The sequence below is a fragment of the Vigna angularis genome, chromosome 2 (assembly GCF_016808095.1).
Source record: "Vigna angularis cultivar LongXiaoDou No.4 chromosome 2, ASM1680809v1, whole genome shotgun sequence".
Classification (NCBI taxonomy): Eukaryota; Viridiplantae; Streptophyta; class Magnoliopsida; order Fabales; family Fabaceae; genus Vigna; species Vigna angularis.
Genome location: NC_068971.1, coordinates 47585481 through 47727755, shown reverse-complemented (window position 1 = coordinate 47727755; position 142275 = coordinate 47585481). Strand labels below are relative to the sequence as shown.

The 142275-nt window shown below is 32.5% G+C and overlaps 17 protein-coding genes across 28 annotated transcripts in view; 9 read left to right on the top strand and 8 right to left on the bottom strand.

Moving 5' to 3' along the window:
• Positions 1-5265, top strand: part of LOC108329492 (transcription repressor KAN1) — a 6206-nt gene extending 941 nt beyond the window's left edge. The window contains exons 1-6 of the mRNA XM_017563719.2: positions 1-634; positions 903-979; positions 1498-1543; positions 1946-2099; positions 4491-4590; positions 4777-5265. The exon at positions 1-634 is cut by the window's left edge and continues 941 nt beyond it. Of these exons, the coding sequence (XP_017419208.1) occupies positions 1-634; positions 903-979; positions 1498-1543; positions 1946-2099; positions 4491-4590; positions 4777-4896 (1131 nt within the window). The 3' untranslated portion in view covers positions 4897-5265. The remainder of the gene's footprint in view (positions 635-902; positions 980-1497; positions 1544-1945; positions 2100-4490; positions 4591-4776) is intronic.
• Positions 5266-10764: 5499 nt separating this feature from the next.
• LOC108327799 (uncharacterized) lies at positions 10765-13458 on the bottom strand. The gene is made up of 3 exons (XM_017561507.2): positions 13068-13458; positions 12048-12285; positions 10765-11241 (listed from the first exon to the last, which is right to left on the bottom strand). Exons 1-3 carry the CDS (start codon positions 13374-13376, stop codon positions 11090-11092), a joined length of 699 nt encoding a protein of 232 aa, XP_017416996.1. The 5' UTR covers positions 13377-13458; the 3' UTR covers positions 10765-11089.
• A 2688-nt stretch (positions 13459-16146) lies between these two features.
• On the bottom strand, positions 16147-17833 carry LOC108328412 (uncharacterized oxidoreductase At4g09670). Its single transcript, XM_017562280.2, has 2 exons — positions 17223-17833; positions 16147-17060 (listed from the first exon to the last, which is right to left on the bottom strand). Exons 1-2 carry the CDS (start codon positions 17697-17699, stop codon positions 16440-16442), a joined length of 1098 nt encoding a protein of 365 aa, XP_017417769.1. The 5' UTR covers positions 17700-17833; the 3' UTR covers positions 16147-16439.
• Positions 17834-31245: 13412 nt separating this feature from the next.
• On the top strand, positions 31246-35145 carry LOC108327607 (uncharacterized). The gene is made up of 8 exons (XM_017561294.1): positions 31246-32478; positions 32613-32684; positions 32736-32816; positions 33521-33631; positions 33844-33923; positions 34023-34089; positions 34867-34961; positions 35142-35145. Exons 1-8 carry the CDS (start codon positions 31246-31248, stop codon positions 35143-35145), a joined length of 1743 nt encoding a protein of 580 aa, XP_017416783.1.
• Positions 35146-36140: 995 nt separating this feature from the next.
• On the bottom strand, positions 36141-40028 carry LOC108328229 (protein GAMETE EXPRESSED 1). Its single transcript, XM_017562062.2, has 7 exons — positions 39730-40028; positions 38259-38776; positions 37581-38168; positions 37378-37504; positions 37115-37301; positions 36892-37039; positions 36141-36818 (listed from the first exon to the last, which is right to left on the bottom strand). The coding sequence occupies exons 2-7, from the start codon at positions 38732-38734 to the stop codon at positions 36557-36559; spliced, it is 1788 nt and encodes a 595-aa protein (XP_017417551.1). The 5' UTR covers positions 38735-38776; positions 39730-40028; the 3' UTR covers positions 36141-36556.
• Positions 40029-44287: 4259 nt separating this feature from the next.
• On the top strand, positions 44288-47265 carry LOC108327101 (zinc finger protein 4). 5 transcript variants are annotated; one of them, XM_052873664.1, is made up of 4 exons: positions 44288-44468; positions 45513-45659; positions 45770-45915; positions 46129-47265. In XM_052873664.1, the coding sequence occupies exon 4, from the start codon at positions 46218-46220 to the stop codon at positions 47001-47003; it is 786 nt and encodes a 261-aa protein (XP_052729624.1). In that variant the 5' UTR covers positions 44288-44468; positions 45513-45659; positions 45770-45915; positions 46129-46217; the 3' UTR covers positions 47004-47265. The 5 variants fall into 5 exon arrangements, with proteins under 5 accessions (XP_052729624.1, XP_052729625.1, XP_017416312.1 ...); XM_052873665.1 differs by lacking the exon at positions 45770-45915; XM_017560823.2 differs by lacking the exons at positions 45513-45659; positions 45770-45915 and having other exon boundaries at positions 44289-44468.
• Positions 47266-51934: 4669 nt separating this feature from the next.
• On the top strand, positions 51935-53781 carry LOC108327887 (U-box domain-containing protein 21). Its single transcript, XM_017561613.2, has one exon. It carries the CDS (start codon positions 52169-52171, stop codon positions 53636-53638), a length of 1470 nt encoding a protein of 489 aa, XP_017417102.1. The 5' UTR covers positions 51935-52168; the 3' UTR covers positions 53639-53781.
• Positions 53782-54548: 767 nt separating this feature from the next.
• On the bottom strand, positions 54549-55582 carry LOC108328738 (agamous-like MADS-box protein AGL80). The gene has a single exon (XM_017562631.2). The coding sequence runs from the start codon at positions 55420-55422 to the stop codon at positions 54712-54714; it is 711 nt and encodes a 236-aa protein (XP_017418120.1). The 5' UTR covers positions 55423-55582; the 3' UTR covers positions 54549-54711.
• A 1802-nt stretch (positions 55583-57384) lies between these two features.
• On the top strand, positions 57385-65381 carry LOC108329563 (nicastrin). Its single transcript, XM_017563822.2, has 16 exons — positions 57385-57684; positions 57778-57891; positions 58042-58156; positions 58340-58422; positions 58520-58596; positions 59033-59110; positions 59934-60005; positions 60095-60168; positions 60998-61130; positions 61250-61321; positions 62240-62359; positions 62519-62590; positions 62759-62899; positions 63674-63758; positions 63871-64312; positions 64872-65381. Exons 1-16 carry the CDS (start codon positions 57618-57620, stop codon positions 65134-65136), a joined length of 2010 nt encoding a protein of 669 aa, XP_017419311.1. The 5' UTR covers positions 57385-57617; the 3' UTR covers positions 65137-65381.
• A 1568-nt stretch (positions 65382-66949) lies between these two features.
• Positions 66950-69705, top strand: LOC108328140 (signal peptidase complex subunit 3B). Of its 2 annotated transcripts, XM_017561952.2 has the most exons (7): positions 67144-67167; positions 67338-67505; positions 67582-67629; positions 68363-68425; positions 68954-69007; positions 69229-69315; positions 69404-69705. In XM_017561952.2, exons 2-7 carry the CDS (start codon positions 67380-67382, stop codon positions 69527-69529), a joined length of 504 nt encoding a protein of 167 aa, XP_017417441.1. In that variant the 5' UTR covers positions 67144-67167; positions 67338-67379; the 3' UTR covers positions 69530-69705. The 2 variants fall into 2 exon arrangements, 1 of the variants encoding a protein (XP_017417441.1); XR_008247248.1 differs by lacking the exon at positions 69404-69705 and having other exon boundaries at positions 66950-67167; positions 67366-67505; positions 68363-69007; positions 69229-69319.
• Positions 69706-72236: 2531 nt separating this feature from the next.
• Positions 72237-78525, top strand: LOC108329117 (NADH dehydrogenase [ubiquinone] iron-sulfur protein 1, mitochondrial). Its single transcript, XM_052873663.1, has 5 exons — positions 72237-72818; positions 73660-73906; positions 74516-74810; positions 76396-76770; positions 77346-78525. Exons 1-5 carry the CDS (start codon positions 72395-72397, stop codon positions 78243-78245), a joined length of 2241 nt encoding a protein of 746 aa, XP_052729623.1. The 5' UTR covers positions 72237-72394; the 3' UTR covers positions 78246-78525.
• A 439-nt stretch (positions 78526-78964) lies between these two features.
• On the bottom strand, positions 78965-80915 carry LOC108328111 (uncharacterized). Of its 4 annotated transcripts, none has more exons than XM_017561908.2 (2): positions 80781-80915; positions 78965-79628 (listed from the first exon to the last, which is right to left on the bottom strand). In XM_017561908.2, the coding sequence occupies exon 2, from the start codon at positions 79535-79537 to the stop codon at positions 79124-79126; it is 414 nt and encodes a 137-aa protein (XP_017417397.1). In that variant the 5' UTR covers positions 79538-79628; positions 80781-80915; the 3' UTR covers positions 78965-79123. The 4 variants fall into 4 exon arrangements, with proteins under 4 accessions (XP_017417397.1, XP_017417402.1, XP_017417399.1 ...); XM_017561913.2 differs by having other exon boundaries at positions 78965-79598; XM_017561910.2 differs by lacking the exon at positions 80781-80915 and adding an exon at positions 80167-80750.
• An 8363-nt stretch (positions 80916-89278) lies between these two features.
• LOC108326882 (aspartic proteinase PCS1) lies at positions 89279-91212 on the top strand. The gene has a single exon (XM_017560475.2). The coding sequence runs from the start codon at positions 89434-89436 to the stop codon at positions 90808-90810; it is 1377 nt and encodes a 458-aa protein (XP_017415964.1). The 5' UTR covers positions 89279-89433; the 3' UTR covers positions 90811-91212.
• A 10803-nt stretch (positions 91213-102015) lies between these two features.
• Positions 102016-105782, top strand: LOC108327864 (uncharacterized). The gene is made up of 6 exons (XM_017561587.2): positions 102016-102333; positions 102530-102637; positions 102735-102833; positions 103464-103589; positions 104005-104162; positions 105334-105782. The coding sequence occupies exons 1-5, from the start codon at positions 102171-102173 to the stop codon at positions 104148-104150; spliced, it is 642 nt and encodes a 213-aa protein (XP_017417076.1). The 5' UTR covers positions 102016-102170; the 3' UTR covers positions 104151-104162; positions 105334-105782.
• A 3856-nt stretch (positions 105783-109638) lies between these two features.
• LOC108327023 (uncharacterized) lies at positions 109639-110901 on the bottom strand. The gene has a single exon (XM_017560686.2). The coding sequence runs from the start codon at positions 110385-110387 to the stop codon at positions 109908-109910; it is 480 nt and encodes a 159-aa protein (XP_017416175.1). The 5' UTR covers positions 110388-110901; the 3' UTR covers positions 109639-109907.
• A 156-nt stretch (positions 110902-111057) lies between these two features.
• LOC108327022 (uncharacterized) lies at positions 111058-123223 on the bottom strand. 3 transcript variants are annotated; one of them, XM_017560683.2, is made up of 18 exons: positions 123036-123223; positions 122289-122387; positions 121249-121436; positions 121060-121164; positions 118795-118895; positions 117901-117979; positions 117226-117237; positions 117010-117075; positions 115973-116041; positions 115810-115866; positions 114675-114752; positions 113851-113948; positions 113694-113739; positions 113441-113568; positions 112704-112812; positions 112554-112616; positions 112377-112439; positions 111058-111383 (listed from the first exon to the last, which is right to left on the bottom strand). In XM_017560683.2, the coding sequence occupies exons 1-18, from the start codon at positions 123136-123138 to the stop codon at positions 111282-111284; spliced, it is 1566 nt and encodes a 521-aa protein (XP_017416172.1). In that variant the 5' UTR covers positions 123139-123223; the 3' UTR covers positions 111058-111281. The 3 variants fall into 3 exon arrangements, with proteins under 3 accessions (XP_017416172.1, XP_017416174.1, XP_017416173.1); XM_017560685.2 differs by having other exon boundaries at positions 122293-122387; positions 123036-123175; XM_017560684.2 differs by lacking the exon at positions 117226-117237.
• Positions 123224-126687: 3464 nt separating this feature from the next.
• LOC108329138 (glutamine synthetase nodule isozyme) lies at positions 126688-130657 on the bottom strand. Of its 2 annotated transcripts, XM_017563197.2 has the most exons (12): positions 130363-130657; positions 129573-129612; positions 129376-129479; positions 129203-129251; positions 128858-128964; positions 128682-128769; positions 128240-128368; positions 128031-128105; positions 127896-127949; positions 127687-127724; positions 127388-127547; positions 126688-127103 (listed from the first exon to the last, which is right to left on the bottom strand). In XM_017563197.2, exons 1-12 carry the CDS (start codon positions 130434-130436, stop codon positions 126951-126953), a joined length of 1071 nt encoding a protein of 356 aa, XP_017418686.1. In that variant the 5' UTR covers positions 130437-130657; the 3' UTR covers positions 126688-126950. The 2 variants fall into 2 exon arrangements, with proteins under 2 accessions (XP_017418686.1, XP_017418687.1); XM_017563198.2 differs by lacking the exon at positions 127388-127547 and having other exon boundaries at positions 126983-127043.
• Positions 130658-142275: the final 11618 nt, after the last annotated feature.

The following is a 142275-nucleotide window of genomic DNA, read 5'->3' as shown; positions in this document are numbered from 1 at the left end:
GTTTCAAAAGCAGCAACAGCGACGAGCACCACAAGTTCCTCCAATCACTTGAGTCACATAAATTATGGGGTTTCTTTGCTTGATGTGTCATCAGAAGGATTGAGGCCAATCAAGGGGATTCCGGTGTATCACAACCGTTCATTCCCTTTCTTGCCCATGGAACATTCAGGAGACAAGGATCATCACGCCAAAATGTGTTTATATCATCACATGCCTACATATCCCTCTTTGTCCTCTTCTTGTTCTCCTCTGTGTTCTTCTTCTTCTTCTTTTACTTCTTCTCCTGCACCCTACTTTGCCGCAGCGGCAGGTGCTCCGGATCCCATGTCCTATTTGAGCTCAGGTGGGTCCACCGTTGCGGCGGCCGCGGCTTATAGGGCTGCCACGGCCACAAGGTTTAATGGAATTTCTGGAGAGGCCTTCAAAACTCATCATCCATTGCACCACCATCACTCATCGTCACACTACGGGGTTGGACTCGGAGGGTCTCATGAGGCCTCTTCGGGGTTGATGAGATCAAGGTTTTTGCCCAAGTTGCCAACAAAGAGAAGCATGAGAGCACCGAGAATGCGGTGGACAAGTACACTACACGCTCGATTCGTCCATGCTGTGGAGCTTCTTGGTGGCCATGAAAGTAAAGATAAATTACTTATCTTTTTCCCCAACTTTTTTCCACTGTTTGTTCTTTCAAATTTCCGTCCCTTCTTTTTAAAATATATATTTATTTTTTAAACTTTTGACTTTCGCTTCACTTGTCATATTATATCTTCTTTTCTTGTTGTAATCAAAGAATGTGCAATATTAGACAGTTAGGTAGGTTTCTTTTTTATTTCTCTTGTTGTTCTTGTTCTTCTTTTCCTCTTTTAGGCTTTTGGCTAATGTATTTAGATGATGAATTTTAGGAGCTACACCAAAGTCAGTTCTAGAGCTCATGGATGTGAAGGATCTCACATTAGCTCATGTCAAAAGCCATTTGCAGGTATGTTTGGTTTCTCTCTCTATATTGTTTGTGGGGCGGGTTTTTGGTCTCTCCAAGAGGCACATTCGCCGATGAACAAAGCAGTGAATGTGGGAGTGGATGAATTTAAAGACTGTGGAGTGAGCTTAGTTGGAGGCTTTATCGTCTGAAACAACCAGACACACACAGCTTCTGCTTATGGAGAGAGAAAAAAGAACAGACAAAAGTCATCATTTACCAATAATACATCTCTCATTACCACCTTATCAAACATCAACCTCGTGATTAATGAGAAAACTCAGACAATTCAGAGCTATAACACGGAAGAGAGAGAGACAATGGAAGGGGATCTAAATGCGAATCACTAGCTATTTTATTTAATTTTCTTAAATTTATATTTCACGAAAAATTATACAGTTTTTATAATATATACATGTATATACGCGTGTGTGAGCGTACTTGTTTTGTTCACTTTAAAGTGTGGAAATGAAAATGCCTTTGTAAATAAAATGCCTTGTTTTTGTGTTAATTCTTTCCAGATGTATCGAACTGTAAAGACCACTGACAAGCCTGCTGCTTCTTCAGGTAATTCATATTGTTCAACTTTCACCCACTTTTTTTTTTCCTTATACAAATAGTTTTTCGTTTTTATGTAAAACTAAATAAACGAAAATGCCACTTACCTCGTTCTTTTCAGACATTTTCTACAACTACTTCGGTTTTTTCACCGCAAGTATTATATATTCCCCTTGTTTTCTACCGTACTTTCTTAGCCTTATACTGTTTCTAAGGCTTTCAGCTGTCCCTAAAAAAAGGGCTTTCAAACCAACATATATTTAAGATATCCAAGAAGACTTGCACATTACTCCAAAACAAATTATATAAAAATTATAACTTATGAAGACGCGTGCATGCATGCACACACATATATTAATTAATATTTATACATAGAAAGATCTTGAATTTGTGTCATTGTTTATGTTGCAGGCCTTTCAGATGGATCAGGAGAAGATGACATGTCTCCAATGGGAAGCAGCGGTGGTATGCGTCAATTTTCAGACCAAAGAAGCCTTTCAGATCGACCGGTGCAACAAGACATGGATTACTCTTCGGCCAATACTCTATGGAGTAACTCTTCAAGGTAAACATTATCCTTATCAATTCTTCTTTCTATGAACTATAAAAATTGTTTCATATGTTTTTTGTGCTTGCATGGACGTACGTTTTTAATTTGTTTTGGAACACTGCGTTTCTTGATTTGTTAGCTTTTGCTTTTGCATGGTATCTCTTAGAAATCAACGAAAACCCACGTCCAACTTCACTCTTTTTTATGAAGAATAAAAAGGGTTCTTGTGGCAGCTTTTGCTTTACTTGTGTGTGATTTTCCTCTTTCTTTTGTTTCCTTTATATATCTTTGTACCTTAGTTAATTTTTTCGCCTTAGATATATAGCCAATGTCAAAAGAAAGCAACAAGACATAATCCAACGTTAATCAGCATAAAAGGAAAGCAACCCTCAGTTTCTCAATCACTTTTCTTTTTGCTCCCTCTCTTTTCTCCCTTTAGAAGTGTGTGTCTCCTATTACTTCCTACTATGCACTAACTACTCTCGATGCATATTTCATCTTAATTTGAATACTAAATTTGAGGTTGTTAACATTCTCAACATACTGCAGATTGCATACAACTCAAATGCTTAAATCCTTCAAGGTTTTTTCTACTTAACAAGTAATGTATTTTGAAATATATTTTATAGAGTGCGGAAATTTGATTATTTGACAAAGTTTTCCCTTTTGCTTTTTATCATGAAGATGTTGTGACAGAAAATGCTGGATATATAGATTTTCATGTAATTAATTACTAACTGCAAGAATTTCATTCGAATAACTAAGTGATTAACAAGCCTACACATAAAAATACATGTACATAAGTTTATATTCCCCCAAAAAGAGCAAAAGATAGATTTATAATCCAAGTGGTTGAATTGCCTCTCCTGCAAGTAAAGATAGCCAGTAACCTTTTTTATTTTTTTGAGAGTTTGTTCTTTCATACAAAAAGAAGAAGAATTATGCTATCACAAGATAAAAAGTTTTATACTTTCACTTAATTACAAACTACCATACATGTTAACTTTATTATTTTTTACAATAAACTATTTTTAAAAGTCATATCAAATACTTGACTGCAGAAGCTATCTCATTAAAATTAACCCTTCACATTATCTTCAACTATTTAAGTTATTTATGCATCTAACCAATGCCTTCATCATAACCATGATATTGTAAAAGTTGAGAGGCTCACTCTCTCTCTTATCCAGTTTCTGGATTTACTAAACTTTAGCCTAACACGACCTTCTGTTAGTCGTACGATTGGATTAGTGAACTTAAACTTTCGATCAAAAAAGTTCATCCAAATAAACGTTACGTTTGATGGAAAAAGAAAAGCCTCATAATCGTTATCTTATAATAATAGAGTTCTATTGTACGTATAACTGGCAGTTACCATGTGCTTGCCTGACCACATCAAAATACCGTAGTGAGTCCTTTTTCTTACTTTTTTTTTTTATATAATGTGTCAACATTGATAGTACTTCTAGAAATAACTATATGATTTTTTTTATCATTGTTTATCACCACTGTAATATATATACTACAAGAAAAATGATAAATAGGAACTAAAATTGATGACCAGATATAATAGTCATTATCATGATTGAATTAGTGAAGAAATTTATTTTAGTTTATTCCCTCTTAATGCAATAAAAATAAATGTTTTATACCATGCCAAGTAGTTCAACACCCACAATTTATAAGTTGGATTAAAATTTTCACTGCTTACATTAGCTAATCTATTTTGTTTTTTGGGGTAAAAAATATGAGACTCTTTTCGAATTCATGTGTGTACTGTAATTCTATTTGAGATATGTCTGATTCTATATCTCTAAGTTAAGTCCAGGTCTTGATTCTTAGCTACCTGAGATAAAGTAACAACATCAAATATATAAAAGATGTTTCGTGACTGTGATTAGACAACATATATCTTTTTCAATCTCTTGTGCAGTTGTGTAGACTGCTAGATTCATGTAATTGATTAAAGTGTTTTAGGGTGTGATGATTAATATAAAAAAATTAGCCAAAAATAGAAACTCAGTAGAATACAACGGATAGTTTATACATATCTGATTCTTCTTTAACAGGTTTTAAATTTCAGTATTGTATATGGAAATGAAAAACCCAACTGGGATTAGTCTTACTTTGTTGATATTGAATATATATAGTTAAGGTTGTCTCATTTGGAGAATAAGTATTGTCCAAGTTTTCACTTTTCATTTCCCATTGCACCACAATGACTTGAATGGTGGGAGCATTTAGAATTCTGTTGAGACATACATATATAGAAGTCTTACAATTCAAGAAAACAGTTGAAATAATTTGTGATGATATACATGGTATATGATCTATGGGAGCAATGACACTAACGGAATTTCTTCTTACTTGTCTGTGTCCTTCTGATATATGAATGAATCTGATCAGCAATAGAGAACCATGGCAACAAAACAGTTCTAACGACATTAATGGTTTCCGACCACCGATCTTCCAGTCACAACAGATATCAGGAGGACATCAAATTCAGGTACTAACATAGGCTATTAACTACTTCGTACTCATTATTATTAAACTCGAGATTATTGGGAAACTTCAGTTTTTGTTTTAACTGATAACATAACGTTATGTAGGTAACTTATCTCACTGAATTAGTTAATATTAATTAATACTTTATAATAATTGTTGTTGTTGGAATGATTGTTTCGTTTGCCAGGATTGTGATTCAACCCAACTGAAGAACAGCTTGTCAGGATCAGCAAATTTAGAATGCAAGAACCCAAGCTTGGAGTTCACGTTAGGGAGACCAGATTGGAATGGCAAAGGACAAGCCTAATTTTCATTGGTTTAATTCTCTTATTGTAGCTAGCTAGTGTGCTTCTTTAGTTTAATCACAACCCTCGTTAACAGTGATAACATCATCATCTTTCCTGAAATGTAGAGAGGTGGTACTATAATATATATTCAAGCAGAAGAAGAAAAAGCCCTATATAGAATTCTACTAAGTTCATTTTGGAAGTTTCCTGGTTCATGAACAATTTTGTTTAACCTTTCTTGTATTTATACTTTATTTATTGGTGAGGAGGAGACACACCAACAAACTTATGTAGCTGCAAATGCAGAACAACAGTCAAGAAAACATAGAGAGGAAGGGGAAGAAATACAAAATCTCATCGTATTCTCCTGTTCTTTTTCTCTTGCTCTATTTCCTTTTTCTTCTTCTTTCTCATCAGCATATATAAGTCAAACCCTACTAAAATATTCAGTAAAAGTTATGACATTTCACATGAGAAGAAAATTATGAGCAAGATTGAAACTTTGTAAGAGGTATTCCTACAAATTAGAGGTTTACGTTCAAACCAAAGTGACCAGAAAACCATTGCCAAATGGTAAAACGAAATAATGTATAGTGATTGCTGTAATAATTTTAAGCTAAGAAATTATTGAGTTTCGAGAAATAAAACAATTATCCATAAATAAGCATATGAAGACAACATTAATCTATAGTAGTTCGAGCTCATTGTCAAGTTATACGGAGTGTGGTGATGATCAAGAAATGTATATACATCGTAAAGTGTGAAAAATAATAAAAAAAAGGAAAAAATGTGGAAAGGATTATGCTGTGGAAGGAAAAATTACATGCCATTTTGTGGTGTGAACTTTGAGACTTTCGTGGAAGTAGATGTCAAAATAAAAGAAAATAAGGACGCAACGATAATGGAAGAAGCAAGAAATGAAAGAATTGTGAGGTTATTAGAACCTAGAATTAGTATATCTACCATTTTCTAGAAAGAAATTTAGACAGTGAGAATGCTGACGGAAAGCAAGAATACTCAAATTCGATGCAATTAGAGATTTAATGCATTCACTCGGCCATCTAATTGGAAGCCATAGTTGAGGATTTGAGATGTTATATATATTATTGTTGTCTATTAAGATTATATAATCTATTCATTAATTTGCAGAAATATAAAGTTGTTTCATGTTGGTTTCTAGAAAGAAAGAAACATTTAATTGATTTTACGATATTTTAAATTACTTTTAATTATACCATAAACACTTTAGTTATGCTGAGATTTACGTTTCCTTTTAAATTTTTATTCTTGAAAAGCTAAAATAATAATTTCAAACAAAAAAAGTGATATTTTAAAATTGTTTTTTCTTCAAAAAGCTAAAATATTGAGTCACATTCCTTTCTTTATTCTTTTTACAGGGTATATATTACCTAAGTAAGTAAAAAAAAAAGGTTGTTCATCCACTTGAATGTGTGTTGTACTATCTTGTTTAAAATTTTTATTTATTCAAGATGTCAAATATATATATATATATATATATATATATATATATATATATATATATATATATATATATATATATATATATATATATATATATATATATATATATATATAAACAAAGCATTAAAAGACTTCTTAAGAATTATGTATTCAAATTATATGATTTCTTGACCATATAAAACATTACAAATAAAGATTGAATCAGAAGTAATGATAGAAAAGAAATTTACATATTTAGAGATGCAAAACTAATACGACAAAATTTGATAATTTACTATTAATATACTAACTATAAAAAAAGTTAGGTAAATGTTTTTTAATCAGCAAAGTATATTATAAAAAAATTAGGTACAGTGACTATAAGGAAGCAAGATAAAGATTATGACTGTGTTCCTAATGATTTTTTTTCCAAACTTTCTTAAAGACTCTAATGAGTATGCCTTATTGCGACAATTGCCTCTCTTCAAAGCTCTTTTTTTTTTAATTTATAATTATATTTTTCAATTCTGAAAAGAAGAGTTGAATTTTTCACACTTTCATTTAATGAATTATTTTCACCGAGCTCCCAAAAAATAATTTCTTTACCTTTAGGTTGGCACCTGCTGACTGTGTAGGTTTGTGGTCAAATTTCCTTCAAACAAAATTCATTGCTTTTTATTCAATTTTCACTTATCAAATTAAATTTGTTTAATTAATGAATTCGCAAAAATGTTAGTTTGGTTATTATCAACTTCAAAACTACTTTATATCAACAAATCAACCAATCTAAACTTACTATTATAATATCTAACTTGTTTTTTTCTACTTTACAAACCAATAAGCTGAATTCTAACCAGGTTTTACGGTCCTAAAAGACAGTAATTAAATTGTCATCAAAATAGAATAATTTTACAAGTTAGATAACTAACAAATATCCTAGGTTTCTAAATTTTGGAGATTATTATCAATTTTTAGTTTTTTTTTTCGTGTCACAATGAACTATTTTTATGTAGAAGTTAGCCAATACATCTTTCATTATGGTTATATTAATTAACTTAATATAATTAATACTAAAATGCTTGAGCGGGTGGGTAGATACTTGAGTAATAACATTTTGTTCTTACGAACTGTTGAACTTAACTTAAGAGTTAAGTCGTACATATACAAAACTAAAAAACACGACAAATTGGACATATTCAAAGCCAATCCAATTTTATTTATAAATAAAATTATGATCTACATATTCAAAGACAATTCAACAAATAAATGGAAATCTTCTAAATTTTATCTTTCAATTATTCACAAGAATCTATAATCACAATTACTCACATACTAAATCTTATGTCGACCGACGGTTGTTAGTTTCCTAAGCAATATCAACTTCAACTTAAAAGAAAAACTAGAAATACTCAGTCCAAAAACCCTGTAATATACCAAACCAAACAAACAACATTAAAGAGTTAGGCCTACTAAAAAACAACATCCTTTGACATAGCTAAAAATTCCAACATTTATCTTTTTAAGATTATCCATTCTAAACCTTAAAAAAAAAACTATTCTTAAAATATAACTCTTAAAATAATAAGTGTGAAAACTTGGGTTTATTTTGAACAATTTTTTTTAATTTAATATTGACGATTGGTAAATCAATGTATTGATCTCAACAAGTGCAATATCGAATCACACAATATAAAGTTACTAAAGAAAGTAGTGCGAAGATAATTGTGTACGTAGAATGAATGTTACAATAATTTTTATCCGAAGTGCAGTTTATGGGCAGTGGGGAATTTCATTACGATTTCTACAACTAAACTAATGCAATACGTAAACTAATATAGAAAATTAGGAGGTGGTGATCATAATAAGTAAAATAGAGCATTTCATAAAACACAAAACGTTGGGTATACGTCTTCACCATCCTTATTCAGGCAATCGAGAAATGAACTTTGAGATCAAATTTACTATGTTGGTTGAAATTCAATTCCTTTAGTTCACTATATTCTCCCATTAAGAATCCCATTTTCCTAATTATCAAGTAAATGCTAATTAAGATCAAGATCTTTAACCACTGAGATTTAGAAAAAAAAAACATTGTGATTTCATCACTGGTAAACCTTGTTCTTAGACTATAACATTATATATGTTGCTTAACTTCATTTTCAACCCTTAGTTTCATATATTACAATTGGAAGTAATTATAATACGGGTCTAACTTTATCCATGAATATATGTATCTTAATTGAGCATGTAGTTAACTACTACAAAAAGCTTTTACGTCGGGTTTTCTTTTTCTCTTGAATAAGAAAATTAGAATGAAAATGTGACTTCCATATCGAGTATTTAATTTAATTTATAATTTTTATTCAATCTAAATTATATTTATTACACATTTTATATTAATTCTCGGTATAATTAATGTTTTGACACAATAAATCATCTATAATCTCTACAGGATACACTTCTTTAGTGTCATCTTTTGTTTTCTCAATTTTATCTTATTAATTACTGTTTTAAATTTAAATGATTATTCATAATAAAAAATCATTTTTTATTTTTATGATTTTAGTAACTACATCCATGAATTTAAATATTTACTCCTTATAAATAATTATTTATTCTTTTATCATTTTAGTAACTATTTTTTCAAATTTAAATAATTACTCATAATATTATTTATATAATATATATAACTATGTATAAAAAAATACATCTCTTTAATGTTTTCTTTTTGTTTTTCCAATTTTACCCTATTAATTTTTTAAATTTAAATAATTATTCATAATAACAAAACTATTTTTTAGTTTTATTATTTTAGTAACTACCTTTTTAAATTCAAATAATTACTCATTATAAAGAATTATTTACTCTTTTATCGTAGTAACAACTTTTTCAAATTAAAATAATTATTTATAAAATATTATTTACACAATATTACTTATAATATTTTTTATTTTAATAACCAAAATTTATTTTATTTATCTATAGTTATATTTATAATTATATATCTTTAAATATATACACATTTTATTTTTCCAATTTTACTTTTTTAATTACTTTTAAATTTAAATGATTTATAGATATTTTTAAAATACATACACAGTTACACGAGTTTACGCTATTGTTTAATTAATTGAACTTTAACATTTTTAACTTTAAACGTTATTAATTACAATTTGTTTTTTCAATTTTAAACCATCATACATCACATCAATAGAGATGATTTGCCTTGATTTTAATAATTCATTTCCTTAATTTCTTTTTCATTTTCTTAAGTGTTTTGTTTCTTTAATTTTAAGTATTTTTTTATTAATAAGAATAGTATCTGGTTATAAATAATTTTGTTTTTCTATATATATATATATATACATACATACATATATATATATATATATATATATATATATATATATATATATATATATATATATATATATATATACTTAAGATTATAATGGTGCATTAAAATTAAATATTAATCTAAAATATGATTAACAATTATTTTACCATTAAAACTAAAAGCAAATTAAATCTATATTTTGATTACCTAAAAGCATAAAGAAAAACTATAAGCAACACAGATAAAACGAGAACATAAACTAAGAGATGCTACATTACAAGTTTTATACAAATGATACACGATCTTCATACTTAGAGCCGAAGAACTCCAGGAATTTAAACAATACTTTCAGCAACAATTTTTTTTATCATGAAATACATTTTAGTACAAATGCAAACTCTATCTTTTAGCTGAATCATAAACAAGCGTGAGTGTAATGACGAGGTATTTTGAAATTTTGTTCACAAGAGATAATTATGCACCATTGCGTCGAGTTTACAGGTTTGAAATTTTAAACTCTTCATGCAAACCCACCATGATTTGATTTACTCAACTGCTGAATTTGACCCAAACAACTAAGAACTCAATCCAAACTAACAAGTTTGGGTCAGCCTACCAGTTTCACTCAAACATATATATATATATATATATATATATATATATATATATATATATATATATATATATATATATATATATATATATAGGCTTTTACTATTCTCACCCAAATATTTTCACAATTTTCATCCTGTGTTGATTGTCTTTTAAATTGTAGTCAAATTAATTTTAACAGAACTTATTTTAAAAGCTTAAATTTCATTAAAGTGTATCCCCAAACTAATTTCAGATTCTCAAAAACGTATTTTAAATACAAACTGTATAACGGGGTGAGAAATTGATTTCAATAAATTACCAAAGGGACACTAACATAAGCCTTAAAGAGAGAGACCTTGTTTTCTAATATTCGGAGTATTTCTCACCTTTTAAGTTTGCCGTCCAAACCCCTATTTCGTGGTGGAATAAAATCCGTCTTTTATCACAGGTGAAAAGATGGATAAAAGAGGAATGCCAATCCGGAATTCTGCATTCTAGCTTTAAAACAGAATGTAAATATATACAAGTATATGCATGTACATCGTTGTTCCGACAAATGCAGCAAACATACCTTGTTCCAAAGTTACATCATTTACACGGAAATGTAATTTCATATCGGTTATAAGTTGCAACACAGAATAACGGCTAATTTATCCAAACATCTCTCAGAATTCATTGATATGGAACAAAGGATAAGGATTGAAACCAAACTAGGTAGCATATAAGAACAAGGCTTCATACCAGCCAACAGAAGCTAGTGTCATTCCAAAACGGACATGTAGCTTAAGATTTGTACACGAGTTTCCATTTGTTATCATCCCCTACTGATTTGAATTTGTGTGTATTATGTAGCGGGCATGCCGTGCAGTAGTATAAGATGAAATTGCAGAGCCAGTCACGCCCAACGAGTGTTTAGCAAATCCAAAGCTCTTTCTAGTTACCACCCACACGGAATAGATGAATCCAGTCCAGCCTGATTCAAATTGATTTCCATGTTCAGTAGAGTTAACCCACAGAAAAAATAAGGATGATAAATAAAAAGTAACGTTGTGAAAATCCATCAAAGAAACAACATAATCTTAATTTTAGATTGAAGGGGATAAAATCAGTTCCAGTTAAGTTAGTGATGCCATAGAACCGTCCTGGTAGCTTTGATCTTCGCATAAATATTCTATATTTTTATTGAAATTCTATTGCAGTAATCCAGCACATCAGGAAATATTGGTCTATGTAAGTGTTTAATTGGTAAGCTCCTGAATGAAGGAAAATTGGTAAGCTCCTGAATGAAGGAAAACTGTGATGGTACACACACACACACACATATATAATTAATTTACCCGTGCTCATTAGCAATTCAGTAGGTGATATTTTCACTAAGATATGCAAAATGGAAATACCAGTGCAATATTTGCAATTATATTCAAAATTTTAAACATTCATTTGATCAATGCATATACATTCAGTGACTAGGAAAGGAAGCCAGTACAATGTTGCCAGTATACAGAGGAGCTTTTCTACAGTGGGAAGGAAAATAACCAATAGAACAGTTAATCTGGCAAAATTTCTGCCTAATTGCAACAAAAGGATGCAGTTTATATCTTCTCAAATTTTATTCAGAGGCACATCTTGTGAAGAGATATGTGTCTATAACTGTACTCAATTGACTTTCACAGAATTGATTTGAGTTTTTATAGTAACGTAACTTCACACAAAACCAAACCTAAAACATGAAGCATGGAAAATGAAAGAGAAAAGAATGGTGACCAAGCAACTTGTTACCTGAGATTATCAAAATAGCCACAAATGCCCAAAATGTAGTAACTGAAATCGCAAATATGGCAATTGATAATGCTCCGATGTAGATAGCCGTAACAAAAGCAAAGAAAAGAGCCAGGAATCCTCCTGCAGCTACCAAAGATATCAGCAGCGATATGACTATGGCATTTATGGTCGCAGTGAGAAGGAAAAGTATAAATACTAGCAGTCCTGTTAAAGCAACAAAAGCAATTGCCCCAACCTGCACTAATAAGGAAAAACAAAAATCATAAACATTCTAAAGAAAAGTGAAATGTATCTTATCATAAATCTTTCCTTGAAATGAATCTTATAAAGTTTTTATTTTACTTCAACTTAATTTTTTAAAAACGTATGTAACATGCAATTAAACGACATCAAATCTGATAAATGACAACCATGGTTCTCCTAGTGATTATTCCCATGTTCAATATGACGAAAAGAAACAACCCCGGCATGCTTTGAAATCTAATGATGAAAATATGCATGTTAACAATTTTATGGAACACCTCTTTAAGCCTCTTTTTTCATTAGCTTACTTTTACATCTACAATACAATGCTATGCCTTCTCGAAACTACTACTTGATACAGAATAATGCATCTTTATTGGGTTTCTTAACGAGATATTTGACAAAGGTTGCAAATTTGATCTCATATTTTCCGAAATCGATTGTGCAAAATTGAGTTCAAATAACTGCAGGTATAATTTGTATTGGATCAAGATTCTTGCACTGAATTTTTCTAGTAATTTGCTTTTCAAATAAAAATCTCAAAATATAAATAACTTTCGCTTCAAAATCAATTTGAACTAAAATCAATGTCGAAAACCCTTAACCACACGCACAGAAAAACCTAGCAATTCCTGATTAGAAATCAGTGTAATAGTGTTAACAGACCTCTATACACATCCTAATTAAATTCTGAACGTTTTTTTTTTAAATACGCTTCAAATTGAGAATGAACAAATCGAAGAAATACAACTCGTTTGAATAATTTATTCGTACGGTGATTACGAAGAGCGCGCGGAGGGGAGTGCCGCCGCGAGACCAGAGAAGAACGTCGCGGGCGAAGTTTCTGGAAGCTTCCGGAAGGAGCGGAGCGTTGTCGGCGACGGAGACCTTGATCCTACTAATTACAGATCCATCGTCACCGGGTTCCGGGAAGAGAATGGCGGAGGCGATGCGGTTGAGGACTACCGGCAAGGAATCGTCCACTGTTCTCTTCTTCTGCTTCACCTTAAGTCCTTCTTCATCTTCTTCTTCTTTAACGTAGAAGCCGTTACCATTACCATTGCCTTCGGAATTTTCTGCCATTTTCAGTTGCAGAGGAGAAAGAGCATGTGATTCGAATCTGCTTTTTGTTATCTTTGAAGAATGGGAAGAAGAGTTGCATCAAGGTTGGTCCCACGTGTGACTGCATATTTAGTGTGAAGACGGACACGTCATTGAGGGAGATGCACGTCGGCAGCATATTTTGAGCTTTATCTTCCACGTGGACGGTGTGATACACCTCAAATCTAAGTCTGAGTCCCTTAAGAACGAAGAAGAAAAGAAGAACTTGTCTTATCTTATGACATGAACCAACTTTAATAAATAAATGAATTTATATACAAGTTAATTATAATTAAGGTTTAATTATTATAATATTTTAATGTTATGTACGTTTAAATGAAGTTTAATTTATGTAGATTTTTTTTTCTTTTTATGTTATGAGTATTTTTGTGAAATTCATCTAAATTTTTTTTATTTATAAAAATAAGAGGACCAAACATAATTATTTAGAAAAATTATGGATGTGAATATAAATAGGCTTAATTCAGCCTTTGGTCCCGGGTTTTCTGTTCAAAATCGTCTTAATTATAAAAAAAGTTCAGTAATGTTCCATGTTTCATAATAAACGGTTCAAAATGGTCTTTTTGGCATACGACATTAAAAACATAACAGTGTAGTTGTTCATCTGGCTAAAAGTGAATGAAGTGTCCAGTTTTGTAATACGTGACACACTGAGGTCAATTAGATGTCAATTTAAAAAAAATTAATAACTTGGAAAAAGTTTAACATAGGGTTAAATGAAATTGTGGTTGTACCGTTTTGCTACTACTCGTGAGAGTGTTGTTGTGTGCCATGACTTAGTGTAGGATTTGATGACAGATTAAAAAAAGGTACTTCCAAATTCACTCTCACTTACCTCCAAAATCCGCTCAAATAAACAACAAAAAGTTTACCTTCAAATTCATTCAATCTCTCCCTCAAATCCAATCAAGTGAACAAAGTGTAAATGATGTATGTCGTGTTCAGAAAATCTCGATACACACAACAAAGTGTAAATGATGTGTGTCGTGTTAAGAAAATCTCACGATACACACACTCTGATATTTTCCTAAAATTGAGTCTGTCATTCATAGATAATTGAAGGGCTTTAAATAATAAAATCTGAAAATAAAATAGCAATTATCTTAAAAATAAAATTTGCTTAATCTATCATAAAATAATATTCTACCTAGATAAACCGGAAATCATAACACGTATTCCTATTTTATCTCTATCAAAATCAAATTAAATATTACTAGACCCAAAAACTAATAAAATAATATTTAAAGAAAATTATTAATAAAACCCTAAAATTTAAGTTTATCCCAACATGCCGATCATCTACCTTTTATTTACCTTCATCATCACCATAAACCTCAATTCTTTTAACACATACATTATCACATCTCACCTGTACAAATAGAAAAACAACAATCCATTACCCCTTTCTTCATCTTGAACCCACAATCAACACATCATTCCAGCACCATCATTTTTCAAGTTCAACGCATACACAATAACACTCTCGAAACCCACAGAGTCATCATCCAAAATCTCCATTCTCTTTACCTTTATCCTCTGCCCATTCACGCATAAAAAATACCAAAAACAAAGGGGAGTCAAAACAATTAAAAACAGAGCACAAGGTAAGGAGAAATCCCAAATTGCAAGATAATGAACACCAAAACCTAAAATGCAAAATCATGCCAAGAAAAGGAAATCCAATCACAAACAAAGAAAAGAACCCAAAAACGTAAAAATCAACCCTGATTCAAAATCCTAATCTGAAATCCTTAAATTTGCAAGATTTGAAACACTAGAAAATGAAACCCCCAAAACGCTGCAATCTGAAATCCACTTCTTACAAAACACTCTCGAACCAGAACGAAAAGGGAGGAGAAACCCTATGTTGCATCTTCAAGTTGGAGATTTTCACAACACTGACCTAACCTATGTTGCGTTTTCAAGAAATCACCAAGCCACTTTCAATTGAAGACAACTTTCACCAAATTCTTCAACCCAGAAATCGCGAATGGATTCTAAGATAAGGGTAATTTCATTTAACCCTCAATTAAACCTTGCTCACGTTATTCAACTTTTTTTTTATTTACACCTTCAAATATATGAACCCTGCCATATTATTATTGAACTTTTTTTAAAAGATAAAATGACTTTGAACACAAAACCCACCAAAACGATGAATTAAGCCACATATACTATTATATTTATTTTGTTTTGCACTTGAACAATTAATATAATATATTAAGAATGATAAAATAGATTTGTTTATTCCATTTTATTTATTTGTTATTGATCCGTCAAATACAAGATTGGATGGACTGATCCATTCTAAAATTCCTAACCTATCCTGTCAAAAGGGAAATTAATAAACTGATAAACTGATCCATTAACTTTTTTTAATATTGTTTTTTACTTCTTTTAATTTTTATTTTTGAAAATTTTATAAATACATACATGTAGATATACATATATATATATATATATATATATATATATATATATAGAGAGAGAGAGAGAGAGACATACAGTCCAGTCCCACCTTTTCTTTATAATTGAAATTCTAGTTAGTTTATGAGATTTTTTTAAGTTCTTGTCTATTATACTAATCAAATTTGTAAACTATTTTAAATTCAAAACCTACACAAACAATTTTGTAAATCTCTTTTTTCCCAACAGTAAACTGCTAGAAGGGTGATAATTTTTGTCTTAAAGTTCCACACATTTCCGCAACAGCATCCCCTAATTTTACTAGTGACTGAACTGAAAAACTACAATTAACGGAAGTTGATAAATGGTTCCGATGGCAAATTTTATCATTCATACTACTTACATAAACATTAACGATTCTTAGAGAGGTCAAAAAGGTCTGTATCGCTTGTTACAATCACTCCTCGAAACTGATTAGGAATTGCAGTTCCAAAAGCTTCCTTCTTTACCAGACCATGGTGATCTATTCCAATTTTGAAACAATCAGTTGGCTTAAGGGCTTTTCTAATGGAAATGAGGGTGTTTTAAGAAAGTGTTGGATTATTTGCAACCATCCTGCTACAAGGAAACAGATTTACAGCCAAGCTCTAGTGACTTGTTTACTGCATGAACTACCAGTTGAGTCTTTCTACTGATTTCAGGCCATTTGGCAGATGGTTGAGACCCACAATCTTTAATACCTGCAACAAGCCTAGAAAACTCTTGCACCATTAGAGCTTCTTGTGGGAGCTCATTGACCACATGAACCTCCTCTGGTTTCACATTCCACCCAATGTGAAGGTCAACAAATTTGGCTCCAAATGTGACATCAAACGAGGCACTGGTCTCTTGGTAGGGGATTGTAAAGTCCCTGAGATGCACAGAGCCATCGGAACCACATATGACAAGGTCCATGGAGACGTGAGAAAGAAAGGAGCAGTGAATGGTTGCTAGTGTTTGGATTGGTTGGTCCCACAGCAAAGAAACTGTGATGGACAAGATGACTCCCGCACTGTTTCTTTTGACATCAGGAAGAACAGTGACAGTGATTGGTAATTGGTAGCCCTTTGCCCACAAGGAAGCACCAATGCAGTACCAGGCCAAGTCACCAAGTACACCAAGATCATCCAACTCCGGCTTTACCCTAATATTACTCTCTAGAAATTCAGGTGTTGCTGCCATTGTTGCTGTACTGTGGATCTTCAAAACATTTGCAGATTATAAACGTGTCAGATTTTTTATCAATAGAGTTTAATTTCCATGAATTCAGAAAGAGTAATGTAATAATCTCTCATTGTTAATATTTTGAACTAACAGAATTATAATAATAACTAAATAAATCATATGAATTCGATTACTCACAAAATGAATTGGTCCAATGCTTTTAGCAGAGCTTGGAACAAAGCACAACTGTTGAATGTGGGCAGTTCTGGGGTGATGCAACCACATGCTCCCTTCCATGAACTGCACGCCGTTAGATTCTACCGCTGCCAGGATCTGGTCAAGCTCCGCCACGTCAAGAGCCGCGGGCTTCTCCACCAGCACGTGTTTCTTTCTACCGGCAGCCATAACCACCCACCGCACGTGCAGACTCGTGGGGAGAGGCACGTACACGGCATCCACGCCTGGATCCTCCAACAGCCGATCGTAGCTTCCGTAAATCTTCACGCTTGCCGGAAACCCGTTCTCGGCGGCGAACTTCTCCGCCTTCTCCTTGGAACGGCTCGCCAGGGCGCAGAGAGTGGCGTTGGGGGCGAGGTCAATGGCTCGAGCCACTTTCCGAGCGATTTCGGCGCAGCCTAAGATGCCGAAACGCACCGTTTTGGTGGTATCAACCATGGTATATGCACGGGTGTTTCAATGCAGGTGTAAGTTCGTTATGGAAATTTTGGCGCAGGGATTTGGGTACTTAGTTTATCTCTTGATGATATTGTGTAATCATGGATAGGATATATCAGTGAGGGAGATGCCACAGATCATGTTTGGCGGATTGTGTGGTGGAGCATCAACTCATTTACAAATTATTTTAAAATTTTAAACAATAAAATTTTCATTTCAATAATAATTAATTCGAATAGTGTGTGTAAATTAATGTAGATGGAGGAAAAAAAAACGAAAAAAATGGAAGATAGAGTTATTTATATTACAGAAAAATATTAGAAAAAAAAACATTTGTAAGTAATTTTGACTCAATAAGATATAATAGAAAATATGATAAATTAATAATTTAAACTATTATTAAAAATTAAACATAATTAAATATCAATAAATATTTAAATATGTTTGATCTATTATATCTAAATAAATTTGTTTGGTTTCTTGTTAAAAAAATAGATTATATTCTATTTAAGAACTCCTTAAATATACTAGTGGATAGTTTTCTTTTATTATTTTTTAAAATAAGATTATTTTGAAAGAATATTTTAAAATATAAATTCAAATAAAATGATATGGAGAAACCATTACCAATTATGGGAAAAAAACTTAATGCAATTGACAAGTGTTTTGGTTTAAAAAAAATCTTTAGGTTATGTTTAACTTTGTGTTCTTTGAGTGAATGCGCTATGTGCATAGATTTGGAGCGATGAATTTATGAGTGTGGATCGTGTTCTCATGTGTTGATTTGTGAGAGTCTAAAAGAACAAATTGTGAAAATTTGCAAAGATAAAATGTGTTTTTATTATTCTGTCCCTATGTGTCTTGTGTGTGTGAGTGAAAGAATATATAGAGTGTTGCGTTTGTATAATAATATATATTTATATATAAACTTTTTCTATAAAGATAAAATAGTAGTATTGTATTTTAATTTATTAAAACTTTTTTTATCTATTATATGATTTGGATCATTCACAAACTTCGTCATCAAATTCACTTACTTTTATGTCCAAATTTTTTATAAAAAATAATACAAATTTTACTTTTAAATTCACTCAAATTTATCTTCTAAAAAAATCACCCTTAGAACATTAAAAAACGACTTCATAATCGATTATTAATTATGTAATTTGAAAAATACATTGAATTGTGCACTGAGTTTTGAAACTTCATGAATGTGAGAAGGGCGACTACGGTAAACCAAATACAAGTTATACATTTTCTCCTTTGATTGTCTGTTAAATTCCTCAAAAAAGTAATAAACTCCTGATAATAATTACCTGGTTTATTTTTAAATTAATATAGCAAAATCAATCAATTGCAGAACAACAAATCCATCCTCTTTTTTCTTCTGCAACACTAAATTAGTACAAAGCAAACAAAAACACAAATAATTACAAAGCACATAAATTTGATTTTAATTATAATCCCTTCTTTTAAGTTCAAATGTTAAAATACTTGAACATTTTAAATAAAATATAATAAAATTTAAGTTCCAATTAATCAAGTCATTCAGGAGGTCTTTACCAAAATCGCGTAATTTCTTTCTGGAATTATAAAAATAATGTAACTTAAAAAAATCGAGATTAAGAAAATGGTGTCAAATTAGTACAACTTTGTAACGATTGAAAATTTTATATTAACTACAAATAAGACTGATTGAGATACATAAATAGATATAAATATTACTTCATTATAAGACTAAGTTAGGTTTAAAATTTACTTCTTAACATATTATTATAGTCATGTCATGAGTTTGAGTTATTATAGTGAAATTGATTATTTGTTGGGTTTATTTATATCAAGTCTCATGTTTGAGATCTATGAATTGACATGAGTGGTTAGGTTAAAAGTTCCACATCAATTAAAGATAAAGTTGTTGGAGAAATTGGAAGAGAAAATGAAGAATAGAGAGTCTGTTATTATTAAACTGAAAAGTAATGTTGCTTATATACAGTGTGCATAGAATATAACCGTAAAGCAACAGACAAAATGATGAAAGTGCAAGCTATTAAAGTTGTTTGACTTGACTTTCTCAATACTCCCCTTCAAGACAAACTCACAGCACTGGTCCTAACTCCAATTTCCTTTCTTAGCCACTCAAACCTGTTAATCTTCACTGCCTTCGTAAAAATATCAGCTAGCTGGGCTTCAGTGTTGCAGTAGGTCAAGGCTATTCTTCCTTTGTTTACCATATCTCTGAGAAAGTGATATCTCACCTCAATGTGCTTGCTTCTACCATGGCTCACAGGGTTTTTTGAGAGATTGATTGCAGAAACGTTGTCTATCTTCAACAGCAGAGGTGTTGTTACTGGAATCATCAACTCCTTCAATATTTCTTCCAACCAAACCCCCTGACAAGCTGCATAGCTACCCGCTATGTACTCTGCTTCACAGCTGGACAGAGCCACCACGGGTTGTTTCTTCGAACACCACGAAATGGGAGAACCATTCAGCATAAACAAATAGCCTGATGTGCTCTTCCTTTCAACACAGTCTCCACCATGATCTGAATCAGTAAACCCAATGAGTTTTAGACTTCCTCCATCAGTGTTGTGCTTCCCGAATGGAAATAATATGCCAAAATCTGCAGTGCCCTTGACATATCTCAACAGTCTTTTCGCTGCAAGCATATGCGTCTTCTTTGGCCTTCTCATGAATCTGCTTATCAACCCTACGCTGTATGAGAGATCTGGTCTACTATTACACAAAAAACGTAGTGAACCTACAATCTGCTTAAACAATGTCTCTTCTGAATCAGCTTCGTTCTCATCATCAACCAGTTTCAGGTTCACCTCCATTGGACTTCGTGTTGGGTTGCACACAGACATGTTGAATCGTTCCAGCAAATCCTTGACATACTTCCTCTGATGCAAGATCATACCCGCCTCAGTATAAGTGAACTCCATGCCCAAAAAGTAGCTCAGTTTTCCAAGATCTGTCATCTCAAATTCTAGCTGCATAACCTTCTTCAACTCATTTATGTGTGTAAGGTTTGATCCAGTGATGAGCAGATCATCTACATACAGGCAGATGATAATCAATTCTTCTCCTTTACCTCTTCTTATGTACACACCATGCTCAACAATACATCTAGTGAAGTCGAGCTTCACCAGAAACGAGTCTATGCGCTTGTTCCAAGCCCTAGGGGCTTGCCTCAATCCATATAACGCTTTCCTCAGCCTGTATACACGATGTTCCTTTCCTTTGCTAATGAATCCTGGTGGTTGCTGGATATACACCTCTTCCTCCAATGGACCATGCAGGAAGGCAGACTTCACATCTAGTTGAAACAGTGACCAACACATTGCACATGCCACTGCTATCACTAGTCGAATGGTTTCCATTCGTGCCACCGGAGCAAATACCTCAGTGAAATCCAGTCCCTGCCTCTGGAGAAAACCCTTAGCCACAAGTATGGCCTTATATTTTGAAACCGATCCATCAGGTTTCAGTTTTCGTTTGAACACCCATTTTACTCCAATACTCTTCTTCCCAACAGGGAGATCAACAAGCTGCCAGGTTTGATTCTTCTCTATGGATTCGATTTCTTCCATCATAGCGTTCCGCCACACAGCTTCCTTCAACGCCTCAGATTCGTTTATGGGTTCTGCCCCAGCCAGCAAAGCCATGTGCATCAAATCCCCTTCATCGCCTATCTGTGCGTCTGAGTAGATCTCACAATCGTCAAACCTCTGCGGTTGCACTCGCTGCCTTCTTGGTCTATCAGATTCATCACATTGAACATGATGCCTGTCCTCCGACATTGTTGTTGATTCCACTGCGATAGGGTTGTCCTCACCTTCCGCCATTCTGGCTTTCACCAAGCTGATACGCTTGTGATTCCAGTCCCAGCATCTGTCTTCCATGATCACCACATCTCTACTTAGAGTGACTCTCTCTTCAATTGGATCAAAGAGTTTATACGCGCCAGTGGGATGATATCCGATGAGCACCATAACTCTGATCTTATCCTCCAACTTAGATCTCTTCTGATCTGGGACATGCATATACGCAAGTGATCCGAACACCTTCAAATACCCAACTGTCGGTTTCTCACCGCTCCACACTTCAAGTGGCACTTTACCCTCTAGTTTCTTCGTGGGACACCTGTTGAGAAGGTGAACAGCTGTAGAGACTGCCTCTCCCCATAGCTTCCGTGGCAGTGATTTCTCCTTCAACATGCTTCTTGCCATGTTAAAGATTGTTCGATTCCTCCTCTCAGCAAGCCCATTATGCTGAGGAGTGTATGGGGCAGTGACCTCATGTGTAATTCCATTCAACTGACAGTGACTTTCAAAAGTCGTAGACGTGTATTCTCCTCCACCATCTGTTCTCAGTATCTTCAATAGCTGTCCGCTTTCCCTTTCAGCATGTGTCTTGAAGCGTATGAATGTTTCAAGTGCATCACTCTTCGCCTTGAGTAAGTAAACCCAAATCATTCTGCTAAATTCGTCGACAAACGTGATGAAATACCTGTTCCCAGCAACTGTAGGCACTTCAATTGGACCACAAATGTCAGAATATACAACTCCCAAGCAGGCCTTTGCTCTCATCTTCAATTCCGCTTTGAAGGGCTTTCGTGTCTGTTTCCCAGCAATGCATGTTTCACACTCTCTTCTTGGTAATGCAATCTTGGGCAAACCATGAACCATTTCTTTCACGTTGAGTTGTTGTAGGCTCTTAAAGTTCAGATGGCCAAATCTTAAGTGCCACAACCAGCTTTCCTCATCGACTTTCATAGAAACCATGCACTCAGAACTTTCAACTGCTTCTAGGCTGACTTGAAAGGTTCTGTTCTAGGAGATCTTGCATCTCAAGATCAGATTCTTATCATTATCAAAGAGTTCGACTTTGTCATTCTCCATCACTACCTTGAACCCCTTTTGGATCAATTGTCCAACACTTAGGAGATTGCACCTCATGTCTGGAACAAACAGCACACCTGTGATCACAGCATGCGATCCATTCTTCCTCCTAATCACAACATCTCCTATGCCTTCAACTCTCAAGGTACTATCATCAGCGAACTTGACTTTACTTTTCTTCGAGTCATCAAAGTTGATCAGCCAGTCCAGATGACATGTCATATGGTTCGAGCACCCAGAATCAAGATACCACATGTCGTTTTGAGAGTTGGAGCCTTCACCTGACGTTGTCACCATCAGAGTTAGAGGTTCTGAATCTGAATCCTCTTGAGCGACATTTGCTTCCTTAGACTGATATTGCTTTTGTTTCCCTTCATCTGCATGGCACTCTGATGCAAAATGCCCGTACTTGTTACAGTTGAAACATTTTATGTTTCTTTTATCCCTTTTTGAATGATGGCTTTTCTCTTCCTTTCCACCTTTCTCCATTGACGTAGACCCATTCTCAGTCTTGTCTTTATCAAACTTCCAATTCCCCTTTGATCGTTTCCCTTTCCACTTCTTGGTTTTCTTCTTTTCATCATGCTTGGAGTGGTGCACTTTCAGCGCCTGTTCATCGTTCTTGGCTGGGTTTCTGTCAGCCATTCTCATTTCATGGGCTTCCAGCGAGCTTTGAAGCTCTTCAACCTTCATCTTTGAGAGATCCTTCGACTCTTCTATCACAACCACAATATAGTCGAACTTCCGTGGCAGCGATCTCATGATCTTCTCCATAATCATCAGATCATTGATAACTTCCCCACACCCTTTCATATGGTTCGTGAGAGTGAGTACCTTATTGAAGTATTCGCCAACCCTGCCGCTGTCCTCCATCTGCAGTAACTCATACTGTCTTCTAAGGGTTTGAAGCTTCACTTTCTTGATCTTCTCCCCTCCTGTGTGACAACGTACAAGTGTACTCCAGGCTTCTCTGGCAGTACTGGCATTCTGAATCTTCTCAAAGTGGGCATCATCAACGCACTGGTGAATGATGAAGAGAGCCTTGTTATCCTTCTTTTTGAACGCAGCTTTCTGTCCTTCAGTTGCACCCTCGCTGGGCTCACGGTCATCACCTTCAATAACGTCGCTCACGTCTTGAAACTTGAACAACACCCTCATCTGTGTACTCCATCTCGTCCAGTTCTTATCCGTGAGGATTGGAAGGTTTGCAGTGGAAAGATCACTCCCCGCCATTCTTTTTGCTTCAAGATCCAACAAACCCTACACACGCTGTGTTCTTGGTTTTCTTGAGACGCAACCCTAGGCTCCCACGTAACCTCGCTCTGGATACCAATTCTGTTGGAGAAATTGGAAGAGAAAATGAAGAATAGAGAGTCTGTTATTATTAAACTGAAAAGTAATGTTGCTTATATACAGTGTGCATAGAATATAACCGTAAAGCAACAGACAAAATGATGAAAGTGCAAGCTATTAAAGTTGTTTGACTTGACTTTCTCAATAAAAGTCAACTTACATTATATAAATAAAGTCAACTTATAATATATATGTGAGTATAATTTTTATATTATAAGCCTATTATGTAAGTTAAAAGTCTACTTTTTAATAATAATGAATAAGTTGTGTTAAATCATCATTTCAATATATAAGTCAGGGTTCTCAAAACGGGTTGGAACCGTGAGCCAATTTGGCCCATCACGAGTTCGAGCCAAGTTTGGTTGAAAAAAAATTGAAATTTTGATACGATTATATTTTGAGCCCAGCCCACTAAGAACCCAACTTACCTGAGTTGAACCCGTAGTGAGTCGAGTTGGCTCACCAACCCACCTAATTTTTCTAATAAGTACTTTTTGTTAAGTTAATTATTTTACAAAACTATTGAAACAGAGACTCGGTGAAATTATTTTTATATGAAATAATTAAGCAGCATAAAAAATACATAAATTTATACATTAAAAATTTTATTGAAAAGATTTTGTGACATCTTTACCTGAATGAAATCTTATGTTTGATTAATCATAAATCTAATTTAACCCTTCAACCTATGTTGGGACAGACTAAGTTTGAATTTTTTTAACTTACTAATAAGTGAGTCAAGTTTAGTTGACTTACTAAGTAATCAACCCCTAATAGGTTAAGTCAGATTAAATTGGACATACCATATAACTCGTTTTAACAATACTAATGTAAGTTATGATATTATATTAATTTGTTCATTCTCCATGTTTTAAATTTCAACATTTTAGTAAAGAAAAAGCAAATTTATTATATGATAAACATTTTTCCTCTAATGATTAAGAAATTATGTCAATTTTTTTTTTATAATTTAATATTATTTTTTCAGTACTATGAAAATAGCATAAAGTAAAATTGTATCAATGTTTTTTTTATCTAAGACATTCCGAAAAATGAAATTGAATTGTAGTGGACAATGATCCATGAAATTGAAGTTGTAATCTAAAAATAAGAGATGAATATTTAATTTAGGTGCTGAATGCTCCATAAGAACCCGTTAAAAAACGATTTGTATTTAGTAGGTTCGCAATATGTACACTAATTAAAGACTAATAATGACAAACATATGATAACTTTTTTTTTGTGATTAATTTATTAAACATAATATCAATTTATCTTCTTAACTTGAAGAAGCTAGATAGATGATATAATATTTTTTAGAGTTAAATATGTTTTTAATTTTTCAAGAACGATTTTATTTTTTTTTCCTGTTTGAAACTTTTGGTAAACTTTGATTCTCCTCCTTCAACAAACTATGTGTCACTTCATTTTTTTTTTCTCGGAATCTTTCCCACCTTTTCTCCCTTTCTCTCCTTCATTGCATCTTCGTCCTCCTCCACTGCCACCTCCTTCCCTCCCTCCCAAACCAAACCCCATAACCTCACTTTCCAACATAGAAGAAGAACAACTAACAAAAACATGTACTACTTGCGAGAACCCCAAGCAACCCTAAAAACCGGACAGAGGCCAAAACCGAAACCACAAATGACGATGTCGAAAAGGGTATTGACCCTGCTGGCTTTCTCGCCAAACGTGGCATTTCTCACAAAGCGTTTGCCCTATTCCTCCGTGAAAGGCATGAAATTTGGAAAATTTAAAATGAAAAGTTGGGCCGCAAAAGTGAAATGAGAAACTTACAAAATACAACATTGTGACTCTGATTAATAAGAACAAAAGTTAAATCTAAAAGGATCATTCAGTCGCAACAGTGATTATGTTTCTTCAAATATCAACAACTTCACTGAACCAGGCAGAAAAAGCGCGAGAATAAGGTAAACCTATCGGTTGGATTTTTGAGAGCATAATAGAGTGGCAACTTAATCGAAAGCTCACGACAAAGCAGACAAGCATTCTCCCACAAACACTTCTCTGAATCTAGTTCCTCTATTACCGATGGAACAACCTCAAGGCTAATCGCATTCCCACTCTCAGACACAAAAAACCGCAGATCGCTAGAATCTGAACCGCAAATAGCTCCAATCAGCGGACGGTCCTTTCCTTCCCGATAGAGAAGTTTCCGTAATGAATGAGCGGCGTCCACGGCCACGCGAGCGTTGGAATCCTCGCCGGAGGCTACGACTCCGATGAGTTCGAAGCCTTTTGGGAGGAGTGTTCGCAGGTCCTCCGATTCCTTGTGGAAATCGAGCGAGGAGGAGGAGGGAAGAGAATGGATACATCGGAGAAAGGAAGCGACGGTGAGCGGCGGTGGACGGGGACTAAGGAAGAAGACGGAGGGAGAGGGAAAGAGAAAAGCTGAGAAAGATTTGAGGACGAAAAATTATACTTTGTTTAAGGAGAGGATGATCTAACAGTACCATAGTTTGAAAAAATTATACGAAAGAGTCACAAAAAAAAAATAAGGAAAACGTTTCTTCAATAACAGATTTTTGACAACAATTTCACAACAACACGTGTCTCACTGTCATTGGTTGTTTTTATTAAATTTTGTTTAAAGATTCATTTTGTTTTGGAGGGCATTTTTGGAATAATTTTTAGAAACTTTTTGGCACTTTTCAGAAACCCTGCAAAAGTCTTTTTCCTCCTTTTCGAAACTCTCTCTCCCCCTTTTCGAAATTTTCTCTCCCCCTTCACCGAAAGATCCTTCAAAACTCTATCTCCGTCATTGAAGTTCCTTCCTTTGAAACTCTCTCCGTCATTGAAGTGGTGTCTCTGTCCACCGTTGTTCGTCCGTCGCTTGGGTCCACCAGTGTCTTTGGAGGAAGTCGTCTCTCTCTCTCTACGCCATTGAAGTGCTTTCTGTGCACCATTTCTCCAAAGCTCTCGTTTTTCCGTTGGCACCGTTGTTCCTTCGTCGCTTAGGTGCATTGTTCCTTCCTCTTTGGTTAGCGAGTGGTTTTGTTGGCATCATTTCTCCAAAGGTATTGTTTTTTCGTATAAACAACCTATAAACAATGGTGCAGAACGTCACTTCTCAACCTATAAACAACCTTCGTGGGTCTTCCATCCACATAGGACTCACCAAACTCGAAATTGCTTGTTATGGACACCTTAAACCATGGCCAACAGGGGGATCAATCCATAAAAACTTGAAAACACAATCGTCAGGACTGTTGGGGAGTGCTTCGGCCATGTTTGGGTAGCACTCCTCAAGTTTTGGTACAAAAGGGGATTTTTCCACTGGTAATCGATTACCAGCTTCCTGTAATCGATTACAACAACATCAGTCCTATGTCAATGATTACGAACAAACAATGATCATGCACCTCACCTCAGTTGGAGAAAACCACCTAAATGGACATTTTTTTTGAAGAAATCAATGACTTAACCTCATTATTGGTGCAGGGAGCACACCCAATAACGTTTAACTCACTCACCCATCTCAAAAAATGAAAAATTCAACAAAAATAGAAAATGGGGAGTAGTGTTCATCTAGCTAGGGAGTACAGTTGAAGTTTCTCTACACAATACCCATTTTCTTTTGGTAATCGATTACAGGGGTCTTGTAATCGATTAGCAGAGGAAAAAGGGTAATTTGTACAGAAACTTCAACTCTACTCCCTAGCTAGATGAACATTGCTCCCCAACTCTGTTTTTCTGACCTTTGCTACTTGTTTTGTTCTTAAATTTCTCCACCGAACTCCAAATGACTTGATTCTTGTTTTGTTGGAATCTAGACTCAAAGATCTTTCCAACAAAACAAGAATCAACTCATTTGGAGTTCGGTGGAAAAAGTTTTGAGGAAAACAACCAGCAAAAGTCAGAGGTGATAGAAATATATAAAACGTTAACTTTAAGGAATTAACTGCACCTACTCAGGTGTCCAAAAATTATAAATTAGTAGTCATTGGAAAGATATTTGAGTCTAATTTCTAATAAAAAAAGAATCACATCATTTGGAGGTCTATGGAAAAAGTTATGATTAAAATAGTCAGCAAAGGTCAAAGTTGACAGCATGGGTTATGCACATCACCTCAATTGGAGAAAACCACCTAAATGGACATTTTTATTTTGAAGAAATCAATGACCTAACCTCATTATTGGTGCAGAGAGCTCACCGAATAACATTGAACTCACTCACCCATCTCAAAAAAGGAAAAATTCAACAAAAATAGAGAATGGGGAGCAGTGTTCATCTAGCTGGGGAGTACAGTTGAAGTTTCTGTACAAATTACCCTTTTTCCTCTGGTAATCCATTACAGGGGTATTGTAATCGATTACCAGAGGAAAAAGGGTAATGTGTACAAAAACTTCAACTGTACTCCTCATCTAGATGAACACTACTCCCCAACTCTGTTTTTCTGAACTTTGCTAATTGTTTTGTTCTTAACTTTCTCCACCGAACTCCAAATGACTTGATTCTTGTTTTGTTGGAATCTAGACTCAAAGAGCTTTCCAACAAAACAAGAATCAACGCATTTGGAGTTCGGTGGAGAAAGTTATGAGCAAAACAACCAGCAAAGGTCAGCGGTGGTAGAAATATATAAAACGTTAATTTTAAAGAATTAACTGCACCTACTCAGGTGTCCAAAAATTATAAATTAGTAGTCATTGGAAAGATATTTGAGTCTACTTTCTAATAAAAAAAGAATCACATCATTTGGAGGTCTGTGGAAAAAGTTATGATTAAAATAGTCAGCAAAGGTCAAAGTTGACAGCATGGGTTATGCACCTCACCTCAATTGGAGAAAACCACCTATAGGTGTTTGAACCAAGGTAGTTCAAGTTCATGACAAGTTTTGCACAACTCGTAGAGGAAGAAGTTATTAACTTCTGCAATCAATTTGATCGACAACCATCTTCTTAGATCACATTTCATTGTATACTGTTATGTATCTTTTCATTTCAAAACTTGTTGTTTCGTGAAATGTCATTACGTTTTTTTATTAATGTATGTGCTTTTTAATATTGTTATAATTTTTCATTACTCAATACCCTTCATTATTTCGTTTATATTTGTTTAATATTGAAGTATTCCAACTTGAAGTGTTCCATTAATGATCCATCCATAAAACCTTCAAAAGACAGTCATAACGAATCCAAAATATTCCTGGGGAGTGCTTAAGCCACGTCTGGGTAGCACTCTTCAACTTTCGGTACAAAAGGAGATTTTTCTACTGGTAAGCGATTACCAGCTCCCTGTAATCGATTACAACAACATCAGTTCTTTCTCAATGGTGCAGGAACTCACCTCTCAACCCAGAAACACCTTAACTTGGTCTTTCAATGATGACGAACAAACAACTGCAAAAATGGAGGAGGGAGAACACTGCTATGAAGAGAGAAGTTGAAATGAAATGCAAATCCCTAAAATGGAGAGAGAAGACAGTAATAAAGAGAGAAGATAGAGTTCGAAAACGAAGAGGGCAGTTTCGGAATCCAAACTTCAACCCATTCCAAATCAGATTTTAAATTAAAAAAAAACATTCAAATTCGACCAATTAAAACTTGACACGTGACGTTGTCAAATTGGCGTTGTTAGAATATCGCGATCCAAAAAATAATTGAGGAACTAAAACCATATTACTAAAACCATATTTAACTCATTTTTTTATTAGTGATAAAATTTTCAAGCAACTTACTAAGAAACTAATACTAGAGATTCTGTGTAAAGATTCGATTAAAAAACATATCTCTTGAGTAGTTAATAGGATAAAATGTTATTAGATAATATCTTTAAGGGTTAATGAAAATATATGTTTACTTCTATTTTATGATAATAATTTTTTTAATTATTATTAAAATAAAAGAAAAATTATTAAATTCATAAAATTATATTTTCATAAAATAATTGTAATCATAAAAAGTAGTTACAAAATTTAAAAAGTAAAATGATTAAAAATATAATTTATAAAATTTAAAAATAAAATAACTAATAAAATAGGCTTAATACTTATTTTGATATCTATTTTGTTCAAAGTGATATTGTAAGACATCATTGTTAACCTGTAACAGAAATTACAACATCGAAAAAGAAACCAAAACCAAAAAATGGTGAGCATTCAAAATATTGAATCACATCTCGAACCTACAATCCCAAATCGCAATACCAATTCGAACCACAAAAAGTCTCCCTTTCCAAATTACAATGAAACCTAACTTATTCACCACCCACAACACCATTTCTCATATTCTCCAAACGAGAAAATTTCAAATCGCGAGTTCAACCCTTTGGTAGCATAACCACTACAAAATCACGTCTCCTCCGTGCATTTACAATGTAAAATCACCATGAACCACTACGAAATAGTAACAACCTGTAAATAAAAAATCCAAACCCAAAAACTCTAATTTTCAATGAAAAACTAGAAAATCCTAATTATTTTACTGTCATGGGAAATAAAAAAATATTAATTGTTTCACTACGAAAAATAAAAAAACCCTAATTACTTCGTTGCTGTAAGCAATCACATAAGACAAAATAACAATCATATCATTTAAGACTCATATAGATACCGATAACTATTTAGACGTATTCACGAAAAAGACTAAATTATAGAAAAATTACCAAAAAAACGACTTTAAACGGTAAAAAAAACGTCGATAACTACTTTAAGAAAATTACAAAAATAAAAAAGCAAAAAGCAAACAGTGAAAATAGATATATTAAGCTAATAGTGAATGTGTACAGAAAAAAAGTTACCTGACCGTTAACAACAATCGATCTCTTAGTTTAAATATTGACATGATTTTATACACATCTTTTTCTATTATTTTTGTATACACCGAATCTCTTCTCTTTCATTAAACTATCTATTTAAAACTTCATTAATAACCTTGAAAAAAATCAATCTCCGAATTATCTTTATCAGAAAGATCCTTGTCAGTTAATAAAACTTACAAGAAATTGTGGCGAAATTCCAATAAACTTAATATTGGTAAACAAAAACAGAAACACTCTCTGCATGCATAACATATAAGCTAATATTGACCTAGCTTATATTATACCCAATAATCACTACTTCATTTGTCAACCAACAAACTCCCCTAAAACCACGTTATCTTTTAGTTCCACAGGAGCAACTTTCTGAAGAAGGCGCAACAGAATCGCAATCTTACACTCTCTTCTTAAGCAATTCCAATGCAGATCAGGAATTCCATTTGTGACTGCGATCTCTCTTTCATGTTCAGCCGTCACACTCTTTTCACTTAGTTGTAGCAGAAACATTAGAATGGAGGCCTCAGAGTTCCCATTGGAATTGCAAACCAAAGCGTTCCAAATTCTGACCTCCAAAGACAACACACCCATTGAAACCCTCTTCTCCCACATTTACGCTTCCCAACACCAAAACGAACACAGCCTCCGTTCCCATGCACTCGCCTTCCTCCAATGCTGCAAACACCACCACCCAGATCTTCTCCTCATCAAACTCTTCTTCCTCTTTCGCACCGACGCACTCCCCGAAACACGCGCCAACGTCGCACGCGCCTTGCATTTCCTTAAAGCAGCCGAGTTCTGGCCCAAACTCAAGCCCATCGCCCAGGGCCACCTCAAGGTCCACTTTCTCGCTTACCTCGCCAAAGAATCTTCTCTCTACGTCCTCCGCCTCGTCTCACTCCTCCTCGCCGAAATCCTTTCCGTTACTTACAAAACGCACCAAAACTGGCCCGAGGCTCTTGATCTCCTCACCTCCTTTATCGCCTCCGATAACGACAACTGCCGCGAGTTCGCGTCGCTCGTCTTCAAAAACCTTCCCAACGACTCTCGTTTTCCCGTCTCCAGCGCTCTCGAGGAGAAAAACGACACCGTCCGCGTGTTGCACGCATCGTTTTTTAAGTTTCTCGCCTCCTCTAACCGCGACGTCCAGGTCGCATCGTTCGGCGCCGTCGTCAGCCTCGTCCGGTTGTTCTCCGAACCGCCGGTGTTCCACGACCTCCTCCGCGCGATTATGGTTGGCGTATTCACGCTCCTGCATAGCTTCGAAGGTTCCTATTTCCGAAGCGCGTTTGCGGAGTTAATAAATCTGGTTTCTCAAGAGCCGTTGCTTTTGAAGCCTTACATGAATGACATGGTTCTCGACGTGCTTCAGATCGCGGAGAGCGAAAGTCTGAGCGAGGAGACGCACTGTTTAGCTTTTCAGTTAGTGGTGGTCATGACGGAGGTGAAAGAGTACGAACATGTGTTCGTCAACCTTCCTCATGAGACCGTGCGGAGGCTGTTCTTTGTGCCGATTAAGATGCTACGGTATGTGGCCGAGGATGGCTGTGATGGCAAGCGTGAAATGGAAATCGAGAAGGCTGGAATGAAGGGTTTGAAGAAGCTTAGTGCCGCACTCGGAGCGAGTAAAGTAGTGCCTCTTGCGTGTGAAGTGTTCCTTCTTCAATTGGATAACGAGGAATGGAGGGTGCGCCGTGCGGGAATCACAATGCTGAGTGTGATCGCAGAAGACTTCTCCGATGAAATGGTGACCTGATCATTACATTTTTTTGTAAAATTAATTTGTCTCCTTAGAGATTTTTAGCATTTTGTAACAAAAAATTTGGAATATTAAATTAGATTGTTATCATAGTGATGATTGGTTTTTCGTGTGTTGTGCAGGTAATGACGGTAAGTTTTATTGGTGAAGTAGTGAGGAAAGTTTTGGAGTCGATGGAAGACTCCCATGCTCAGGTTCGGATGGCAACTTTCAAATTCATGTTGACCTCTTCAAACTTTGTTCAGGGGGTGCAACTCCTTTACCATCATAGGTTTGTGCATGTGTTTTGCAATGCACTGGACAATGAACAAGACCTTCATGTAAAGGTATGGTACATGTGTTTGACTTGTATATATCAGGCTGAAGCTGTTGTTGCAGCTTACATAATCCACATTGGTTGTTGCTCCTTATACCTGAAACATAAATACTTGGAAAACCTTTTAAAGTTCATATCTATTAACTGTTTATTTGAATTAGTTGAGTTTTGGCTTCACTTCGTCCATATTCCACATCTTCTTGGTCTGTTTATATAGATTTTGGTGATATCTCAGACTTTACAAAGATGATGGTTCTATTCTTTGGAGGTGGAGGTTTCGTGATGCTTCGGTGGCGGTTGGAGGAAGTGTTACTAAATGCAAACCCTACCTCCCAAGTAATATTCTCTAGTGTGTTTTTGGGTCTGCCAGTCATAACTAAACAAACACTTCCTTTCCTTTTAAAACAACAAAGAGAACTATACTAAAAGAAAAGGGATGATTATGATGAATACTTTCTAGAAGAGAAAAACAAAAGAAGACTTTTAGTCTTCAATTGATTTTTCTTTTCAATAATACTTAGGGTGAGAACACTGGCAATGATTGGATGCATTGCCTAAATATCTTGCTCATTTGCCTTCAAACTCCTCAATTATTTACATTTCCGGTGTCCTCAACACATATTTAACGTTGTTGTTATCATCAGCATGTATCTTTTACTCTTTAACTCATTTTCAAACTCGTCTTGATAAGCTAACAATCTCATTTTTTTCTAGGAGCAAGCTGGATTAGCAATGCAATTTTTTCTGAAGAACACTTTGCCAGAAAGCATAACGCTAAATGAGAATGCCGATACTGTAATGGGAAAATTTTTGCCATTGCTTCAGGTAAGTATTATTATCTTGCATTATGCTGAATTCAATGTCCGTGTGAGGGTTATCACATATATAATTTACCATTACTAATTTGGTTGGATCTTGCCAGACCTACGTTATAAGATTTTCATTCTGAGCTTTCCATCAAGGCTCTTAATATTTTAATAGCCATGACCCCTTCAGAGTCCTCTAATTTTTTTGTTTTCGGCTTTTCGCTTGCGCAGGATAAGAGCTCTAAGCTAAAAAGCATTGCTTTGTCAACATTAAATGTAGTTCTACAACGATGTGAAGAAGTTGCTCACAAGTAGTCCTTTTAATTTTCCTTTTTCCTTCCTGTATACTCCAAACACTTTATGAATCTCAAAACGATATGATACAACCTATTGCTTGTTTTACTGGGTAGGTACCGCGCAATTTATCTTCCGATGTTACTGGAAGCATGCACTGACGAAAATTCTACTATCAGAGAGGTTTTTTCCTGCCTTGGTTTCTTTTCTCATGATATTTTCTACATTCAATTATTTATCCCCGTTCACTTTTCAGGAGGCAACACTGGGAATTAAAATTTGTGTAGAGCTTGGAACACCTCAGTTGAAGCCTTTATCATAGTATTTTCTTTGTTCCATAATTTGCAATTTGCAATATTATTAATAATTAATAATTTCACAGCTAATATATGTTTCGTCCATTTTAGGAATATTGTCAAAACTCATTCTTTTGATGAACGATTCAAATCAACCACTGAACGGAAAAGCGCAGGATTACAGTTTCTGCTCTAGGAAGAATTTGTGAATTCCATCGTAAATGCATCGATGTCAAAACTCATTCTTTGGTTCTCATAATTAGAGGTCGGTATTCTTTGCCTTCTGTTCACAATTTTGTCAGAAAAAAGTTCAGTATGTGTCTACAAAAAAGTAAACTTTGCAAATTTATTTACAAATTATTTCTGCAATCCAAACTTGATATTTTATCATCCTTAACTTATTCCAGTTTTGAGATTTGACGGAACAATTCTCGTACAAAAACTTCCACTCTAATTTATTTGTCAGCGTATAAATCCCAATTTTCTACGTAGCATGAGACTGCATTTCCCAGTTATATTATTCATTGCTTGTACCTTTTAACACACAAAATCATGTGGAAATCGAAGACTGTTTTATAATTTATTAATTTCTTACACTGGTCTGGCATATATGTTTTTGAAGATCTAAGTTTTACTATTCTTTTGACCTCTTGTATACTTGCAGATGGTTCCTGCCCGGTTAAGTTTCTTGGCACACAAAAATGATTTGTTTGAAGCCAATATGCATGAACAGCTTTATTTCGTTTTCGTGTTTGCAAGGTGAGGAAGTACAAAATAATATTTTGAATTATTAGATTCAAATACAAGCATGTTTGATTAACAAAATGCTTTAATTCTAGATTAGATAAAAGTCTTTAGGAGCTTGTAATCAAAAACCTTGTCAGGATTATCGCTGTCTTTTTAATATTCATTCTTTCTCTTTTTGTCTTTCAATTACAGGTAATCGATTTTGGAAGGAAGAGTTCAAAAAAATATACGGTGTCAAAGTCACGAGTGGTTATGCTAAAAATAATTAGTTTTGAGTCAACTTTTCTAATCCAATTTTACTCAATAATCCATTGAAGAATTAATGAGTTTACTCATTATAAGGATGTTTTATTTATTTATTTATTTATTTTATATATTTATTGTAATATAATCAAAGTGTATTGATTATAATATTTTTTTTTTACAATATTACAATAAAATATTCATTTATTTTCATCCAACAAAGAAAACAAATATATTACACATTTAGACTATTTAAACATTATTAAATCACATTATAAAGATTAAATTATGGATTTACATATTTAAAAATAATAAATAATATTATTATAAAAACTTATAAAAAAATATAAAAAGCTAATGAAAGGTTTTTGTTATGAATTATTGGTCAACCATTTCCAATCTAATTCAACCTCGTTTAACTCATAAATAAACTTAGTCGGATTTTCAGTTCATAAACTTCGATGTTTGGTTTCAAAACTTAAAAATGAAAAAACATAGTCTTCATAATTCAATTATATTAATTTTTTAGGGAACAATATGTTTTTGGTAAATATTATATAAAATTGAAAGTGGTACCTGATCGAAACTTTGTCACTGTTTAGTGATACTTTAAAAAACGACGTTCTACCTGTGTCTATACTTATTTTTATAGGGTTTAGAAAAATACTTTTAAAAAAAATACATATTTTTATATTTACTTTTGAAATACGTTTTTATTCTATATATTAGGGTTGTGAAAAAAAAATTATCTCCTTAGTTTTAATTTTCTTTTTAAAAAAAGTAAATAACTGATAAAAAAAGAAAAAGAAAATGCATTAATCTCACTCATAACTTTATAATTTCTCCTTGTCTTTTCTTAAAAATCCTGGAAAAGTCAAGCCATATCTTTCAACAAGAAAATTAAGTAACAATTATATCATCCAAAGAAGAGGGAAAAAAATTAGGGAACTTTCAAATTAGATAATATTGAGCTCATTATATAAAATGACCCAATAACTTGAAGAATGCAGAACATTGATGGACTTGAAGACAATCAAAAGACATAATCTTGGATGCAGGCATGCAACATACCAAGATAGTTACATACTGATATTGTCTTTCCACTGGGACAACTATCTTGCACAGAGACAGCAATAAGTTCACTTCAAACACATTACCACAAACCAATTAAGCACAGTAGTCATGCATTTTCTAAAGGAAGAACTTTCCCATAAACTTCTCGAAATTGTTCAAGCCCCCCCTAACCCAACTTTCCTTCCTCTGGTATCAACTCTTAACCTCTATCAAATTTACAAGAATCTTTGCAAAAAATATTAAATACATCAAAAACCTTTACAAACACTAATACACAAAGTTCTAATTTTCTAAATTAGCATGGAATGGTAAAGATTGCGAGAGCGTAGGTTATAATTTTTCATAGGTGTGATTGAATTCTCTGCAACTTCTGAAGGTATGAAATCAGGATCATCAAGGCAATTCACATCATCTGGTAAATCAGCATCTACCCATTCAGACCAGTCCTCGTAATCAGTATCCACCTCCCATGACAACTCCTTTTGTTTTTGCATAGTGTTAACCTTGTTAATTAGAGTTAACAGCATTTGATGGTTCAAAGTTTCATAGTCCCTGCATGATTAACAAACAATTTTGAGATATAATTTATTATTCAAAATAGCATATTTAATGTTTGTAAACTTACTTGTATGTGCAAATGGCATGTAGCACTTGAACCGAAGCGCCTACCATGAATAATAATCTGGCCACATTTATTATCCAGGTTTGGAGCTCAGTGTTGTCACATGTTAAACGAATAACGAGTAATTCCACAAAGAAAGTTGCAAAAAGCTCTGAAAACAACCAATAATATTCAGTAAAAAATATATAATGAGGTTTATAAACTAATAACACTAGTCGGTACATACCAATATATAGGAACGGTCTCATATTGTATGTTTGCTTCGTACTGGTCAACATGAAAATGACAAATATTGATATGGAATAAACGAAGAAAGCTTTGATCATTCTAGATTCAAGTAACAAGGCATTTTGTAAAGCAAAAATCCGGTCTAAAACAACAAACATGGAAGCTTGCTTTAATTCAAAAGATTCCTGTAAAGTAGAAATAGAAGTTTTGGTTAAAAATCCATTAAGTACAAAAACCAGTAGTTTACAATAAATTACAAACCTGAGAAGACAATATTGACTTTGAATTTTCCATCAAATGATCATGGAATCCTTGAATCTGTTCTTGACGCCGAACAAGCTCTTCATGTTGTCTATGCCCATATTCAGAAAAATATTGTAGGGTTTTCCTGCAATACACCAAGGAGCTCAACATTTTCCATATATAATCTCTGTATTCAAATTTATGAGAGTTAACTTGTGTACCTGCTTTCTTCTAGTGCCTTGGATTGAAACTCAATCAATGAGTTTAGGGACTCAAGTGCTGTGGATTGACCATCTAAAAGTTGTTGTTGCTTATCTAAGGAAAGCCCAGCCATATTCCCAATATCTTCAGCTTTGCTTTGCAGGGTGTTCATCCTCAATGACATGGCATCTCCAACTTTAATTACCTCATTCTCTATCTCAGCGGCTTCATTCCTTAACTTTTCAATTTCTTTTCCCAAATAATTATAGGATTCTTTGAGCATTGTTACCCCATCCTCTAAACTTCTCTTCATATCCTCTTGACCTTCTTGTAACTGTGATTGTGACAGTGCAATTTTTGTAGTCTGCTCGAAAACATTCTGTGAATGAATTAATACAGAATCTATATGACCTTCCAGATTTCTAGCAGTTTGAGCTACTTGTTGAGTGTGGCTACCAATTAAATCAAGAGACTCGTGAACCCGTTTAGAGCCTTGTAATAGATGTTCTGTTTTCTCTTCAATGTTATCTAACTTGTCCTCAACATACTGGGCTGAACTTTTTAATTCAGTCACAAGTCTCTCAGTTTCATGTTTGAATGCATATGCCCTATGATGAAAGTGTACAAAACATTAGTCAAGTTGAGACAAACACAGAAAAATATTAAAATATAAATTGGGAAAAGGAATTGCACTTAACTGCAACTGATAACAAATGGTGTTGGTTTCAAGGTAGAATTCAAGGTAAACCTTATGGGCAAAGTCATCTAAGGTTCTCAAGCATGAAGCAATAGAAGCTTTGGGATCACAGTGGGGAAAAGGAGATCTTCCAGAATCCCTCTGAAAGCAATCACTTAGGTGCCAAGCTAATCTAGATCTCTTCTCATCAACAGCCAAGATCTCAGAACATCCTGCAAAAAGATGTTGATATGCATTTTGCCAACAAGAGTTTGAGCTAATCATTTTCTTCTGAGCATTATCTATTAACTTCAGTCCCTTTTGGTCGTTGAAGGCCTCAATAGAGAACTCGGCACTAGAACCTTTAAAATTGCCTCCATTGGAATAAGTCCTGTCACTAGAAGGAGTCTCCTTTGATGATGAAAACCATCCCCACGACTCACTTCTTAGCAAGAATGAGAACAAAATAATAACTAGAAGAGGACTCCCACCACCCATAGGAGAATTTAACTTGAGAATTTATGTCCAAGTTTCGCAACCCTGCATCAAACAACATAAGATAATCAACTTTTTCTACCAAAAACAATTACCTCATGTTGCACTACAAAACTAAGACGCGATTATTTCCTTCTTTTTAATGGGGAAAACATATACACACTCTCTATGTTAGGTAGTATGCAGTACATGGATTTCACAATTAAATTGAGAGACGCAGAAAGAGAGAGAATAAAGATCTATAAGGAAAGTATACCTTGACAGATCCTCTATTTTCAACAAGTGGAATGTCGCAATAATTTAAGTTTAATTTGGACTATGGTTGAAAGGGATATGTAAGGAAAGAGAAACTTGGGATCCAAGAAATATAAAGTCTCGGCACAAAGAAAAACAGAACCAGAAAACTTTCCTTTTTTCAAACAACAAACAAATCACAAAAAACAATGAATATGTCATCATTTTGGATTTCAGATAATTCATTGTATTACAACATCACATCATGAAAGAGATGGCCAGCATTAATCACTCATCATTATCTACGAAAACATAAGACCGAATTTAGTATTTTTAAGCAACAATAACAAAAAAATAACGTTAAAGCATCCAACATCAAATGCGCGTAACATTATTGTCCTTAAATAAAATAAAGTGACTACAAATGAGAATTGCGCAAAATAATATCAACAATTTTCTAAACATGGGTGAAGCAGAACAAGAAAGTGTTAAAAAGAAAATTCTGTGGTATCATTTGGTCCTATATATGTTAAAATCGGCCTTTTGATGACTAAATAACAAGTAAATTAATAACATTGCTTAAATGTTGCACCATGGAAGAGACAAAATGAAACAAAATCTTCACTTCCTGTGTGTATGAATGCAGGTATAAGGATGCATGCACTTCACAGAACTATATGTTAATATAATAAGTTGTAAGCAACAAAAAATAAAATTAAATAAAAAAGCATATGTTATGTTATTATGAAACGCAGGGGGCAAACCTGAAGCGCGGATACCGTACGTAAGGTGTTTGTAAGATTGTGAAAAAGAAGTTGTAAAGCTTATATAGAAGAGAGCATTGGATACAACTCTTCCCCGCTGGAAAGACATAACGCTGCGATAACCGTTACAATGCTTTTAAGACGGAATATAAGGCGTTCGATAAAAGAGGCAGTAACTGTTTGGCGGCGGTGATGGAGCTCCGGCGTGCTACAGTGATAATGTTTTCCGCTTTTTGCTTAGTTTTCTAAAAATAATGTCTGTACTTGGTGTCGGTGGTAGATTTCACTCTCCTATGGATTGTTTTTGTGGGCTTCACAAATACTTTATATTCAGTTTTTCGTTTAATTAAGAATTTGAATTGAAAAGTTTTGTTCTTTCACTCAATATTTTGGATGGAGTGTTTTTGCTAAAGAAAAGTTTAAATTTGACGTCAATTCAGTTTTCATTTCTAAATTATATTTTATTTTCTTATATTTGAAAATTCATTGAGATTTTTAAGTAAAAATAATACAATTAATTACTTATGAAACATATAGCTGGGATATTCCGTTTGAGATGAACATCAATATGGATAAACAATATCTTAAATAAAGCTAGGACTCTTTGTTGGACTATTGACAACCAAGAGTTTTCCCTTACGTATATGTATCTGAATTATTAAATTAAAACGCAAATACATTTTTCTTATCTATACTGTAGAATCAGGATTCCATTATATATGGACATTTTTGAAAAAAAGAAGAGTTAAAAAATCAAAACTTGGGATCTAAACGTTGAAAACTGGGTGTGAATACCAAGCCTTAATTTTAGCCCTATAAGGTCCAAAACTCTTACAATCTAATTACATCGCAGTTTCTTCCTGCACCTCCATAGAGGAAAACTTTCCATTTTGCCCCTTTTGACTTTGCAATCCATAGATTAAAATAATTTCCAAACATGAATCCGTAATCAGAGGTGAAAAATGACTTTCGAAATATATAATCTGAAAGTGATATGCTTTTTCCAAAATTAATTTGTCAAATTATACGATTTGAAAGTTAAAAAAGCAATTTTCAAATTATGTAATCTGGAAAGGAAAAAATGATAATTTTTTTTATATGGGTGCAAGAAGAAACTTATAAAGGCGCAGGAAGAAACTGTTAATTACCAACTTCAAAAATTTGTAATGAGTTGGTATAATTGAAGAGTTGAAGAAGAAACAAACAGAGCTACTTGAGATCATGCATGCTCATGCGATTTGACTAAAGATAAAAGAAAAAATTAAAAATAGAAACATATATAATAACTTGACTTTGGATTGGAAGAATGTCGTGAGTTTTGATGCTGATGTTTAATTTGGTGACAGTGTCATGCTGCATCCAAAATCATCGATCATATGTATTTTTATAAATTAATGTTGTTAGCAGAAACCAATAACAGTGTCTGCAAGCCTGTTTATCTTTCAATCTCCGAAAGGAATCATGGGTATATATATATAAAAAAAACATGGGTAGTGGCTATGAATTATGAGTAAGTCTAGTCTCTGGTGGACAATTACTAATCAGCACTAACTAAATGTTTACAGTAAAGAAATTTAAAGGAAGCAAGCATGGGAGAATATAATAATAGTAGGAACTGCAATTATGAAAAGAGGGAGTTAATATAAAATAGTGTGCACTGCAGAATAATGGTGAGAGAAATATTTAAAGATGGTATGGGTTTAGGGTTTCTGATAGGTAGGAACTGGGGACGAAGTTGGCTGTGGTGGGTGTAAGCGGCGGAAACATGAACATGTCTGCATTTGGTATGACTAAAAGGTGAACTCTCACTTTCTCACGTGCCATCTCTGTGACTCCATAAATCACAACAGGTCAAGAATACATGTTATCTTTATGTACTTTCTTCAGGGATGTTTCTGTAATTACCATTTATTTTCTTTTTGTGTTTTAGGTATTTTCATTTTTATAATCAATTATTCACAAATGCACTTTCCACTTCCATTTTTACTTTATTTATTTAAATTATTCTAAATTTTTAAAAATATTCCTGAAAGCAATAATGTAATCGAACAATCTTTTTAAATATACTTAGGAATAGTATCTCTAGCTATAATAATATTTTTAAATATGACTCTAGAAATGTAATGCGATTCATAGAAAGAAGCATTATGCAAGTGTTGGATTTATATTTATTTTAAGAAAATTGTTATTTATTTGTTGTTTTAAAATTTAATCCAGGGTCGAAAAGAACAAAACTAGTAACATGTTGGGTTTGAGCACATGCATTATGAGTTTATTCTTGAAGAAAAATAATATCAACTTTTGACAATGTCTTATAATTCTCTTGGATTATCGAGAAAAGAAGGTATTCTTAATTACACTTTAACGTGAGATCTAATTTCGATTGGACTAAGATCAGACGCACGTGGGTACAATGTTATGCCTAGTTTCATGTCGGAGTTTTTAGAAATATTTTTCTGGATTAGCGTGATATGATTAAAAAACCACTAATCGTTTTTAACATGTGTTTAGCCTTAATTCATTATTTAGTAGGCATTCTCCAAGTAGGAGTTATTTGAGTGCAAAAATCAATAGAAATTTTGATTTAAAAATCATTAATTAATTTTATGTTACTGGCAATAAAAGTACAGGTCAACTTTTGTGGTCTCAACATGAAAGCATGGTGTGTGTGTGTATATATATAATTGAAAAAACAAAAAAGAACACAAAAATTATATCTTACCATAATAGATAAAAAAAAAACACACTCGCGTTTTCACTATCTTAAAATTTTGGATTTAATTTTTGTGTGTAATGAATCATTGGTATTAAACTTTTCCAACATTTTCCCTTACAGTAATCCAACAAATGATGTGGTGATAAATCAAGGGTCATCGTATCATGATTTATAATTTTTTGTGTGGATAAATTTCTTATTTTAAATCAATTTAATTAAATTTTTGAAGGGTATAAATTAATTAAAACGGTCTTAGGATCTAATTATTGACTTAGTCATATTTAAAAAATCTATAATAGTAATAATAATAAATTATTTTTGTTGTTATTTTTTTAATTATATTGTCTTCATTAATTAATTGGAACTATCAAAGTATAGTTTAATGAATTGACTAAAAATTCATACTGTAATATAGGGAAATAAAGCCACATTTTATATTAGTGATACAAAAAAGAACAGGAAAAGGAAATAATGATAGAGGCAGAACATAGTCTAAACTGGATGTGATGGATGGAATATATGAAACTATGAAAGAAAGCAGCCGCGACCCCATGCATTGTGGACTTATCCGAACCACTTTTGGAGTGGGCAAGAGAGAGAAACAAAACACACAGACAAGAGAATCTTTCGTGGGAACAATCACTACACACGCTTACCTTCTTCTCACTTCTTTCCCATACTATGTTCAATCAACCTGCTTCTTGCTTTCACCCTTTTTACATACGTCACCTTTTCTTTCTTTTGCCTTTTAAACCATATCATTCTACCCAAAACAAACAAGGTTTATACATATTGCCTCAAATCTTCAAAAATTTTCTACAAAACACATGCTTGAATTAGACATATTTATTACAATTTTATAAATAATAATTTTCTTTACCACCTATTTAATTTGTTTTGGTTGTGAGGTCGAGTCACTAATATCTACACAATCTTTCTTGGAATGTGGTCCGGTATCTATTCCTTTGTCAAAGATTCTCCGAAGTCAGTAATAAATGTGTAGTAAATGCAAATATCTACTTCTTATCTTTGACCCCTATTTATAGTTTTCGACATAGGTTTAAGATTAGTGAAATTTTAATCACATCCCAATATCCTTAATTACCTATCACCTTAATCTTTGTAGAGAAACCTGATTATTGACTGGGACATGACGTTCTGTTTATAGCCGTCCGACCTTACTCAATGATTCTACTGCGTTCAGTCTATCTTTGGCGCATTTTTGTCCAGAACCGTCTGGGCTAACTTGGTGATAGAGTGTTTATATAATCGTGCATACCACATGATACACTATAAATAAATAAATATATAATTTTATTAAAAATTTAAATTTAAATCTAATTTATTTTTACAAAATTAACTTGTGAAGTTTGCATTCCTTTGTAATGAATCTTATTATTAATTAAGGTAGGATTTTCAATTCATAATAATTTAATAAACAACAAAATTTCGGATACTGATAACATAACAAGTCTTATAACCAATTTAGATTTAAACTCATTGATATTATATTAAAAAGTGAACTGTAACGTTATTTCAATCTTATGAATGAAATTCACATGAAAAAAGAACTCCATACGAGATTTCCAACCTTATTGGGACTTAATTCAACATTATTGTATTATTGTAGATTGAAATAAATGGATAGATACCAATACCTTTTGTTCTGATTTACCGTTCCCTTAACCCACCAGTCCCATCTTACCTTTGTTTTCCCATAATTAAACTCCCAGCATCTCACTGTCTCTGTTTACCCTTTTATTTTTTTAAATTTATTCCTTTTCATTTACATTGTTTTTTAATGTTAGACCAATCAAACCTCTTAGCTCTCACTCTACCTCCCATTATTAGTGTTTAAGGAACATGAAAACCACATGAACTTGTTTTGTCTTCTCATAATCAACCACACCTAGAGAAGCAACAAGGGAGATACACCATAAATGTCTTCACTTTCAAAGCAGTTTTTATTGGTGATCCCGGAAGCAAGCTACTTTCACTTCATCTTCAAACTTACTTGAGAGAGGTTATGTGATACTCTTCCACTGTCATCCCCTGTACTCAACTGCTACTTCTCTTCTTGCTTTGCTTTGCTGCTTCTCTTTAGTCTCTCTCTTCGTTTCTGAACAACTTTGAATCACTGCAAAGATCACATGTTTTCTGGATCCTACCTTCCAACGTTTCATCAACCCTTTGTGCTCTAGTTTTGCCTTCTTTACCCCATCACCAAATTCTCAAGTGACTTTCCTCTCTATACTTTTGCAACTATTTCTTGTTTTTCCTCCAAGAATTGAAATTGAAGAAAATGAAACAAGTATCTGCTTGCAACTTTGACTTGGGATATGCACAAGTTGTTATTCCTCAATATTTTATATCCTGGTTTCTCTTTATCCCGTGTGCTAACAATAACAAGTTAGCTACTCACTCACCCTATCTTTTACTGTCTAAATGTTACTCCTCAGTGATTTGGTTCTTGAAAATCTGTACATGAAACATCTTTAATAAAAACTCCAGATTGATATCAGATCATAACACAGTAGGTTGATACTAATTAAGTAATAGGAATTTGATTTCATAGATCCATGACAGTGCTCGGTCCTAGGTGAATATAAACTCACTATTTATCGGTCAACTTATATAGTTCATGACATGTCTCGTATCGTAGCTACCTCATTCCAGATTTTCACATACTTACAAAATAGTGGGCCAGATAACAAGCATATGCCGGTAAGATTCAATCAGGAACAGTTCCTTGCATGAAGAGTTCAGTGGAATTTCCAAAAATGAATTGGTTTATAGGTATCTAGTTCAACTTTAAATTTCAAATCATACATTTAGGATTCTTGTTTTATTGACTTTTTCTTTCTTAGAAGAGCCACAAGCAGCATAATAGGCTAGCTATAATCCTACTCAACAAACGTAAGATAAGATCCAGAAGCCATGCTTAGGAAGAGTGTAATTGTTTCCTATTCTACTAGCCAATATTTGGTCTCTGGCTCAAGTACTTAGAAATAATTTTTGTTTTAAAAAACAATTAAAGAAAATATCTGACCATTGCATTTGATTCCAGATCTACCATTAAAATCACAAATTCAATTACAATGGGGGGAAAACTGAGGGAGACTACAAAAAGAAAAAAGGGAAAAAGAATCTGGTTTCGTAGATTTTTATCATTATGCGGTTGTATCATTGATGAGTCCCATTAGTTAGAAAGCAGGTGAGGTACCAGTGGCTTTTATTGTACATTTCTGGGTTTAACCAATATACCAAAAATTTCGAATCATGTGTTGATGTCTGATGTGAGTGGCTGCTTCTTTTACCATTTAGGTAGGCCAACATAACGCAAAACGAAGTGCCAGTACAAATGCTTTTTTAGCAGAAAGTAGACTTATCAAGGCACTTGAATCACAAAACATGCCATCATTTCCATGTCAATGAAAATGTGTATATGTGCCAGGCTGCCACCACTAAGTGTACGTTTTCCACAAAGGAAAAATAAAGCATAGGATGTTTGTTTCTATCCCTATACTGGATGACTAATGATCGTCCGGAGGATCAAAAAACCAACATACACGAAGCCTCTTCTTTGGGGAGGATGAGCAGTTTTATATGCTTGTTGTCAAACTGACTAAACAATTCAGAATTTTTTTTGATGATGCTTACTAACTGTTGGATTTTCATTGCAGGAGCAATCAATTCTTAAATGGGTCTTATTGTGACGGTGGATTGTTTCACTTGTTTGGTGAATTAGTTTGGAACTTAGCATAGCTAAATCATGAAACAAGACTTTGATCTTGAAGTGGTGGCCTCAGCAGAATATGAATCTGAAGTTAGCAGCCAGGTTGCTTCCAACATATCTATTCAAGAAACCTGTGCAGGTCCTTGCAGTGACAACCTCGTCAACTCTCCCCATGTCACAAAACCAATAGAATTTCATCTCCATTCAGATGCTATCTCACTTGACTTAACTCTCAACTTCAACAACAATGACTTGGTGGTTACAGATTCAACAGGACTCTCATTCTCAAGCACTACTAGCGAGAGCAACAACGATCCTCCCTCTCAGAGTACTCCCTCTCAAACCATGCCACGGGTCTTCTCTTGCAATTACTGTAACCGCAAGTTTTTGAGCTCTCAGGCTCTTGGAGGCCACCAAAATGCCCACAAGAGAGAAAGAACATTAGCAAAGAGAGCCTTGCGCATGGGTTTTTTCTCTGAGAGGTATGTCAGTCTTGCATCTCTCCCTCTTCATGGTTCTTTCAGGTCCTTAGGGATAAAGGCACATTCTTCACTTCACCAAGGCTTTTCACCAACAATGAGACCTCCCGAGATGAAAAGCAGTGCAAGATTTGAGCAAGGATATGTTGGTTTTCCAATATTCTTGGAGGAGGATGAGGCAGAACTCTTGTGGCAAGGTAGTTACCATCAGGTTCCCTCTAATGGAGGCCATACTCATCAGAATTTCACACTGAGTGGAACCTCTAATTTGAGTTTTAATGGGGTGAATCATCCACCGGTTGACATAGAGAACTCAGCACCTGAGTTGACATTGAAACTTTGAAGGGATTATTTGACAAATTTCTGGCTTCTGGTGTTTATTTATCATATTTCTGTACAGTAGGACATGCATGAAGGCAATGGTGCCAGATTGATCACTTTCATTAGTACACTTGCTGATCTCATGTGATTTTGTTCTCAGGTTTTCCTCTTACAACTCTTTGGTTTGGTGTTTTTCTCTGTATCTGTTACTGTACAATTACTTTGAGAGGACAAGTTTCCAGATTCTGTTTGCCAAATAAATCATGTTTATTTTCTACTGTAAATTACTGAACTTCCATTCTGTTTTTCTCTGTCATTTTGCATGTTGAATATTGAACTATTTTGCTTCTTTAATCATAAGAAAAACAATTGAAACTTACAAATTTATACCTTCTAATTAAATATTCCTAGAGATGTGCAACACATCCCCGAGAACTGAAATAAAGTCAACTTTAAATCAAACTTTTACATTCACCTGTTTACGTTATTTTAGTTACATCTCCAAATAACATGAGATCTTCAGCACATTGACAAATAAAAATTCCACTATTTTTACCAGCTATTTATGTATATATATATATATATATAACAGTTTTTACGAAACCAAAAATGGTTCACATAATACTTTCAATCTCATTTGGTTGGGATAGCAAAAGAGTTGGATCGTAGTCCTAAGACTTACGTGAATCATGCCAAACATGGTCACGAATGCCTAACAGCACTTCTCAAAAGAGTTGGTCATAAGTTATACAATCATCTTATTTTATTAGCAAATATTTCAGGTCCTTAGTTTCTTTTCACCTATGTATAGTTGCCTGAACAATGCTTATATATCAGTCAAACAGATGCTGCTATCATCATTTAGAGAATTTAATCTTTACTTTCGTTGATATAGTATGTACATGTTTGAGTAACATTCAACATGTTCATTTGTTGACTCTAATTAAATAAACCAGAAAGTAGTTTTATTACTCGAATAACTTTCTTTTGCAGTTTTGCTGTCATCTTAATTTCTACTATGTGTGATATTATTCTGTTCTGATTCTTATTTGTTGCCATCACACTTACATTATTTTGCTATTGTCATAATTTTACGTCTGGTACAATTATTCTTGATTACTATTTTTGTGATAGAAGGAATAATCATATTTGTAAGATTAATAGGAATGTGATAGTCACCAAAGTCTTTTACATTCAGATTTTATCATTTTAGTTTGATGTCATTTGAATTTCTCTATTCACTTATATAATTCTCCTTTATTTTTGTGTGTTGAATTATGTTTGACATTTCTCCAAGACTAAAAATAAAAATAATTTTTTTAAGAAATTATAATATATACATAGAAAGCTTGCATACCTGAAATGACTTTTCTTAGTTTGACTTAGAACAATCAAGTTTTTGAATAGGATCCGTTTTCCTTATTCCAACTAGCAGTCTACAATGCAACAATTCCAAACTTCAAAACAGTGCTAATACTTATAGTACTTCTGAGAAATGTGAAGTAACAGAACATTTCAGGTTCTGCAATTTACAGATTTAAAAATGTTGTATAATTCTATATGAATATAGATTTATTGAAAGAATTTGGACTAGCAAATCTGGAGAGCCACTCGAAGAAATCCACCCCGCGGTGCCTCAATATGCTAAGGCAATGTTAGATGTAAAATAAAAATTACTTTTTAAGGATTCATCTACCAGTGAGCAAATTTATCAGAGCCCAATGTCCTCGTGAAGAAAGTTAAAAGCTAAAAGTAGATTTTTAAAGCGCAAAAAAAAATGGACTTTTTATTATAAGAAACTTTAGTTTTAGTTTAGAGAACTGTTGAACCTTGTAGAGAAAGTTAGTGATAAATAAGAGAAGAGAGAAAGTTTCACCAAGCAATATATTCCTATAAATATGAGTGTTTGATAAAACAAGTGAAAGAAAACTTGAAAAAATAAATTATTAAAAGTATGAGAATGAGTTCATTTACATAGGTAAAATATGTTGATATAAAAGAAAAATACAAAAGGAAAAAAATTATAATAGAATATTTTTGACTAATAAAAAAAGTTAAAATAAAATAAACATTTTTGAGCTTGTTTAATGTGTTGCATATGGAATGAAATTTTTTTATAAAGTTGCACAAGAATTAGCAAATAAGAAAACCAAACTTAAGAATGAGGTTGAGCCATACAGGAAAAAATTGAGTTGTACAACATTGGTTAGTATTCTTTAAAAAAAATCTCTAACGTAAGTTATTTTCTTTGAGAATAGCCTAATCTCTCTCTTAAATTTGACTTCTTTGTTAAAAAATCATTCCTCAACTTTATCAAAAAAAATTCATTTGAAACTTAATACCTCAAATAGACACAAGTTTAAAAATATACATTTCATATGTAGTTTTTTTAATTTAATGATATAAATGAACCAAGTCAGGAACAAACACTAGTGGAACTTGATTAATGGGTCTCCTCCAAAATTTTCTACATAACAATATATTTTTATTATTTTAAAATATGAGTATAAAAAAATTAATTTTTTTAGAAATAAAATTCAAACAATTATTTAAAAATATGAAGATAACATTTACCATGATTCTTTTTTACTTATTTACGAACTTGCTATTAATTAATAATTTTATTACTAAGTTTTCAATGTCATATTAATTCAAGAAAATATTAGTTTAAAATTTTAATTTCACTATTTTATTATGGATGCTCCTAATCATATAAATTTGAAGAATTGACATTTAAATTATGACAATCTTTGACAAGGATATAAAGTACATTTTAATTGAAGAGAAATAATTTTTTTTATCTATAATAATTTATCAAAACAAGATTGCAACATAAAATGAGAGATAAATTTCCTGAATAAATATGATTATTTACATTAAAAAATAAATATTAAAAATTTCAGTTTTGATTTAATTAGTGATGACTTCAATAATTTGAAAAAAAAACAACAATCTATTAGAAATTGTGAAATAGTTTAAAAAAATTATAAAATCATTTAACCTAAACAATCTATAAATAAATGAGTTTCTTATATAATTTATTTGTACAGAAACACTGTAATGTTGTGAATAACTAAAACTTTAAATTCTCTTGTTACGGTCATGTAGGTATTCTTAAATCTTTTGTAAAACTATAAATTTGAGTTTTAAAATTATGAATATGAGTTTTACCACCACACTACACTCATACTTGTTATAAATTCAAGAATTGCAATAATATCTTATCATTATATTTTACTTAGTTTTTTTCTAGTAGACGAATATTTTACTTACTTCTGCGTTGTTCGTTCATTATTACTATTGTCGAAAATTCAGTTACATTATCAGTGTGCTTTCTTTTTACTATGCTCCTGATATAAGATGTTTTCTTTAACGAAAAAAAAAATTGTTATAAGAATAATTTGGAGTTCCTGATAAGTTTTATAGCAGTTGGGAATTGTTATCACTAAGAAAGAGATATATAAGAACAAGTGTGGTATTTTCTCCAATATGAAGAAATAGAGGTAAGGAGAAGCAAAACTCAGTTGCGTGAAATAGTGAAGAGAAGTTAATGGCGAAATGCGTGAAAGGTATTTTTTATCTTATATTATGTAAGTGTTTGATAAATCATAAGTGAGAGAAAATTTGAGAAAAAATCTTTTATTAAAAACATGACAATGAGTTTATTTGTGTAAGTGAAATATGTTAAATATAAAAGAAAAATACAAATAACAAAAAATTATAATAAAAAATTAAAAAAAGACATAAAAAATATCTCTAACGACATACAAATTTAGAATATATATATATATATATATATATATATATATATATATATATATATATATATATATATATATGGATGCAAACCTTCTCTTACACCGATTTTGTAGAATTGAGTTAAATTCAAAATTTATTTCTTAACATAATGTCAGAGGTAAATTAAACCTTATGAGAGTTAGGTTAAAATTCATTTCTTAACATGATATTATTCTCTATCAGACAATTTATTAATGTCTAGTCTTATCCATGAGATGTATACCCGAATATGAAAAAAATGTATTGAAAGTCTCATATCACTATAGATAACGTTAATTTATAATATATATATATATATATATATAAACCTCATCTTACAATCTGATTTTGTAAGATTAAGATAAACTTAAAATCTATTAATTAACAATAAATATTAAATATTTATATTTTCATAGAATTTGTCTAAACTTGCAAGAATTTTTTTTTTCTTAAATTACATTTTATTTGTTACTCTGAGTGTTTCTATCTCTATGTCAATATTTTTTATTATTTGAATGTTAGAATGGAACATTTATATTGTAGGTTGTATCAATTCTTGGCAAAATTTAATTGATCAAGTCAAAATAAAATCGTCATATTGGACATGTTATAATTGTTAAATAAAAAAAAAGTTATTGTGATTATTAATTATAATATTTAACTTAGTAATAATTGTTCGATCCAATCATTCATATCAAAATAATGTCACAAGATTTTATTATTTTATTTTAAGTTTATGTTCTCAACATAGGATTTTATATGTTTTTAAAGGTTTTTGACGTCCTTGTATCATTCCTATTGATATAATAACATGCAAGTTTTTGTTTTTATCTTTATGAGTTTTTTCTATTTTTTGAAATTAATTAACGACTTTCATCTTATGCTTATTTTGAAATTCAATTTAAAATACAAATTTTACCCTTATAATAAAATAATATTTCTCGAATAATATATATTTTTTGGAGATAAAATATCTATACAAATAACTTAATTACGTTGATTTAAGATGTCTAGTTACTATTTTAAAAATAAAACTCGCTGCGCATACACGGCTAATATAACGCGATTACAAAGAGGGTCACGCGTACACGCTACAACGTTAGCACAACGCGCAGAGCTACACCAAAAAAATTCTCTCTTTAGAATGTAATCTACTTCAGCTGCTACGGTATCATACAACTACTACTTTGTTAAGTGATTTAAGAGCGTTTGGTAGCATCACTATTCTACAAATCATACTTCTCCGTCGATCTTACCCGCACACGCCATCAAACTTTCAATGGTCAACGTTGAAAAGCTATCACACACCATCTATATAGAATACATTATTATTTCAGTTGAATTAATTTGAAACTTTCCTGGTTGAACCATTCATCTCACCTAGCTACCTTTGACCCGTGTACCACCTTCATGACCCTTCCTTATCTCACACCCTCCTCCAAATATATATATATAGCAACCACACGAACTTCCTTTCCTCATAGGATATTCTCATTCAAACCAAACCAAAGAAATAAAGAAACAAAGATCATCATCAAAATGGTGTTGTCTTGGACTAGAAGAAATGTTTTCCGTCGTGCCAAGAAGGAGAAGGGACAGATTCAAGGTGGTGGCCGTGGTGGTGAGTTGGAGGTGGAGGTTGTGATCCCCAACCACTTTCGGTGTCCGGTGAGTTTGGAGCTGATGACGGACCCGGTGACTTTATCAACCGGCATCACCTACGACAGGGTGAGCATTGAGAAGTGGATCGAGGGAGGGAACAAGACCTGCCCCGTCACCAACCAGGTGCTCACGAACTTTGACAACATCCCCAACCATGCCATTCGTAGGATGATTCAGGATTGGTGCGTTGAAAACAGCTCTTATGGGATTGAGAGGATCCCCACTCCTCGGATTCCTCTCTCCAGCTACGAGGTTTCTCAGACATGTACCAGGATCTTGTCGGCTTGTCGGCGCGGGGATGATAAAAAGTGCCAGGAGTTGGTTGGGAAGATTAAGGATTGGGGGAGAGATGAGAGGAACAGGAAGTGCATAATTGGGAGTCGTGCTAGAACTGATGCTGGCAATGGTGCCGATGCAGTTCTTGGACATGCCTTCGATTGTTTCTCAAGCGGTGACTCTTTTGACACGCATGTGGTTGTTTTGGAGGAGATTTTGGAGGTGCTGACATGGATGATCCCACTTGGGGAAGAGGGTGTGTCTAAATTGAGTTCAAAAGCTTCATTGAATTGCCTGGTTTGGTTTCTCGAGGGGAAAGACCTTGCATCTAGGCAAAGTGCTGCTTTGTTGCTCAGGCAAGTGCATGTTCAAGAATTGGCCAGAGTTGGAAAAGTGGCTGAAGCTTTGGTTAAAATGATTAGGGAGCCCACTGGGAGTGCTTCCACCAAGGCTTGTTTGGCAACAATTTTTAACTTGGTGTCATCAGCTGAGAACAGAGGGGAAATTACTGAAAGATTTGTGGAGTTGGATTTGGTTTCACTTTTGCTAGAGGCTATTGTTGATGGAGATAAAGGGGTGTGCGAGAAGGCACTTGGGATTTTGGATTGCGTTTGTGATATCCAGAAGGGGAAGGAGGTTGTTAAGAACAATGCTCTTACTCTGCCTCTTGTCGTTAAGAAGCTTTTGAGGGTGTCACCATTGGCTTCAAGTTTTGTTGTCTCTATTCTTAAGAAGAATTTTGACAAGAAGGAGGATGGAGCTCTGATTGAGGCAGTTCAACTAGGGACTTTTCAAAAGCTCTTGGTTTTACTACAGGTTGGTTGTGATGATAGCACAAAGGAGAATGCTACAGAGTTGTTAAAACTGTTGAACAGTTATAGGAACAAAGCGACGTGCACTGACTCATCATCGGATTTCAAGTATCTTAAGAAGTCATTCTGATTAACGAAGAATGGGAATTAGATTCGGTCGTTTTTTTTAATTTTTACCATAGGTCATGTTATTGAAACATACAATTCTTTGTTGTAAAAAGATACACACACGGACAAACATTCTATTGATTCTTTCATTCTTTCTTTGGAAAATTGATTCCATGTAGTTAGTTACAATACAACAATCATTGTTCTGGCAACTACAGAGAAACATCTTTGTGTCTTGTGTTTCATATGATGTATTGAATTTTTTGCCGATTGATTCTGAAGCAAGTTCCATCAAACCAACAAGCACTTGAAAAAAATAATAATCAAATGTACAAAAAGATGCAGTGATGAGAAAAATAACAACATTCAATGACACTGCAGAAGCCAATTCAATCATCTTTATGCTAAAACATGTTACTTGGGGTAAAACTGAAAAGCTCTTCACTCTTCAAATTTGTCATACTTCTTAGAATATTTTGAGGCCAAAAGTAACTTGACTTGGGACATGATTTTTACTACAATGGAGCTGGTGGTGATGATCAAGAGTGGAAGCAATGATGGTGTGGTGACAATCCTAGTCATGATGCCTCAGATCTTTTTTCAAAATAAAGGTGACATCCCACTGTGAAATTAAAATATTCTTATAAAGTTGGCATCTCAAGGTACACTAATTATATGCAGTAATTAATGGCATGATATCTCAAACAATCAACACTTGTTTATAACTACATCTTTAAAAAACATAAAGTACCTTTTTTCTTTCTGTATTTCAATTTTAGATTCTGCTAAACAAGTAACACCTGTTCATAGTATTATGGAAGGTAATGGCATTTTTTCAAAAACATGATAAGAAACTATAAATTGATTTATGGGGTAAAGTAATTTACAACTTTTTCGGAAGGTAAACATGCTTCCTTTTCTAAATAGTAATTTTAGTGAATACCAAATCTTCAAATAAACAGCCACACCAGAAGGGTATTTATTCTATTTAAAAACCCTTTTTTCCCATGATTCCTTGGTCACTTATTCTCATACTCAGACACAAAAAGTGAATGGCAACGATAGCTAAACATCAAACCAAGCACGTGACATCTTTCAATGGAAAAATGGGTTTGGCCAGAAGCCATTTTGGTGATTAACATCTCCAAAAGGCATAGTCTCATTCCCACCACCACCATTATTCATCAAGTTCATGAACCAGTTCTGCTTCTGCATGAGATCCATGTTGATATCAAATCCCTGGCCACTGTGACTCCCTTGTCCCTTGTCTTCAATCTTGGCAGCAACATCAGTAATCGCTGGTGCTGCAACTTGGGTTTGACTCTGAGCATTCTTAGTCAACACCTCAATCCTCCTGTTGATGTCCTTCAGATTCTGGTCAATCAACCATGCCAGATCATTCAAATCAACCATGCTTATATTGTGCATAATTTTACCAGCACTGAGGTACTGAAACATGAGCTGAGTCATCTCTTTTTCCCTATTGTCCTTCCTTTGTTTCTTCAATTGGTCTTTGGCCTTCAGGATTCTCTGCCTCAGAAAACTCTCTTGGTTTACCATCTTCTTGCTTTGCTCCAATTCAGGCATTCTCCTGAACTTGGCAAGCACCCTTTGAACCCCCATTGGAGATGGCCAAACTTCAGGTTGAGGATCATAAGGACTATAAACTATAGCACATGCATCAATTCCACAGAGGGTGCTAAGTTCACTGACCTTCTTCATCAGACCCTTCTTCCTCTTCTTGAATGTTGCCTTCCTAGCTGAGTCATTCACTATGAATGCCAACTTCACCTTCTTTCTAGTCATGCTGCTGATGAAAAGATAACTAGAACGATATGAAATTTGGAAACGTTCTTGTTGTGGTTATCTTGTTCAAGCATTCTCTTCTTTATATAGATCACTTTGTAGTAGTGATAACCAATTTTATTTTGCATTGAGCCACTGTTTTTTTCGCAGCATTGACATGAACCATTCAATACCAAATATATGTTTACTAAATAGGAGATGTTAGGTTTAAGTGTCTTTCCATCAATGGAGGATACAGAATATATTTCTTAGTAAGATAATATAACTGAATAATAAGCAATGCAAGTGTGCAATGCAATGGCTAGAATCGAAATGCATTCAGAAAACATATTCTCAGTTAATACTGTAGTAATGTAATTAATAATTGAAAAAAACAAATGATCTTAAATTCAATGTGATATTCCTTTTACAAGGCAATATAATTTAGATACCACAGTTGTAGTTTATATCTCTGATATCTCTACTATAGAAAAAACCTTTATCCCATTAACTCTCATTAATAACTATTATTCTATCCCTTTGACAAAGGGTCAGATCTTCATAAATTATGAGATGTATATGAGAATAATGGAATTATACATAAGGGAAAAGAATTTAATAAGGATCCATCTGTGAATAAAACATCATAAAAAGGTCTTACATTGTTATTATTATAAACTTACAAAGTACGTGAAGAGGGTGAAGAGGTTGATACATATCCTAAAAATACGTTTACCAAATTTAACTAAATGTTGATGCGTAATTAAATAAAGTAACTTATGTGTAAGTAAATATGATCTATTTTTAGCTATAATTTCATATAGTTTTATATATAAAAATATTTATTTAATCTAACAAAAATATTCCCCAGATATATGATTCACACAAAAAAATGATTATAGTTTAATATTAGTATTAATTAGACAAAACGACATTACTAACATATATAATATTAATTTCAGTGTGACAACCTTATAAAAAGAATGGGTGTGACAGAACAGGTCAACAATAAAACGCAATGAAATTGTAATAATTTAAATTATAGTTTTTTATTTTGATTTTAATGATAACTTTAAGAAATTAAAAAAAAAAGTTGGTGGATCAATCATCTTATTTGCTTGTGACCTATTGAGCTAGTAAACCAGAAGGGATGGGTTTGATGACCGGGTAAACTGAAAATGTCAACATATCCTATCAAATTATTATCATTATTAGATTATATTAACATGCTGATTTATTTTAAGACTCATAATTAATTTTATTATTTGTAAAAAAATATAGTAAAAGTACATAAATGAGTTCACAATCCAATCTAGTCCATGATGGACCAAGATATTTTGGACTAGCCAAACTTCAAATCAGATTATATTAGCTAAAATAAACTAATTTTAACTTTTATAATTTAGTGCAACCATTCAAAAGAAGAACAAATAAGAGATCTTCAAGCATAATCAAAATTAATTAAAAAATTTAGAAGTTATCCAATGTAAAAGAAAATAACAAAAAATAAAAATAAAAATAAACTCGCGTAACTATCTGCATTTTATAAACTAATATCGGTTTGACAGCATGTGGTGCATAATGGTTGAATTTGAGATATCATAAAGGATTTTAAAAAAATGTACAAAAATTTGAAAATGTTCATGTATTGAAATATGAATGATAATGTTATAAAAGAAATATTACAAGCCTCTAAGGAATATAATAAGATTTATATTATTAGTAAGGGTAACTAAATTTGCAATGAGCTTGTAATAAACATTGTGTAATGTATATTATTTTGTATATTTATTTACTATTGATTATTATAAAATCAATATTATATGTTTTTAAAACAAGGCGATTTGTAATAAGAGGACAGCTCAAAAATAAATATTCCTTTTTTCACAAAATATATAAAATATGTTCTTCAAATTAAATTATTGTATAAATTACAAACTATAATAATGGGTGTGACCAGTTAGAATAAAAATCACGAAATAAATTTATAATTTTGGATTGGATTTTGATGAAGCGGCGTACCCTGCCACCTAACACAAAGCAGTTGTAGTTTGGAAGCATAAACTTGCTTAATTGCTGTTGTTCTCTCTGAATTTTGAGAATCCAACTAATTTCGAATCAGAGGAAGGACGAAGACTGCATAGAAGAAAATCCACACTCTCTGCACCCGTTAATGCATCAGCTCATGCACAATTCTCACTAGGGTTTATTCATCCATGGCGCTAATAGTTCTCTCTCTCTTCCTCCTCCTCTTCACCTTCCATCTTCCCTTCCGCTCCTCTGGTACCTTGCTGACCTCACTCTTCAATTCGTGGTTTCGTGGTCAAGCATCGTTTCAACTGTCATTTCTCTCTGATCGCGTTTTTGTTTCCGCAGGACAATCGAGCTCCATGGAATCAGTTCCCGATCTTCAGCACACTATGTATGCTTCCATAGAAGGATATCCTTGCGTGCGCCTGTTGAATCTATCTGGAAACATCGGTTGTTCTAGTCAGTTCGCTCTCGCGTTCTCTGTAGTTAGTTTTTCTTTATTATTATTATTAGCTGTGATTTAGGGATTAAGTAAGACTAAAATATAAAGGATGACTATGTTTTCTGAGCCGATGAATTTTCCTTGCTTTATTGTTTTCGAATTGTTAGATCCTGGACGAGATAAGGTTGTGGCTCCTATTGTACGGTTCGGAAATGTTGACAAAATAGCTGAGCCGTCTGCTGTACTGGTGTCAGTGGAGGACTTTCCAACTCTCTTTACTAGGTATCATAATTCAACCTTTCTGTTTTAGGAGGTGCTAAACTTTCTTGCATTTTAGTTTAACTGATAGTTGTGGAATCTTTGTAACTTCGGGAATAAATGCTATCCTTGCTTAGTTATTTTTAAGTGATGCTGGTTGTTATTTCTGTACATTCAGAGTTTTTGAATACCTATTTTCCCTTTCAGAATATCAGATGACTCTAGATTTGCTAGTAAAGTCAGTGGTGTACTTGTGGAACCAAGTACTGATTTGCAGAATAAGATAAACGGTAGAAATCATTGATTTGCTTTTCGTTTGTTTTCAAATTAAGGCTGGAGTGATCCTCCTGTGTAGAGCTGTCAGTGATAATTTTTTGTCATGTTTAGGATTTTCTCCGGATCAAAAGTTTCCACAAGGTCAATTTGCGCCTTACCATAATACCGGCTATGAATGGAATCCAATTGTAAGATATGAACTGCCCTTTTTCATCAGGTTTATTGGCATATTTATAGCTCATGACATCATCAATTAGTTGTCCTTTTTTTATCCTTGCTTGTTACCAATAATCATTTTCCGACTTTGATTTGATCATTTTGTAAAGGTTGTAATCAAATTATGTTTTTATGAAGTTCTTAATTTTGAACGATGAACATTGTTATAACCAAGTATCATAGAGCTATTATTTAGTAAGTAAATAAATAGACCAAACATGTCTTGGATTATATTCTGAAGCGTGTAGTGATATTAGATGAATTCAAAAGATCTTGTTGGTGGGAATTTTACCAACTATTTGTGGGATATTGGCTAATCCTAATGCTATTAGAGTTTTGAGACAACACATTCAATTTTTCAGAATGATTAATTTCTTAATGCTTTTATTTTTGGCTCAACTTGTGCAGGGTTCTGGTGTTATGTGGAAATCCTACAATTTTCCTGTGTTTTTACTCACAGAAAGTGGGTCAAAGACTCTTCAAGAGGTATTGCTTGCTACTCTCGTGTTCTTATACTTGCAAAAGTATTGGCGATGATTCAATGTACTTTGAGAGTGTAGTGAGTCAGTTAATTGATCCATATCCAGGTTGTCAAACTCTAGAGTCTGCACAAGCTTGTTTAGATTCCATAGACTCAACTTATGAAACCGTAAAAGATTACAGCTTATTAAATACTCTTGATGACATATATGCATAACTGTAATACTTTTAACACAACAATAATTCAACATTTCAAATCTATAATATATAGCAAAGTGGTAAACGACCTACAGTATGATAATATGTCATGTGTAAATTAATGAAAAAAAAATCCTAAAGTGGACACATTTAAAAAAGGAGTCAAATTCAAAGCCTTTGAAAATAAAATAATCATTGTGGGGGCAAGAATTATATTTGATTTCAAACTTGGTGACTTGCTTTTTTATTTGAGAGTTCATGCAAGTTTATCCAAAAAAAGGATTGATGACTTAACTTGTTTTCTGTACCTAGGATCATAAACTTGTAAGAGTGTTAATTTGAGAGTTTGATCACGTTAATCCATACAGTGAACTGCACCTAGGAAATAACTTGGTTTCTTTATTTTTATGTTACTTGATATATATATATATATATATATATATATATATATATATATATATATATATATATATATATATATATATTTAGTGAGAGAGTAACCTACACAAATCTTCAAAAAAAAATTGTGATATTGTTAATTCCATTGGCATTCATTTTCTTGTGACCTAATGAATTTTATTATTCTGTATATAAAAATAAAGCAGATTGATTCTCTTTACTGTTTCTACAGTTTGTAACAAAGAATGAGGACAAAAAGAAGGCTTATACTTCTAATGTGGCTGAGTTTGATCTGGTGATGCAGGTATTATTCAGATTCTTGTAAAAAATTGTTTTATCTGCCTTATGAAGTAAAATGTTTCATTATTTACCTTTTTTGTTATCTTCAATTAGACAGTGAAATCTGGGACACTTGATTCAGAGTCTTGTTTAAAAGAAGAAACTTGTCTTCCTTTAGGTGGATACAGGTGAAGTTTCTTGACTCTACTTTATAAATGATACTAAACTAGATACGTGGTCGTCATGCTTGTCAAGACACTAAATTTTCATATTTTTCCCTGAAAGTCTCTCTTGTAGTCTCAAAAACAATCCTTTTATCTGTATAGAATATTGCCATTTATAGAATATGACCAGCTCTGAGTTTATATTGATGTAAGGAGGGTTTGTTTATGTACTGCACTGGATAAAGAATGAGTGAATTGCCTATGTGAATATGGTGTTCATTATTAGATTGGACGGATTCATACTATCTTCAAAAAGAAAAAAGATTTAGCATCACATGGTTCCCTACAGTGGAAATGTGCTGTCCTAGATCTATTTTGTAGAATATTTTAACATCCTTACCTTCTCATTTTTTTTTATAATAGGGTTTAATATGATTTTAGTCCTTAAACTTTGAAGCAAAATTCGAATTCATTCATGTCCCAAACTTTGGTATAGTTTGGTCCCCAAACTTTTAAAAATAAACAGATATAGTCTTCCTAATTCAACTAAATTAAATTCTTTTGACATGTCAAACAACGTTTTGGGCTAGTGTTAGAACTGTTTATGCTGTTCAACTCAAATGTCAGTCTGAAATACCGTTTAACTAAAAAAAATTTAACGTCATTAGGTTAAAAGGACTATATCTATTTATTTTTAAAGTTTGGAGACCAAATTATATTAAAATTTGAAACAGGAACGAATTCCCATTTCACATTCAAGTTTAGAGACTACAAACATATTTTATCCTTTATAAAATTATATTTTATTATTTCATTTGATTTTAATTTTGTGTATGTTTCATATGGAAGGCAGTGTCTGGTCATCTCTTCCTCCGATCAACACTTCCTCCTCACAGCAGTCTAAGCCCATTTTAATGACAGTGGCATCCATGGATTCTGCTTCATTTTTTCGGGACAAAACCCTTGGGGCAGACTCCCCTATTTCTGTGAGTGAAAGTGCATCTACTAAATTCTTTCCATTTTTTCTGGCCACGTTTTTGTGTTTCTTTATGATATTTGCTTGTCCTTAAATCAAATTATAGCCTAATGTATTGGCTGCGAACAGGGTTTAATTGCATTACTAGCGGCTGTTGATGCACTCTCTCATTTGGATGGTCTTGGTGACCTTAGTAAACAGGTGTGTTTGAGATATTCCAGGGATTATAACTCTTTTTTTCTTATTTCAGTTTTTCGGTCGTGTAAATCTAGCCTCAATTTCTTCCTTATCATTTAGATGTCAGTTTATCTAACTTTCCTTATGTCTCTTTGGATTTTCTTTTACCTTAACCTAGTGTTCGTATGGAAAATTTTATAGAATAGTTAATTTTGTAGATAATTCAATATACTCTGTTGACAAAATGTATATGGTATTTTAAAAGAAACTGAAATTTTAGAAGTTTATGAGGATTTTGATCACTTAAACTTGTAAACTTTTGAAATTCGACCTAAAAGATAAGAATTTGAAATTTTTTATTTTCTCTCTTCTCTCACTTTTATATTATTCTCTTACATTAAATATTTAAAATTCACTTATGTTTGATATTAAAATTTTGATTTATATTTGTAGAAGTTGAATTATCCTTTCCAAACTTAAAATTTGAAATTTAAGAAACATTTAAAAATTGTAGGAATTTAAACCAAAGCAATTCAATTTCAAGCATTTCAAAATCTCTGAAATTTAAAAATCCCTCATCAAACACACCACAAGATCAATGTGTGGAAATTATCCTAGGTCATTATCTTACTGGTTATCTCCTTGGGGTATGTGAGATAATTATCCACTATCCTTCCCATTGTCATGAGATTGGATTTAATATTTTTTAGAAGTGCACAAGTTCACCAGTGACAGGAAACTTGCGGTGGCTATCATCTCAGGTGTGGATATATATAAGAATAATTGTAAGAGGTTTTATCATGCATACATTCATTATGCTCCCTATTTTCAACTTCCAGGGTTGCTTTTTAAAATCGGTTAATGCTCTAAAACCAAGTACTGTACTGACATATGTCCACTTGTCTAAACTTTATTGCTGATGATTTCTTGAACTCAATGCAGCTTGTTTTTGCAGTTTTCACTGGAGAGGCATGGGGTTATCTTGGAAGTAGGAGATTTTTGGTAGAACTTGACCTGCACTCAGATGCTGTTCATGGCCTTAATCATGGATTAATTGAAAAGGTACTTCTATTCTTCCTTGTAAATATGACTGCTGGGAGTATTGGTGGAATTTACCGAGCCACATTTAAATCTGTAGGCTAGACTGTTTATATATACTGCTACTTGATTATTTTTTTTTTCTGCTAATAACCTCAGTCTTTCCTGGCTGATATTTCACAGGTCATTGAAATTGGTTCTGTTGGAAAGGGTCTCAGTGGAGGTGTTAACAACTTTTTTGCTCATACAGAAGGGGTGAGTGATCTTGATTGATCTTTCAACTATGTGCACATTCGTGGCTATTATAGAAAATTTTGCAATATTAGTTGGATATTTTGCATTGTTACATAGTTTCTGTGTATACACTGCCAGGATTACAGAAATACGCCAAATCTGCTTGTGACTAACACTTCGTCAATGCAGGATTCTTCTGCCACAAATCAGACAATGGGTGCCTTGAAACGTGCACAGGAGTCACTGTTATATGAAAACATAAAGATAGCATCTGCAAGTTCTTCAAATCCTGGGATACCTCCATCATCTTTAATGTCCTTTTTGGAAAAGGTACGGGATAGATAGTACACTTTTTTTCCTGCCCCCTCCCCTATAAATGATATTATGAAAAGTACAGCAATATCTGCAGAATATTAATCCTTTGTAACTGGTGGTGGTTTCATAAAAATGAATGTTTTAAAAGTTCAGACTTTGTAAAGTACGTTGGCAAATTCCTAATAAGCTAAGGACATGGTCAGTTGAGTGAAGTTATTAAAAAAATGTAGTGATTCAGAAGTTCTAAGGAGCCTTCTCGTGATTCTTATTTATGCTTTCTTACATTAGAGATCATTAAGTTTCATCAAGTCACCCTTTTTCTATACATAACATTCATATACCAAGATACCTGCACATTTTCTTGAAATTAATTTGATATAAAGCTCACGAACTGTCCTTATATGGGTATACAGATACTCAGTACAACAATGTATATAATATTAGACATGTGAACACATCTTTAGTAGTATGGATAAGTGTTGACCTCATGCTCAAACAGTGGGTTGGTACAGTGGACAAATTGTAACAGCATGCTCTAATAAAAAAGGTTATAAAAACTTGCTACTTCAATAAGTTACGTGGTAGATGTAGTTGACCCATTGTGCCATATTCGTATAAAAATAATTCATTTTTTTATTTTTTATGAATAAGTCTCACATTTAATATTGGCATAATTTTGACCGCTTTCGTGTTGAATAACTTCATTTTTGTATATTGGCATATAATTCAAAAAATCTCTATTGGTCATTGATCGTTTTCTTTGTTTATTTTCCCTCCTCTTTTGATCAGAATCCTGCAATCTCTGGTGTCGTTCTTGAAGATTTTGACTCTGTCTTTGTCAACAAGTTCTACCATAGTCACCTAGATGATTTATGTGAGCTAGTCAATGCTCTTGACATTATTTTCTTCTACTTGCTTAACTTGTCCTACATTTTGATGGTTGCCACTTATGTCACATGCATTCTTATTTTTGTATGATTATGCAGCAAATGTGAATTCATCAGCTGTTGTTGCTGCTGCTTCTCTTGTTGCCCGTACACTTTACATACTCGCTAGTAAAAATGAAGATGTTCATGATTCAACTTTGTCTGCTATAAATGTTAATGTCTCACTTGTTGAACAACTTATGGGTTGCTTGTTGGACTGTAATCCTGGTCTTTCTTGTGAACTGGTGAAGAAATATATTTCTCCCATGTCAACCTGTCCAAGCCATTATGTTGGCGTTATCTTGGATGAACCTTCATCTACACCATATACAGGATACATCAATGATGTTCCCAGGTTCATTTGGAATTTTCTGGCTGATAGGACTTCTATCCCTAGGGAGACTAACAGCTCAGGTTGTCAACACGGTTGCAATGATAGAGATGAAGTGTGCATCAAAGCAGAGACCGATGGAAAGGGAGTTTGTGTTCTCTCTACAACAAGGTATCTCCCCTCTCAGGCTATGTTTAGCTCAACATTTTATGACTTAGCTACTTCAAAAGTTAAAGCTTATAATAAGTTTTAAGAAATAAAGTATAAGTTATTTGGATGTTTTAGCTTAGAAACTCCTCTAAAACTAGAACTTTTGTTTTTGTTCCTTATTGATTATTTCTGGATGATATAAATTGAGAGCCTAAGCCACTAATGTGTGTAACTCATTTTACGAAGCTACCTTGCTTTTGACACCTTCAACATAGGTACTGTAACATGTTCACACACATTCACAGGCATAATAACCATGCTAGGTATTAGTATAGATTTGTCTAGTCATTTTGCACACTCCAAATGGGTGGTGTCATTCACTTGTTTCATCATGTTCTAGTTCTACTATGTTTAAACTTTACATCACAATTGGCACCATGTAAGTATGCTTATATGGTGTACTTTATTGGGTAGAGTGCAGTTAATTTATGAGTGGTTTCACTGTCCATGTAATGTGCCCTCTTATTGGCTTGACACATGAATAAATGGGTAAATGGATGTGATGTTTAATAATTTACAGGTATGTTCCAGCATACTCAACACGGCTAAAATTTGAATCAGGAGTGTGGAATGTTTTGCCTCCTAATTCCTCTGAAAAAATGGGTGTTGTGGATCCTGTCTGGACTGAGAGCAACTGGAATTCAATAGGTATGCGAGTCTACACAGTCCAAAATACTGCTTATGACCGGCTTGTTCTGTTTGGGGGCATCACTTTGACAATCATCTCATACCTTGCAATAGCAACTGCTAGAACCTTGTTTTCCAAAGCAATGAAGAGGGACTGACATTTTACCTCCGGGGTCTGACTAGTACATTTTGTGAAACTAGGGTAAAGGTATTATATAGGGAATTGGGGGGACGGGTCCTTTGATGGACAAATGATCCGTTTTTGAAGAATTTTCAAGGATGTGCATTATTTGTGGCCGCATTCTTGTGCTCATGAATTCTATTTCAGAAATTTCTCTATAACACGATTATTTTTGTCAACTGTAGGTAAGTAAGGAAATATAATGAAAATAGTCAAAATTAACTGGTGCTGTAAATGCCTAGTCAGTGACTATACAATTTTTATTTGGTTAATAATTTTCACTTTCATTATCATTGATATATGGTTCTAAATTATTTGTGGGCATTTAAAGTTATTGAAGAGTTTAAAGTGTTTAATTGAGGGATAGTGACAAAACAATTTGTTGTTGATAATCAAAATTGGGGTTTCTTTTATTCTTTTCTTTTTAATTGAATTAAGATTTATTTTCTTAACGTGTTGAATAAGATCAACTTGATAGCTTTGCATCTATACCTCCATTGCTCTAGAAACGGAGTAGCATCTACCAAAATTATTTATTTGAATTAATGAGTAGGCAAGTTGGTGTTTAGACAGAAGCTGTGCTTGAGGTACACGGCAAGCATACCATGGATTATCCTATTGCCAATTGATGTTAAATGGGATACAATATTTTGATTATTTGATGAAGAATAGGTCTGATTTTTTCAGACCGTAAGTTTTGCACGTATGAAACATCTGGAATAAGTGTTTTCCCTATTGTCATGAAAATGTTTTCATGTGATTATAGAATTTGAATCTAGGGATTTGTTTTATCAAAGTTGAAGATGAAGCATTGATTTGTATTGGACCTGGTTGTCCAAATATACTGCTTAGCTATGTTTAATTTTTAGAAGAAAAAAATATCACAAATAATCAGTTATTAAAAGATGGGAACTTCTAAGATTTCATACTATCATGCAATTTGTTAACTTTTTTCTTCCAGCAATTAAAATCAAATCTACCAATTTGTTAAAGCTTCCACTAAGGTTTCCCACGATTCTTTTGGCCCTTTTCTTCATAAATACCATAGCATAATCACCGGGATTTGAAAGATGGTCCAGATGAGTCTTGATATTGGGTTGTTATTACCAAAATCTGCACGCGAGCAACTTGAGCATCTGCTGAACGATATTTTATTGATCGGCATCTAAGAAACAGTGCCTCAAGGTTAATGGATTAATCAAAGTAATGTTATAGGCTACCTTGGTGTGAATCACAGAAGGACCTATGTTTTCCAAACTAATAGCAATATTTTGAGGCAAACAGATTAAATCCTCACGGCAAATGGGGACTGATTTCAAAAGAAAATGTATATTTTGTAGTTGTATTTATTACTCTTTGGATAATGGAAAACCAGTTGTTATCACTAGGCTCCTTAAAACAGCAAAGTTGATTGGAGAAAAATCAGAGTCAATAATAAAAATTCAGTGACAATTGGATTCTCATTCTCCAATGAAAGAAAGAAAATGATGGGACGGGGAAAGAATTTTGCCTATCAAAGTGAGAAATTTAGCTAGGCTCGCGTAAATTAAACACGGAATTTTTTTTAGATGAATAAATACTAACAGAAGTGGAGGAGCTATGAAAGTACAGTATTCACCTCAAAGTTCAACTTACAAATCAGATAAATTATAAACTTATTATTACTAAACATTACTGAATAGCTTGAAGAATACACAACATCACATCCATTCCGTGACTCCATGATCCTAAGCAATAAGCTTGAAGACACAATTAAAAGAAATAATCATGGGTGCAGGCATCCGGCATACCAAAAAGGTCACATACTGAAAATGTGTTTCCACTGATATCTTGCACTGAGACAGCTACAGGTTTACCTCAAATTAAGTAACTCGAAACTCTCCCCCTTCTAGCTTCCAAATTTTGCATACACATAAATATCAATGTCATCTATTTATTTGTGAGCACTCTAAAGGAAGAACTTTCCCATAAACTTCGCGAAATTGTTCAAGCCATAACCAGTCCCCTGGTAGAGTTTAAAGTTTCATTCTATTTTTTATGACAAATATAATTCAACTTTAACTATTTTTATTCTAATTAATACATCATTAAAGAAATCATTTTTCAATTAATTGAAATTCCATTTTAAATTAAACTTGCTTATTCTTGATATTAAATTTCAATTAAACATACTCTCAGCATCAACTCTTCTCTCTCTGAGAGTCAGGCTGCAAAGTGAAAATGCATTCACTGGGATATCGAGCGAACGCGTTGCTGACCTTTGCCGTCACCATTCTGGCTCTTATGTGCGGCATGGCCTCTCTCTCCGACAACTTCAATTCTCCCTCTCCCTCTGCCCAAGTCCAGGTCTCTTCTTTCTTTCCATTTACATTTCTGCTTTATGGATCCATGCCCATGCCCTTTACTCACTCACTCTATGTAGGTCTTGAACATCAACTGGTTTCAGAAGCAGCCCAACGCCAATGACGAGGTAACTTATTCATCTTCCTTTACAATCAATCTCTACCGTTTTTAGAATCTAGGTTTCGCCCGTTCTAATGCCAGGGTTTCTCCTCATTTATGTTCTTTACTTTGCCTGCATTACTTCTCAATCTCACTCTTCAACATCTTCAATTACTTATTTTCTCTCCTGCCTGCACAATCTTAATGTTTTAGTTCTCATACCCTAAATTGTGCCAAATAGTCTTTGCGTCGAATTTTATAGACTAAAACGGATTAATAAAGTGTATACTTGTGAACTAAACGAGTAAACTCCAAGTGCAACGACTAAGACAAACAAATCTGGCACCAAATGTTTGATTAGGCATTTACCTGATGAGTTTGATGCTGCTCATAATTTGAATTGCACATTTATGATATCATGATCTGGATATCGTATGTCGTAATGAGCATATTGTAGTGTGTTTGGATGAGCGGTTACAAAGTTGATTTTGATATTTGATTTCGGTTAAAATTGACATTGAAGTTTTGTTATTTATGTTTGGATGTTTTATTGTAAAAACAAGTTTGTAGTAAGACTCAGTTTAATTTTTTTTATCAGTGCAAAAGCTACCTAAAGTTGCTTCAATAAGGAATTAATTATGGATTCAGAATTGTTGTAGAATTCAAAGTGAAACAGTTTGCATCTAATCCCTTTAGCTGTTATTAAGAGGTCATCTTTATTCGTTATTTAATCTCATGTGGAAGCCTTTGTATTTTTACAGATCAGCATGACATTGAACATATCAGCAGATTTGCAGTCCCTTTTTACATGGAACACAAAACAGGTTATTCCCTTTAATTTTGATTTTTCATTTAAAGTGCTTTGTCTTTACTCCATTTGCCTCTCAAAAGTAAGAAGGCTGTTCTTGGTTGGAGGAGCGAGAATGAAAATTTATAATGTTTTCATGCCTTGTCATATTATCAACTTTGCCCATGTTTTGGTTGAATTTATTCTGGAAAGGTTACCCCTCTCAGTGAGAGTTTTTAGAGAAAGTGAAACATTATTTCTTCAACTTGATCCTTACGAAATGAGTGTTTGTTTTCTTTTCTATGCTTCCCAGCATAGTGCGTATCTTAATGTTTAAATTGACTTGCCTATTATTATATCATGTTTAATTTCATGATATATATCTATTCTTGCCCATTCTTTTTTCTGTGTACAAAAATTGTATTTCTGTGGAAACCTTGGTTCTGCTTTATTTTTCTTACCCATGAGATTCTTATATCTGACTAGTTATTATTGCAAATATTTTGGAAGCTATAATTTCAGGTCTGTCCATGGACATAGTTTTTTTCATTTTGTATGGTTGCAGGTTTTTGTTTTTCTTGCTGCCGAGTATGAAACTCCTAAGCATTCCGTGAATCAGGTATGAGCACATTTGTTTGTTTGTATCTGCATTTGAAATATAATTATTTCTATTATAAGTTTTCCAGCTCCTTTTTATAACGGAAAAAAATAGAAAGAGACCATAAGAATGGTGCTAGATTTTATTTATACTATTCATGTCACTCGATAGCTTGCGTGCTATTTATCTCCTTCTATGTTGTGTCATAAATGTTGCTTAGGTTCTTGAATTCCATTTTACAGATATCTCTATGGGATGGTATTATACCCTCTAAAGAGCACGCCAAGTTTTGGATTCATACATCAAATAAGTACCGCTTCATTGACCAGGTACACAAATCTAAGCATGTTTTATGACTAATATATGATTTGCTTCATATTTCTTTAAGCCTTAATATTTTTATTTTTTCATGTTCAGGGAAGCAATTTGCGCGGCAAAGAATATAACCTGACTATTCATTGGCATGTTATGCCTAAGACTGGCAAAATGTTTGCAGATAAAATAGTCATGCCAGGTTTCAGATTGCCAGAGGAATATAGATGATGTCTTGTAATGTTAATTCTCTAGCTGTAACTCTAACCTTTTCTATGTCGGTTAGTTCAAAGAAACTAGAATCATGGAGATTGTGTTTTGGAAAGTGAAATCAATAGCGTTTGAATGATACCTAAACATTAGAAGTTTGATTTTAGTCTTCAATGATACCTAAACATTAGAAGTTTGATTTTAGTCTTCAAATGTCTCTTAAGAAAAAGGATATATATGTGGTGTTCGCTTGGAGCTTTTGAAATTGTCAATCAATTAGAAGCAATAACTCTCTGCCTTGAGGAAGAAGAAGAAAATAATAGCTTTATTGAGGTAGTTTTTTCATAGCAGTTGAAAATTTATATTAAGCTTTACAACTTTTGAAAACGAAAGCATACAGACATAAACATCATGTCACTTGATAATCATTGTTATAAAATTACTTGCATCCAAAACTAATATTAACATTGCACTAATTCAATTGGTAACCTATATTTTAGGTGTAATATTGAGATAAAATCTGAATTGTTGAAATTTTGTTAAATGATTTTAATTTGGCCGGTTGATCCATGAAATGTAGTTGTCATGGATAATAAATTTAAGGTTTAAATACTCGTTTACTTTTCTAATTTCTTTCAAAAATTCAATAAGATTTTTAATTTTTGTTTTTTTCAATTTGTTCTTTCAATTTTTTAAAAATTATTTAATTTGGTCCAAATTAGTGATGACATAAAAATCATTAATGGGAGAGTCACTAGGGTTGAATATGTGGTAGGGTTTTGTTAACATGTATGTGAAGAGTTCTTGAGATGTTTAAGTTTCTTGTGAAAATATTTTTGTTATTGGGGTATGAGTGCGAAGGTGCAGCGAGATTTGGATTTGTTATTATCATGACAGCAAGTGTGATGACGTTCAAGTTCTTCATATGTTAAGGTATTTATGTCTTGGGAGTAGGAGTTCGTCATTTGAGGATTACGAGTTTGTGATACAAGACAACAAGTGTGATGGCATTGGGAGTTGGTTTCTTTTGAGGGTTTTATCATTTATTGTTGGATCTGGGGTTTTGTGTTTCTTTGTCTATTGGTTGTGGTCTCCCATTTATGCAGTAGTGTTGGACTCTTTTGAGGGTGAGTTGTAATATATGTTTTTTTGGTGGACATGGTTATTTGACATTGTAATTGTATTTTATTTATTTATATATAGGTTGACACGATTAGATGATATTATTGAAGTGGTGGTTGTCATGGTAGGATATTTGTTAATAATGGGATATTGACAATAGTGGGAAATAAACACATTGTCTTACTAACCAAATAGATGGGGGTATTTTGTGATATTAAAGATACTTAAGGAAATGGGATATATTGTAATCAATGAGATGTGTAATACTGTAAACAATGCTTTTGTGTTGGATAAAAGTTTGCAGCTTTTTGGTGATGACTACTATGGTGTGTGCATATGGTAGATATTGATGGGCGTGTGTGAAAACCATGACTTGTGCATTATGTATTTTTTGAAGTTGCACCATTTCTTTTATAATGTATGATGCAATTTTTTTAAGGACATATATCTCGTTATTGTTATGGGATCTCTTTTGTTGTTAAATATTCAAAACAACATGAACTTGTGTTGTAGGTTATAGGTAGAGGGTTTAGAGTTTAAAATAATTTTTTATATAAACTAAGATAATTAGTATATTTAAATTTATAATTAAACATGACTGTATAATCAAAAAGGGATTATATTGTTTGTTCAAAAATAAATACTTTGCCTTTATATAAAAAATACTTCACCTCCATAGGTAGTGAAATTACCATTTTTGTTCTTATCTTCTCCATTTCTTTTCTTTTTTTTCTTCCTATACCAGTCATGCATCCCCTTTGCAAGTTCTTCTTCAATATAGTTACATTCCATGCTTGCAAATGTAATTTTTCACTCTGTCAGAGTTAATAAAACCTTTCTCCAATTAAGTTGTCTTAGCAACTTGCTTTATTTGAAAACTATATTTAAACTGTACAACTTTAAATAATTTTTTATTCTATTTGGTATAAAATATAATTTAGAATATAAATTTGTTTTACTTTTACTAAGAAATATGCAACTTGAAACGCAATCGACAATATAGATTTGTATTTTATATAGTACATTTTATAATACAAATTTAAATTTTCTATTAAGTTCAGAATATATTTTTTATTATGTATCCTAGATTGTATTATATAAAATATAATCTAAAATAAAAAGTTATTCTAAATTACATATTCCATAATATAAATTTGTAGTTGGAATTGTGTGACTTATACTGCATTTTTTTATGTTGTATTTTATATTTACCATAAATAATACAAATTTATATTTTAGATTATACATTTTAAAAAAAATATTAATATTTAATGTTCTAAATGGTATAATCTATAAAGTTTCTAAATTAAGCAATTCAGAAATGAAACATGAAATCTAAAATATAAGATAAATTTGAAATTTTTATATTTATAGAGATGCAGTTTGAAATCATAGGATGCAAGAAGAATTGCCCTTTTTTGTTTTATGCTCATATTGAGTGGGCTGTCAATGGGCCTTCTCGAAAAAGTCTAGAAACTCCATTTTTTTTCAACATTGAAATGGAAAGTCAGCAATTCATTTTCAACCATTTATTAGTTTCGGGTCGGGTAAAACCCAAATCGAGTATCGGATCATTCTACCCACCCAAATCTGAAAAACCAGTTCCTTCTTCACCATCAAACTCACTCACATCGCAGCTTCAAAAACCGAAGATTCCTTCAACGATCTGCGACCCTCGCGTGTTGCATCCCCATCTCCCACTCCAAACAAAGCCATTATCTATCGAAAGAAAGAGAAAGCGAATCAGAAAGTAAAAAAGAGAAAATGGGGTTTGGTTTGCTAGCTTCGAAGGCCGTCAGGCCCACCTCGAGGCTCCTCCTCTCTTCCCAAAACCCTACCATTTTCCTCCGAACCATCGTCTCCAAGCCTCAGCTTTGCAATCCCGAGGCCTCCGCCGCGCAGCCGGCGCAGCCACCACCCGTCGATCTTCCGCCGCGGACTCCGCTCGCCGGCGCGCGCGTCCACTTCTCAAACCCCGACGATGCCATCGAGGTCTTCGTGGACGGTTACCCCGTGAAAATCCCCAAGGGAATGACCGTTCTCCAGGCCTGCGAGGTCGCCGGCGTCGATATCCCGCGGTTCTGCTACCACAGCAGACTCTCCATCGCCGGAAATTGTCGCATGTGCCTCGTCGAGGTCGAGAAATCGCCCAAACCTGTCGCTTCTTGCGCCATGCCCGCTCTTCCTGGTTAGCTCATACCATTTGTGTTAGAGTGATGATTTGCGTGTCTGTTTTGTGATTATCCTCTATGATGATGATTTAGATCGTTAGATTTTGATATTTTTGGTGATTCGAGTGATTATGTGTATCGTGACTTATTTTAGTTTGATTATTTGAGTCTGATTTCCGCTGGATAGAATTTTAGATTGGCATTCTCGAACTTAGTTGTTGAGTTTCAGGTTTCTTGATGTTGTTCAGTTTTCTAAGTCGTTGGAATAGTTGTCAACTTTGATCGGTTGATGTCGTATGAACATTACAATTTGTGGATGATGGTGATGCTCGAGATATTCGATTGAGTTATATTGAATACATCATTTAGTCGCCAGCTGACATATATGCGTTCTGTAATAGAGTTTAATTTATATCCATCGACCTTTTAAAATTTTGTAGATAACTCAGCCAGAAATTTGATTAGATGACTTTAAGATAGTTGGGCGAACTCAACAAACTTGTTCTACATGACAATTTATTGCTCATTTTGCAGCTTTCATGTGAAGTAGTTTGTGCACAATTTCATTACTTTAGTTTTTCTCTCTTGTTCTTTATTTGCACCGTAGTGTATTGTTATTTTTTAAATTTTAAATTTTAAATGTCAGACATTTGGAGGAGAAATCATAATTTGCCAGTCGGTTTTGCTTGTGGTGTCTTCGTTTTCTTGATCAGATATTACTTAATTTATATTCATATACAGTCAAACGCACAAAAACAGATAAGCATCCTTGGATTTTGTTTAATGAAGTTTTTAACCAGTTGCTGCTATGGTTCTTATTGAACATGTAGTCTAATAAGATAAGATGTTCATCTTCAGGGATGAAAATTAAGACTGACACACCTGTGGCAAAGAAGGCTCGAGAGGGGGTGATGGAGTTTTTATTGATGAATCATCCATTAGATTGCCCAATTTGTGATCAAGGTGGGGAATGTGATCTTCAGGATCAGTCTATGGCATTCGGTTCTGATCGCGGCCGGTTTACTGAAGTGAAGAGATCTGTGGTAGATAAAAATCTTGGACCTCTGGTGAAGACTGTGATGACTCGGTGCATTCAATGTACAAGGTCAATATTGGACTATACTTCATAATATTTACCCCTGCAAATCTGATTGTTGTGAATGCAGATTTTAGTATTCTGTTTTCCCCTGCAAATCTTGCTACTATTAATGCAGATTTTAATATTCTATTTTTCCCTGCACATCTGGTTATTGGGAATGCGATTTTAATAAAAAAAAAAACTATATGTTGGAAGTCGTGTTTATGACTTTTTTTTAATAGTTTATTTAAAATACTGTGAAATACTTTGATCTGTAGAATTTTCATTTGAATAGTATTCTTGTAAAATTTAAGGACCCTCTATGTTGCATAATTCTGTTCAAAATGAAATAGTGTTTATTATAGTTAATGAAAGTTCACGGGCCAATTTAACTTGCATATGCTGAAAGTGTGTGATTGTTTTGTTACTTTTTGATGTGAGCTGAGGGCCATCTTTGGTTTTTGTTTCTGCTTTTGACATTTGGCATGTGTTTTTAATGTTTGAAACCCAACCTTTGACATTTTAGAAACTCGTCTTGCTATCAGTTAAATTGCCTTGGTAAAACAATGTTGTCTGGATGCTTGAAAGTCTGAGTGCTTGAAAGGGATCTGGTGGAATGTTTCTTTATTGCAACAGGTGTGTTAGATTTGCCACTGAGGTCGCTGGGGTTCAGGATCTTGGCATGTTAGGTCGTGGAAGTGGAGAAGAGATTGGGACATATGTTGAAAAACTTTTGACAAGTGAGCTTTCTGGAAATGTCATAGATATCTGTCCTGTTGGAGCTCTAACTTCAAAACCGTTTGCATTTAAAGCCCGAAATTGGGAGTTGAAGGGCACAGAGACCATCGATGTTACTGATGCTGTTGGCTCCAATATTCGAATTGATAGTAGAGGACCTGAAGTGATGCGCATTGTTCCTCGTTTAAATGAGGTTCGGTTTTCTCATGGAAATATTTTGCTGAACTGTTTGTGGTTGCTGCTTCTTTGTGGTTTTTTAAATTATTTAATTTCTCTAAGAAAAACCATTTTCCCGTGTTTGCTAGTGCTTGAAAAATACTTTTCCTTGTTTTGAGTTTGTTTAGTAAAAGAATTGTTGCTTGTAAGCTGATGTTAATACAGTATGTGTAGGGACTGAATTATATAATTTTTAAGCATTAAAACTAAGTGGTAAAGTTTGTACAACTATAAGGAATAAATGAGTAATTAAACCTAGAAATAAGTACAATGTTGTAATATTGAAAATTAAAGAAGAAAAAGAAAACCTTAAAGGTTCGCTAGGTCTACTAGGGATCAAAAATTGTTGAGAAAAGAACAAAAGAAACTTCTTCCTCTTTCCAAACGATTGGAAACGAAAGAAATAGTGAATTTATTCAAAATAATTGTGTACTTACAAAATATCGTCTCAATTCATCCTATTTCATACTAAAGATGATGTTCTAAAAAATTAACATGATCTTGTGAGATCAAATAAACCAATAAGTGGTTTTCTGATTATTTGTCAATGGATAACCATACTTTCTACTAGGAAGCTAGTTTACACCTAACTTACTTTTACAAAACTAGTCTGTAAGGTGAGATTTGTTTTCACTTATATATTGTAAATTGATCTTATATCTTGTGGATGTGAGATCTCTAACATATCCCTATACGTTGAGGCATGGACATCTTATGCGAAAACTAGATATTTGTGAGTGATCGATAACGAGTGAAAAAATAGGTTCAACAAACCTTGTTAGGATAAACTTCAATATCATATTGTGAAGCAAGTTTAAGCCTGACTCATTCTCACAAAATTGACTTGTAAGATGATAAGGTTTGTTCCTACTTATATACCGTAAACTAACCTTATCTCCCGTGGATGTGGGATCTCCAATACTTTCAAAATAAAATAATGAGGTTTTAACCTGTGATATTACACTACCATTCATAGGTTTGCTTTACTGAGATATTTGACTGGTCTTATTATTTTGGTAGAGGGTTGTTGGAGATGTAAGGTTTTGAGTGCGATTGTGCCTTTGACTTTGAATAAATTGTTGTACGATGTTAATGTATTTTTACTGCAATTAGATCCTCTCTTTTAATTTTTTATGGTAGGGCCATGCAGAGAGAGAATGCTTTACAGAGTTCTGCATGCACTGTATTGGCCACACTAACTGTTATTCAAATAATTTTGTGCCTTTCTCCATATTAGTATTTCATGAGAAGCTCACGTGAGAGAATCCAAATGTGTTAAAATTTTAGAGAATCCTTATTGTACTTACATGACCGACCTGTGAGGATCCCCTGTAACTGCTGATCTTTTGGAACCAATGATTTTCATTTATCATTTTTTGTGTTGAATTTATAGTTCTTACAGTGTTTTATATTTTTGTGCTTTGGGAAAACTTTGTCTATTACCAATGGAAAAATCACCGTCTTCTTTTTTCTTTAACATAAAACCCTTCTCAGGGAGAGAAGAGGTTGTTTCTGGTCTTTGTTTTGCTATTTTTGAAGCTTGAACTGCTTGCCCACTGCAGGATATAAATGAAGAATGGATTTCAGACAAAACCCGCTTTTGCTATGATGGTTTAAAGAGGCAGAGGTTAAATGACCCCATGATTCGTGGTCCTGATGGACGCTTTAAGGCTGTTAACTGGCGTGATGCCCTTTCTGTGATAGCAGATATTGCCCACCAAGTTAAACCAGAAGAAATTATTGGAGTAGCTGGGAAACTTTCTGATGCCGAGTCCATGATTGCCCTAAAAGATTTCTTAAATAGGATGGGGTCAAATGATGTGTGGGGTGAAGGCATTGGTGTAAATACTAATGCTGATTTCAGATCGGGTTATATTATGAATACCAGCATTGCTGGTCTTGAAAAAGCGGATGTGTTCCTATTGGTTGGTTCCCAGGTATTTGTCACTACCTAATTTATTTTCATTGTATCTCTGTATTTTAAAGTTTCCTGTATATAGATTGTAGATTTTCTTTTGGTACTTCATCTCATAATGATTTAACAATCCACTGATGTAATTTTAATTATTCTACAGTTTTTTTTCCTATTTTTTTAACTTGTCAACAAAATAGGAATCCCATGTTTTGGCTTTTTTCACATAATAAAGTATTCTATTCTTTTGTCGCTTTTCTTGGATACCTTCAATCCTCTTTATAGGCTGACAACAGCTATGAGAGGTTGGTCTGAAGTCTTACAACGACATTCTGCTTTGGAAAATGAGTTTTTCTTATCATTGATTTTTTTTTTGAAAATATGTTTCTGCACTGGATTTGATTTTGATAAATTGTTTTGGTTGGGCCTTTTATGCCATGGAGGAGCTTTAGTTTTCAACCCTGTAAAATTTTAGAAGTTTGTGTTTTGACTTAGCTCATCTACTGGTTATATATAGAGCTGGGATCTTCTATGCATGCATAACCTTTTGTCGCTTCTGTTGTCTTTAATTGTCTTATGTGTTCATTCTCAAATTTGCAGCCACGAGTAGAAGCTGCTATGGTTAATGCCAGAATACGCAAGACTGTCAGATCAAACCAAGCCAAAGTTGGGTACATTGGGCCTGCTACTGATTTCAACTATGACCACAAACATCTGGGTACTGACCCTCAAACACTTGTTGAAATTGCTGAGGGTCGCCACCCATTTTTCAAGACACTATCAGATGCCAAAAACCCTGTTATCATTGTTGGTGCCGGGGTTTTTGAGAGGAAGGACCAGGATGCAATTTTTGCTGCTGTTGAAACCATTGCACAAAAGGCAAATGTTGTCAGACCTGACTGGAATGGCCTTAATGTGTTGCTTCTCCATGCTTCCCAGGCTGCTGCACTTGACCTTGGACTTGTTCCGCAATCTGAGAAAAGCCTCGAGTCTGCAAAATTTGTATATTTGATGGGTGCTGATGATGTGAACTTAGACAAGATCCCAGATGATGCTTTTGTTGTTTATCAAGGTCACCATGGTGACAAAAGTGTTTACCGTGCAAATGTTGTTTTACCAACGGCAGCATTCAGTGAGAAGGAAGGGACCTATCAAAATACAGAAGGATGCACGCAACAAACGTTGCCTGCTGTTCCAACCGTTGGTGACTCCAGAGATGATTGGAAAATAATTCGAGCTCTGTCTGAGGTGGCAGGAGTGCGTCTTCCCTATGATACAATTGGGGCTGTTCGTGCCCGAATCAGGAATGTAGCCCCAAACCTTGTGAACGTGGATGAGAGAGAGCCAGCCACATTGCCATCTTCATTGAGACCGTCCTTCACTCAGAAGGTAGACACAACTCCATTCGGGACTGTAATTGAAAATTTCTATATGACTGACGCCATAACCAGGGCATCAAAGATAATGGCACAATGCAGTGCTACGCTGTTGAAGAAGTGAAACATGGGTTTTTTTATTTTTTGGTTTCAATAATGAAGATTCACGTTTATCTATCCTGGCCGTGCAAGACTTTGCTTGCAAAAAACTTATTGGATGTTGGAAGTAGTATCCAATAAATTAAAACTAGGATTTATCTGTTTCATTTGTAATTTGCGGTGTGAAAGCACCACTATTTAGAACTATTGCCGTGTACAATTTGAGTTATCCTACTGATTGTGAAAGGTTTACTCGACTCATCCATTTCCATGGTCAGGAAATGCAGATACAAATTTTATTGCAATTTATTTACTTTTGCTGTATGCAAGGATGAACAGTTACCCAAGTTAAATTCGACGTACTAGATTACCGGGGTAAGCAGAAAGATAGAAGGGACGAGTTGAAAATTGAGTTGGAACTTTCAAATCACCAAATCGAAGCTTACATTGGGGATTCGGTAGGATAAAATGACTGAGTTCGAACGATACAGATTCATGACTTGGACTGCTTCATCCCTAAGATATTATTACGGACGTTGAAGCAGTCAGTTAATTATATTTGTTACATATAATATGTTTAGTTTATAATAATTATTTTGAAAATTATACTTCAGATGGTTTATAATTGAGTAATTCTGTAGAAATAGTTATTTTGATAACATGTGAAAATTAAACTCGAGCAGTCTCACTTCAGAAGACACGTTTGACATACAAAACGGAACCATACTAGAAGCATAAACATTCCAAAACCTTCTATGATTTTTTATTGTATTGTATTGTATTAGATTTATCTTTTCATAGCATTTGCAGTAGCAACACACTCTAACACAACGAATCTACGGCATGAAAACATGACGCAGGACTGCCAATGATCTTATTTTTCGCTCCTGGATGTGACGAGAGTTACTTTTCCACCTTTGAATATGAAGAGATACCTGTCTGATTATATGCGCTGTCCCAATTCTTCCCGTCAAAATGTCTGATTTCAACATGGGACAATGTTCCAGGGTCAACACATCTAAATGTAACTGCGACCCCATCTGGATTTGAGCGTGGATAATAGAACGATGTTATGCCACAGATTTTACAGAATGTGTGCTTTGCAGTCTGAGCGCCAAAAGTGTAAGTGGTGAGAAACTTCCCAGAATCCCCCAAAAGCTCAAAATCGTCAGCAGGAACAATGAAGTGGGTATTGGCTCTCATGTTGCAGTTTGAGCAGTTGCAATCCCATGCCACAACACTGGATGGAGCAACCACTTTCCACCTTACACTCTTACAATGACAACCTCCAGTGTGTACCACTTTTTCAGCATCCATTTCAGTGTTCTGAACAGCTGATGACTATGAATGAAATGTTGGCTTCTACGGTCACAGGCTCCTGTCAATTGTAGTTTGTCATGCACAAAGACTAAGTCAAACAAAGAAGACTGAGATTAGTATCAGAACTTAAAATCAAGTAGGGAACAAGATGGAATCATATCCATAAAAAGGCCTTTTGATACAAATTCAGTAATAAATAAATTATGGGTTTGTGACAAACCATGTTGCTAACAAGTTACACATTTTGTTTCCAAAGAAAGAGACAGAACAAGGTGGAGGGACTTTACAAATCAGAGTGAGGAATTCGGTGAGGCTCACATAAATTAAACATGGACTTCTTTTTCTGAGATGAATAAATCTTTGATTTAACAAAATGGGAAGATCTAAAGATTTAGAAATATAATTTTACAACTCAATCAGGTTTCTTTCTAAGATCTACAAACCATGCACACAAAAGTTCAATTTCCAATCACATTAATGTTAAAACTTATTGTCACTAATCGTCCTTATAGCATGACAGAACAGCTTGGAGAATGTACAACAACATCACATTCACTCCCTGGTTCCCTAAGGATCCTAAGGAGAAAAAGTTCAAGACAATTAAAAGACAAAATCATGGTGCATACCAAAATGGTCACATACTGCGAACGTGTTTCCACTGAGACAACTATCTTGAACTGAGGCAACAATAGCGTTACCTCAAACTACGACAACTCAGCATTCTCCCCCTTTTCTCTTCTCGCTTTCAAATTTTGCATACACACAAACCTCAGTCTTCTATCTATTTGTGAGCAAACATACCATCACAATTAAATTAATCACAGTGGCGGAACCGTATTTTGATACCAAACTAAGTAAGAACTTTCCATAAACATCTCGCAATTGTTTGAAGCCACAAGCAGCCACCCCTCCCCTCGTATCACCTCTTAACCTCCAAAAAATTTACAAGAACTTTATGAAATTTCCAACTACCCACTAACCCTAGGAAATAAAAAACCATGGAGAAAGCGTTGTTGGTCTAAATTTGGAACGAACAAGGAAACATTGATCAAAGTGCACGCAAGAGAATAACAAAACAGCTTAGTTCGTAAAGGTATTGATCAACAAAAGGGAAAAGTGTTAAGAAGTACAGAGAAACCCTTTGCAAGAAGCAAAATTAAATCAAAGATCTCAAAACTTTTCACCGTCGCATCATATGTGTATTAAATCAAAAAAAGAAAAAAACACGAAATATTTATACCAGTTATGTTGTCTTGCAGGTTTGCGCATGTGAACCTCAAATTCACCCAAAAATGGTATTGAACTTACTAATTTTCTTTTGAAGTAGCAAAGGCTAAATTTGCCAATACATTTGGTCCATATGTGAGAACTAAATATTCTATTATTTTGTATTCTTGTTTCATATATATATATATATATATATATATATATATATATATATATATATATATATATATATATATATATATATATATATATATATATATATATATATATATATGTTATTTTCTTTTTTTTTTCAATAAAAAGGTCATCAGGACATCAATTTTTGTCCACTAACTAACACGTATTGGTATAGCGCTTGCTAAAATAATGAAGATTCATTTATCTTTAATAATAAAGTTTTGTATAATTTATTACTGTGTTCACTATTATATGCTTACAGCACAAAACTGGATCTTGTCTCTGTATTTATCAGTATATTATTAGAATTTGAAAATTAATGTTTCTAAATTGCCCCGGACCTTATTTTTGGTTAAAAAGTATTTTTTTATAATAATATGTATTAATTATTGAATACTAATAAAAAAATGTATTAACGAATGGATAAGGGCCGGCTCTAATAATTCTCCGTAGCCCATATTATAAGTTGAGTCTTATCCTCCAAATTTGAGGCCACTGCTTCCCGCACCCTAATAAATACTAACTGCACCACCACAATACTAGGAAAAGACCCGAACATCATTCATTACAGTATCACACCACACACCCAATGTCATTACTGATGTCATCACTACCACTGCAAAGGAAGAAGAAGAGAAAAAATGCAAAAAAAGTACTCGTTTTAGAAAGATTTTTACGTAATACATTTTTTACACTATTTTATTTAGCAGAGATTTTTTTCTCTTTTAATTCTTTTCTTCTTCTTTTTTACTCCAATCCATCTAACACTTTAAAAACATCTTTTATTTGCTCCTATTTCTTTTGTATCTACTTCACTTTTAATATATAAACAAAGGCATGTAAAAATATATAGTTTTATGCTATTTAATGCATCAGATGAAACTTCACTCATAGTAATAACTAACACTTAGATATTGACCACCGAATCCACATTTATTGAATATCTATTATATCATCCTAATATATATATATATATATATATATATATATATATATATATATATATATATATATATATATATATATATATATATATATATATATATATATATTCCCTGTTCTTATATTCCCATGTTCTTATACATCCCAATGTACTCGATTTGTTTCACCTGTTCTTATATTCCCATGCACGTGTCCGTGTATTTAAAAATATAGACTTTTTGTTAGAATATTTAAAGGTGTAGATTGTCTAAAATCTAAGATTTGTGTCTCATTCAATTAATCATTTTAGATTCTAAGAAGATGGGAAATTGTATAATTGATAATTCTCATGTTATTGTAGAAAAAACAATAATTGTTTAAGCTTCTTATACTATTGATCATAACAAACCTTTCTCTGTTTCAATTATTATATTTGTTCTTGAGATTACTTTTGATTAGGTTTAATATGATTAATGTTGTTGTTTTTGTTAAAAGTTTCAAGTATTGTTTTTGTGAGTTCTTGCAAAAGAATTTGTTTTTAATTAGAGAGAAAATAATTTGTTTTATTTATAAAATTTGATGAGAAAAGTATGATTTGTTAGTAGTAACAGTTGATGATTTTGCTTTTGTCTAAAGATAAGGAGAAAGTGAAAGAAAGGATGGGTGGGGGAACAGGTCCATGTTGTTTGAGGAGGTTGTGAAACAAATCACATGCCAATCCAAACACTTCCTATGGACCACATACTCATCCCATTTTTAGCTTCATTCAACACTTCCTTTTATTTAACTATTTTTTTTATTTCAATCACTCAACTTCTTTTCATAAACATCCAAACAAAATTTTATTCACTTCGTAAACCTTCAGATTAAACATTATTTTTCTTCTTTAACCTTTAAACTTAAAACAAAAATACATTCAATATAATAATAATTAATCCTAATAATATTTTCTCAATAAATTTAAAATTGAAACATTACTCCCACTTACAGACAATGAAAATACTTTTACATATATATTAACTACTGTTATCATCAAAAGTATTAATCTAATATTCAATTTTAGTTGGAAACATCTACTGCTACAAATTTCTGTCATGATGTCTGCTTTTTTATAATCAGAAATTGCAAAAGAAAACGTTAAAATTGGTAAGGACAAAAAAAATACTGTGCTGGGATCATGGTTGACCTTGGTCCATGATTGTGACCATTCATTAGTAATTCATTCATCTTCTTTCTTTTCCATCTCTATCTCGAAAATCGACTACTTACTCCAACCAAATGTCTTATCTTTAATCTAAATTTAATATTTTAAAATTTATATTCCACTGTTTAATTTACTTGAATTTGGATGGTTCAAATTACGGATTAATGTAGTAAAAAAAATCGATTTGTGAATTTATAGTAAATAATTTTTTTAATAAAAAAATATTTTTATTTTAAATAAATAACATAAATATATAAATATTTTATTAAAAAAATGACATGCATAATTTTAAAATAATAATTATTTTATATAAATCACTACTAATATTTAACAAAATAGTGTCATGTTAAAAATAAAAAATATATTTATAAATTTATAAATATTTAAATTTAAATTTAAATTAAATTGTATATTCATAAAATTTTAGTCCATTAACCAATTCAACCACAATTATTCATTTCAAATTTATTTATAATCATGATTTGTTTATCAAATCTAATCTAACCGCATACTTAGTCTTACATTTAAATTTTTCGAATTCGGTAAGATACGGTTTTCTTTCTCGTAATTAACTTCCACTTACCTAAACTCATCCTTATATTTCACGTTTTATCATACTTTATTGCTAATTATTTTCTAAATTATATAAATAAATAACTTATTCTAAAAAATAAAATATATTTGAATGATACCTACGTTTATCTCAAACATCCTGTGTCAATTGAAAGATACTATTGATAAAAGAAAATATATGATCTCTGACATCTGCTACATGATATTGAATGTTATGCAATATATTAATTATGATTTTATGTGATGTCCCACGATATATCTGGTGGTCTAAGTTTGTACAGAGCAATGATTTACAAGTGGAAATGGCTTGAAGTGAAATGTCTCTTCAAAGTGATCCATAGACATATAACTAACTTCTGTTGACTTATTCAATAATTACATTTATAAATCCAATTTCACTGTCAATGTTTATCATTTTTTTTTCTTCCCTATATATCCATTATTAGATTTCGTATGGGAAAAATACCATGTGCTTTTAGAACATCCAGTCTCAATAATTAAACTTCGTATGATTTATAATTAAAATTGATAATTTTTTATAAACTGAGCTTTTTAAATATTTATTACATAAAAAAATTATATGAAAATATGTTGAAACAAAACTATGTCAGTTTTGAAAAGGGTCGAATTCCAACCTTGCCAATATCAATGATTAAGTGGGTCATCTGATGAAACATTTTATTTTTACCAGTAACAGCGTACCTCTGATTCCATTGTTTCTTTTCTGGGATGAGAACAGAGCAATAAATGACATCTAGGTGAATTATGAAAAGATGATTTTACAGTGTAAAACTTTTCTGTATGAAATTTGTTTGGTCAGAAAGGGGGAATTATATTATCGAAACCCTAATGATGGGTTAGATATATAACATAGGTTAATTAGTTTTGAATGTATGATCTTTTAACATTTATTCAAGACAATAAAGTGTTTTCTATTTTCGTTTCAGTTAATTTGGACTGTAATTCTAGGACTATGAAATAAATATAAATGAGGAATAGAATTTATGATATTGCTATCGATATAAAGACAGTGATGGTTGATTCTTTTGATAAAAAAAATCCATTAAAAGCACAAGAAACAGGATTGGTCAATTTTTAAAATAAAATTATTGAACACTTTACCTAGATGTATTATTTAACATTCGTTAAATCAATAAAATAATTTTTTTACATAATTGCGAAGAAATGAACAATGGAAAATTATCATCAAAATATGTTTTTGGTGGATTACACATTCTTTTATTTCGTTATATGAAAATTTTAACCACAAATAAAATCAAACACATAAAAAATAAAACCACACATTAAAGTCCAAACACAGAAACTTAAGAGTAATTATACATTTTACAGAGAAAATGTTTTTAAATCAAAATTAATATAATCATTTTTTTTTATTTATATGGACGAAACCAATGTACTGTAACCTAACTCTTTTTTATTTTATTTCAGTACTTTAATGATTAAACTGCTCGTTTGAAATAATTGATACGATTAAAACAAAACAAAATATGATACTAGTTTATATAAAAATCAAATAAAAGAAGTAAGATTTCGTCTGTCTCAGAACAAGCCTCCTACCATCTATTTTAGGGTTATGAATAAGTGTAATATTTTTGAAGTTTGAAATTTTCTTTTTCAACCATTTGAATACATGCAAATAAAAACTATTAGTAAATGAGATATGAACCCAAAAAGATTAATTTAAATGATCAGAAAAAAAAATGTTACAAATTAAAAAACCTTAAATTTGGATGGTACGAGGTTTCCTAACTTTTAGAGTTTTCGAAAGAGAGCAAGGGATAGAAAAAATAATTGAGATGAGGTTAAGACGATGAAAAAATTATGGCAGTAATTAAGGAAGGATGAATTACGAACAATAATAAAAGACGAACAATTGAAGTGAAGAAGAGATAAACTGAAGAAGAAAGTCCAGTGAAATGAAGAATAATTGAATCAAGGAAGAAGTAGAACAAAAATATTGATGAACACGATTTCAAGAGAATTAGGAATTGTGAAAAACAAAATAATGTTTCAACACTTATCATCAGTTTCTTTCATAAATTATTGAAAATTTCTTTTAAAAAATCAAACTTAACTGCAATTTTAATAAAATCATCGAAATTTTTTACAGATTTTCAAAATAGTAAAAATAAACTCCTCTTATATTACATTTCACGTTATTTTTGTAGTAGTCACTTAACCAAAATTACTTTGTGCTTTTTTGTCTTAAACTTTTATCTCAATCCACCGACCAAATTCGAAGTTATTTAAAATATAAAACATTAAGCTATTTTATGATCAAATAATTTTTAGTGCTATTTATCGAAACCAATTCCATTATTGAAAAATAAGCATATGATTAATAAGCTCAAATACATATTAAAAGTGTGTAAAAATTGTATTTATCAATATACATACACACAACTGCAGCGCAGTCTAATTTTACCGCTTTATATTCTTATTAGGAATTAAACAATGGGTTGGCATGTAACTGTATTGAGAACTTTTTGTTACTAATATGAAATTTTTAGAAATTAAAGGTTGAATAATAGATTGAGACATGCTTAATATTTCAATTTCTTTATTTAATATTTTTAGTTTTTTTAGGATTACTTATAACTATATGCGAATAATCTTTGTTTTTCTATGTTTGCTGCGTAACATAACCCATACCGATTGTTTATAATTAATATTTCTTGTTTGGTGTTATATTATATTCTTATAGTTCGATCCTTCTCTTATTAATTTATACATACTGTTCTCCAAATATTTTATAAGTAGTTTTAATATAAATATAATCAGACAATATTGATGTAGAGACTAAAAAATTGTATTATAATTAGTTAATTTCAAGTTTTATACGGAGAGTCTAACAGGTGATTATTGGTCAAAAATGTTTCATATGACCCGTGAATTGCTTCTTTATGCATTGACATGTGTTTGGGAATTTGATATCCAACATCATTTGTTTGATGTTCAATGAATATTCAGTTTTGCATCCACTGGCTATTGTATTTTGTTTCTTTGTCTACATACATTGTCCACTCAACAATCTCTACACTGGAATGACACGTGTGATTTCAATTCGAATTACTCTCTTTCAAACTTGATATTTATTTTTTAATAAAATTGAGTAAACTTTTGTACGATAGTATTGAAAACATTTTTTGTATTTTCCAGACATGAAATTTTATCTATTTTAATACTGTTTTAAACAGGACAGAAAATTCGTAGAAAATTGCTTCGCCTACTGAGGGTTACATAGCTATCAATCTAGATGGTTGTTTTACATAGTGACAAAATAATAGATAATTTGCAAGCTTTTGTCGGATAATTTTTCAAACGCATGCATTGAAACGGGGGGACATAATCTGTGAGCTGTACAGAGTAAGATGCAAGTAAACAAATTTTTCTGATAAAAAAAAGTAAACGAACTCTATAATGTGACAAAATACGCAAACATTATATGGAAAAGTTATAGGATTTCCAATTGGGACAAATGAATTTGCGGCTCATTATTTTAGATAAGGTGGATTCACTGTTTTTCACTAAGAAGTAGAAAAAAATGCTTAAAATGTCTTCATAATATCCATATTGTTTATAACATTGTATGCACATGCAATTATATTATAGATTAGGGTCCGCAATACTATCGTTTTTACTTGCACCGTCTTGTATCGTTCTATTTTTATTCGATGAATCATTTCCATCTTCATATAATTGCGAATTTGCGAGGCTTACAAGCTAACTTTTATAATATGCATTATCTTTGTAATTCAAACCTACCAACCTTGAAAATTCATTTATTTTAATGTCTCTTTTAGCCTCCACACATGTCACATACATGCCAATGTGCTTTATGAGACATCCATGTTTTTTCACGTTGGAAAAGTTGTTATTATCCCAAGTTAAGCGCAACATTTTTTTGTTCATTTTTCGTTTACATGCGCTCAGGAAGAAGAATACAGAAATTTCCTCACATGAATTACAAAAAGGACAAAACCAAACTTATTCACGCATTTTCTAATTTCTCTTTTTGAGATTCGTTTTTGTCAGTAACGAATTAATGCATAATCTCCATATAGTGAAAAATCACATCATTTTCACGAACTCATAATAATGTGTTCCAAGCTTGCCTGTAAGAAGTTCTGTGTATGTTATTCTTATATTGGATTTCTCGCTACTATGTGCAACCCAAATCCAAGTATAACCTTTTTGCATTATATGTATGTCAATATAATTCCAATGTTACCGTTGATCTTCTTGCTAGTATTTGAAACCATAAGAAAAGCTAAAAAAGCATGTGACAAACATTATACCATTTGTGTAACCAAAACTCTCATCTTTTCGTTGAATTTCCAATCTTCCATTTCACTCTCTTACAAAACTATCCTCCTCATTTTTCTTCTATTTTCAAGTACATTTGAAAATCTCATAAGAATTTCTTCCTCAAAAAATTGTAATTTTTTGTCATGTAACAAATTAAATAATGAATAAGGCGTGAGATAAATATAGGGTTTTCATTTAAATATAAAAATATTTTTTATACATTTCTGTCTAAATTTTTTGAGAGGTTTTTAATTTTTTTTATTGAGTAAGTCCCTTTTGGATTACGACTAACAACCGAATTAAAGAAATATAGCATTAAGATAATAACTGCGGAAAGTGTAACTGCTTTATGAGCTGGGATCAATCCACTTATAGAAAAAATAAGGTTAAATAAGTTTAGGTAAATATAAAATGAACCAATAATAAAATTCATACTTTATATTTATTTTCATTATTTTTAATATTTAATAAATACATAGATTTAACATTGATAACTATTTTATCACTTTTAAATTAACAATATTAATATATTAATTTTTATCGATAATTTAGTATCACGGATTAGTATATGTACATCTATATCTACAAATATTTAAACAAAATAATTATATGACAGTAGTATTAATTTGAGAACAGTAAAACTATTTGAAAAATAATAAAATTGTTGTTACATATATTTGTCAAAGATTAAATATAAAAAATTGAAATTAGAAATGTAGTACAGAAGTATTATTTAAGTCTAGAAAATGTTTTGGCGGGGATGTAACACTTTAGGACTCTTTCTTTTTCACTAACTGGAGTTGACCACTACGCATACATCACCTTCTGTCGTACCACTACTGTAGCCAAATGTTGGGTTACCCACTTCTTCTTCCAAGAACCAGCTGTTCTTCACCAACATCATATGTCGCCTTCCTTCTCACAACCATATCCTACAAATATATATTTAATTATTTATCTAATATTGGAAAATTCACACACCACAAACTTCTTAAAGTACCGAAATATATTATGCGTCTAAAATTAATAACAACGTGTTGGATGAAATTAAATAGGATTGGTGCACATGTTAAAAGAAGAAAATACTATAATTGAAATAAAATTAAGAGTTTTTTTTTATAAAAAAAAAGTGGTTTTGGTGTGGAGAAGTATCCGGAATAGTGAGAAGTATGGAGCGTGGTAATAAAGAAGGGGCGTAAAGAGAGATGATAGGACATAAATGAAATTATAAAATCATCTGAGCAAGACACACCTTCCAACTTTAAATATCTCACCCCAAATTTAATTGGGTGGGATCACAACATAACATAACGTAAGATGCAGAGATACATACACGCAGATAGATCTAAATTTCCCAAATAGAATTACCACATCCACCCCATTCAACCCATCAAAACGCGTCTTCTTTTCGCCTTTATTTCTTCCCTTCCTCCCCCCTATATATACACCATCACAACCTGCGATGCCATACTCTCCTTCGACAAACACTAACATCATCATGACTCCGACCCTCTTCTTCCTCTTCGTCTTCTTCTTTCCTCTTCTCTCCTCTGCACACAACTCCTTGCACCTCAACCACACCTCATTCTCACTCTCTTTCCCTCTCACTTCACTCCCTCTCTCCACCAACACCGCCTCCAAGATGCTACGTGACTCTCTCATTGTCTACTCCAACCGCACCAGAAATACTACGCGACTCGCTTCGCCTTCTTCTCCGTATAACTACAGGCTAACCTTCAATTACTCCATGGCTTTGATCGTCAACCTTCCCATTGGGACCCCACCGCAGGTTCAGCCTATGGTGTTGGACACCGGAAGCCAACTATCGTGGATTCAGTGTCACAGAAAACCACCCAAGGTGCCTCCCCCAACGGTGTCCTTTGATCCTTCTCGCTCCTCCACTTTCTCTAATCTTCCCTGTACTCACCCCGTTTGCAAACCACGAATTCCCGATTTTACCCTCCCCACTTCCTGCGACCAGAACCGCCTCTGTCACTACTCCTACTTCTACGCCGACGGTACCTACGCCGAGGGAAATCTCGTCAGAGAAAAATTCACTTTCTCTCGTTCCCTTTTTACCCCTCCTTTGATCCTCGGCTGCGCCACTGAGTCCACCGACCCCAGGGGTATTTTGGGAATGAATCGTGGACGCCTCTCCTTCGCTTCACAATCTAAAATTACCAAATTCTCCTACTGCGTTCCCACCCGAGAAACCCGGCCTGGATCCACTCCAACCGGGTCGTTCTACCTGGGCCACAATCCGAACTCTCTCCGGTTTCGGTTTATCCCAATGTTGACTTTTTCTCAGAGTCAACGTATGCCAAATCTTGATCCCTTGGCTTATACTGTCGCCTTGCAGGGGGTCAGAATCGGGGGCAGAAAACTGAACATTTCGCCGGCGGTTTTTCACGCCGACGCTGGCGGGTCGGGTCAAACCATGGTTGACTCCGGATCCGAGTTTACTTACCTCGTTAATGAGGCTTATGATAAGGTGCGGGCGGAAGTAGTGAGGACTGTGGGGTCCAGAATGAAGAAGGATTACGTGTACGGTGGCGTTGCGGACATGTGCTTCGACGGGAATGCGATTGAGATCGGACGGCTGATAGGGGACATGGTGTTTGAGTTCGAGAAGGGCGTGGAAATAGTGATTCCCAAGGAGAGGGTTCTGGCTTCCGTGGAGGGCGGGGTCCACTGCGTCGGGATTGGCAACTCTGATAAATTGGGTGCGGCCAGTAACATCATCGGGAATTTCCATCAGCAGAATCTGTGGGTGGAGTTTGATCTCGCCAATCGCAGAGTTGGTTTCGGTGCGGCTGATTGTAGCAGATTGGCTCCATAGAGGGAAACCCTTAGATACGTGTTGGTGCATGTACTTTACGTGTGTCAGCTGTAGGTAATTAGGGATTTTTGTACGAAGGAAATATCACGTGTCACGTGTCGAGGAGTGTGATACCGGTGAGATGATGATGATGATGATGAAGTTGAAACTAATCACACGGTCCAAGAGCGATGAAGAAAAAGAAAGTTCTGCAACTGTTGCCATGATGATACGATAACGTGGTTCGTTCAAGATCGACGAGTGGGGCTGCTTTTGGAGTATGTGTGAGGAAGCCACATAAGTATGTTGTACACTGTAATATGAAGGAGACCATGACACAATGTATATATACGAGGATTAATTAGAGTATGTCTATTATATATTTAATATTAATATATATGAACCATTGGTTTGTTTTTTTAATATGATATATAGTATAATGTGATGTCCTCTCCTTGAACCTGTTAGACGTTCGTTGCTTACGTGCATACACAAAATTACTATAAATACGAAATCGCTTTCGACAACCCTGGAACGCGTTTGGCAAAGGTGGAGCTAGAATAAGGTTTAGTAATTGCAATGCAAGCGTATTATTAAAGTACTTTAAAAGAAGTTAATGTTGCGGTGAAAGAAAGTGAGTGTGTGTATTATTGGTGATCGATGAAAGGTAGTATTTATTTGATTGAATTATCAGATCCATCGTAAGAATTGGTTTTTGTGTTTGGCCCAAAATTTTGTTTAAGGGAGTAAGTTGGCAGGACCATATGGAAGTTATAGAGTGGCGGTCTTAAGGTTTGAATATGACAGCTGGTAGCATGCATCACACAATGTTGCAACTTGCAATTGCTTTCTCATGTCCAAAAGTTGTCTCTCTATTTGGAAAAGTAGCATGGGATGGATTCACAAGAAACCTTACCATTCATGCAATATCTTTAATTACTACTCTTAAATCCCCATTGCCTTATAATATCACTACTTTTCTCAACTTTCACATATATTTTCATTAACAATTGTCATATATTTCTCACAACATTTGTTATTATTACTTTAAATTTATTACAATTTAATATAATGTTTGTATAATAAGGAGTTTAACACAATTTTATAATTTGTAACAAGTTTAATCTAATAATAATACAGAGGTAGCCAATGAAAAACTCCTTTATGAGGAAATTGTTAAAACCATCCTCTCCAATGATTATAAATTATAAATGAAACTATCTAAACTTTGCTGCCACTTTTCTTATTGTTCTAGCCGAAAGATGAAAGGACCGCGATCAGTTAGAACAAAATACTCTTCCTATTCTTGATCTTTCTTTACAAAAAATTAAGAATAGCCATTAGTATGTCATTTATTAGAACAATTTTATTAAGATTTTATAACTTTCATAATAATTTATTACTTTTATTTACTATAAACACAAAGATTGGTATAATTTTCAATGACAATCAATAATATGGATATGCATAGCATTTCTATGGCCTACATGTGTGTGTGTGTATATATATATATATTAATGCTATAATATAATATGTAAACTTCTAATAACTTTTTTAGGTATGTTTTTCATAGTTTATTTTAGACAAATAAACTTTAAAGAAACTTTCTTTTTTTCCCCTTTGTTAAAAGAGATTTAATTTGTAGGTTATATGTTTTTTTTTCAATTTAATTGATTTTATTGATTCTCTTTGTCTCTTTGGCACATGCTTGTCTCTCTCACTCCATCTTTATTCATCAATCTCACGTTGCTAACACTGGCTAATTTGTGAGCAAAGCCAAAGTTGTTTTGTTTTCTTTTTTGCATTTTTGGATGAATCTTCAGAAAGAGGGAATGAACTGGCAATGGCAACTATTACCCAACTAAAGGAAAAAAGTACATAATTTAGGTCATGGCCGATTAAGATGATTTCTCTCTCTTTCCAAAATGCCGACTGTAAAATGGCGATAGACATGTAGGTGTGAGAAAAAAAAAACTAAAAATATAGGAGGCAAAATCTTAGAAACATATTTTATGTTTATAATTTGAGCCCTAAAACATTGACTAATGGTGTCATTAACGAAGTTATCTGATAGAAGAAAAGAACGGCCATGCCACCACAAAAAGTGGTTTTAGCAACAGGAAAATAGTAGTTTAAAATAAGATTTGCCAAAAAGGTAAAAGGGTATTGGTTTGATGAGAAGAGGACAAAGGCATTAGTAGTAGAAGAAAGAAAGTGAAGGAACAAGATTTTACGATTACGAAGAAGAAACGAAGTGGGATGGGACATGAACAACTACTTTCGAATAGTTCGCCGCCCGAGACACTTCTAATTCCCGACAATATCTTTCGTATGATTAAAGTCCTAAACAAAATAATGTTACAGCCTTGTGGGAATAAAGTGTACCTCATTTTAATCAAATTAAGCAAATACATTAATAAATTCATTTTGCATCAATCTTACACAACGCCAAATAATGTCTCAGTATGATGTTGTGCAAATATCTCTAATATCGTTAACTCGAGTTTCCACACGTTTTGAATTAAAGCCAAAATATTAACTCCTTATGAAGTCAACTTTTCTCTGTATTTATTTTCTAGAACCAAACAAATAGGTTATCATTCATTTCCTTTCTTCCTACTGCTTTCTTAGGCTTTAACTGTTCTTAAAGTAATATTTATGCACAGCCTGTAATTGTTAATTAATAATAGCAAAAATAAATTAAAATATGACTTATAAAGGAAATACAGTAATGCTATTCACACCACACGCATAAAAATCTCTCCACACATGCCCCCACAAAATATAGAATGATCAATGGTTACCCTATTCCAATCCCCACCTAACTTGTTTCATAGGTGTACGTTCGATTAGGTTTCGTTTGCCTCTACAACAATTAATCATCCAAAGAAAAGGGTTTCAACTTTTTGTTTCCAACAGACTGATAAACCAATCTACTTTCTATTGCAATTATAATTTTTGTAATTATGTTTCAAGAACTCGTTTACTTGGTTTGTTGGGAGTATATTAATGCAAAATTAATTGAGATTTATATTAATCTGTCTCACACATGGTTCGCATAAGCATATAACTCATTTTAGCCTACCCATAACTGTAGTATAGTAAAAAATCCAGCTAAATTAATCAATATTTTTACATGTATTAGTCAGTGTTTTTATTTATTTAAATAGAAGCTAATTTTTTTCTCTCCAAATCTTATAAAAATTCAATTAAAATTTTTATTTAGTTCAATTTAATTTTTAATTTTTAAAATTAATCTAATTAAAATGTATACATCAAATCATTTCACATAAAAGAATAAATTAATTTGAATATTTAGGTTTTAAAATAGAATGATTTGATGTATAAATTATAACGAAAAAACTTAGCTAAATCTTTTTTAAAAAATGATTAAATTAAACTGAATTTTGTATAAGAATAATGTACTAAAATAAGGTTTTAGCCTAAAACATATTTAACCTTTTCTGGAGCGATAAGTTTTTGGTACTATATTGAAACTGAATAGGCTTAATTTGCATGGTACACTAACCTATAAATGAAAGACACTTTACAACTGCTCAGTGTCCCTACTATTTAATGTTTTGATTAAAATATTATCTCTCACAGAGAAATCTGAAGGATCACGTAAATAATAATAACCAATGTGAACAGACATGGCCCGGTTAACAATTTGTCCTTTGGACGTTTCAATTTATATTAATATATATCTTTTAATTTATTTCAATTTATTGAAATATCTGATAAATGTTTACTTCCTTTATTTATGTTATTATTACATGGAAACATCAATCTAAGTCACGATCTAGGTCTATCTAGGCTTGCTTAACCCTCACATTGGATAGTGAGTGAGACTCTACTACACCCTCGCATTTTCCTCCTACTCATTATTGCTTTGAAAACTTGGAATAAATAAGGGGAAAACGGGTTAAAATGAAAAATAAAATGGTTTTATTGTATACAAATTGTAAGAAGAAAAGTTTAAAATGGGCAAATTAATATAATTCTTTTATCTTTTGTAATCTTTTCTAATAACTCCTAAAAGAATTTCATAGAAATATTTATTGGGTTGAATAACTAAAACACTTAATTCTACCTTGTTTAGTCAAAGTAGACCGGATTGAATTTTGTTTATAATTGAATAAAATCCAATCCCTTAAGTTAATCCAATCTTTTAGGGATTGAGTACTCAATTTTGTATCTTAAACTCAAGATTCAACCCAATTTGATCAAAATAATAATAATGATATAAATACAATTCAATTTACTATATTATTGTAATAATTAAATGTGTGTTTTTAAAATATTAAACTATACGTAGTGAATAATATAGTGTGTTTAAAAAATATTTTGAAATTACAATTTTAAGAAGAAAAAAAACTTAAGCTAGTAAGGCAATTGAATCAACCCGAATCAATAAAAAAAATGAGTTAAATTAAGTTCAATAAAAATGATATAGAAATAAAACATGTATCATGTCATTAAATAAATAAAAAATGAAATGAAATTCTCTCACATTATGGAGCTGAATTATGTTAAGTAATTTCATAAGGACAGTTATACGAGGGCTAAACTATGGTATGTAATTTCTTAAGGACAATTATATCAATATATTTCCATTTAGTATATATGTTGAATGTTTATTATTTATTTTTATCTTTTTTATCACATCATATATTTATATAGATTTACTTTTTGTCTTATATGCGTGCGAGACATTGATGAATATTTTGAATTTGCATTAAACATCTTCCAATGCATTCTCTTCCTTTATCCCCGTTATCCCTTGCTCCTTCTACATATATAAATATAATCAAATTTATATTATTTGAGATACATTCTCTTCTCACGAATTTTTATTAAAAATTAAATTTTAAATTTATCTCAATCTACCTAATCAAATAATTTATATACCATAAATTTATTTTATATATACTAAAATATTCAGTATACTTTCCTCGTGACAAAATATATACAATTTTAAAAAATATAATAAATATTAATGAATAATTTAATAACAGTTTAATGATAAATAAAATAAAATAGTAAATTCAATCAACAATAAATTCAACTCAAATAATATTTAAATATGACTTTCATGTTAATAAATTTTAAATTTAAGTCAATCTTATAAAATAGATTTATAAGATAAAACTCACACTTTATAAACAAATTTTTAAGATTAACTTAAATTTAAAGTTGACTTCTTACAATTTTTTTTCATTAATAAAACTATCGTATCCTAAATAATTTATAATTTGAAGTATAATTGATAGTTTTATATAAAGTGTATATCAAACTCTGACATATTACTGGAAAATTAAAAATAAAATAAAAAATGCGAGAGCTGTTACTATATTAGTGTGGCTAAAATGCCTTGGTTTTACTCTGTCTAGTTATCTACCTGTTCTCCAGGTGGTTAAAATTTCAAATTAAAATTTAGTATATTTAGTTCATGAGTCAAGTTGAACTAATTAAACAAGGTCGTGGCTTGGAATGATTTTGTAGCAAATATTAAGTATTAAAACAGTACAGTATTGACTCTCCTTTTTCCATGAAAATGAAAATCGAGAGAAGGAAAGACCTATGTGAATAGATGGCAGATGGAAGACAGTGGGACAGGTTAGTGATGGAGGTCAAAAAAGCAAACATGGAATGGCCCATAACCATAAATGAGTTACAACCTAATTAAATACTACAGTCCCTTTGAAACTGTCTAAAGTTTGATTTCTAAAAAATTTTATTTTAATAAAATATTCAAAGATTTTATTTGTATTCTTGTAAAAATCCATAAATAAAAATAATTGGTTCTGAAGTTGGAGAATACAATCAAACACTCCTTTTACATTTTTTTTCAAGTCAACTTGCATTTCCTAGATATATATAATTAAATTATCATAAAAATTTGATATTTTAACTCCAAATCATTTGAATAAATATATGGTTAAAAGACATTTTAACATTCAAATCAGTAATTAAATTGATCATTATTATATAAATATATGGTTAAAAGACATTTTACATCAAATTTGTATTTATAAGTTTCTAAATAAATTTTTAATTAACACAACCATAATAACAACCTAATATCGGATAAATATATCGCACATAAACTTAATTATAGATTATATTTAAAAAAATTTAAGTTTATGATCGATCGTCTAACTCATCTAACCGATTCACCGAAATAACACGTTTAATCAAACGCAGTATGTGATTAGCAGTGCAAGTGTTTATAATAAGGTTTAAACCCTCGGATGATCCTCGTATTTATATGAGAATCTCAAATGGGTCATCGTTTTTTTTTGTCTCAATTGGGTCATATTTTTTGTAAAAATGAGCCAATTTTACCCTAACCGTTAAGTGCTCTCAAACGACGTTAAGTTTAGCTGAGCTGCATTTTATATTTTAATGGTGTGGCATTGTTCATTAAAATTGAATGACTGATGTGTTTTAAATCACCTTCCATGGCGCCGATGCTTCACCATTACAGTTCACAAATATTGATGTGTTCATGTTGCATTTGAAAGTGAGACCGGAAGAGAGAGAGAGAGAGAGAGAGAGAGAGAGAGAGAGGAATAAGGGAATTATTCATGGATCATCTACAAACATTAAATTAACATGTTACTTTAAAGTTAAAATTAGATCAATTTTTCCTTTGGGTCTGGATATAGTTTGGGACTCCATGTTTGATTTTGTTTATGGTGCTTAATATTATTGACAGGATGATGAGGTGGGAGAAGAGGGGCGTTGGATTTGTTGGCGGAGAGGCAGTTCCAGCCCTTGAAGATCTCCTTGCAAGTGTGGTCGTAGGTTGGAATTCTGGGAGGATGAGTGATCCATTTTCCTCGGAGAAATTGCAAGAATTTTGAGTGTGTTTGTGGAAGGTGGGAAGAGAGTGGGCTATGGAAGGGGAGGAGGTGGTTCTGAATTGGGAGAGAAGGAGGAAGATGGAAGTGAAGCAGAGAAGAGAGAGAAGAGGAAAGAGAGGAACTTTCTTCCTGGTGCTTTGCGAATAAGCTTCCCTTGTGGCCATTCTAATGCCAGATGAGCTAACATCCTTCATCCTTATGCATCTCGCTTTTTTTTTTCTTTCTTCTCTCCAACTTTTGTAGTTGTACCATGTCATCAAAATATAAAATACAGCTCAGCTAAACTTAACGCCGTTTAAGAGCACTAAAATTCACTCATTTTTACAAAAAATATGACTCAATTGAGACCGAAAAAAAAACAATGACCCATTTGAGATTCTCATATAAATATGAGGACCATTCAAGGGTTTAAACCTTATAATAATAATAATATATTATTGTATGGTTATAATTTGTTTATGATATTATTTTTAGATGATACTCCTAACCCATTGGGTGAATGTGAACAAAATATGATGAATGTATAAAGAGATTTCACACATAAATATCTTCACACTAATAAGAAATTGTCTGTTTTGGGTCAAACCCTCACAGATTTGCTTTTTGGTACTACTTCAAAAGACTTCTTACCAATATATATATAAACTCATATCTATCTTTTATTTTATTCGATGTGAAATTTTGTTTGTAAACATCGTAATAAAGTATGATTTGATTATTAGGAAGAATATGTTGAAGCAGGTGTAGCAGAGAGTAGAGGAGTGAAGGGTGAAAAGGGGAAATAGATTTGTTGGAGGGGAGACTCGAGAATAGATGGAAAGTAAGTTACGTCACAATCACGACATTATTTATAGGAACCAGCTGGCCATAAAACCGTGGAGCAGACTTCACCCAGTCTCGAGAACAACAGAAAAGTGCAATCCCAAGGAAAATGTTACATTATTTTCTGACCAAACATTCTAGTAATAATAACTACACAAACAATTTTTCTGTTTGTTTTCTATTTTACAGCTATGGCTAAGTTGGAGATGGGGGCACGCCTTTGGAATCTCTGATTTTGAGCACAAAAGAAACAAAAGACGTGGAAAGTAGGGATATAATATTCCACCTGGGTACAAGAAACACTGCCGAATTCATTGAAAAAGAGACCAAAATTTAAATTTGGAATTGAAGGGTGAAATGAATCTGTAAAGTGGAAATGGAAAGGGAAAAAGAAGGGTGATTTAGGTTAAGTTATGAGCATGGGAGTAGTAGGTGTGTTAGGGGTTGCACATATGTGGGAATGGTCCCAACCCAACCCTTTACCTCGTCATTCTAATTCAATACTTCTGATATATAATAAGAGCGTGTATAGAAATTTGTGTTGAGAGAATATCCAAAAATTGCATTTATTTATTTATTTGTAATTTTTTTGATGATATGATGTGAATAATAGTTTTGATACCTATGTGATGTGGTGTTTGGGGATTATTGGAAGCCAGCTCCGGTGTGAGTTTTTGATGATGGGTTTGGTTTTGTATTATGTGAAAGGTTGCTTTAGGCTTTAGTTGGTGCTAGGTTGGGATAGAGCAAGACAAAAACTTTGCTTTAGTGGGTACTACAATTCATAACACATACCTTCAAAATATTGGATCGTTTCAAACCCTAAACAGATAAAAGTCTTATTTTTGACTTAAAAGACTTAAAAAAACTTTAAAAAATATATTTTTTAGTATTAATTATTTGAAGTCATTTAAACTCTTACATTTTGTTCACTTGAATGGATTTGGAAAAGAGTGATTGGATAAATTTGAGAGAATTTGAAAATAAACTTTTTGTTGTTTATTTGAGTGGATTTGAAATAAATGAAAGTGATTTTAGAAGTTAATTTTTTTAATCTGTCACATCAATCAAATCTTACACTAATTCTCACCAACTTTATTTCCAAGTTCACTCTGACTTACTTCCAAATCCACTCAAATAAACAACAAAAGAATTTACTTCCAAATTTTCTTAAATTCATCAATCACTCTCCCTTAAATTCATTCAAGTGAACAAAGTCTTTAAATCGTACATAAATCCACCATGATGGATTTGGTTTTTTCCTCGAATTTTAACATTTGAAATATTGGACAAGCATTAGATATATTTTATACTTTTCAAAATTCCCCACCTTTTCAAATTTCAACCAGAGATTACACCCTCTCCCTGGTATGTTCTTCTTTTTAAACAAGGGTGTTAATTTTTACAATGGATGCTATAATTTATATTTCATTTTCCTTCTATGTAATTTTAAATCCTTTTTAGTAATTATTTCTCTGAAAATTGAAGTTATATTTTTTTATTTTGATAGTAATGATTGGATTAAACATTCATCATAATGTTAAAAATATAACTATTTAACTATCACGATTCAACCAACTAACCTCCACTATACAAGAATTGATGGAACTTATAATATAATTTAAATCGTTACAAATTATAAAACAATAAGTGATATTAATAGTAAAAGAATAAATTTAATCTTATAAAAATCAAAGAATATTTAAGAGAGTTTCAGAACATGTTGCAAGAGTTTTGCTTAAAACACTATAAATGATTTGATTTTATAAAAGGAATTTTACCTGTACAAAAATAGTGAAAACAGAAAACCAAAAAAAATACAAAGAAAAAAAAGGTAGGTAACATGGTGTTGATTTTAGAGGTATCTCTGATTAAAATTATGGGGCTAAAATATGACACTATATAATACAAAGAAAGTGTTTTTTTTTTAATTCAATTTCTGGTTCCACTATTTCATCTGCAATTATGTTGCACAACTTTAATTATAACTCTTTTGGTTTCCATATTCTTTGATTTTTATAAGATAACACATTTAGGGAATAATATTTTCCATAAAAAATATGAGTTATACATAGAAGTGCAGAAAAATGGGGATATAAATTACGGGGCTTTACACAACTTAAATATATATATATATATATATATATATATATATATATATATATATATATATATATATATATATATTCTCCTTTTAACTTATGGATTGGTGACTTAAGAGTGTTCTGACCGGTGGAAGAAAAAGTTGCTGGGGGTATGAATAGTAATTGTTTCTTACCCACATAGATCGAGGGCTAAAATCACTAATTCATGAAAAGCTCCTATAGGCCCTAGCAATAACATCATTTAATTCGGAATCCGACCCGGATAACACATTCGGGTCCAAATGTTGCAATGCCCTTTGATTTTGATGAAGAACAATTAGGAAGTGTCGTGAGCTTCAAACTCAGTTCTTTAGTTTAATCTAATCTCTAATCCTTGTCGTTGTCTTCTTAAACTTTAATAATCTATTTTAGGATCCAACTTTTTATAAAAAAGAAAAACATTATTCAAATGCAATCCATATTTTGTGTTTATGTTTGTCTTCTGGATCGTAAGTACCCACTAGTTAATTCATTTTACTTCGCAGTTTTTGTTCAAACTAAAAACTAAGAACAATCAGCCATCCCGCAATTTTTTCATCGTATATGCAAAAGGTATCCTTTTTATTTTCATTTATTTAGCAATGACCAATTTATCATTCTATGAAAGCCTTAAATTTATAAAAGTTATTTATCGTTAGAAATAAATAATAGATAAAAAATTTATACATGTATGTTTTTAGCAGTAAATGATAGGTAACATGATGCTATGTTGATTTTGGGGATTTAATGAATTAAAATTACTGAACACTATAAAATACAAATAAAATACTTTTCTTTCTCCAATTCAATTTCTAATTTCTTTATTTAAACTACAATTATATTTCACAATTTCACTTATAACTCCTTCTGATTTTCCGTTGAATTATCAATCGAGGAATAAACCGAGAGGAAAATTGGATGACTACAGGAGACAATAGTGTTTACAACAACTCGATACCATTTCTTTTCTTATACGTGTATTAATAATTTTTTCGCAATACTTTTAATTTGTAAAGTCTTTACTTTTTAAGAATGGACATAAAATGTAGAATTAAATAAGTACATTGTCTCTCATTATAAACGTTTCGTAATTCATGTCGATCAATTTTTTTATATGAATTTTAAGGTAATTGGTAAATTTAAATTTATGATTAATTATAATTGTATAATGGGTGTCTATATATTATTTATTCAAATATAAATACTTTGCCTTTATTTGCTTGATGTTTGCATTGAGTGGGCTGTTAATGGGCCTTCCCAAAGAAACCTAGAAACTCTACTTTTTGAACATTGAAACGGGAAGTCCTCAAAGCAGTTTTCGTTAATTTCCGCAACCCTTTATTAGTTCCGGGTCGGGCAAAACCCAAATCGAATATCGGATCACTCCACCCACCCAAATCTGAAAACCATTTCCTTCTTCACCAACAAAGCAAACTTACTCACATCGCAGCATCAGGAACCAAAGATTCCTTCGACCGTCGCATGTTGCATCCCCATCTCCCATTCCAAACAAAGCCATTATCTATTGAAAGAAAGAGAAAGCGAATCAGAAAGTAAAAAAGAGAGAATGGGGTTTGGTTTGTTAGCTTCGAAGGTCCTCAGACCCACCTCGAGGCTCCTCCTCTCTTCCCAAAACCCTACCGTCTTCCTCCGGACCATCGTCTCCAAGCCTCAGCTGTGCAGCCCCGAGGCCTCCGCCGCGCAGCGGGAGCGGCCGCCGCGGACTCCTGGTTAGCTTATACCGTTAATGTTAGAGTAATGATTTCGGTGTCTGTTTTGTGATTATCTTGTATGATGATGACTTGGATAATTGGATCTTGTAAAATAAAAAGAAAATGGTTTTCTTTTTATAATTCAATTTTTGGTTTCTTTATTTCAAATACAATTATGTTGCACAGCTTCACTTATGGCTCTTTCGATTTTCAGACGAGCTATCGATCGAGGAAGAAGCCGAAAGGAAAGTTGGATGGCTATTGAAGACGATCTTTTTTGTGACTGCCGGGGTTGCAGGATACCATTTCTTTCCTTACATGGGTATACGCAATTTACCAGCAACAATTTCAACTTGTAAAGTCTTCATTTGCTTTTTGTAGTTCTAGCCTTACAGTGTTGTTGAAATACAATTTTTCAGGAGATAATTTGATACAACAGTCTGTTTCGCTTTTGCGTGTCAAGGATCCCTTGTTCAAAAGGATGGGAGCTTCTAGATTGACTCGTTTTGCTATAGATGGTAAGTTTTCCTATCACTATCTGTGTCACCATTAATTGCTTGTTATTGGTACTCTATGATCCATATTTCTTTGGCACATGACATATATTGAAGCACTTGTTGGTTTATTAATTATTAGTCATTTGTACATTAGGGTAGGTTATGAGATTCCTATTCTTGCGACAAACATAGTTTCATTATCCTTCTGCTCTACACTAGTTACATTTAGTCGTTTAGTATTAATCCCAGCTTATTCTTGAGATGACAAAATCATAGTTGATGGGAGATTTTGAATTTGGAATAAAAGAGTTAATATAGATTGAAATTTTGCCCCTAAACTGATAATGGAATACTTACTCAGGTTTTAGTTAAGCTGCATCTAAGAGTTAACAACTTACAATTAGCAGTTCTCTTATCTTATTGTCAGTTATACCATTTTTGCCGTGATCCACAACTGAGTTAGGGAAAATTGCCATGATGCGATTTAACTAGTTTGTGCATTATAAAACGGCTTATTAGCTACAGTTTCTCATTGTTTAGGTATCTCATGAAACTGATTAAGGATGAAACATTGTGATTTATTCCTTTAAAAATTTTTTTGTCTCTGCATAAGTTTTTTGTACTCAACATTGTTTACTTTTTGCTCGCAAGATGAAAGAAGAAAGAAGATAATTGAGCTGGGTGGAGCTCAAGAACTCTTAAATATGTTAAGCACAGCGAAAGATGACCGGACACGGAAAGCAGCATTGCAAGCTCTTGATGCACTATTACACTCAGGTGGAATCATAATTCTTAAGTATTTTTATTTACGTCTTCTGTGTAGACTTTTTCAAAATATACTTATTATCATGCTCTCTTGGAGGTAGATTTAAGACCGATGGTACTTTTGTTGTTCTAAATAGTACACCAAAAGTACTCAACCACTACTTCTTACTAACTTTTTATTAATTTATTTGTACAATATTCAGTTTCTCGTCCTTATTCAATAGATATGGACTTTTAAGATGAAAGATAACTTAAATTTTGTCCATTATTTTGGGACATTATATTTGTCAATATTTATTATTATTAAGAACTCAGTTCAAATAACATTCCGAGGTTGAAAGATGTGCAAAAGAAAAACCAAAATAGTACTGCTAGTACTAATTTTTTTGTTTCTTTTTTATTGACATAAAGTACTTCATTGTTATAGATGAAGCTCTAGCATCCATGCATCAGATCGGGGCTGTTTCAATAATTAGGTCTCTACCAAATTCACCTGAGGATGCAGAAGTTGAGGGTTTCAAGTTGAGCTTGATGAAAAGGTTCCAAGATCTGAGATATGATGTACCATCATGACTTTTACTTGAGGTACATGCCTCTTTTTGTTTTTTTTATTGGTTGGAGCATGAAATATTACTATAGGAGAGAGTAAGCTGGCAACCAAAGCATTTTTGGGGAAGAGAAATGGAAGTTATTGTGTATCCTTTGGCTAAATCCAATAAAGATCATAGTTATACTGTTGCTTTGTTTTATTCACTTGTGAAGTGAAATTTGTTGCTCATTGTTATGTCAATCTTGATAAAACTGTAATTGCATATTAGGTTAACACTACATTCTTAAACTTAAACCCATGTTGGACTATATAAAATATATGATTGATCATACAATGTCATTAGTGAATGTATGCAATTTCTAGTAAAACATGACCTTCATCTTTAGACCTAGTAATCATAGGTTGCCATTTAAATTGTTTAGGGTAGGCTAGCAAACCTTATGTCTTTGATCATGGATGCTTTTTTGAGGAAAAGATATTTGTGAAAGAAAATTAATCATCAGAAGATACACATAGGGTTTGCTCATCCACCAGATCTGCCTTGTCAATTCCACTACCCAATTTAGGATCGAAGACATATGTATGTTCCATTTATCTTACCAAGCTCTGAATGATGCACCATCTCCAATCTTTTCAGAAGGACAATATCACTGTCCAATGAACTTTTTCACTTAGTTTTCGTAAGAAAAGGAAATATAGAAAGTGATTGAAGCTTTTTTGTAACTTAAAACTATTTTAACCTTTTTCTGTTGATAGAAGACTCTAAACTCATTAGAAAAAGGATAAAAGCAAAGCCCAAAAAATCTCTTCTAGAGGAAAAGGGAGCATAATATGGTTTCTAGAGAGCAAAAGAGAGCAGCACTGCATTCTTCAAATTAATTTTTCATATGAAAATATCACATGAGAGAATCCAAATCTATGTTAAATTTTAAGTGAATCCTCATTGTAATTAGACGAGGAACTAGTGAGGATCCCCTGTAAGGATTGATTTTTTGGGACCAAGGGGTTTCATTTATCCTTTTCTTGGTTGAATTTGTGATTCTTAAAATGTTTTATATTTTTATGCTTTTGGGAAAGTTTGCTCTATTACCAATGGGAACATCACTCTCTTTTTATCTTTTAAAAAAACCCTTCTCAGGGAGAGAAGAGGTTGGTTTCGGTTCTTAGTTTGCAATTTTTGAAGCTTGATCTGCTTGGCCATTGCAGGACATAAATGACGAGATTTTCAACCCGCTTTTGTTATGATGGTTTGAAAAGGCAGGGGCTAAAAGACCCCCATGATTCGTGGTCCTGATGGACGATTTAAGGCTGTTAACTGGCGTCATGCCCTTGCTTTGGTATCATAGATTGCCCACCAATATGAATTGGGAAAAGAAATTGCACTTAAGTGCAACTGATAACAAATGGTGTTGGTTTCAAGGTAGAATTCAAGTAAACCTTATCGGCAAGGTCATCTAAGGTTCTCAAGCATGAAAAAAATAGAAGGTTTGGGGTTACAGCGGGGAAAAACATGTTGATATGCATTTTGCCAGCAATAGTTTTAGCTAATTATAATCTATTAACTTACTCCTTTCTAGTCGTTGAAGGCCTCGATAGAGAACTGTGACCACTGAAATTGCCTCCATTGGAATGAGAAGTCCTTTCATTCAAAAGAATCCTTTGATGATGAAAATCATCTCCAGGACTCACTTCTTAGCAAGAATGCAAACAAAATAATAACTAGAAAAGGACTCACACGACCCATAGGAGAATTTAATCAGAGAATTTGTAAGTTCCGTAACCTACATCAAGCAATATAAAATAATCGACTAGTGCTACCAAAATCAATTCTTCATGTATCTCTACAAAAATAGAAGGTGAAATTCAGAATATTGAAATAAATTGATAAAGGTTTAAACTCTCGAATGATCTCGTATTTATATGGAAATCTTAAGTGAGTCTTCATATTTCTAACTGTCTCAATTAGGTCTATATATTTGCAAAATATCTCAATTCAGTCCAAATATTTGTAAAATTGAACTAATTTTGTCCTAACCGTTAGGTTGTCACAAATGGCGTTAAAATGTGCTGAGGTGGATACCTGAGGTGGATATTTTATTAAAAAAAATATGCTGGCTGGAATTTAATAAATTAAAATAAATAGAAAAATTATATGCAAGCAAAAAAAAAGGGGAGGAAAATGGTCTGCACTCAAAAAAACCACAGAGAACCAATGCAAAGCCGAATCGGAGACAAGTTGGTTCCACCCTTTTGAAACACACTTGAATCGCAGGAGATCTTTCACTGGAAGCCACGACAAAATTTCCATGATCATATCTTGGTATAACTCAACAATTATCCCATCACCTTTGAGCTGCACAGAATCACTCCCAGCATAGACACTTGCAACTGCCAAATTACCCTGCAAAATGCAAACCATTACACATGTTCCCAAAGTCAGAATCCCCTCAAAAGCTTGCACCTTTCTATACGCCCAGAAACAGAAACCACTTAATTTCACTTAAAACTATCAATTTTATTCAGAATCTCATAAAACTTACCTGCTTGCGCATGAGGTAGTTGATTTCGAAGGCCAAATCGCCGATTGACCACTTTCCGAAGGTCTCGGAATACGTGAACCTCAAAGTCTTCTTTGACAGTGTTTTGATCGACTCCAGCAGCGTCGCCGGAGCCTGTGCCGGTCGCCTCGAAAGCCTTCTTCGACGCACCGATCTGCTCGATTTCGACACGTCGCCGTCGCCTCCGTGATCCTTGTTGTCCTTCTCCGCCTTCCACGACAACCGCCGGCTCAGCACATAAAACAACATCAACGCCGCCCCGGTCGCTGTCGCCATTGTCCCCGCCGCCATGAGCTGACGGAGCTTCAATAGGGTTTTTTGCGGCACTGCCTCACGACACAAGAGCTTCCTCAGATCCACCCCTTCAGCTCCACCACCTTCTTCCTTCAACACCAGTTCTTCCTTCTTCAGTTTCCTCATGACACGGACGACGATGCTGCAGTTTTTGCAGAAATAGTAGAAAGTTTTTTTAGGGTGATAGCGAAGAAAATGAAAATGGGTCAACAAGGAAGAAACTCAGACTCTCTAAAACACAATCAGTTTTTCTAGAAGACAGCTTCAAAGAACACACCACTCTCAAATCTCCCCCCTTTTTTTTCTTATTGCATAATTTTTCTATTTTTTTTTAATTTATTAAATTTCACGACATCATTAGCAGTATATTTTGCAAATATATAGACCCAATTGAGACAGTTGAAAATATGAGGACCCACTTGAGATTCTTTTACAAATACGAAGACCATCCGAGGGTTTAAACCAATTGATAAACTAGGACGTGTCTCATATGTCAAAATTAAGACAAATTCTACCAACAAAGAAGGGGCTGTTTTCAGTATAGAGGAGTAAAACATTCAAAACTAGGATATAAATTTCACCAACAAGCGTAGGACCACAACATTTTTGTTGCCAACGAAATTCAGGGTAACGATACACTAGCTAATTAAATTGTTAAGTATAATTTAATCCTAATTATATTCAATTTTGTTTTAATTGCGAAATAGGTATATCTCTATCGTTCTTTTGCTATAAGTCATTTGTTTGTAAAGAGAAAAACAAAATAAAGTTTGGACAGTATTGATACTTAATTACCATTACTTCAGTTTTATAAGCCAAAGCCACCCTAACCTGGAAAATTTGGTTAGAGTCTCAAACCTTTCTATTATGACTTTAAGTTTGTATAGTAATTTGTTATCATATTATTCCGTTTCCTTCATTTTAACATGGAAAAAAATTACACAATTTCAAAGTTGGGTAGTATGCAGTATATCACATTGTAGAATCTCAATTAAGTTTAGAGGCAACAACCAAATTCCTCAAAGCAACAACCAAATTGTCTCCCCCATCTCTAATTTCTCTACACATTATAGAATCTCTTTCCATCTCTCTGTTTTCATGTGTTACCTATATATCACATGCTTATAACGAACCATAATCGAATTAAAATTCAATATTTTCTATCAAGATTTGGTTAATCCTTAAAGTTACTACTTTAAAACTCTTTTGTTTATTAGTGTAAATTTAATCTTATGTCATTAATATTAATGATGAGTCTTTTGAAAAAGATATCCAAAAGACACAATACCAATTAAATATAAGTTCAACTTATATATAAAGCATTAATACTATTTACAATTCAAAACTTTAAAACGAGTCTTATGGTATTCAACTTTTTCTTTATTTTTCTTTTGGACGAAAGCATTTTAAACTAGGAGGATCTCTATTTGTATTAATATCAATTATAGATCTTTCAAGAAAGATAATTAGAAAGAGATAGATAAGATATAAGTTCAATATACACATAAAGAATTATCACTATCTCTAATTCAAAACTTTCAAAAAGATGAGTTTATGAATCTTCATTTGTATTTTTTTCATCTTTATTTAATATAGAATTTTTTCAAATTTTTTTGATAGAAATCATTTGTCAAAATATAAGTGGTCAATAAAACCAAACTTGATTAATTTAAACTACCATACTGTTACCAAAATGAGTAACCTTCACATATGTGCCTAGTGATGAAATACAAATTATTACTTTGAAGAGAAAGAAACACATGACCTTCAATTTCTAAAACTGAGGTACAGATTATGAAATACATGTGTTACATATTTCCTACATTGTAAGTAACGTTAGGAGTCCCAGGAATCACATGACTGAGTCCTAAAAGATCTCTTCACAAGCTACCATTCACCTACACTTCTTTAATTACACCGACTCATGTGATTGTCATCAATCATCCTATAAATTAAATCTCTTCAATTTACTTTTTCTTCTATGGACATTTTCATTTTCCAAAAGTTCCACAGAAACATACATAACCATTAACATAAGCTAATTCTTGAAATATATATATATTGTTTGGATTATGGTTATTGTACTTAGTATCACTAACTTTAATGGTTAATTTTTATTAGAAAACCACTAAATTTAATAATAAAAACTAATTTGTGTAAGCAAAATCAAATTGACTATTTTTAGTAGGATCTTTCTTTGCTATTGTATCCTTTTTGTACACAATACTTAAACACGAGACTTTGTTTAGGGAGACTAAGTTCAATAAAAATAACATATCAATATCAACATAGGTATGCTTAGTTCAAATTTCTCACTGTATCCGTTAACAAATTTATTTTATAGCAACATTGAGTACATGCACTTGAAATATATACCAAATCTTAAAATATAAAGTAATACTCATGTTTTATAGTAAGTATCACCAATTTTAAAAATGACTAATTTTCATTAGAAATCCTGGTTGATCACTGACCTTTAATAATTTATAATCGTTGTCAGGAAAACCTAACTAATATTTTTTAGTAGAATCTTTCTTTTCAACTAGGTTTTTTTTTTCATACACAATACTCGAAACACGTAAAGAACTTTGTTTAAGGAGAATGAGTCCAGAAAGTGAACATATATATTTATGTTTACCTTAAATTTCTGATGCGTTTGTTTAGAATTTTTTTTTCATAACAATATTAAGAACATGCAGATCAAATATATATCAAATCCTCAATATATAAACGTGATGCTCATGTGTTATTGTACTAAATTTTAAACATAATCTACTTTTATGTTTTTTTATCATAATACTCGAACACGAGACTTTATTTTAAGAAACTTAGTCTACAAACAGCATAAGTATGCTTAGTTTAAATTTCTTATGTTGGTCAAGAAATTTATTCTGTAGAAAGATGGATTACATGCAATTTAGATAATGATCATAAAGCATGATTGGGCTTTGGCAGACACATTGATAGATTAACCGCAGGTACACATTTGACTGACAAAGAAGTGACCCTCTGCTTATTCTTCATCCTTCTGTTACCATTATCCTTACGATCACCGTTACCTGTTTTGCTGCAGCCATTGTTGCCAATGTTGTTGTGGTCAGACTCTTTAATAAGCCCATCCAATTGCTTTGAAATGCGTTGAACTTCATATGAGTCAAGAAGAGGCTTGATGGTGTGCATTGATGGTGTTTCCTTAGCCATTCCCATAGCTTCTAACTTGTAGCGTGAAGGCCTTGCTACAGTTTGAGATCTTTTGACATCAAACTCATTTTTGGCCTTTGCTTTAGACCCTGAACCGTGTAGGTACCATGCCCATGCAGCAGCTTTCACAATGGCCAATTCATCTTTGGTTTCTTCAGGCTTCTTTCTCTCAACCAGAGAGTTCAGAGAGAAGAGCTTGAAGGACATGATCACATGAGACCACTTTTTGAAAAAATGTGAATGTGTTTGGAAAATTTATGTTCCGCCATGCAATGCAATGTGTTGTGGTTGAGAACTTCACGTGTCAGGAATGGTGTGTGTAACTTTTTTTGAAGTGTTCACAAATCACAATGATGTCAGAATTTTAATAACATCATTTAATGAAATATGGATATTCGGACCTACTAGAAGTTTAAAGATATGTGGTCGTTTGGCTCCTGTAAGAAACTGGTTTGGCCTATAGCAATGTATTTTTCTGACTTGTCTACACCAAGACAGTTTTATTCTTCAACCCTTTTTCGAGGCTTTTAGGTTCAATCAGAAGCCAACCACTCCTAGATGTGTGGTGTGCATATGCCCTACTAAAAGTTCACAATAAGCACTTCCTTTATGTTCCCATCATGATCTTTCTTTTGGAATTGTAAACTGTATCCTTCTCAATCTTACTGTCTGTTAGTTTAATTTTTTTTTTATATAATCTCATTGTAAGAATGTGTTGCAACTTCAAAATTTTCAAATGATTTGTACTTAAACCAAGTGGATACTTAGTTTGATACGTTCTTTCATAGTATGATTACTAAACTTGCTAGATTTTCTATCGTTAAGTGTCATGAAGTAGAGAACAAGAATATACAAGCGGGTCTGTTAACAATTGAAGTGATATCAAAGAAAATACAACTGAGCATAGAACAGTTAGATATAAAGGTAGTGTAATTAACAACAATATTTCTATGCTCAGTAACATTGTTCCCTTTTTTAATTATTTTCTTTATGAAACAAAAAAAATGCCTATGAATTGAAGTAAACACATACACATAAAAAATAAAAAATAAAGGGAACAGGGAACAAAAAATCCTGTCATGGTGTTTCATTGCTTGGCTTCTAATGAATTTTATGTCCGAGAAAATTTTGTGCGCGCTTTAAACATGAAAGATACTCGTTCTTTATTTCAGGGGTATCAGCAATTGACCTCTCAGATACAAACTGCAAAGCAAGAATGAAGTCGGAACAGATATCAAAAACCCATATGAAAGAAATCCATGGAAGATATTCACACCCTTCATGTAATGATTTGCTAATGAAACATAATTTGTATGTTCGCAAATGCATAGCCCAGCCCCAGGCCCAGGCCCAGGCCCAGCCACAACCACAGCCCAGCCCAACCCCAGCCCAGCCCAGCCCAGCCCAAGCCACAGCCCAGCCCCAGGACAGTCAAAATATTAGGGACTTTGATCTATGGACCACCCATGACTCCTAATATCCTGGATCATTGTAGAAGCCACTGTCAAGCACAATGTCCAATAATAATTCTCCAAACTACCCATCCATGTGTGCACTCTCATCAAATATTTAGTCACCAGAATTTCTATGAGCCACAGCCCCAGCCACAGTCCAAGCCACAGCCCAGCCCCAGGACAGTCAAAATATTAGGGACTTTGATCTATGGACCACCCATGACTCCTAATATCTTGGATCATTGTAGAAGCCACTGTCAAGCACAATGTCCAATAATAATTCTCCAAACTACCCATCCACGTGTGCACTATCATCAAATATTTAGTCACCAGAATTTCTATGAGCAGCCACAGCCCCAGCCCAGCCCCAGGACAGTCAAAATATTAGGGACTTTGATCTATAGACCACCCATGACTCCTAAAATCTTGGATCATTAGCACAATGTCCAATAATAATTCTCCAAACTACCCATTTATGTGTGCACTCTGACGAACTGAATTTAGTAATCTGACGAGCCAATGACAAATTTTAATTTTTTTAGCAGAAATGAAACCATCAAGCAACAAAATCTTATATAAATGCTCTCCTCAGAAAGGAAAAAAGTCTTTTTTTTTACCTGAAATAACGTTATACTACTCAGTAATATTCCAAAAATAGTACATTAATTATATATGACGATTAATTAACTAGAAAAATTAGAGCATACACATCCCCCAAAAAATATCACACAAAAACGTTTACCTCTTTGTAAGCAGAAATGCATTGAAGAAGTGCCTCCTGAGCCTCGAGGTTAATATTCCCTTCCTGCTTAGCAAAACATCATCAACACTTAACCAAGTAGAAATATTATATTTGCAATTTTCTCATTTCTTTGGAAGAAGAACCTAGTTGTAATACCATCAAAGCTTGTAACCTAACCTGAATCTTCTGCAATTCTTGCTTTTCTAGCTCTACTGATGACAATGTATTGAGTGATTGCAACTGAAAAAATTACATTTAAATTTTAATAAACAAATCATTCTTAAGCACCAAGGGGGCAAATCACAAAAATAATCTCATAAAACTAACCAATATGGCCAGTGCTGCTTGGCCTTCCTTTCTAGAATCCCCGGGCTCACTGTATCTCTTTAACTTGTCCTTTTGTTTTGATACCTTCCGTAAACATTCACGTGCAATCCTGAGATGAAACAAGAAATGGCATATCATAAATGTTCTTCATTCTTGAAATTTCAGGAGATGACTAGTAATTGCTGGGCAAACCAAGCAAATGGCTTCACCTTAAACCGAACATTATCCTTCAAAATATGATACTTGAAATTATATTGATGTTTACAATTAAAAATTATATAAGACCAGTCTAATTCTTCATCAAGAAATTACTGGTGTAATCCAATAATATTGGGAGGAAATTAAAACGCATAAGTTTTCTTCTGCAAATATAATTCAATAAGGTGCATCAAGTTACAGCACAATATAATGTTCTATCAGTTGAAAGCTCCTTTGCATTTGATAAATTAAACTATGTAAAAAAATAATAAATAAAATAAATCTATTTCAGAACTAATTAAATATTCCTTAAGTGAATCAACCAATCTAAATGTTATACATGATAAGATTGAACATTTGTATGAATATTAAATCCCTCTGTCCAGAAGGCAAGGACACAAAAAAAAAAACAAAAACTGCACTGTAAAAAGAAAGAACAATTGTCACTAGAAAAAGAAACAAAACATATGATTAATTTCTTGAGTTTCGATATTCAAAAGTAGTTGTGAAAGACGTAGGCGTGTCAAACTAATACCAACCTTATGGAATTATGCAAATGATTCTTTGCCATGTCAAGCTCAGCTTCAGCTTTAGAAACATCCAACATTTTATGTTGACCGCAGTCAAGCATTGCCACTCTTGCTAGATGAAGTAGGTTTGCACCAATCTGACCATGGATAAAGAAAGAAAACGTCATGATCTTAGGGAAACACCAGCTTTGCAATCAATTTTAGGGAATTGAAATCTAAACATAATTGGAACTGCCAGAATTCTTGTCAAAGAAAAACATACCTGAATATGATCACTGGGAAGCAAGTTCTTCCTGGCATTAAGACATCTGAAAGGATAAAAATTGAGGATTTCATTTGTATAAAATCAAAATTAATTTCCCAGATTTAAGTATTACATCCTTTCAAGAAGATCTTTTCCCAGATCTAAGGGTTACAACCTTTCAAGAAGATCTTTTGAATCTTTTGTATTGCCAGATGCTAGCAGGGTCAAAGCCAGAGATTCAGCTGCAATAACTGTAGCCAAGGAATTCCATCCCTATATTACACCAAATGCATCATGATTTTGACAATGACGACATATTTTTGTGACAACAATTCATGCGACATTCTTTAATTTCATTGAGTAAGATCCACAAATAATTATAAATGAAAACAGAAAGTAGAAAATGGAAAAAGATTACAAATGCCTACCAAGGAACATCATAAAATATCAATCTGACATCAGTGCCACTTATGCTACTTTATTTCCACAATTGTTAAGTAATAATAATAGTTTTATTCAGTGGAGTCTATTTATGTATTAACAACCACTGTTATTTGATCAAATAAATTAAGTATGCTAATAATAAGATGTCAATCTAAATAGAATAACTTGAATCTTTGACTATTATTCAGCAAGATTAGAAATAGCATTCTATCACAACTGAAATTATGATCAGAAAATAATAGCGCGCAACCACCCTGTCTATGGGCCTGCTCAATACAGTGAAAATAAGACAAGAAACCAACTGGTCAAGGCCATCCTTGTAAGTGGCAGAGAAAGTACCAAATAAGACGCAACCACCAATTCACTCAGATGAAAAAACTCAACTTGTATGGTAGTGAGGATTATTTCATTTCATCAACCAGAAGTTTTTCACTTAACCATTTCCTAAAATAAAATTATCCCCTTACTCAGTACTTACATATTTTTTAAACATACATGCATTATCATTAACAGGAAAGTTGATACAGAGCAAACAAAAGAAGTTCACAAAATAACCTTTGACAATTCCATAACATGCAGGATCTTTCTCTGAACCATCTCAGCTTCAGCAACTTGATGTGACTTCATATATATCTAAAAGAATATAGCAATAAGTAGATATAATTAAGAAAGATAATATGGGAATTAATAAACAGAAACAGATCCACTTTGAGGGCTGAACAATGCACAGACTCATTTTGGCTTTATATGCTGGAATTTATAATTATATTTCGAAGAATGTGAAGAATACCAAACTCCTTACAAATTGGTAAAAATACCCTATAGCGAGCCAAGAACCAGCTCTTCTCAAATTTAAAGGTCGTTTGGTGAAGAAACAAGAATAATTTTTATCTATTATTTAGTTGTATCTGAGAACACATATGTAGTCAATATTTTACCCTTCAAATCAACTTGGATTGTGTGAAATAGGTTTTAGGCCTCCTTTCTCCACTTATAGACAGTAATAGAACACTAACTGAACAGAATCACTAAAACAGATAAAATGCTTAAAACATAACAGTATCTGCTGTCTCCCGGGAGTCCCCAAGTCGCAGACTCCTAAATAGATTAGTTCTCAGTCTTTAAAGACAAAAACGTGATGTATCATTCTATTTACACAATTACACATTTTAAGATACGCAACAGCCTCATAAAAAAAATGCAAACAGCTCCTAACTTTCTGCCCTTAACTGTCAGCACAAGATTTGCAGCTGAACATATTCTAACAATACAAAACTGCTAATGACAGCTATTACTATTATTATAAATTCCGATAATAAATTATTCATCCAACTTTTTGCCAATAACTATTATAACTGGCCTTAAATTGATTCCCACGAGATAGTTCAAGTTTATATTTATATCACTGCACTGTGTGGTTCAACCTCCAAGGCAATTGGAAAATATTCAAGATAAAAATAAAATTTCATCTTTGCCAACATATATAAATATACAGTGTAAAGGTTTTTCATATTGTTGTGTATGATAGGATTGTTGACTTCTGTAATAATTACCTTAAAAGTCATATAGGTGATTTTTAATTGATTGACACCCAAAAAATAATATGTAATTGTTCACATATATGCTTTTTTGGAAGGGATGTTATTTTTTATCAAAGATTATTTGCGAGGAAAAAGGCTTAAAAGGCCACCTGTGAGAGGTAACGTAGTCTTCTAATGCATACAGATGACTCCCCTTCACCACCTTCCTACATTCATAAACAAATTAGATTAAGCACAACTGACAATACTAATAACAATTACCAACTACCAATGTGGGGGAAAATTGAAGTTAGATAAAGATGTTCTACATACCTCCAGCATTCTTATAGAGTCCTTAATAAGGACCTCAGCATCCCTTTCTTTACCTTGAAGATACAACACCTGAACACAATTATTGTAGACTAAGATCCTCAGTTGAGCAAAAATTCCAACTTAAAATAAGCGTCAAAGAGAAAAATAAGTTCACAACGAAGCAATTGCATTCCAAACCCCCTAATAAGCACTACACCTAAAAGAAGAAAGAAAACTATTATATGCCAACGAAATTACATAGATTATCCTTTTAAATTTCAGATTTTTTTTATATATAGCACAATGTTATGGAGCATTGCTTCACAGCACAGACTGAACATGTATATCTAAAACAAACTTATTTCACTGCTCCTTCAAGCATCACCTTAATTCACAACTCTTTTGTTTCTGGTAAAAGAAGTTTACTAAGAACAGAAAGTAGATACCCTTTTTTATTCCAATTAAAGAAAAAAAAAATTAGAAATACATGTAAAACCTATGGCATAAAAGTTCTCGCATAGCTTTACAAAAGAGCAGGTAATGAGAATATCTATGAAAAATCCGTACTTGTTTCTCCCCTTCATTCTAAAACAAATAAACCACTTTCCATCCTCATTTTCACTCATTTTTGGGGTTAAACTTTTGTGGTAGCATGTCTAACTTATGTGAAAATAGTAGTGAAAGACTAAATCTATAAAAAGCTGTTTTTATCTTCAACTCAATTTTTTCAACCTAGTGGAGATAAAAATGCCACTGTTTCATAAAATTTCCTGTTTCTAAGATGTTGTAGTAAAGGAAATGGTGGAAATTTTTTTTGTTGCTTTCATTTTCCTTTCCAAATTATTAAAAATAGTAAATAGAAAAAGAAGGTGGAAAGTTGGAAATTAATAGTGAAGAAGCATGTCAACTGAATTAACCAAACACTATCTTTGTTTTTTATTTGGATCCGAAGATGAATATTCCAAAATCTAAATTTCTTGTTTCTAAAGACAGTATTAGACTACTTTAACAGAACAAACAAGAACAAAAAATAGTAATGCAAAAGGACACATAATTACCACTCCTAGATGAAACATTGTATCTGAACATTCTGAATGGCCATAACCCAGAACACGCCTTTTTATCTGAATCAATAGACATTATCACATGCTATAATCAAGACAGGATACAACCTCAATCATCAAACACAAAGGATGTCAAGATATAAGAATGAAATACAAGGTGATATACAGAGGAAAGTAACTGTCTCTCCCTGAGAATACTAGATTCCATACCTTCAAAGCGCGCTGTTAAAAAAAAAGGCAGAAAAGGTGGTCACTAGAACTGAAAGAAGATAAAGGAGTAGGACTAACTACAATATGAAACTGTGTTCGCAAATAGAATAAGTGAGTGGAAAAAGGGAATGACCAAAAATGTACAAAACAAAAATACCAACATTACATAACATTCAGAAGATTTCCAACTGCTTAGAAAGTTGAGTCTTTTGGTTTCTTTAGGTTCATTAAAACCTCATTGGGGACCTTCTCTTGTAGAACTTTGTATTTATTAAGGGCTTTTATCTAATTTTTGCCTTCCTTATTGTCTTGATTAAGAGACTCTCTTTAGCCATGAGTGCGAGATAAGAGGCACAAGTGTTCAGTTGGGGACTTTGTTATAGGCCCAAGAAGTAGTAAGGCTTACTTCTTGTCAATTTGTAGAAAAACATTATACGGTTGATAATAGCAATGGTGTTTTTCCCAATTAAGTAATGCCCCACAACACCAGAGTAGAGTGTCCATAGGGTAATTTGTAGGGTTTAGTTCCTGTAGTTCAGAGTACAGGACATTTATGAGAGCAGGGTAAAATTGATGGATATTAATTAGAAGAGTTGAATAAAGTTATACTTTATCCAATAATGGAAGAGAAAAAACACGACACTAAGACCAAGATTGTTGAGTTCAACTAATTACCTCGTAGTTAACCCGAGCTTCTTCCAATTTCTTCTGTCCAAGGTAGAACTGCCCAAGGTTGTGAGCAGCAACTCCAACCCTACACGATCAATATTCAACATTAGAGACAAGAATGGATATGTGGAAATCAATATGGATATCCATATCCATGTCCATACACACACACATATATAGCTTAAAGGCATTTTTTACCCTATAATTTACCTCAATTTTGGTTTTGGTTCCTACTTTAGACAAGAATATAAAATTATGGGTTTATTCCATGATTACAATACCATATTTATACACAAGTTTAAGAGAATTGATCACAGATTTAGGGATTAGAAACTATCTATCAAGGGAAATAGTGGAAAGAGGTACGATTTCCCTAATATTCCCTAATTATACCATATATCTAAACATACACTCTCAAGCAATAGCATACATATCATAAACATCCAACTTGTCACACATGTTGAGCAGATCAAAGAGTCTTAACCTCTTTAAGTTTTGTCCTTCCACAAAAAACTGGATTACAAGATATTCAAAGTTGACTGCCTATAGGAACTAGGAAATCAGATGCAACAAATTTCAAGGCTTGTTCCATAAATCTTGAAGCAGCAATTTTCATTTACTTGATACAATGGGCTTAAGTTGAAACTTTCTAGTATTTTCTTATCTACATCTGTTCCTCCTTTTCAGAATATTATGTTCCCAAAACCCATTTCCAGGCAAGCTCTAGATCATCAATTACGTCCCTTAATGAGCACTAAACCTGATTGACGTAAGGTCTATATATCATAATTCCTATTCCTTTATCGTATAAAACTTCTGGTTCCTAGTAATGGTACTCAACTTATACAATTGAAAGTACATGAAGCATTATTCATGATGGGAACAGTTATTGCACCCTACCGTACATCATCAGGACCAAAAGATTCCTCTAATATATTGATGGCTTCCAAATACAATGGCTCTGCTTTGTCAAATGCCTTTTTGACCCTGTAAAATTCTGCCTGAAAGAACAATAATCAAAATGAGGTGCATATTATCAGAGTCATTTTATTTCTCAACTAGCCTAAACAACAAACTATCATGTTCATGAATAATTAACCAACCAAACTGCTATACAAATAATAAAAATAGATGACTATAGAAGCTGAAAGTGTTGATCACATGCATGCCATTACTATCACCAAATTATGTGAGATTGGACAATTGCAAGTTTTGTATAAATATAAATACCATAAGCCATTTTTCCATGAAAAACATAATTGTAGATGTACCAACGTTCTTACCAGAAATCTAAAAGCTACAGAAATAGTTCTGCAATATCAGGAAAAAATTCATAAAATATGAAAATACAAGATATTTCTCAACTGGGGATAAGAAATGCTGCATAGGCATCAAAGAACTACTAGAAGATTAGAGATGCACTTTCAAAAAGTAAAGGCTCACACTCAATAAGTGCTTTAAAAAATTAGAAGATTGTGTTTCCAGCCTTTATGAAATGTATTGAAAGGATTGCTCGTAAATGTGTATTCTGTATACACACGACTATACTTATTTATAATAATGAAGAGATACAGTAATAATGAACAAAATAATTAATAATGAGAAATATTTGTTAGGATACTTCCCTATTTGATGTAATCAATCATATAATATTTCCCTATTTAATGTAATCATAGCATATAGTTAACAATCTCATTCAAACTAGAGCATTTGTATCGTGAGTTAAGTTTGTTGGAAATGTCTTCAATATTGCCTTTGAGAGACTTGGTAAGCATGTTAGTTAGTCAACTATTGGTGACAAAGTCAATAAGCTTCATTCATCAATTTGCTAGGACATTTCCCTTTCTGATGTAATCGGTCACACCATATTTCTCTATTTAATGTAATCAAATCATATATTTTACACCATTCTTCCAACTTGTTGGAAGTCTCACATCGACTAGAGATAAGGTCAATTCATACTTTATAAGTAGGTGCAAACCGCACCCTACAAGCTGGTTTTGTGGGGTTGAGTTAGGCTTAAAGTCCACTTCTAACGTGGTATCAGAGCCATGGTTAGAGCCTATCCTAGCGATATTTTGTTGTTTGTTGGGCATATTGTTCTACCCGCTATCGGGCCGCTATCGGACCACCCATTAAAAATGTCTAATCCCACGCTCGAGATGTATATACCTTGGCGTGAGAGGGGGTGTTGGAAGTTCCACATCGACTAGAGATAAGGCCAATTCATACTTTATAAGTGGGTGCAAACCTCACTCTACAAACCGGTTTTGTAGGATTGAGTTAGGCTTAAAGTCCATTTCTAACACAACTAAAGCATAGTTTTGATGACCCAAACTTTATGCATGTCTTCAATGAGACCCCATGAGAGACTCGACGAGCATGTCATTCAGTCAGTTGCAAGAGCTGATAAAGTCAAAAAGTTTCACACATCAATTTTGTACAAGTGTGTGAAGACAATGTGCCAAGGAACTAACGACACACAGTGACAATTGACAGTGAGTTAGGAGGTGTAATGGTCACCAAACAAGGGTAGCTCCCATTCCGGGGTTGCATTAGAGCCCAAAGGGGGAAGTGGCTAACGGAAAGTAAAAAATGTTGAAGGGGTTTGGTTGCTGAAGAGAAAAAAAATGTTAGAAGGATACAGTGCTTGCCAGAGAGAAAAAATACTCATAGGGTGTAGCAATAGCCAAAGAGCAAGGACGCTGTGAGAGCACAATAGATGTTGAGGGAAAAAAGTACAAGGAGGGAACAACAGCTGCTAAGAAGAAGTGCTCAGAGGGCACAACTGCTTCTAAAGAGCAAAAAATGTTCGAAGGGTGAAGTGACTGCAAGAGAGAAAAAATGTTGCAATGGGTATTGATTACCCAAGAAAGTCAAAGTAACTAGGTCAGGGCCAGTGCTCTATGGAAAAAGTCATGGAGTAGATTAGTGACAAGTCCTGAAGGATGGTATTGAAAGGATTACTTGTAAATTGTAATTGGGTTGTGTACACGCGTAAGTACTCTTATTTATAATGAAGAGATACAGTAATAAGGAACAAAGTCAATAATCAATACTGAGAAATATTTGCTATGATATTTCCCTTTTGTCTCTCCTGTAAAACTCCTTTATCAAAATATAATCATTTAAGAAAGTAACGATATCAATTGCAAGAAAAATGACCAGATTGTTGCATGCAGAAGCAACATGCGGATCTTGCTCGCCAAAACCTTCTTTAGCTTCTTGTATAGCAGAAAGGAAGAGTTTTTCAGCTTCATCTAGTTTTCCCTGGCAAATAATAGATAGTCAACAACAATCTTTTTCCACTACTCATGCTGTATAATAGAACTTCGTAACAAAGAAACATCCTGCCTGCTGAAAAAAATCTCTCGCTTTATCAGTAAAGACTCTCCATTTTGCTGTATGAATGTTTGATACGACAGAACCATCCTCAATCTTTCTCAAGCCAACTAAGTCATCTCCCAGGTCATTGTTAGAAGATGCTTCAGTTGTCGCATTTTCTGCAAATGTTGTGTTGGCACTAATTCCTAAAGTCATTGCTGCACAAAAATCATATTAGTCAACTTAAATTACAGGGACAATTGGCACAGAACATTTTACATTAACTTCATTCCTATGTAATATCATAAGCTTATGTACAATGTGATTTCCAAAATAAAAGGAAACAAACTATTTAAATTTTAATTTTTCCTTTAATATCCAAGTATTTAATTCATCTTAAATCTTAAATCAACTTAATATTATCTCATCATCCAATCCAATAGACAGGTCAATCAAAATTACATTCTTAAGTTACCCAAGAGTGTGTTTAATATATAGGGAATGTATTAAGTGAGAGTGTACTCAAAGATAAAAAATCACACTCCATACTTTAACATCTTAGTTTCTTTTAGACAGGATTATCAAACAAAGGATTTCAGACCTTACTATCTTAATTAAATTTAATGCTAACATAGAAGTGGGTGCAAGATTTATCCTTGCTTCAAGCATGAAGTCTTTAACGAGGAGCATCTTAGAGATGAAACCTATAATTTTGAGTGACCAGTTTTCTCCAAAAATATAGAAAAGGAAGCTGATTAAGACTTTCGCAGCATTGTTCTATAAGAGTATATATGAAATAGCAGCCAGTAAAGGTGAAAAAATTGATGGACAAAGAATAAATTGATTGAGAGATTAACATTTTAAAAGATAGTGAACTTTCCCCTTGATGCAGAGGATTCAACTTTACTCTCTGCCTGTCACTGGAAAGAACTTTTTCCGTAAAAATTAGCAGCAAAAGATTGGAATACGACATGGAATAATTATTACAGAATTACAGAGATAGCATCTTTACAATTTTAAAATTATGAAATGACAAAACAAGAGTAGCCTCTACTTAAGAAAAAACATACCTACATGTCCAGATATAACAATCCATAAACAGGGATCCCTAAGATTTATCCTCCAACCATGTCCACCAGTTTGGTACCAACGGGGAAGTTTGAGCTTAACTGGAGTAACAGAAAAACAAAGAATAGGCAAATGTCATCTTCTTTGCAGGATAATAAAACCGTTCTCCGTGCACAATTAATAACCATGATCCTACCTGAGTCCTATGCAGCACAGTCAACGATGAGAGTTGCAAAAAACCTATTAGTATATAAAATTTAATGACAAAGAGGAAAAAAGTAGTTCCTTTCCTCAAAATTAGGAAATGGGTGCAAGGGCTTTTGTGAAAGTCTGAAGTGATATTATCTGTTCTATTTTCAATTCCAACAAACACCAAACTCAAAATGGGCACTAAGGAAATTAACGTCTTTCTAAAAAATAGCTAAAACTAAAAAAGATGCAGGGCACCAAAGTTGCCATTTGGATTTGCCACAAAGTTGCCCTGGAAAATAACATCATTGTGCTATAACAGTACATACTTCACAACCATTTTATTGTATGCAAAGGCCACTCGTTTACACAAAACCCTCCATCTAAAATTTAAAAAGAAAGAGGCATGATCACAATCACCATGAGAGTTGAATACACGTGTGAAAAACAAGCAAATCCAAACGAGACTGTTGATAAGAAAATGTAAGGGGTGCCATCAAATTGCAGTGAAAGTGATGTCAAGAGAGTTAAGATGAAAGAGTAGGCCTGGTTTTGCGTACCGGAAAGTTCATTTGTGGTGGTTACAGTGGAGGCAGGGAAGGCATAAGAAGCAGGAAAGCGAAGTTTTCTCAGCAAATTTGCTGCAGCCACACGCAGGAACATCTTTTCTAGAGAAGATTTGCAACAGATTGGTTGATGCTGCAGAGTTCGAAAAGTTGGAGTTTGGGTTTATGCTTTCAAACTTTTCCTGAGGATGTCATTTAATGTTTTCATTTTTTTTAGCTGATTATATATATTTACTTTTAAAATCAAATGAGTTTAATTTTATGGTTGGTTTTTTTCACTCAAAAATTAAATTATTCGGAATTTTACCCTGTTCATAATTTATCAATTGAAATATTCAATTATAATTTCACTTTATAATGAGGCAGTTTACATCGTTTTTGAAAATTTGCAAAACTTTGACACGTTTAATCACTATAGTTGTTTCATTTTAATTTCTCTCTTGATCTACAATTAAATATTCTTTTTTATACAACATTAGACGATAATATCTTGAATAATTTCTTATAAAGATACAAATTGATGGGATTTAATTCTTCTTTTTGATTATCGTAAATCCAATGTCATATAAATTTAAAGTATAATTAAGGTGGGTCACCACTCCTTTAAAAGTCACATCAATATATACTTCAAACAATACACTATGTGTTGTGTTATGGATATTTCATACCATATTGGGAAATTTTGTTTATATATATACAAATATGAGAATAAAGTTGTGTAATTATTTGATATTTGAAAGATAAATTTCTCATTAAAATTCTCCGATCTGATTGAACTTTCAAAATTATGTGGTAGGATTTGATTTATTTAACTCTAAATTAAAGAGGTTTGAAAGTTTTGCAGTAGGGTTGGATCGAAACAGTGCGATGGAGAGTCAAAAATATAAAGGAATAGATTGAGGGAAAGAGGGAATCGTATTATTTTATTTTATTTTTGTCGTGTTCATTGAAAGATCCCGGTGAAATTGATGGATTTAAAAAGAATTTTTCATGCACGAGAAGAAATATGGGAAGTATTTGGGTAAAGTTTCTTCACTGCACAAAGTATTATCTAATAATGAAAAAATAATTTTAATAAAAAAGGTTGAATAATTAACAGTTTTAATAAAAATAATAGAATTAAAATCTTTTATTATTATTATACACCATCTTTGGTGTATAAATTGAAATGAGTTTTAAAAATGTTTAAATTAACATAATTTAATTTACATATGCTGCCATATGTACGTAAATTGTACAAGACAATGTGGAAAGAATAAATATGTCTAAAATGAATCTCTGGAAAACGGGGTGATAATTAGTATTTAGGTACACTGACTCAAGGAATAAATTGTTGGGTTACTTTATGCACCTCCATACTTTCCTTCATGCACCCATAAATATAAAAATGTCAACTTTATTTTTACGAGATTATTCACTCCGGAAGCCAAAAATAATTTCTAAGAAGACTTTCGAATTTTTAATCCGGAATCCAAAAGTAATGTGGAGCGAAAAAATGTCTAAAATGAATCTTTGGAAAACGGGGTGATAAGAAGAAAGGGTCACATAGCTTACGGATTGTAAATTATGGAAGTCATTTTTTATTTCTGGATCGTACAGTCTTGAAGTCTTAATTATTCTACATTCTGAAATATTTTCGGATTATATATTCCAAAACTTAAAATAAAAAAGATAAAATTGAAATTTTAAAACTCATGGAGGTGGAGAAAAAAATTATGGGGTGCAAGAAAAAATAGCCTAAATTGTTTTGGTACCCTACTCAACTCTTTCTGTTTTGACCTGAGATCAATTTAACTCAATTCGACCCATTAGTTGGTCTGACCATATAATTTTTAGGTTTAATAAGTTCGAAAGTCCCTATATTTGCGGGTTCGTTTCAATTGGGTCCTCCAATTTTGGAAGTGATCAATTGGATCCCTAATTTAACAAAATTGAGTCAATAATACCCTTTCCGTTAAATGCAATGGACGGTGTTAACTTTTTAAACAGGTGGCATGCTGAAGCATCTTCTATTTACAGGTGGCACAGTTTAAACTGAATACGTGAATTTTATATGATTATTCCCAACGTGTCGTTTGTCACCGATTCTCGCATTCGCATCCCAATTTTTATTTTTTCATATTAGGGTTGTGTTTCAATTTTGTCACTCATTATTCCAAGAGATACAAAATTTAAGACCCTTGTCGTTGTTAACAAAATAAAAGCAGGGTTTGTGACCCATCCACAGGAAACATACCAACAAAAAGTTTCAATGAGCACACATGGTGGTTCTTACAGCATGAGATCCAAAGCCTCCTTTGAAAATGAAACCAAGGCCACGGTGAAAGAAAGTGGGGTAAGTTGATAAATAAAGAAAAGCACAAAAAGAGATTAAAAATAATAAAAAAGTACATTTTTTTTGTAATTATTGTTGTTTTGAGTATCGAGAATGTAATGATGAAAGGTTGTTGATATTGTGAAAAATTGGAAATCCAGGGAGGTGGGAGTGGAGGGAAGAGCGGGAAGACAATGTCCTCCAACAGCAAGGAGAGAATCTGTTCATATGTTTTCTGGTGACACTTTGGTACTCTTCAAACATTGGTGTGCAGACGAACTTGTTTCGACAATAGGAAGATAGAAGCTTCAAACTCACAGTGGCTCCTCTCGAACCCATTGGAAAATATGAGAATGCTGTCAATTTAGGGTTCTGATTTGGGAACGGAGGAGTTTACAGACGAAAACAGGACAAATACTGGAGAAGGGTGCCTTTATTACATTTGACCCTAATTATGCTTTTATTACATTTTACCCTAATTATGCTTTTATTACATTTTACCCTAATTCTGTTTTTATTACATTTTACAATTTGAAATGATATAAAATCCACATATTCAGCTTAAACTGTGCCACCTGCAAATAAAAGGACCCAATTGAAACGAACCCGCAAATATAGGGACCTCCTAACCTATTAAACCTAATTTTTATTGTTATTTTGACTCTATATTTTCTTTTTATGAAAATTTCTGTTCTGGTGGGCCTGTTTATCTCCAAGCCTAACCCTTTAAATTAGAGCAAATTCACAGGTCTAAAATTGAGAATGATAAAATCCGGTTTTCAAAGTTGTTATTAGCTTAAGAATAGATACGGTTTATTATTTAAAGATTTTAAGTTATACAATTTATTCTTAATAATTTATACATTTAAAAACATATAATTTCTTATAAACATTAAAACTATCATTATAACTACTAGCTAACAAAAACGCAACAGAATAGTTTGTTACAATACCTTTTAACTAAACCTTCATTTAACAACAACTTTATATTAAGCAAAGTCACATATATACATAATGATGAACGCATTTTCACTATTATCTTGTATAATATTTGTTTACCCCTGTAACTATTAATTAAAAGATAAAAACCTCTTGTAACCGCTTAGATTATTCATTTTACCTCTATAAAAACAACTTATTTTATTTTTTTCAAAAAAATTACCTGCTATAAATAAGAAGAATTTTCCTTTACCAAATTTCGATAAACAAATATCGTTAAGACATCCCCTAAGAATCCGGCTTGAAGAGAATTAAAAAAAAAATAGCAACGGGGAATGTGATTTTAATTTGTAATCTCATAACTGCAATTTTGAGTTCAGAAATAAAATTATATACCATGAGAATACAGTTTCATATATTATTATGATTATTAAGGATATTATTATAACAATCGGAAAACATGGGAAAGAAATGGAAAGCAATGAAGAATCCTTGGTGGTTAGTTGTACCAACCAGCAAGGCCCCAAGCAAGCGAACCACAACAATTACCAGAAATCCAAATCCTAAAAAGTAAGAGGTGTGAAATAAAGGACCAAATCCTACTTAATGTTCCTTTCTCCATCCCAAAGGAAAAGACAAAGTGCAGGTGTTGTTGCTCATGGCTTCCACAGAATGGTTGTGTCTGCAATCATGGAAGTAACAACATACGGGTCCATGTTAGAAGCTGGCCTTCTGTCCTCAAAGTATCCCTTCCCTGCTTTTTCCGTGTCCCTCCCAACTCTAATAGAAGCTCCACGGTTTGCAACTCCCTGAACAATCATCACACCAAATATAATACAATTTTCTTTTAAAAATTATTATCTTGAAAAAATATATATTATCTTCACTTATTTCACAGATTATCTTGAAAGTTAAAAGAAAGTGGCATTTTGTGATTAAAAGAGAAGAAGAAAAAAAATATCATCTAGAAGGGGTCCCTGGTGTCGCTTTCTTGTACAGAGGGTCCATAATGCGTGTTCCCACATAGAGAAGTGTGTCGAATGAAAGATAGTAGAACCAAAAGAGTATATTATGGTGTTTTTTTGTTGCTTACCCATAAGAAGGTGTTGATGTCTGCAGTTTCGTGTCGTCCTGTCAGACGGCGTTCGTTGCCTTCTCCATAAGCAGCGATATGCTCCTTGTGCTTCTTCCCCAATTTTTCGATTGCTGATTTGATTACTTCATAGCCACCATCGTTTCTCATTGTCTTCGTGCTGCAAAAATATTATCACAGTCGCTCTGTTATTGTTCTTATTACTATTATTATTATTATTATTATTATTATTAGTATTAGTATTTTATTAATTCGATAGACTCAATGTGACATTTGCTGTTCAAGTAACAAAAGGTTACCTGTAGTTGGTGTGAGCACCGGCACCATTCCAATCACCCTGGTTTTTTAATAACGCAAAAGACATTAGACAACAACTCAATATATATCATTTAAATAATGTAAATGAAAAAGAGGGAAATATTACACTTTCAACCATTACAAACTGTGATGGTTTCTAGGTGTAAAAATGGGAAAATTGACTTGACCCTTGGTGAGAGAAAATGTTAACCTTGATTGGCTTAGGGTCAAAGGAAAGCACCACACCAGCAATCTCAGTGATCCTCTGTTAGTGACATTAACAAGGAAAGTTAGATCATTGATGAGATAGGTAGAGTAACACCAGAATTAGTCACGTGCTACCTACCTCCAAGATGTAACGAGCTACCCACAACTCGTCACCAGCTGATATCCCAACCGCAGGTCCAACTTGGAATTCCCACTGCATACACAAGATTGATGCATAATATACAAGAAATCAAAATAGATTATAGAAAGCAAACAAGCCGAAAGTGTCAAGGGTAATCAATGATGTGTACGAAAAATAGTGCATAATTTATACCAATTTCAACTTACCTGACCCGGCATAACCTCTCCATTAATTCCACTGATGTTGATGCCAGCATAAAGACAGGCTTTGTAATGTGCGTCAACAATGTCACGCCCAAAAGCCTTATCAGCACCAGCACCACAATAGTAAGGTCCCTGTTAAACAAATCAAACAGTAATGTTATTCCCCAAATTAAATATAACAAGTGTATAAACAATAACAGAGGCAACAGTATACTTCCAATAAAAAACACCCAAATGACAAGCTAAAATTGGTCTGCATTCACCTTTCACAAAAAAATTACGGTTCCAACAACATTAAACAATCGGGTTAAGGACAAATTTTGATAGTGTTAAGTGATTAGAATCATTATTCATATGTAGCCCCAAAATGTTTCAACATTGATCATTTTGAGTAAATGTGTGAAATGGATAATATAATGAGTTGTGTGTGTAATTGAGTACTCACTTGAGGTCCAGGGAAACCGCCAACAGGCCACCCAAGTGGCCAGTTGACATCCTTCTGCAATAAGGTGTATTCCTGCTCAATACCGTACCTGATAAAAAAACCATGTAAGAATAAATAGTCAGAAAAAGAAAACTAGAAATGGTTACTAGAAACAACAATGGAGAAACAGCGTATACCAGGGCTCTTCTGCAACAACATCAGGGTGGCTGAATATCTTGGCAGCATTGTGCCTCTTGTTAGTGGGAATGGGTTCTCCAGCTGGAGTGTAAGCATCACACATAACCTAGAGTGAAAATACAAAGTAAAACAAAGAGGATTAAACCATAGTGAATACATAAAGATTTTTTATACTGCTACCGGTTATAAATTATGCACAGTAAAATTGTTGATATTTGGTTATTAACTACAAAAATAGTTGCAAGTAATTTCTACAACGTGTTTGTTGTGAAAACTTCCGCCTTCTCAGTATCAAAATCAAACTTACTACAAAAACCAAGTTGTATGGGTAAAAAGAAACTCACCAAGATATTGTTACCCCTTCTGAATGGATCCTTGAAAATAGCTTGTGGGCTGTATGGAATCCAACCCAAATAAGTAAAGAATAGAATATCAACAAAATAGAAAACAAAAAATCTTTCAAACTGCGTATTGGTTAAGGAAAAAGTGGTTAGCTAAGATGATTACAGAACCATACTATATAATCACTTCACTGTCTTCTCCAGGGGCTTGACCTGTGCTGGAACCATCATAGTTCCATTTAGGCAGCTTTGAAGGGTCGCTAACTGGTCCTGGTAGAGTCTGTGTACCAGATCCATTTTACACTTGGGTTAGAAAATAGAAAACAATACAAATACAATTTTTTTTCAGCTTGCTATACATATAGTGAATTACCCTTGCTTTGCTCCTTAGATCCAGTCCTGATCCACCGATCCTACCAAAATAAAAATAAAATGTTACAATTCATCAAGAAGAAAATTTGCATAAAAAAGTTTCAAACTAAAAAAACAAAGGAAAAGACTCTTCCTTTTTTAAAATTAATTCCAGAGAAAAGAGCAAGCTCATCTTTGAAGCGATCAAAATCTGAATAAAGTCAAACAACAGCATAGCCACTAAAATACAGAGTAAAGTAAACATCTCAGATTCGGAGACCCCCTTCCCTACCAAATAAGCAAAACTACCCCAAAAAAAATATTGACAGGGGGGCGAAACATCGAGAGAGAATACAATATATCACAGGAACAAAATATATGAAACACCAGCAAGAGAAAAAGAAGAGGGGGTAGGAAGCAAATCATGGGAGAAAGTAATCTCCTTCTTGCAATATTTAAGTTCATGAGATATCATGAATTCGGGCCAAATATTTCCAGGATCGTTTTTAAAGGGGATGGAACAAAATCATGTATTGCAGAGTGGAACAGAGTTGATCATGTCATACGAGACCAGTCCATTCAGCTGGACCCAATTCTCAACGTTGATCATACAAAGGATCAGTAATAATAAGTCACGCCCATCATGAGAAACGTTTCACTCCCAAAAAAACGTCCCTGGAAACGTAAAAGCATGCAGGTAACAACAAATTCAAACGTTCACATGTTTTCATGGTGTTCTTGTTCGTACGTCCAGAAAAACCAACCTAAAAAAAGAAAAACTCTGTGCGTGGGAGATACAGAGAGAGACTAACCATATGTACTCTGCGATGACCTTCTCGGTGTCGTCGGATAGGTTGAGGTTGATGAGATCTGATAGCAGCGACATGGTAAAAGTGAAGACACGAAGAAACAAGGAAAGACCCTTCTTCACAGCACAAAAAGATCTCTCTTTCTCCTTTCTCTGAATACTGAGATTCAACAGGTACGTGAACAGAAGAATAGGGTGTGTGGGATTTTATAGTGGGTTGTTCTTGCTCCCCTACACATTGTACTTCCTCAGATTCAATACATAATTTTCACTTCACATATGATTTTTTAATTCATTTCTACCCTAAACCTTCACTTTTTTAATGCTTATTTCTTTTAGATTCATGAAAAATATATTTTTTATTTGGTAAAAAAACAATTTTTCAAATGACATAATCAAGATACTCATTAAAATTATAGATTTTGAACCTGTAACAGTACATATTTTACTATCAACTATGTGAGAATATTTAATGCTTCGTTTTTCATTAAAAATATAATATTAAATGACAATTATAACCATGATCATATTAGGTCGAATTATTAAACTATTGTTAAATTCAATAATAAATCGTCCAGATGACATGGCCATTTCAAAAGTGTGTTTGGCAGAAGAATCTAATCGGTGGGGTCCACCAATTTCACCGGCTAACTGCTGTTCTGGTTTTCGTGTTATTTATTTAATTAATTATGTGTGATACCATTAAGTATTAAAAAAAATTCTTAGTATCTCTTCTAAAAAAATTGAATTTTTTAAATTCATACTATCTAATTTGAAATTTTTTATTGTGTGGTTTCATTTTTATAATAGTATACTTTACTATTTTAATATATGCATTAGATGTGATAGATTCTATAAAACATACTTGTAAACATAAATTTTATTTTAAATTACTGTACTAGCTTATTTCTAAAGTGAAATGAATACTAAATTTATATATATATATATATATATATAATAAAATTTGAATAGTTATTTTTTCTATTAATTTAAATAATAAAATATTTAGATTTTATTTCATTTTGATAACTTTTACTTTTAAATAGAATAACTATTAGATTGCACTTATCTGTACTATAGGAAACTATGATAACTAATAATTATAAAATTATGATTGAAAGTAGACTCTATTCCTAGAGTTAAAATGTTTTTTTTTTCTAGATGTTTTTTTTTTCTAGATTTTTTTTTTTTCTCGTGGAAAAACAATATAAAACATCACCCTACATTGTCAACATTCTTGAGAAGAAAAGTCAACAGTCAATAGTAGAAAGGATAGGGAAGGTTAAAAACAACCAATGGAATTAGTCCACAGTAGGGAAGGTTAAATGCAACATTCGAAAAAGTAAGTTTCTCCTAGCTTTAGAATATCAAAATATTATACGTGTTTCATTAATAAAATCAATATTTAAAAGTAATTATAAAATTATCTATTAATTATGAATTTTAATAATCTCATGTTTATGCATTAAAATAACTTTTTGTCACCAAGTTTAATTGTATATAAAAAATATTCTTGAATACACAAAAATAATTATTTATTTTTCAAATGTTTATTTCGATTTTGGCTATTTTTTTCTCTTTTAAAAGAGGGAAAGTAAAACCAAAGACATATACAATGCTGCCTTGAAGTGTTATTGCAAAGGAATGAATTTATAATTGCAATGTAAACATGTACAGAGTGCTATTCAGGTGGTGCATAAACAATGCTGGACATTCAAACAGAAATTATGACTTTCAGAAATTGTTCTTAGTAGTATAAAAATGTTTAATTCAATTATATTTTCTTCAATAACTATGAACAAGTAAAAAAAAAACAAATGTAATCGAAATTAAGAGCACTATGGTGAAACAATTAAAAAATTTAATTAAAAGAATGTTTAATGTTTTTAATGTAAAATTCTCTCTTTGTTTTGTCCACACAATTATTTGGAGTTTTTTTTTTATTTAAGTTATTTTATTTCTTCCTATCTAATACTCAGACTTCTTCTTTTTTCTCTCCTTTAATAACTAGTCTTTTTAAGATATTTTAACCCAACAGGTTAAATCAGATTAATTATCTTTTTATTCTAAAATCCCCTGTGTTTAGGTATAATTTTTTTTATTAGTCAAAAATCCAACTAATTTACTTTTTTGTTTGAATTTTGTTGTATTTGATTATTTAGCTTTAGATCTCCAGGACCTAAAAGTTCATCAGCTCTTTGATGTATTTATTAAAATTATAGTATGAGAGACTTTTTTAAAAAAATGGTTATGTTAGGCTTAGATTGAAATTGAGGGTTGAAAAAAATAAAGAGATGTAATATTACTGCATGCTTAGTTATTGAATGCTGAATTACATCATATTTTGAGACAATTAGTGTTTTGAGTTTACAAATGCTTCAATGTCATACTAACAATTAAATTTTGCTTGATAGGTTATTTTTCTAGTAGTCCTGAACTTGCTTTGAATTTCATTTTGAAATTTGTGTGGTCAACCAAAAACAATTAGTTTGCTTAGGTATCTGTCTAGAAAATATATTAAAATTCGATAGTTTTAGCTTGGAAAAAATATGAATAGATAGGATTGAAAAATAATCTTTTCTTGATTTTATAGTTGAAAGTTTGTTTAGGTTTGAATATTTGGGTTTAGTATGGTTAATTTTGAAGTTGTGAAACTTTTATATAAAGATACCGATTTCATTAAATGTCTAAATAGTATACATTACAAAAAATCATGGATGAAGAGTTTAAAGGGAGAATCTATAACAAATATAAAAGTTAACAATTGTATATATTAAATTTCTTAAAATATTCTCTCAACCCACATATGCCAAAGTGGTAAAGACTTTAGTATTTAATAAAACCTGCTTAATATGAAATTTTTAAATTGTATGAGTAGATATTAAATATTTAATAAGTTTAATTAAATTTAGTTTGTTTTATTTATTAAATATTTAATAAGTTTAATTAAAATTTAAGTTTTTCCTAAATATATACTTTAATTAAGTCTTTACTAAATTTGATTGGTTTATCAAATTTGTCTGGTTTATTAAATTTTTAAAGAGTTTTATATTTTAATAAAGTAATTGTCGTTTATTTATATTTTAGCATGACAGTGTAATTATTATTTTCTGGTGTTATCTTAATTGTTTGTTTTTACAAGTTTTAAAAATGTGATATTTTATAAGTAGTATGAAAAATATATACAATTAATCTAAACTAAGAATAAAGGAGTTTTTTTTGTCGGTGATAGGAATTATCCCTTATACGAATCATTGAATATATAAAATCCAATCTGTGAGAGAAATCAAAATCACATTTTATTTAACTTTTCTAATAAAAAAACAAATACCTCTTCGTATTATATTTTATAAATTGTGACCTTTCAACCACTAATGCCAGCATATAAAATAACATCAATATAAATTTAAGTTGTCAGAGTTTGCATAAAGATGGAGACATATTATTGGCATTGTAGTAAGAAGTTTAAAACTATGCTTAACTTTATCAAATTTCAGGTGCTAACATTACTAACAGAGTAGAATTGGCTCCAAATAATATTTTTTTTATACATAACTTTTATTTTCTTCAAATTTAAATGGTAGATTAATGTAAAAGATGTGTAAAGAAAAAAACACATTAATTTTCATTAAAACTGTGGTTTAGAATATCTTATCAGGTATGATATGTTTATTAATAATGAAAAGTAATATTAAATATATGTACAATAAATAATCAATGCTCCATCAAATGTTTTACCTTTTACAGTTCTTTTACTCACTCTGCACGCAAACATGTTTATGATATATTTTTATTAACTTTCTTTTTATGAGTTTTTTTATCTGTGATATAATTTAATTTCTTCTACAAATTAGTATATGGAAGACAAAATAAGACTGTAGAAAAATATCAAAAGTGGAATGAAAGAAAGTGAAAGAGAGAATTGAGGAATCTAAATAAATAAGAAAGACAAAGAACTGCAGATATAGAATGTTATCTCTAATATTGGCAGGGAAGTTATTTAATTTATATATCTATTATTTGCTTCAAAGAGGGTATTGAATATGAGTAAAAGGTTAAATAAAAAGTGTGAAAAAGAGAAGTGGGCCCCTCAGATAAAAGCAAACACATGGGCATTGTAGGTGGTGGATCAGTACTGTGAAATGTGTCGTGTAGTGTTCCTAAGCATTGGGAATTTAGTTTTTATTTTTTAGATATGCACGTGACTGTACGGCTAAGGACGCTACCATCCAACGAGGGTTTTTACCGACACGTGTCCTCTTTTACAACCGGCAACTACTTTCTTGTAAGAATCAATGCGCATGGATGTATAAATAAATGTGGAATCAGCATCTCGATATTCTTACCGACTCCCAAATCACAGCGTAGAATGCTCTGTCATCGCCGCTGCAACCCTACTCGAAAGTCTCTTTTATCTTAATTAAACTACTAAAAGGCTTTATTATAAGTTTTTTAATGGAAAAAAATTGCAATAGGTCCAAAATACAACACTCAATGAATACCAGTGTTGTGGCAGACAAGAATATTATTATGAAATTAATCACTTTATATATTTCAAGCAATTAAAAAGTGATTTGAATGCTTTATAGTAATATGGTAATAGTTACTTATGACAAGCCTTTCCATTGGTGAACTTTGGTGTAAACTTTACAAGGCAATAATATTACATGACTTTAAGAAATATTTCATTCATAGAATGATATAGTATATATTTTTATATATATTTTATTTCAGAAATTAATTAAATGTTCAGCATATAAGAGAATATAGTATTTGGCAACAACACCTTCATTTGTGTCATATAGTTCATAAGTTTTCACCCTTTAAGTGGAGCCACGTCATAATAGTTTTAATATAAATTTTACTAATATGTTTTAATTGATTTTATTATATAACTAATTTTTCTATTACATTGTTGTTTTTATTATCATCAAAAAATTGGAGTGGTATAGTTTTATTAGAGTTTAATAATACGTGTATAGCCTTGAACAGAGTAGTGTATAATAATTTTTTGTACTACCATTAAATATGTTATGTTGATCAAATATTTAAACTGTATAATTACATTAATTGATTAACTTCTTTTATATAATCATCAAATGGAAAGAAATATTAGTCAATCCATTTTACTTGATGTTATTAAAAATAATGGATTGAGTTCGAATGATATATACCGCAGTCGGATTCGTGAAATGAAAACTTACTTAAATTTGTTTGTTATTTACACGGATATTGTTTTAAAAAATCCACATATATTTTAAAATATATGAACATTCACTTATATTTACAAATATTAAAAAATATATTTTTTATACATTTTTAGAATAAAATTTAAATTAAAGTATAAAAATATATAAAATTTAATATAAATCAAATTTAATTTTAATTAAATTTAATCAAGTAAAATATAAATTAATTTTATTTTAAATTAAATTAAGATAAATTTAAAATTATTATTTTTACCTTTTATAAATAACAAATATATCGGTTAATATAATACCAATCCATTTACAAAAGTATTAAAATACTCTTTATCCTAGTTAATAACAAATATATGCTAGTATCACCATTACAAATTTTATTCACAATTACCCATCCACGTTTTTTTCTTTAATCATCTACTTCCGATATGGAAAAAAGCAAATAAACAAATATAATATTAATATCTATGTCCTGAAATAATTGGTGCCGAATGAATAAATATAAGTTTGATTATCTTATTTCCATTCTCAAAATTCATTATTGTCCTTATAATATATATAAATACTTTTTCTCATTGCTAGTGTCAGTCTTTTTATTGTTTCAAAATCAAGTGAATAACCTTTTACATAAAAAAAACATTGTTATGAAGTATTAAATGTAAAAAAGAATGCACATCTTCTTTTATCATTTTCAAATATTAAAAAATAAATTATAATAGGATAAGTATCAAATAAGAATTGAATAGAAAATAGTAAAAATGAACAAATACATATCTTAAAATAATATAAAATTTTATATACATTTACTAAATTATTTAATAAATTAAAGTTTTTTTGATAATTTAAAATGATGACATATAGAGGGACACTGATATATCATATATAATAAATATTATGTGTATTTATACCTAATCGATACGAGAATTTTTAATTAAAATTGGAATAATTTTGAATAATGAGATAATACTATAAAAAAATATTTTCTATTTTTAGTATTGATAGTAATAATTGATGTTTGTTTTAAAGGTAAGCATTCATGTAACATCCCAAAAATATAGCAATAAACTATATAATAGAATAATTATATTTAATAATATTTTAGTTTAGTCTTACACTAGGAAATGTACGGTTCTGGCCGAACGGTCTTACAGAAAGAGTTACAAAGTTAAATTGTGCAGCGGTACAAACTATCCAAACGGTTTTACAAAACAATATACCGATCGTCAAACATAACAAAAAGGGGAAGGTGATCGAACGACCACCTCACTACAAAAACTAAATTACTGACCGAACGTTCTACTGTTCGGTCTTAACTTCAACTTCTACCAAATTTTCTTCTTCCAACGCATCTTCCAACAGCGCGTCCCCTTCTGCTCACATCCACACGGATGATCATTGCAACGACAAGACGGACGTACATAACAAAACAACACAAGAAAAACACATGATAAACTTATGTAATTTAATTCATGCATAAACATACATTTCACAAAATCATTCAACAAGATAATTCCTAGTTTGTTCACACAAATCCTAATACTAGACTGACTGTCCGGACTGTATGAAATCTGCGTAGCTACAGGCGTTCGTGCACCTGGGTGATGTAGTAACTGGGATGCCCTCAACAGCTGCCATCCGAGGTTAGCCCTATCTGTCCAAAGTAACCCTGAGGACTAGGACCTCCTGCTGTTCCCACACATGACCTACCCTCCTCTACGTGAAGACGAGTACTCACGGAACATCAGGATGAACAACCAGCTTAGCTTACCCACAGTCATACTTTACAAATTCCAATATTCACACATGAGTCGTTCCTCCTCGGAACGCTCGTCCATAATCCACAACATTTCCAAATCATATTTTCTTCATCTTTCATTAATAATCATCTCATTTAGCCAACTCGTACAAAGATTCCTGAGATTTATAAATAGCGAACTTTCAACCCGAACTCAGAACTAGACCGAACATGTAGAGAGAGACCAAGAGATCTCAAAGTTAAGAGTGGATTTAAGGTCAAGGGGTTGATATCGGGTTGAGAAAGATAACAAGTACACTCATAAATCACCAGAAACTAAGGGAACGAACGTCAATTACAACATTGAGCCAATTAGGTGAACTGACTCTTGAGAATTTCAATTAAACATCAAAAGAGCAGACCAAGAACGAAGACTCCAGAATGAAACCAATGAATAAGGATATTTCAAGACATTCGAAACTAATGCTTATAATGATTCACATGAAGAAACCGAACACTTGTGAATACTTAGATTAATTGAATTTAGTATTAAGAAATCCTAATGCCAGTTAAAGACTGAACACTATAGTGAGCGAACCCTAGAGGCTTAAACGAACGCTCGTATTAAGAATTTTAGCTTAAGGAGATAGGACGAGTACCTGGTATGAGACCAAACACTTGCTTAGGACGAACACTTGGTATAAGACCAGGTGTTACTCAAACTTATAGAAAAGAGGTTTGATAAATATACTGAGAGACTATTGAAGTAGTATCAAAGACCGTTCAGTTACGAACGTACACTTTCTTAGGAGAATTCATATCCGGATCATTTATTTTTCCAACTCATTTATTAACATATAGTTCCACAACTTTATATATTCATATCATAATCACATTCATATTTCATACCATTCGAACATAGAGATTTCATATACTTCATACATCATAACATAGCTCAATCATATTCCATTTCCACTCATTAAATAAACGAACGTTCACGTACTACATTTATATCAATCATCATGCATCCAATTCATTCAGTCAACTAACGAACGTTCATACATTACAACATCATACTAATTAAATTACATAAGTTTCCCTTACCTCTAGCGTGAACGAGCGTACTAGATATAGAATGCGGTTTGTCTGACTAAAATCCTTCTACCCTCAACGTTCAATCCACTCTTCAAATCGAAACAAACAACAAACCAACTGGTTCAGAAGAAGACTATGAACCCATGCAACCAGAAGTTGGTTTACATGTGCCAGGGAACGAACGACTAACGGAGAAGAAGACTTACCAGATCAGAACTCGAAACTGATCGGTTCAAACTAAAGCTTGGGACGCCGGGGGTGCTTCTACGGTGCCTGAACAGAGATTGGAGTAGAGAAATGGTGAGTTTCGGTAGAGAGAAGGGAAAACTTTTTAGAGAGAAGGAGGAGAAATGAAAGATCAGAGTTTTGGAGAATAATGGTGCATGCAGAGAGAGTGGGACGGGGTTTTCAGAAAAACACAGTTTTGCTTCCCACATTAAAACGAACGTCCGCTCTTCTGCTGACACCTGCCTTCCACTATCTGATTTCCAAATCCTCGTTGCTTGACACCTGACGTCCGTTCAGAGGGATTTTTGGTGCGTTTTTAATGAGATCTGACAATTCATATGCATAATTTCTTCTTAATTTTAACAGTTGAATATTTTGGTTGATACCCTGATGTATGGAACATATAGTGTTCCTCATGTGGCGTGTTTTTTTTCCTTAATTATGGTTGATGATTACTCTAAAAAAGGGTTTGAATTTACTTAGTGACAGTAAGTCCAAGGTTAAAAAACTAGTTAAGAACTTTTGAAAAACAGCTTAAATTTAAATAATTAAAAAGGTTGAACATATCATAGTTGTATTGAATTTGGATTTACATATTTAAGATTACTTTCTTGCACATGGTATATTGTCAGTAACATGTTTTCTATGATAATGATTTGATCATTCCTACAAATTATTTTACTATTACATTTTATTTCAAAAAGTCACATGGAGTTATTTGGGAATGTTGAAATATTTGTTTGGTGTTAAAATTATGAATTAAATATGTTTTTTATTTGAACTTTAAAAAGGCTACCTACTCATTTTTTAAATTTAAAAATCAATGTATCAAAATAAATTTCATTCTGTAAAAGAATTTTGAACACAACATGTATTAAAGAATATGCAAATATATTTATTTTGCTTATTTTTTTCATTCTAAGGTGTGCTCGTTAATGTATATAAAAGATGTCTATCACATTTGACCAAATTACATCCATACACAAATATTTTAGTGTGGGACAAAGATTACCCACCACCAACACCAAGCACTATTTTTCTTTTTTAGATTAGATCAGTACATGAATAGAGGGCAATAGAAGCTTCTTTCGACAAATAGAAAGCAAACTATACATAATAAATTAATATTTTCTTAAATATATAAATGTAAGGTGAGATAGAAAAACAAATTTTAAAACTTATCTAATATGAATTATAACTGCTGCTGTAATTGAGAAGATTATTTAATGTGTCAGTCAAGTTGCTAAAGTATGTCTCCACTTTCGTGAAAATAGTACGCGCATGCCAAAGTATGTCATGCACTTCATGGAGTGTTGTTAATTTCTTGTTCACTTTTCAAAGTATTTTGAGTTACGTCATCGTATTTTCTAAAATATATTTTTATTGGTTCTTATTAAACTTCCTACTTTTACATGATGTTTCTCGTGACTTTCAATTTTAAATATATTTTAGATAATAATAAAATATTATTAAAACTATCAAGAGTATATTGTTAATGCTGTTGTATGTTAGGATCTAACTTTAAGAAAATTCAGCTAGACACGGTAAAGATGATAATTAATAATTTAATTAATTGTTTGTTATGCATGAGTGCATACTATTTTTTTGTTTTATTTTTTAAAATTATGTATTTTAGTCTATATATATATATATTTTTTTTTATACTCGTCTTTATCAGTTTTTAGTAATAGAAAACATTATAGAATGTAGATTATTGTGTTTGCTTTTTAGTTGAAACATAACTCGACCAGTTTTTTTTTTTGAAGAAAAAAAAGTAAATAACATGTATTATATGGACAGTATTAATCGAGGGTTCAAACCAAAATGAACACCATATAATAGTTAAAGCATAAAATTGAAAATTGTTTGATGTAAAATTAAAACAGTTTGTGAAAATGATATAGCTAAATAATTAAATAAATTATTTGTAATTAACTAATTTTCTTTTTTTGTGAGAATAAGTCAAATTTAACCCTCCTAATTAGGTACAACGACTACAACCATGACTTTTTATTTTCTTTTCCGGGGTAGATTTTGGACAAAGGAAGTAGGGGTTGACTTGACTATTGGTTCTACACTCTTCTATGTTATAGATAAAAAAAACATTCTTATATTTTAACAAAACTGGAATATGTTAAATTCAACAACTCTGTAAATCAGATTATATATTTATACTTTAAAATTAGATTGTAAAACAATAATTCGTTTAGGCTTTTATAGATTCTTATATTTTATTGCACGAGTAAAAAAAATAGAAGATAGGAAGTGTGGTAATGTAAATTTTAGGATTCTTTTTGGAATTATCTAAAGATTAATAAAAATAAAATGAAAGACTCAACGGAATAAAAAAATTAATTTCCCCATTTGTATGAAAAATGTGAATTTCTATTTTTTCCTTGAGATAAAAATGATTCATATTTTTCTCTAGATAAAAAATATATCTAGTGCTAATTTTTATATTTTTTTAATAAACATATAGAAACATGTAACAATATATTTAAAATGGATTAAACTATTTTGATTATGCTTGTTTTATTTATATATTTTATGAAAGTAGTGTATTTCTAACAAATGTGGAATGTTTAATACATGATAAATAAAAGTTTTATGTGCATTTTAAAAGATATTTACGGATTAAATAAATATATATTTAATTTAAGGATAAAATATATATTTTTAAAATAATTTAAGATAAGAAAAAAAAGATATTTAGTTCATTTAACAAAAACAATGAAATAGTATCTTTTAGAGTTATGTGATTAACCATCTACAAATGACTTTGCATACTTGAATCTTCATCATTTTTAGTTCTTCAAAAAATATGAGAATATTGAAGTTTTTTTTCCTAAAAAAACTTGGTTACGTTATATTCTCTGAAAGCAAATTCAATTTTGATTCTATAATTATTCCTTGGGATAACGCGATAGAATGAGAGGAAGTGAATAATCATGAAAAAAAAGGAAAATTCATTTTAAAAAATAGACATGATGAAAATAAGCAAAGGAAAATCATTAGTTTAATATTATTATAAAAAAACAAAAAATATATACATAATGACCATGCACAAATATTTTGTGAGTTATTGATATGTACATGATATAATTAATGATATTATATCTTCACCTATCGGTCATACATGAAACTGACCTTCTCTTCTTTTCTCACCCTCCGAGTGACAAAATCAAACAATCATCCTTCCATCACCTCTCTTTGTTCAATTACACAAATGCACATCTATTCACACCAATCACTCCTTATTTGAACCAAAGGTTGAATATTGAGAGTGAACAAGAGCTGAATTTTTAAAAATTACCTCAGTCTATCATTTTTTTTTATAAAAAACCTTGACTATTGTTTTAGAAACAGATTTTTTTTTCAATATTTTCCGAGATTAAATACGGTTTTTTTTCTAGATATAATTGGAAATCGGTTAAACCAATTAGGTCCTTAATCAGTGGCTGATTATTATGTAACAGAAGCTAATGATTATTGATTCGGGTCAACCGAGGATAATATAAGGAATAAACGTAACGTATATATATTTTTTGCGATGAAAATTGACCTTTTACTTTTTTTTATTCAAGTTGACGGTTGTGAGTATTCTCGTGGCATATGATGTAAACGTCACATATTTTAAATAAAAAAAAATTGTATATGG

Excerpts from the sequence above, each read along its gene's own strand:
- LOC108327864 (XM_017561587.2), top strand. The coding sequence starts at position 102,171 with ATGGGGTTTGGTTTGTTAGCTTCGAAGGTCCTCAGACCCACCTCGAGG. Across the intron at positions 102,638-102,734 it reads CCATTTCTTTCCTTACATGG|GAGATAATTTGATACAACAG; the intron begins GTATACGCAATT and ends ACAATTTTTCAG. Across the intron at positions 102,834-103,463 it reads GACTCGTTTTGCTATAGATG|ATGAAAGAAGAAAGAAGATA; the intron begins GTAAGTTTTCCT and ends TTTGCTCGCAAG.
- LOC108328140 (XM_017561952.2), top strand. The coding sequence starts at position 67,380 with ATGCATTCACTGGGATATCGAGCGAACGCGTTGCTGACCTTTGCCGTC. Across the intron at positions 67,506-67,581 it reads CTCCCTCTGCCCAAGTCCAG|GTCTTGAACATCAACTGGTT; the intron begins GTCTCTTCTTTC and ends CACTCTATGTAG. Across the intron at positions 67,630-68,362 it reads AGCCCAACGCCAATGACGAG|ATCAGCATGACATTGAACAT; the intron begins GTAACTTATTCA and ends GTATTTTTACAG.
- LOC108329563 (XM_017563822.2), top strand. The coding sequence starts at position 57,618 with ATGGCGCTAATAGTTCTCTCTCTCTTCCTCCTCCTCTTCACCTTCCAT. Across the intron at positions 61,131-61,249 it reads GGGCAGACTCCCCTATTTCT|GGTTTAATTGCATTACTAGC; the intron begins GTGAGTGAAAGT and ends GGCTGCGAACAG. Across the intron at positions 61,322-62,239 it reads TTGGTGACCTTAGTAAACAG|CTTGTTTTTGCAGTTTTCAC; the intron begins GTGTGTTTGAGA and ends AACTCAATGCAG.
- LOC108327799 (XM_017561507.2), bottom strand. The coding sequence starts at position 13,376 with ATGGCAGAAAATTCCGAAGGCAATGGTAATGGTAACGGCTTCTACGTT. Across the intron at positions 12,286-13,067 it reads GCGCGCTCTTCGTAATCACC|GTTGGGGCAATTGCTTTTGT; the intron begins GTACGAATAAAT and ends TTATTAGTGCAG. Across the intron at positions 11,242-12,047 it reads GGCTATTTTGATAATCTCAG|GCTGGACTGGATTCATCTAT; the intron begins GTAACAAGTTGC and ends AATTTGAATCAG.
- LOC108328412 (XM_017562280.2), bottom strand. The coding sequence starts at position 17,699 with ATGGTTGATACCACCAAAACGGTGCGTTTCGGCATCTTAGGCTGCGCC. Across the intron at positions 17,061-17,222 it reads GCATTGGACCAATTCATTTT|ATCCACAGTACAGCAACAAT; the intron begins GTGAGTAATCGA and ends AATGTTTTGAAG.
- LOC108327607 (XM_017561294.1), top strand. The coding sequence starts at position 31,246 with ATGGAGGCCTCAGAGTTCCCATTGGAATTGCAAACCAAAGCGTTCCAA. Across the intron at positions 32,817-33,520 it reads AACAAGACCTTCATGTAAAG|GAGCAAGCTGGATTAGCAAT; the intron begins GTATGGTACATG and ends ATTTTTTTCTAG. Across the intron at positions 33,924-34,022 it reads TGTGAAGAAGTTGCTCACAA|GTACCGCGCAATTTATCTTC; the intron begins GTAGTCCTTTTA and ends TTTACTGGGTAG.
- LOC108329138 (XM_017563197.2), bottom strand. The coding sequence starts at position 130,436 with ATGTCGCTGCTATCAGATCTCATCAACCTCAACCTATCCGACGACACC. Across the intron at positions 127,950-128,030 it reads TAGCTCGTTACATCTTGGAG|AGGATCACTGAGATTGCTGG; the intron begins GTAGGTAGCACG and ends TGTCACTAACAG. Across the intron at positions 127,548-127,686 it reads GGTGCTCACACCAACTACAG|CACGAAGACAATGAGAAACG; the intron begins GTAACCTTTTGT and ends ATATTTTTGCAG.
- LOC108327887 (XM_017561613.2), top strand. The coding sequence starts at position 52,169 with ATGACCCTTCCTTATCTCACACCCTCCTCCAAATATATATATATAGCA.
- LOC108327022 (XM_017560683.2), bottom strand. The coding sequence starts at position 123,138 with ATGTTCCTGCGTGTGGCTGCAGCAAATTTGCTGAGAAAACTTCGCTTT. Across the intron at positions 122,388-123,035 it reads CACCACAAATGAACTTTCCG|TTAAGCTCAAACTTCCCCGT; the intron begins GTACGCAAAACC and ends CTGTTACTCCAG. Across the intron at positions 114,753-115,809 it reads GACTACGTTACCTCTCACAG|ATATATATGAAGTCACATCA; the intron begins GTGGCCTTTTAA and ends ATATTCTTTTAG.
- LOC108327101 (XM_052873665.1), top strand. The coding sequence starts at position 46,218 with ATGAAACAAGACTTTGATCTTGAAGTGGTGGCCTCAGCAGAATATGAA.
- LOC108328229 (XM_017562062.2), bottom strand. The coding sequence starts at position 38,734 with ATGGGTGGTGGGAGTCCTCTTCTAGTTATTATTTTGTTCTCATTCTTG. Across the intron at positions 37,505-37,580 it reads AAGGCACTAGAAGAAAGCAG|GAAAACCCTACAATATTTTT; the intron begins GTACACAAGTTA and ends GGTGTATTGCAG. Across the intron at positions 37,302-37,377 it reads AGTCAATATTGTCTTCTCAG|GAATCTTTTGAATTAAAGCA; the intron begins GTTTGTAATTTA and ends TCTACTTTACAG.
- LOC108328738 (XM_017562631.2), bottom strand. The coding sequence starts at position 55,422 with ATGACTAGAAAGAAGGTGAAGTTGGCATTCATAGTGAATGACTCAGCT.
- LOC108329117 (XM_052873663.1), top strand. The coding sequence starts at position 72,395 with ATGGGGTTTGGTTTGCTAGCTTCGAAGGCCGTCAGGCCCACCTCGAGG. Across the intron at positions 73,907-74,515 it reads CGGTGCATTCAATGTACAAG|GTGTGTTAGATTTGCCACTG; the intron begins GTCAATATTGGA and ends TTATTGCAACAG. Across the intron at positions 76,771-77,345 it reads TCCTATTGGTTGGTTCCCAG|CCACGAGTAGAAGCTGCTAT; the intron begins GTATTTGTCACT and ends TCAAATTTGCAG.
- LOC108327023 (XM_017560686.2), bottom strand. The coding sequence starts at position 110,387 with ATGTCCTTCAAGCTCTTCTCTCTGAACTCTCTGGTTGAGAGAAAGAAG.
- LOC108328111 (XM_017561908.2), bottom strand. The coding sequence starts at position 79,537 with ATGGATGCTGAAAAAGTGGTACACACTGGAGGTTGTCATTGTAAGAGT.
- LOC108326882 (XM_017560475.2), top strand. The coding sequence starts at position 89,434 with ATGCCATACTCTCCTTCGACAAACACTAACATCATCATGACTCCGACC.